The sequence below is a fragment of the Artemia sp. Qi Xiang Cuo genome, chromosome 1 (assembly GCF_049724085.1).
Source record: "Artemia sp. Qi Xiang Cuo chromosome 1, ASM4972408v1, whole genome shotgun sequence".
NCBI lineage: Eukaryota > Metazoa > Arthropoda > Branchiopoda > Anostraca > Artemiidae > Artemia > Artemia sp. Qi Xiang Cuo.
In genome coordinates this window covers 69,328,401-69,472,579 of record NC_142794.1, presented here as the reverse complement: position 1 = coordinate 69,472,579, position 144,179 = coordinate 69,328,401, and the positions used below count along the sequence as shown (strand labels likewise).

The 144,179-nt window shown below is 35.6% G+C and overlaps 1 protein-coding gene and 1 non-coding gene across 3 annotated transcripts; one reads left to right on the top strand and one right to left on the bottom strand.

Moving 5' to 3' along the window:
- Positions 1 to 23,404: 23,404 nt before the first annotated feature.
- Positions 23,405 to 117,627, bottom strand: mol (dual oxidase maturation factor 1 mol). Of its 2 annotated transcripts, XM_089086544.1 has the most exons (8): positions 117,456 to 117,627; positions 102,130 to 102,187; positions 60,836 to 60,970; positions 53,808 to 54,024; positions 47,752 to 47,963; positions 38,730 to 38,934; positions 27,916 to 28,629; positions 23,406 to 25,757 (listed from the first exon to the last, which is right to left on the bottom strand). In XM_089086544.1, exons 1-8 carry the CDS (start codon positions 117,618 to 117,620, stop codon positions 25,709 to 25,711), a joined length of 1,755 nt encoding a protein of 584 aa, XP_088942670.1. In that variant the 5' UTR covers positions 117,621 to 117,627; the 3' UTR covers positions 23,406 to 25,708. The 2 variants fall into 2 exon arrangements, with proteins under 2 accessions (XP_088942679.1, XP_088942670.1); XM_089086553.1 differs by lacking the exon at positions 53,808 to 54,024 and having other exon boundaries at positions 23,405 to 25,757.
- On the top strand, positions 82,644 to 82,726 carry TRNAF-AAA (transfer RNA phenylalanine (anticodon AAA)). Its single transcript has one exon. It is a non-coding gene; the product is annotated as a tRNA-Phe (tRNA).
- Positions 117,628 to 144,179: the final 26,552 nt, after the last annotated feature.

Below are 144,179 nucleotides of genomic sequence, written 5' to 3'. Positions count from 1 at the left end.
TAAAAGCAATTTTCTTACGAGGGGAAAGATGAAACTGTAAATCCTGGAGAACATTTATTTAAGGTCAATTTCTTCTCTGTCGTGCTAGACACTGCAATATCCTCACTAAATGAGAAATTTGAGCTGACGGAAAACCATAGTGAAAGTTTTAAATTTCTCTACAACATTTAAAGCTTGTAGAATTTTGTGGATAAAAAATTAATGAATAAAGCCTGTAAACATCTTCAAATCGTTTTGAGTGAAGGAGAAGACTGCAGTGTGAACGACGACATGTTGCTTGAGGAGTTACAAATTTTTGCAGAAATGCTGCCCTCTAAGATTCCCCCAGCTCGAGCATTGTCGTATATAACAAAACATGGTTATATGGACACATTCACAAACGTTTTTACTGCACTGATAATTCAATTAATGGTTCCAGTATCAGTTGCTAGTGGCAAAAGGAGATTCTCCAACTTAAAGTTACTAAAAGCTTACTTAATATCAACGTTGAGTTAAGATGAAATGAGTGGGCTTGCATCCACGGCCATTGAAAATGTGCTATGTGAATTCAATACAGACAGACTGCTCAATGAGTTTTCAAACATGAAAGCAAAAAAAAATTGTTTTTCATAATAAAAGGTTGTATATTGAATTGTTTTATAGGTAGTATGTTCAACCGATAAATTGTGAATCATATTTTAACTCCCCATTTTTAATACACCCCCTTGTTGTTTATTGACATATTCCATTGTAATATTTAAGTTTATACTACACAATAAAAGTTTATTTATTTTTATTGTTACACTTTTTACTAGAAAATCCTGCGCACCTTACTTCAAGGGCCTATAATTATATTTCGGTCTACAGGGGGGGGGGCGCCGGCAAATAGTCTGCTTACCTAAAAAAAACGTCTAGGGCCTGCCCTGGCCATTATATAGTATATTTTAAAAGTATATATTTCATAATCATACTGCTTCATAGAATGGCTTGCTTATAACATCCACAGTAAGTCATAAAACGATTCATATCAAAACGAGCCAATATTTTGGCCCATTTTGGTATTAATCATTTTGTAATTTTGCTATAGCCTATCTGTATAAGCAAGTCATTCTACAATAGTAGAAAAAAAAACATAAAAAAAGCCCGCTGAGCTAACTTAGGGTACTTAAATAAAAATTTGGTGACCAAATATTGATCTTTACCTAGCAGTTTCAGCAGAATAGTTATCACATTACTTAAGAATAATTTCTTTCTTCAACAATATGAGACTAAAACTTGTAAACAAAGTTATTTCTTACATTTTCTAAATTTGATTTGTTATAAAAGAAGTCTCCTCCTTTGGGGAAATCTTCACTGTAGCAACAGTCCTTAAATGTGCAGTATAATCTATCCCCTTTAGCAATGGCAAAGTCCTGTAAAAGAATGTATAAAACAATTTGAATATATAACAAACACCATGAACTGATCAGAGAAGAAAAAAAAATCCCAATTTTGCTTAATCAAGCAGAAATTAATCAAGCAAAATTACTCTAACTTTAAAATAAAACAGTATTTATTTGAAAGAGTCTTAATAGGTTTGTTTTTAACTACAAATATTGATGAAAGATTCTTTTTGTGAAAGCAGACATTCCAACTTGATTTTACATTTTAACTAAGAAAAAAAAATATAATTGAATTAAATAATGGTGATGTTCAGTTACTTTGTGGAACATGCTTAGAACCCACATAATCTTCCAAAATGCATCAATAGCGCTCTTTAAGAGGAGTTTCAACTGTTTGTACATTGAAAAAATGAAGCTAATTGAACAGGAAGAAGACTAAAAAAGAAGTAGCATGCCTAAAAAAGCAGAAAGACATTGGTGCTGGTATTCCTTAAGTTTGCAAAGGCATGATGTGAGGGCTATAGGTCTGTAGGAGGCTGGAAGTTTTCAATCCTTTCCTGTCTTCAACATAGGAATTACTGTTGAGGTAAGAGCCTTGTTACCTTACCTTGTTAAGGTAAGAATGCTTTTTCTCCCTAATTGAGGGACCACAAATGCACTTCTATGGCAAGAACACCAGATAAAATCTGGCTTCAAGCAGGGTAAGGAGACACAAGCAGTATCTTGGATATCAGGGCTGCTTTTGATAGGGTTAGTGGTTAGGGTTAGTGTGGAAAGTTACATTCTTTCCAAAGTTGCTTAGAACTGAGGATGTGGATAGAAGATTACCTGAGAAAATGGAAACTGGAGATACTTATGGGGAAGAGTGTATTTCCATCAAGAACTAAGCCAGATGTGGGAGTACCTCAAGGAAGCTTTACGAAAAGCTGTAATTTGTTCAGAAATTCCTGCACACATGCGTGAATTAAGATTACAGTAGGCTAAACAGGAGCTGAAATGTAGAATTCTTAGAAGCAAACTACATGACACCAACCGTCATAGCTAGTAGTACCCATGCAATCCTGATTAATATAAAAATCATAGACAGGAAAAAGCCTATGGCTTCTTCTTAAATGGGATGGGATAGTAAGAGCCAAATTTCAGAGAATAAGGCAGCTAACTAAGTCCAACATGTGCCACACTTTGTTCTTTACTAGGTTTCAGCTATATATATATATATATATATATATATATATGTATATATATATATATATATATATATATATATATATATATATATATATATATATATATATATATATATATATATATATTGAAAACCCGTCATATACAATAAATGTACAATGACAGAGTATACAAAAATACGAAAGAGGAAACAAAACAATAATAATAACAACAAAAGCAACAACTTCTTAAATAGTATACAAAATAGTACGAAAAGTGGAAACTGAAAGATAGCATACTCAAAGATTACAACAGAAACAACAACTTCTTCGAAAATAGCAACAAAGACAACAACTTTTGAAAGAAGAAAAAAAAAAAAAAAAGAAACAAAAGGGAAAATTAAAAAAGCAAACTTGCCCACACGTGCTTTAGAATTGCTGGTTTTGTTTTTTGCTGGCTAATAAGTGTCTCAACAGCTAGATTTGGGTCCACTAGGTTATAGCGCCAAATGAGAAAACTATTTTTTGTCCAAGGTTGCAATTTTAGTAGGTACTTTGCAAAACGGAAAAATATAGAGCGGATTTTAAACTTTTCACGGTTTGCCAATAATTTCCAGAAACGGGTCACATATAATATATGTGACAGAGCGGTAGCATTGTAAATACTTGCCAGTAATGGGTGGCTAAATCTCAGAGTCGATTTAACAATGAAAGCAGAGTAGCTGGAAATTCGCCATTCAAGATGTGAGTTCAGGAGGGAGCAGGTATGCTGTAATGAGGAACCTATTGGAAGCCCCAGATATACAATTTTATCAACTGGTTTTACTGAGCAATCACCTAGTGTGATATTAGTAGGAGGGTCATTCTTCCAATTATAAAGCAAAACTTCCGACTTTTGGGAGTTAAATCTCAGACCGACTTTCTTGTAGTTGGACTGCAGACATGAGAATATTTCTGAAAGGCGGTTAAGCATCCGACTGAGATTCAGCGTGTCATCGGCATAGCACACTAGGGAGATGTCAATGGAACTGAGAATGCATGATGAAGGACAGCTGTCTTGAGGTTCAATAATGTAGTTATTGAAGAAATTGGGGGATAAAACTGCTCCCTGACGGGCACCTTTATGGACTGGTATCAAAGCTGACTGTGGGGCTGGTGGAAGGCCTTTGTCGGGAGGGAGCTTGAGTCGCACGCGAAGGTGACAGCTATGTCTACAGCCATGATACCAATGAAACTTACATAACCCCAATTTATGATTAACTAGACTGATCCTTTATATAACAAATTCTACTCCAAAAGGAGCGCCTTAGCTCTGCCCTCAAGTTCAACTGAGAGATAGATGCGTGCAATCGCCTTGATTGACCAAAGCAACACCAGTTGACATGAGCATTTGCTTTGATTTGGACCAAATTAAATAATGAGTAATATTGAGATAGTGATTAGATTGTTGGAAAATTTAGTTGATGAAGATTATGATTGTGAGAGGCATGGAAGGCAATATAAAGCTCATTTGCGTTGCAGAATATTGAAGAAAAGTGAAAGTGATAGCAATCAAACAAATGGCTTGTGGAGCCCAGAGTTTCAAACTTGTGCTCGAGATGGCTCTTGGAGCCCTGAAATTAGTTCTAGGAACAAAAAATCTTGCTCTCGGAGCCCCATAAAAATCCATGACACAAAGTGGAAGGCTTCTCCAAAAAAGCACAAAGGTAAAAGATTAAAAGAAAACACGTCAAATGACACTCTATTCAAAAAGATTTCTGAAGAATGTTCTGGTACCAAAGAGGGTCCCAAGATCCATAAGAAACTTGCCAAAGTTGCAAATAGAGCTTTCTCTGAGCCTTTGGAAATAGTGAAGCTAAAAGAGTTATTTGAGCGCCACCCTAGGCCTGCAAATACCAATAAAATTGATTCTCCAAAGGTGAATAGTGAAATTTGGGCTATTCTCTCACAGGCTAAACAGAGGGATGCTAAGGCACTTCAAGTGCAGCAGACAATTGTTCACTCAGCATTTTGTGTTTTAGAGGCAGCAAATGCAATTCTTAATCTTGAAAATGAGCATATCAAAGAAAAGGTTGTAAAAAACCTTACAGATGCATTTCACATGCTTGGCCTCACCAATTATGATCTAAGTCTAAAAAGACATCATGTGATGAAATTCAAATTGAGTCCAGATCCCACTGTAGCATCAGCTTTATGTGCTCCTGAAGTCTAAGTCATGGAGTTTCTTTTTGGCAAAGATGTTGCCAAAACAACATCTAAAGCTAAATCCATGGTGCATTTGAAAAAATCTTTTGGAAGACCAAAAAACATGCAAGGGGGGCCTACCGTTATCGCCAATGGCAGAACAAGGCCCCCCGTCCAAATTATTGCAGAAGGCAGGGCCAGGACTGTCAAGAGAGGTCCAAATTCCAGAAAAGGGATCACAAATAGCTGGTATGTACTATTTAACATACCACAATCTTTTATCCCTTGTAAAGGCTTTTGCAAAGCTTTTAGGGACTATCTCCCTGATTGAGAAGAAATCTCTCTAAAAATGAGACTTTGAAGTCTGTTAGCAACTTGGCTGCAAAGGTGAATGATTTGAGAATTTTTTATTAACACCTCCTTACCTGTAGAGATTCTCTAACAAATTCTAAGTATACATAGACACTTAAGAACAGGAGTTAGATGCAGCTCAGAAGCAGCAGACAACTGAAAACTTATCCACCCAAGTTCCATTAGCATGAAATTACTTGTCTAATGGGCTTCAAGCAGATTGGAGGTTGGAAAAAGGGAATAAAACTCTGACAACCAGAATTCACACGTCCCATTAGTACATGGTACTTGCCCCATAAATTTCCAACTGATCAGTGAATAAAAATAAATACATGCCTTACTGCTCGCAAATTTGGTGATTGGGGAGGGGGCCCAGAGCAGCTAAGGAACCATTTTGTGTGTCTGATCCAGTTAATCAAAGACTTTGCATTATCTCACTTCAAACAATATGCAGCATGACTACTTTTCTGCTAGAGCTGGAGAAGTGGTTTTTTGACTACTAGATGCAATTTAAGGTAATACTATTATTTGTGAAGTTTAGTTGTAAGATACTAGCAGGTAAGTTTATAAGTAATTCAGTAAGTAAATTATTAGAAATATCCAGGTAATCTAGCACTTCCTTCGAAGTAGAAGCACCTTGAGCAATGAAAAACATAGCTTTGCCAATCACTGTCTTTGTCATTGCTAGCAATTTAAACATAAACTCCATGACAACTCAAATTCAGATGGTTCAGAAGTTTATTGCTCAGTAAATGCATTCTTAAATACAAATGCTGCAACAACAAGTCTTGGATTAGAATTGCTAATTGAATGTGAAATTGTCGTGTTATAAATATATACCTTTGGAGTATTGCACTTTTGAATAGTTTATTTATAAACAAATGATATGTCTTTAAACACTTTTCAAAACCTTTACTATTGTTGAAAACTTTTTTGTGTGGTAGCACTAATAATACACCTTTAGGGTCCCTTCAAGGGCTCAAGATGCAATTTGCCCCAAAAGCAATTATTGAACTGTTAAGAGCATAAAAAAGCATCATGTGATATATTCAGTTTCACCCTAGCTAAATTATTCTGGAAACTGCAATTTTACCAAAACTCTTTTTTCTTGAGTATCTGTAATTATAGTCAGAAAAGGTGGGGTCTAGCCATTCTTTAAGTGCCATGGGCATAAATAATGTACTTTTTAGATTCCTTTACAATCTTCTTTTTTTTAGTTTAACAATACTTTGAAGTTGGAAAATCATATTTTATTGTATTTCTGAGTAGGGTTTAGGGTAAAGATTTTGATTGACATAGTTTTCAGATAGCAGCTAAGAAACAAACTTACATCTAGAATCAGAATTTTATGCTGAATTCAAATATGACATTTGCTTCAATTGCAAATTCAATTTTAAGCCCTTTACAGACCCTAAAAGAGTATACCTTTTTCTCTTCTTTTAGATATGGCTTATATACCTCTATTAGCATGATTCTTGTTAAAACTAGTTTACCTGTAAACTGAATCAATGGTGACAAAAATCAAGAGTCAATAAATGCATAGGAAATATATAGAGTAAAAAAACAGTATCCAATTGAGCAAATTATGTAAAACTCAAACCCTTATATCATGTTACCAAATAGGAATTGAGAAGAAATGTATATATCAATGAATAGCTAAAAAGCTAAGATATGCACCAATATGGTTATTATTAAAATTATTTAATATAGAAACTTGAAACTATTTTATTGACTTACCTAGAAGGCCCTCTTTTTGGAAATACTATTATCTTACTTTGATGTAAACACTTTTAGTGTTTTAGTTTCACTCACATATTAACAGAAAGCTGATTGTCTTCTGATTCTGAAACTGTAGCTTTTATTACTTGATATTTATTCTATAAGTCCCAAGTATTAAATATAATTTTTTCTCTTCAATTACTTGTCAAAATAGAGACCACGTTTTTAATTTATGATGACAAATTACTCCCACTGGGCTGGCTCTAATAAGAGGTGATTGGGTCTAGACTTGCATTGTGTCATGCTTTAGTAAAATAAGGACAGTCCAAACCCACCTCTATTTTTCTGGAATGCCAAATAAAAATGGTACTTCCCAAAAAGAGGTCATTTACCCTGATATGGCTATATATTTGAATAATGTTGAAAACATCATTTGATGCCCTTTTTATGCTAGGAGGTGGGGTAAAGTTTATTTGTGATGCAAATGAGAGGTAAGTTTAAACTTTTCAGCCCCCCTCCCTACCCTAATGTTCAAATACATAACCTGAATTGGTATACATAGGGGTGGGGGTAAATTCATTTCCAAAAAATATGATGGTCAATATATACAAAATCATATTATTGAGTTAGGAATAAAGTGAGTGCACAATTCGATGCCTTTTTGGTCAATATATACTAAATCACACTAGTGAGTTTCAAATAAAGTTAATACACCATTCAATGCTTTTGTTATGCTGATTATAAACATAAAAAGCATTTCTATTGGAAATGAATTTCAGCCCCCCCCCCTATGTAGGCTATAACTAACCTAACCGGTCAATATATACCAAGTCATATTATTGAGTTTCAAATAAAGTGAATGCACCATTCGATGTTTTTTTATGCTGATTACGAATATAATAAGTATTTCTATCAGAAATGAATTTCAGCCCCCCCCCCCCACCTATATAGGCTATGCCTAACCAAACCCTGAATTGGCATATATAGGGGGGGGCTGAAATTAATTTCCAATAGAAATGCTTATTATATTCGTAATCAGCATAAAAAAGGCATCAAATGGTGTATTCACTTTATTCCTAACTCAATAATATGATTTGGTAGATATTGACCACCTAACCCTGAAATGGCATATATAGGGGGGGGGGCTGAAATTCATTTCTGATAGAAATGCTTATTATATTCATAATCAGCAGAAAAAAAGGAATTGAATGGTGTATTCACTTTAGTCCTAACTCAATAATATGATTTGGTATATATTGACTGCCTTTTTTATGCTGATTACGAATATAATAAGCATTTCTATTGGAAATGAATTTCAGCCCCCTCCCCCACTATATATGCCAATTCATGGTTAGGTTTAGCCTATATAGGGGGGGGGGCTGAAATTCATTTCTGATAGAAATGCTTATTATATTCTTAATCAGCATAAAAAAGGCATCGAATGGTGTATTCACTTTAGTTGTGACTCAATAATATGATTTTGTATATATTGACCAATATGATTATTATATTTGTAATGAGCACAAAAAAAGGCATCACGAGGTATGTTCACTATAGTCAATAGCCTAATAGGCTAGTCAATAATATGAACTGACAAAAAATTACCCTAAATTCTCCCCATACCTATTTACCCAGCATTAATACTGTTTCTGTCTGTGGGGCCTGAAACTTCACTCCCTATCCTATTAGCCTATTGAACTAGGTTAGGCTACTGCAGCTTTTACCCTACCTATTATTTTTTGAGCATGGAGGTAATAGAGGCCTTTTTGGACTGATCTTTGAATCAGTTTTTTAGTTGTCTATAAGAATAACAATGAACGTTTGTAGCCAGGATAGCCTAGATCAATAGTCTGACTTCCCCTTCCAACTTCATTTCCAGGCAGGCTAAAGGTAAATTATGTTAGTTTCATCTCATTAGTATATATATATCTTACAAAAAAGACTTCTAGTCAGGCTAGAAGAATGTAACTTTGTTAACAAAAACCTCTGGATACAACAAAAACCCCTTCAATCCTACTTCTCCTGTAACTCTTTTTAGTAATTTCTTCTTGAATGTCTATTGCGAATTTTGTAACAAGCGTTTTACGGAAAAACATCTTCTGTAACTAGACAAATCAGCATCAGCCGATGAGCCAAATGCTTCAAATTGCAAATTAATTTCATGATAATTGAGTAGCAGAGATAGTAGGGAACCTGAGATCTTAGCCCTCTTAATAAATTTTCAAAAGATTGGACCAGCCTTGTAAGTTAGTCTAGTGTTATCACTTATCTGAGTTAGACAATACGATAATTGACCAGAAACCTAAGTGGAAGAAGGTGAAGCGTTGGTTTTTACCCTTTGTTACAGGAATAGTCTTACGGGAAAAGAACTGAATAGTCTCGATTGGAAAGCCCCACCTGCTGAAATAGAAGAAGAAGGCAGGAAAATTTCAATTGGAGAATCAAGAAACGCTTCAACTAGAACTGTGCACGACTTTTCCTATAGTTTGTAATTTGGGCGATTCGGGGCTATGAGCCGGAATTGAAAATTTAAGAGATAACCGTGTATATTTTTAGATGGGCTATTATCGAAGTAACACATCCCATTTTGGGTCACTTTCGTCATTGAAAAATTCATCTGCTCACTTAAATTTAGCTCATTCACAACAATTCATGTCTTAAGAAAAAAAAATTCAATGAAGATAAACTCTAAAATGGTTCTTTTTAAAAATTTAGGAGCCAGAACCTCTTGTCTCCTTCCCCAAAGGACACTAATGGTATATTTTAGCTTTCTTGGTCTTTCCAGTCAATAACCCAAATTAAAGATTGTTAAAATCCCCAAATGTATTTTTACACGAAGTGTTTTTATTTTGCCTTTTGAATTTTAGGTTAATTTTTTTCATAAAAGCAATTTTAATCTTGGTATATTTCTCTCTTTTCACAAATAGTCTGGCAGCCTACTTTTGTCGTAAATACTAAATGAAAAGCTGGACCGCCTCTTGATTAACGTCTTTATAAATATCGTATCGTATAATGATCTCCATGTATCTTTACAGAAGAATCGTCTTTTGAGTTTCCTTATTGAAATTTTCATGTTTCACAGCTAATTAATTAGAATTGCATTTTCTTTTTTTTCATTTTTTTGTGATTTAGTTTGTCCATCCTTTATCACAAGGTTGCGATTCATGATTTAGCTTATAGAAAACCCGTTTCCACTTGTTGCAAGATTTAAGCTGAAATAATAAAGGCCACTGTCTACATATTTAAAATAGGTATATTTAACGTTTCCAAAAGTGACAAATTAATATTCAAGATACTTGATTATTCAATTTCATCCGCTTTTTTAAAAGTTCTTAGTTAATTTTATCATATTAAAACAGTTTTTATTTGGCTTGTCGAGAAATAAAACATTTTCTTACGCTTTCATTGACTAAATAATTTTTCCATTATCCCCGTAATACCCCGAAAGTGTCAGTAAAAGAAAAATCTTGTTTTGCAATGTTGTGTTCAAAAATCAATCTCTCACATTTTCATTTTTTGATATAGCTTTCTTTTCTGTCCATAAAATACCTACTAAGAATCTAGCTGCTTATGTAAATGCAGATTCACATAGCTGATCTTTTGCACAAAATAAGCCGTTTTTGCTTTTACGTCAGATTCCATCTGGTTTTAATTATACTTGCATGTGCCTTGGTGGTTCAATGGCTTCGGTCAAGTATTTTGCTCAACCTTAAATGACACAGCATACGCACAACTAATTGATATTTCTTCTGTGCTTGGTTAATTTTGATGGCCGTTTTTGGGCTGAAAAACCTCTTTCTATCTAATATATATATACTATGGGCTGCCTCCCCGTAGTTGCATAATATTTGTTGGCTTAAATGAATAATGAGTCGGAGGTAATATGCTTGAGACTGTCTGTGGAGGATTTCGACTCTTATCAAACAGTTCGCGGTAACGAACTGTAAGTAAGGAGTGACCCGGCTCAATGGTAACCGAAACTCTAAAAAACGGGATTTTGATACCAATAGATACATCAAAAGAATCAGATTCTAATTCTGATTTCAAATATAAAGTTTCATCAAGTTTAATCTTACCCATCAAAAGTTACGTGCCTGAGAAAATTTGACTTATTTTCGAAATAAAGGGGAAAAACCCTTAAAAGTTAAAGAACCTGAATGAAAGTCACACCATCATATTCAGCGTATCAGAGAACCCTATTGTAAAGGTTTCAATCTCCTATCTACAAAAATGTGGAATTTTCCATTTTTTGCCAGAAGAAAGATCACGGATGCGTGGTTATTTCTTTGTTTGTTTTTTTGTTTGTTTTTTTTTCCCAGGGGTGATCGCATCGACCCAGTAGTCCTAAAATATCGTAGGAAGATTCATTCGAATGGAAATTTAAATTTCGAGTGCCCTTTTTAAGTGACCAAAAAAAATGGAGGGCAAGTAGACTCCCTCCCACGCTCATTTTTTCCCCAAAGTCACACGATCAAAATTTTGAGATAGCCATTTTGTTTAGCCTGGTCGTAAATATTATAAAAATGTCTTTTAGTATGACTTGATCCCCCAAAGTCCCCAGGGGGAGGGCTGAAAGTTATGAACTTTACCCAATGTCAAGCAGTTCGTGGTAACGAACTGTAAGTAAGGAGCCACCCAGCTCAATGGTAACCGAAACTCTAGAAAACGGGATTTTGATACCAATAGATACATCAAAAGAATCAGATTTTAATTCTGATTTCAAATATATAAGTTTCATTAAGTTTAATCTTACCCATCAAAAGTTACGTGCCTGAGAAAATTTGGCTGATTTTCGAAAAAAGGGGGAAAGACCCCCTAAAAGTTATAGAACCTTAATGAAAATCACACCATCATATTCAGCGTATCAGAAAACCCTACTGTAGAGTTTTCAAGCTCCTATCTACAAAAAAGTGGAATTTTCAATTTTTTGCCAGAAGAAAGATCACGGATGCGTGGGTATTTGTTTTTTTGTTTGGTTGTTTTTTTGTTTTTTTTTTTTTCCCAGGGGTGTTTGTATTGACCCAGTGGTCCTAAAATATCATGGGAGGGCTCAATGGAATGGAAATTAAAAGTTCTAGTGCCCTTTTTAAGTGACAAAAAAAAATGGAGGGCAACTAGGCCCCCTCCCATGCTCATTGTTTTCCCAGTCACCTGATCAAAATTTTGAGATAGCCATTTTGTTCACCATGGTCGAAAATATGATAAAAATGTCTTTTAGGATGACTTGATCCCCCAAAGTCCCCAGGGGGAGGGCTGAAAGTTATGAACTTTACTCAATGTTAACATATAGTATTGGTTATTGGGAAGTATACAGACTTTTTCTGTGGAGATTTTTTCTGGTAGGTGGGGGACGGAGAGGGTCGGGGGCTATATGGAAGGATCTGTCCATGCAGGAAGTTGTTCTGGGGGAAGGGACATTGCTATGAAGGGGGCGCCGGATTTCCCAGCATTTTTAAAGAAAAAGATCAGGAATTAAATAAAAAAACAAGTTTTTCAACTGATTGTGATTAAGAGGTTATTTTTAAAGAACTGGAAAAAAAATTCGAACTATAGTTTAAAGAGCAGGGTATTGACTAGGGGGCGAACCCCCTAATATACGTGTTAAAAATTTATGAATATAGAAGTTCGTTACGTAAGTTAATTCTAAGTTACGTATATTTATTACTAATAAAAACGTTCGTAAATAAAATTAAACAAGTTTCGAGAAAGCCATTTAACCAAATATAATATGCAAAGTTTGTTTTAATTATTCATGTACGGTGAGCCAAAATCAAAACCTGCATTAATTCAAAAACGTTCAAAAATTAAATAAAAAAAACAAGTTTTTTTAACTGAAAGTAAGGAACGACGTTAAAACTTAAAACGAACAGAAATTATTCCGTATATGAAGGGGCTGTCCCCTCCTCAACGCCTCGCTCTTTACACTAAAGTTTGACTTTCTCACAACTCTATTTTTTTAAACAATAAAAAAACTTTAGCGTAAAGAGCGAGGCGTTGAGGAGGGGACAGCCCCCTTCATATACGGAATAATTTCTGTTCGTTTTAAGTTTTAACGTCGTTCCTTACTTTCAGTTAAAAAAACTTGTTTTTTTTATTTAATTAACATATAGTATTGGTTATTGGGAAGTATACAGACTTTTTCAGAGGAGATTTTTTCTGATAGGTGGGGGAAGGAGAGGGTCGGGGCCCATAGGAACGGATCTTGCCATGAAGGAAGTTGACAGGGGGGAAGGGACAGTGCTATGAAGGGGGCGCCGGATTTCCCAGCATTATTAAAGAAAAAGATCAGGAATTAAATAAAAAAAAACAAGTTTTTCAACTGATCAACTTATTGTTATTAAGAGGTAATTTTTAAAGAACTGTAAAAAAAATTTGAACTATAGTTTAAAGAGCAGGGTATTGACTAGGGGGCGAACCCCCTAATATACGTGTTAAAAATTTATGAATATAGAAGTTCGTTACGTAAGGTAATTCTAAGCTACGTATATTTATTACTAATAAAAACGTTCGTAAATAAAATTAAACAAGTTTCGAGAAAGCCATTTAACCAAATATAATATGCAAATTTTGTTTTAATTATTCATATACTGTGAGCCAAAATCAAAACCTGCATTAATTCAAACACGTTCAAAAATTAAATAAAAAACAAGTTTTTTTAACTGAAAGTGAGGAACGACGTTAAAACTTAAAACGAACAGAAATTATTCCGTATATGAAGGGCTGTCCCCTCCTCAATGCCTCGCTCTTTACGCTAAAGTTTGACTTTCTCACAACTCTATTTTTTTAAATAATAAAAAAAACTTAAGCGTAAAGAGCGAGGCGTTGAGGAGGGGACAGCCCCCTTCATATACGGAATAATTTCTGTTCGTTTTAAGTTTTAACGTCGTTCCTTACTTTCAGTTAAAAAAACTTGTTTTTTTTATTTAATTGATAGAAGAGGATCACCAAGTGCTGAAAACCATGTTGTGACCAAGATGGACCCAGGATTGCACAAAGGCTCCATTCAACTGGAGGTCCCAGGGACTTCTTGCTGTTTAATTCTAACCCGGCTTCATCACTTTGGTGTAGACCTGAGAAGATATGTTGGTCTCCGGCCTGCATTGGTTCTAAGACCATTACTTTTGCTCAGCCTAAAATAATTTCAATTATTTAAAGAATATAAAAATTGCGACTTGGAATATTGCGACGTTAAAAAATAACTATCGCATTCAAATTTCGACTGATGACTTCAGATGCTTGGAAATGACTAATTAGGAGTTTCAGAAACTCATGTCCCAGGGCTAGAATATATGAAATTAAGGAATATAGAACTTATTTACTCGGGCAAGAAGGATGGGGTACATAAGCGGGGAGTAAGATTCATTATGATTAAGGAGGCAGCTAAGTCCTGTTTTACGCTGGGAAGGTATTAATAATAAAATGATAATCACTCATTTTATGACTAAGTAGTGCAGGGATTTAGTCATAGGAGTATATGCCCCTGTAAAACCGGCCGACGGAGACAGTAGTGACTCAGATGAATTTCACTTTCAGTTCTAGGAAGAAATTGCAAGGGTCCCAGCTAGAAATTGGTGTTTTTTACTATATATATGTATATATATATATATATATATATATATATATATATATATATATATATATATATATATATATATATATATATATATATATATATATATATATATATATATATATATATATATATATATATATATATATATATATATATATATATATATATATATATATATATATTATATATATCATATCGAAAGAACTTGACCTTCACGTCAGACATAATTCATTGTACAAAAAACATAAAAAAAGAGTTAAAACTTAAAATAGAAAGTCAAAAATAAATAAATAACAATAAAATCAATGACTAGTTTTCCTGGTTATTATACAGCTCACAAAACTCGGAACAAAACTCTTGCGATATCTTTCATGTTTGGCGGGAATGGGAGTCAGTTTGGGGACATTTTGGGATTTTATACGGGACGGTCTGTTGCGGGCGGGGGATGGTAGGGTTCGGGAATGATGGAACGTAATGGGGAACACCCAGGGCTTTGGTACCGGAACGAAGGCACAGGAGGTTCCTTCTCTCAGCCAACGTGGTGAGATTATACTTACCTAGTAGATAATGATATGGAACCTTCCTTTCACCATTTATGATTCTAAGTGCTCGTTTTTGGACATTTTCAATCATATAGATATGCTCTGAAGAAAGACCGAAATGCCACACTGGACAAGCAAACTCGAGTATTGGTCGAATAAAATAACAATAAAGTTGGAGAAGATCTTTAGGGGGGCAAGATAATTGTATCGAAATTCTTAGAATGGAAACCGAAGTCGAAGCTTGTTTCAGGATGTTTTGAACATGGCCATCTCGCTTTAAGTCAGCAGTAATTATCACCCCACGTAGTTTAATGCATGTGACACAGATTTTGGGAGGAATGGAGTTTGTGAAAGTGGGGGATGATTTTAAAAAATTAACTGTCATAACTGACGATTTATTAGGGTTTACTTTCATCTTCGACAAAGAACCCTCCTTTGTGACATTGTTAGGCCAAATAATGTCATAATTGAGCTTTTCGTATTTCGTCGGCAAACCTCAAGTGCAGACAGGTCGTCCACATACTTCCATCGCTCTGTGTAATCAGTCATGAGGCTATTAATCATTATAAGAAATAAAATGGAACCTATCAAAGTTCCCTGGGGCACCCCACAAAAGACAGGAAGGAGACTGGAATAAAAAAATTTTATATTTAAACACTTGAGAACGATTTGTTAAAAAGGGGACAACAATTTTAACTAGAAATGGACTCACTTGAAACTCCGTCAGCAGTTTATTTACAAGGATATTTTGGTCAATTAGGTCAAACGCTTTTTGGAGATCAATTAATAAAAGATTCAACCAACCATTAGGGTTTTCAAGGTTTTTAAGAATGGTATAGATGTCTCCTTCAGGTTGCCAAATTTTTGTAAGTCAACAAGCTCAAAAATCTCAGTCTTTAACCAATTATCTAAGAAACCCTTGTACATTTTGGAAAAAACTATGGTTACGGTGATTGGCCGTACTCCCGTAAAATCGTCCACGCCTCCCTTCTTTTGGATTGGAGTAATACAGCCCAGCTTTCAGCACGACGGGTGGCATCCGGAATTGCTAATATCATTAAAATACTAGCAAGAGGCGGTGATATGCTTTTATCAGGGAATTCTTTTATTAGATCAATTGGGATATCAATGGGACAGATACTATTTTTTTCCGTTTCTGCATTTTTTCTATTATTTGCTTCGCCGAAATTTCCGGGATTTTATCATTTGGAGCTTCAGGGATTAGATGATTTTCCGAGAGAGGGGGGGAACGCTTGCACAATGCCAGCTAGTTGTTCATTCAGCTCATTGGCTGTCTGTTCAGGCGGTTCATCCAGAAGGAAATCAAGGTTCTTGCACGAGCGACCCCCCATTTCGTTCACTTTCTTAAACCATTGCTGAGGTTTGCTCTGTTTTAAGTAATTAAAATTTATTCTTACCATAACGAGAATCAGCACGATGTGTTTCTTTCTTTATTTGTTTACGGAGATTTAAGGCTTACTCTTTCTTTCCAAGGCACAAAAGTTTTAGTTTCAAATGGATTATTCCATTTATTTTTTCATTAATGTAAGGTTTATCTGAGGTTTACCTTCTTGGAAGCCTCTGGGAAACAATTTTGGTAATTTGTCATTAATTTTGTTTGAAACAAACTAACCTTTGAATTAAGATTTACACACGACAAAACATCATCCCAACTCTCAGACGTAATCCAAAATCAAAAAGACCTTGACTTGTTATTGGTTGGTACGAAAATTAAGAAACGGAGTAATTTTTTTAAAAACTAGCAGTGGTTTCAAAGGTAGCATGAAATGATAGCTACCACCGAAGGGGGCGGGGGGGGGGGGGTAGTTGGAATATTGTAAAAAGTTTTAAGGCTGGTGCAAATAAAATCAAAACTGGTTCCACCTAGTAGGGGAATCCACAATATGCTTAAGCTTCTGATCTTTGCACAGATAATTAAGACTTAGATCGTTTGCGTCTCCTGCTATAAAGGTGCTGGGATTTGGATACTTTGTCGTCACAAAGTCAATACTTGCTTGCAGCCTGTCATGAACATTATGACATGAACAAGCATTCTGTCAGAGGGAATAGTAAAATGAGCAAATCATTACATTAATGTAAGGCCGCGGTAGGCATTTGGGCTTAGTAGATATCCAAATGATTTTGACAAGCCCCTAATAAGGTACACCATTGGAATCACCTTAGCCGAGAATCCCATGCAAGAAACCTACATTCTTTTGGCTTAAACAACAAGGAAAATCCCTTGATTTGAATCACAAGGAAAATCGTTTGTTTTTTTGCATGGGAATGATCATCAATGTCCCTTTTTTCGTTCTCTACTTTTCCGCAGCTAGCGGGCCATTGGAACATCATAGAGAGCTGTTTAAGGGGTCGTGTAAAAGAAATTTGCTGTACCTACTCTCTTTTCTAGAAAATAAAATATAACATTTGAAATAAAATCAATTTTTTGGGGAGGAAAAATACTTTTTCATATATATGACCTTCTATATCATAGTCCTTAACCATAAATTATGTAAAAAGTATAAGATACAAGAACAATGCCATACTCTAGGTGGGATGTTGTTCTACATCAAAACATAGTGTGAATGCATCTAGGTTGTCAAAATAGCATAGATAAAATTTTCTGGGAATGGTATTAAGTTTTATTTTTCAGGAAAACTTGATGAAGTATAAACCTAAATTAAAAAACACTATGTATGTCCAGATTTTCAACAGGACGTATGTTATTAAAAATTCTTGATAAATTTTCTTCAACATATAAATAGTAGGCCAAAGTATGGATTGTTATAAAAAAAAAGATAAAGATTTCTCATACTTCACTTATTATTTTTAAAAAGGTGTGTAAAAATTATTATTCATATAACAAATGCTTGACAAATTTTTATTTAGATATATATATATATATATATTCTTTATACTATGCGTCAATTTGTGATCGGTAGACTAATAAGCTTTCATAAACCAATTTTGGTGGCAAATTCCAGAAAAGGTGTAAACTGAATTAACATTTATGAGAAGTTAGCTAGTGTCTTAGCTAAATCTTTTAGGGGATGGGAATCAATGGAAGAAAATTGACTAGTTTTTAAGTAGTTTCTTATTTTGAAATAGCTAATGGAATAGTTAGGCTTTTAGAAGACCAAAACACAACCTGGTCTTTTGAGGTGGGAGAAATAAGAGTGGCCCCCCTTAAAGCTTGTCTTCAGGACAATTACCGAATTGATAATCGGATCTCAGACAAACTTAATTGAAAGTAAGACTACGTGCCTAAATTTCTCTTTTTGATGAGGGAAGGGGCGGATACTCATTTTAGCCTCTATGACAATGGCTAGTCTCTTAATATTGCCATTTTAACAGTTATCAAAGGGTGCTATCGGATTATAGTGATAGTTGTTGAGGAGTGAGAAGTGAAACAGTAAAACGGTTAAAGATGCAAGATAAGCCGAAAGTCTTAAAAAGCGTTGGTTCAATCAAGGTGATAAGAATGCCCCTTTTCAATTTACTTCGTAAAGGGTGATGTGTCTTCCGTTTTTATAAACTAAAGATGATAGTAAAAAAGCATCTGATGAAGATAACCAAAGATAAGGATCGTAGTTGCTGCGGTACATGCACCATAGCACAGGGCGAACAACGGACCATAGTAACCGAAAAATAGCATGAAACTCCTAATAAGGCACACCAGTGGATCGCCTTAGCCGAGAACCCCATACAAGAAGCTAACATTTTTTTTTTGGCTTGAACAACAAGGAAAATCCCGGTGTTTGAACAAATCCTTATTCCTTATCATCTCTTACAGTGCCCTATACACGTTAGTGGAAGAAATAAGGAACTTAATGAATATTTTAATCGTATTACTTAAAAATGAATTAAGTTTACTAAAATCTATTGTTACAGCTAAAACTCGAAAGCCTTTCTGTATATTGAACCCTGATTTAAGGGGAAAAAATAAGGCTAAATTTTTGGCTTCGGATTTGGGTCTGTTATAGCTTGCCTTAAAGAGGTGTTGTCTTTGGAATAAAGCAGCAAACTAAATTTCAGTACTAAAAGCATTTTTTTTCACTGGGGTATAAGGGCCTTAATTTTTCATATAGGCAAAGAGAAGGGGCAGAGGTTTGTATCTGTGTTAAGGTTTCATGTGATTTACCTTTTCCCTATTCTCCCTTAAACATGCGTGAAATGTTATTCTTCAATTTTTTTTTCTGCAGTGAATTATGCTGTCCATTTCTGCTAAAGCTATCTCGTACTTTCGCACTTTCCATCCAAACTATCGAAATTTCCTGTGATTCTGATGTATCTGTCATCTGTTGAAAGTGCTATAAAAAGACTGAAGTATTCCTTGGCTGATCTTGACGGTATTTCAGCTAACTATCTTCAGTCTGAATGTTAGCCGTTGATATTGCATCTTAAATTATTTTTCAAATATGCCTTTGTTGATCCGTTGTACCTGATAACTCTTTGTTATCAGAGGCAATGGTCCCCCTAGAGAGGCAGGCAATGGAGGCAATGGTCCCCCTAGGAAACATGAATACATTAAAAGAGGGTATAAAATAGGAAACTGAGAAGTATTTCTTGCCCCTCCCACGCTCCCAGGAAATCTTCTGGTGTCAGTTATGGCTGCCTTCCTAGAACGCTGTAAAACCAGGAGAAAATTAATGTGTCAATTAGCTAGCTCTTTTAATATAAATAGTATTTTCTTTTTTTTGTGTTTATCACCTTATCTATTATTTGTCACTTTTAATAACATTATTTTTTCTCTCTCTTTCTTCTTCCTATTGTTCTTTGATGTGTATGAAGGATCATAGTGGATTCATTGAATCCGCTGCCTGCCTTCCTAGAACGCTGTAAAACCAAGTGAAAATTAATGTGTCAAATAGCTTGCTCTTTAATTATTAATTATTTGAAAAAAACTACGTTTTCTAAAGAGTTAAAGAGGCTGAGTCAAAAGTTCGAACCTTAAAACGTACAGGGATTAGGAGGTACAGTTGGGGGGCTGCCGCCTCCCAAACCCCCCGCTTTCGCAGCCTTTAAATAAAAAAAAGTTTTTTAAACTGAAAGAAAGGAGCGACATTAAAACTTAAAACGAACAGAAATTATTCCGTATATGAAAGGGGATGTGCCCTCCTAAACGCCCCGCTCTTTACGCTAAAGTTTGACTTTCTCACAACTCTTTTTTTAAACAATAAAAACTTTAGCGTAAAGAGCGAGGCGTTGAGGAGGGCACAGCCCCTTTCATATACGGAATAATTTCTGTTCGTTTCAAGTTTTAATGTCGCTCCTTACTTTCAGTTTAAAAAACTATTTTTTTTATTTAAAGGCTGCGAAAGCGGGGGGCTTGGGAGGCGGCAGCCCCCCAACTGTACCTCCTAATCCCTGTACGTTTTAAGGTTCGAACTTTGGGAAGGAGTGATCGGATTGAGCGGAAATTTCGAGGATAAGCTTCCAGGCCCCAGGAAAGCTTATCCTCTAAATTTCAGCCCGATCGGACAACGTTAAAGGGGGCTGTGGTGGGAAAATTTAACATGGGCTCTTATAGGAAAACGAGATTTTTCGTAAATGTAAATTCGGGGGATAATTTTTTCGGTCTGAAAATATCAAAAGGCCCTAACAGGTCGAATTCCGCTTCGAATAAGTCCTCATTCACCCGGATCCGTTGCCAACTGTGGCCTGTAGGCATGGCTGATAAAAAAAAAAGAGAAATGAACTTTAAGTGGCTATATTTGGTTTTTGGAAAACAAGGAAGGAGTGATCGGATTGATCTGAAATTTCGAGGATAAGCTCCCGGGCCCTACGAAAGCTTAACCTCTAAATTTCAGCCCAATCGGACAACGTTAAAGGGGGGCTGTGGTCGGAGGGTCGAAACTTCCGGCCCACTTTTACCCATGAAGATAAAGTCGGAAGATAAAGGGGTGCAAAATTTTGCACGTTTCTTAGTTGGAGCTTGGGCTACAAAATGCGATCACCGTTGTCTCTCTGCGACCGCTAGGACCGGAAATCGCTTAACATTGTGGTGGGTCGCCTCTTTATAGAGGCACAAGTGTGCCTCCTTGATAACATTTTCTTTGTTTGTTTTTATCATATAGGAGAAAGCTTATACTTTCATAAATATGTGAAAAGAATTATTTCGTAGTATAATTTTCTCCATAAGAATGTGCTCAAACTTCCAAGGTTTTCACTAAGTCATTAAAAATAATACCGTAAATAAACTTGTTACGCGACAATTAAGAAACACTAAAACCTGTCTTAACAGGACAATTGATTAAGCGGAATCACGTTTAAATTTAGTAATTATAAAAAAACCTTGACCCTATGAATTTTAGAAAAAAAAACATTTTAATTTCCCTTTGTAAAATGGACATTTTCTAGTGCAAGTAAAGGATATAATAGTAATTAGTACGGGGAAATTATATATTAATGATTAATGAAATAGCCATAGATTCTTCCGGTGATATATTTTGTTTATAATATATATATATATATATATATATATATATATATATATATATATATATATATATATATATATATATATATATATATATATATATATATATATATATATATATACTCGTAATAATTTCGTATCTATATATACATATATTTTTTCTCAAAAAATACCTTCATATTTTGTTTATATTCTTTGGTGGCACACTGAGATTTTCTGACCTAAAAAAAAGTCAAGATAGGTCACGAGTTTGAGAAAATTCCTTTAGAGCCTTAAGTTTGGAAACACACTTTTCATTTAAATTACGTTCCCATGGTGGTTGTATCGAACCTAAAGTTACGCCATGACATCAAGAAGAAGTCCACATTATCTGCAGTTAGAAGACAAGCAATAATGAGAATCAATATATTCAAGCCTGCTGCGTGCCGAGTGCCGGGTCTTCCGGTATATCATATAATATGTACAATTTGCATAGTAGCATTCTGCAATATAAATTTATTTAGTATATTAGGAGGTATTGGAGGGTCAAATAGACATCAGTTTCTGACTTGGGTGAAAAGGCAGAGGTAAAGCTATTGACACTTTTCACATTTGGGATACAAGAACAACATATGTGCAAGATCAATGGGAGGGCTTAGTGGAATTCAGCTGAAACTTTTAGGTAGCGTCTGGGAAGAGAGGAATGCACTTCAAATTTTTTGTTGGGAGGAGTGGAAAAAAACTAATATGGTCTTATCAATTCAAATATATTGCAATGCAAGCTGCTATAGGAACTAGAACTTATTCACGTTTAATTAGCGAGATAATTCAAATGATATTAAGTGATATAAAATTATCAAAATAGCGTTTCTGAAATAACCCTGGAAACACGTTTGGGGAGTGTCAGAGAGGCCAAATGAACTTCAAGTTTTGGCTTTCTGAGAGAGGGAAGAGAAATGTTCTTATCCAAATCCCCTAGACGTATTTGCACTACAATCCTCTATGGGACACCTACTTTATTCATGGTAAAGTAGCAAGGTAAATCAATAGACTTTGTTTGTTGCCAGGTGACTAAAAAACAAATCTGCAGTCCCTCGGAATGGCTTTGGGGAATAAGTTGATAATTTCAGGCAGTGTTGGAGGGAAGGAGAAAAATAGACCTAAATTCTTGAATTTTGAGGAGGAGGCTAAGGTGAAAGGCCTAGACTTTTTGTCTCTAATCTGTTTAAAGTTTTTGGAACTATGAGCGCCTTTTAGACCAGTGAAAATCTTCGATTATTCCAGATGAAATGACCGAACCATTTGGGACACAAAAAAACAAGGCCTTGTTTCGATTCTCCGATCAGCTTAAAAATGAAGATCAGAAGATTCTTGTTCAGATCGATTCCTATGCCGAAAAAGAATTTGACACTAATTTTGGCTTTATTGGTTTGTGATGCTTGAATATAGGCCCGAATTTTTTATTTTTGCCTCTGATAGGTTTTTAACTTAGAGGACATCTGACCAAGGTCAGGTGAATCTACGAAAGCAAACCTATTTTGAAGATTGGCCAACAATTACCAGAAATGAACAGAAATAACTACAAACATGAGTAAGGCTACCCGCCCAGTAGGCCTTCTAAATGCTAGAGGGCGGAAAAAACCATCAAACATTTTCAATTTGCAATGATAGTATTGAACGATCCAAAATTACTGAGACTTGGAGAAATTAATATAATTAATTAAACAATCAACAGTCAGTTTACTCTCATCAGTTCTTTCCAGCAAAGTTGATTATTATGGTAATTATTTTTTCTGTCGACTTTCTGACAAGTAAAATACACAGGTTTCAAAATAAATATTTTTTTAAAGAAAAAACAAACGGCTCTCAAGCCCTTTAGAAATTTCGAGAGTGAGGAAAGGGAACAGGTAATACACTAGGGAGTCTAATAAGTAATATATTAGAAGGTGGAAACAGAACACAAAAAGCTTTTCAAACTTATATATTGATATTTTGCAACAAAACTTTTGTGCACTAATTCAAAAATTAGTAAATCTACTAAATTTACTCTGAGATAATCTTTTTTTCATTAGAATCTCTATTTGTCCCATTATGTTCAAAAATATTTCCCTATTGTGGTCTTTGGTACATCAAAACTGGAGAAACATAACTTAGAACTTATTTAATAGATGCACTGTACAAAAACTCGGAACAAAATATCAAAATAAATGTCACAGGCGTCAAAGATAGGAAATTGAAATCAGTTTCCTGTTTTTTCCCAAGGGCACAGCTCTCTTACCATGATTTGATTAGCATCATATAAACAGGAACATTGTAAATACATTTAAAAATAAAACCATATTCGATTTCATATTATTTAGTAAACAAACTACTTAAACAAACAAAGACAGTAACGTACGCAGAACGGTCCTTCCGGTCCATCCCCTGAAATAATCAAAATCTTTAAGCTTTTCTGTATTTTCCTACAGTTGTCTCATTTTTGGAAGTTTCACGAACCTAGCCCCCCTACCCCCAAATGCGAACTGTCTATCACCCCAAATATATTCCTGTGGAGACGTCTGTATCCACAATATAGTAATATAACTGTACATATATTCAAAACATGATTATACTAAGCACTTTTACACCAAACAAAAGAGTTTTAATCAACATCAACAAGACTTCACCGGACAAATTTTTCCAAACAGAACTGCAGCTTAACCATTGATAAATCAAATGCACATAGGATGGCTTATATCTCTTAAAAATATTATACCTCCAATATTTGATTGACATGTCTTATATTAGAGCTGTCCCTAGATGTTCAGGCTTCAACAGTTTTTATGCCTAGTGGAATTTAACTTAGTCACCCTTAAACATCCACTGTGATTTACTTCAACCAGTCATACAGTTTAAAAGTTTAAGCATCTTTTACACATTTTTAGCACATTTGTCTATCTGCATCTAATTTATCGATGGTATAACTGAAAATAAAAATCACAAATACTACCTAAGTAAAAAGGGTTGGACCGACTTGGCATTTTCTTGGAGCTTTCAAGTGACCTTTTCACTAAAAAGACCCTTTCAATATTTTATTGTTTAATATTTTTAATTGACAAACAATTGACATAAAAATCAATTTTTGTTATGCCATACCATTAATAAGCATGTTAAGTGAGAGTAGATGAACTTCAGCCTCTTTGCAAGTTCATCTACTTGTCCAGCATCAAGAAATGTTTAAATTTTAGAAGTAAGTTTATTAGAATTAAAGTAAATTAAATTTAAAATAAAAATTTATACAAATTAAATTATAGTGAATTAAAACTACAATACAGTAAAAAATTGCTGAAAAAACCTAAAAATATTCAGCCAGTAAAAAATACACAAAATTAACATTAATCTTGCGAAACCTTTCTAGGTTGAGACAGTGATTACAATACGTCGCTATTACGGCTGTGTTACGCTTGAAAAACGCTCCGTTTGTTTTATTGTTTACCTCTTAAGGGATTTTCTGGTAACATTGTTAGACAACGATCGCGGTTGTGGTAATTCATATGGATTTATATCACATTACAGTTTGCAACCTAGCTCCTGAAGCTCATCAAGCTCTGTTGATTGGCCAAGTTTATTTTCTATTATCTTAATGTTCTCAAAATATTTTGAGGTTTTCTATTTCTTCCAAAATGCGTTTTATCCGCTATTATCACCTAGTACAATTCGTCAGAAGAGGAACTTATGGTAATAAAATGTTTTTCAATTTTTAGATGCATCAAAAAGGATTCATTGTACGAAAACACAAAATATTTTCTCCCATTTTTTTTTCTTGTAAATTCCAGGCTTTGAAACATAGCCTTTTTTTAATTTATCGGCAAAAACGTAACTCCTTTCGTGGACCTGCAATGTCTAGACTGTAGAACAATAAAGTGGGAGATTTTGGAATTAAAAAACACATAGAATTATTTCATTGACAAAAATAACTGTAGATGAAGAAATCGTTTACTTTGCTTCGAGGCTATCTTTTCTATCAATATCTTGAAGAACTGAAGCAACAGACTGAGATTTTTAGATAACAATGTAGCAATTTGAAATATTCCTCCAAAATTTCATCAGTTTTTTAGAACAACAACATAAATTTAGTTTTTGGTTAAATTTTGTTGGTCCACTAATTGCATGTTGAAAATCTGTTCTCACATTCAACAAAGCTGTAACAGCTGCAGTTTTTGTCACAAGGAAATCCCGTATAGGTTGGGGTTTAATACCCCAAGAGGTATAAGTAAAGTTACATTTAGGCTCTAAAGCAATTTTATAGCCTAGATAGGAGCATACAAATTCAACACGTACAGAAGTTATGGCAGTAAACTTTAAACTATATACCGGGAAAATATAATTTATCTATAAGCTATGTCTTAACGTAGTTTTCACGACCATGGTCCTTCTTCCTCTGAATCCTCATCCCTTGAAGGTCTTCTGAAAAAAAAAATGTTTGAATGAATATACACATGGATGATTACATAATCTATTGCGTACAAAGAGGCAGGGGGCACTGATAAAATTCAGTGTCTTAGAAGAAAGAGGGCCAGGCATATTTGAAGAAGTAAAGTTTGGCCAGTAAACTGTACAGGTTGATTCTAGTAAACTCATCAGGATGTGTGCTTAACGGAGCATCGTCAGTGATCAGTACTGTAGGTGGGACTGTAGCTTCGGTTGAGGAATTTTTAACTCGTTTAATGCCACTGCAACAGTCACCGTTGAAACATGCTAGGCAAGTTCAAGAGGAAGAGCATCAAACAGACGATAATTCAGGAAAATTTGTAAAAATGCAACATTTGAAATACGATGATCTTGCCCTTTATAGTGAGATACGCTGGCTTTCTAGAGGGCAGGTGCCAAGTAGATTTTGGAGACAAAACAATGCTCTTCATGAATTTCTTGAAAAGAAAAATTGAGCTATTTGAAGAAAGAGCCGTTATATGTGATATTAACTGGCTATTCGATTTGGCATTTTAGCTGATCACCATTCATTTTAATGGCATAAATTTGAAACTGCGGGGGAAGAGCGAGTCATTTCCAAGTTTATTGAGTGACATCATTACGATCAATCTGAAGTTTAAGTCGTTGGTCTCCTAGTTAGAAAGTTATTACAGAGCCATTTTCTACACTTAAAGGAGTAAAATGGTTGTGCTGCAGATAATCACAATTTGGCGAGCATCACTGATGCATCTCTTTAACCCAGGATGTGTCCGTAGAACCCTTAAGAACGTGAAAATTGCAATCCTAAAATTCAATTTTTAAATTTCAAAATCCCTTCTCAAACCATGTATTTTTTCGAGGGTGTACTTTTTCAGAGAAAGTTGTCATTCTTGAAGGATTGACATACATAAACTTAACTTGATCGTACACAGTAGGGATTAATGTGTTGGCAGCTCCGTCACATTTAAGAGAGCCCTCAATTTCTTAAAGCTGGATTTAAGATTGTCCTACATTCGATTTCATTGACTCTGTCAAAAGAAAACATAACCCTAAAGATCTGAATTTTAATTATAACTTGTCTGATTATAATAAGAAAATTTGTACAATTTTGGAAAAACGTGGAAAATACCACATAAAAATTAAGCTATGAAATTTGATGTATCTGAGAGCCTCAAAACAGAGGTACCTGCTTTCTATAGTAAAACGATTATTTTTACTTTACCGATGTATGTGTGTGTTTTTTTATGGGTGATTGAATAGACGCAATGGTCATAGATTATGTGAGAGAACCCCGGATAGGACCGAAATACTCTCAGACGAAAACTTTGAGATCGACAATCTACTTAGAACTACCAAAAATTTAATTTTTATAAGCTCCCAGTTCCAGAGACCATCTTACGTGTGATGGCACAGCCGATCCAGAAAACTCTGATACAAACAGAGAACAACAAAAAATTAGGAGAAATTACAGCCAGTGAAAGCAAGGAAAAAAAATTAAATATTAAGCTGATATTTAGGTACAGCTGCGCTCACAGTCCGAGTTGAATGAAAATAGACTAAAATTCACAGAAGAAATAAAAAAGACAAAATAAAACCACAAAAAAAATTATATGCAAAGATTGCATGTAATAAGAGGGGAAGGTTATTATGCCTCATAGATGATAAAAATGAAATCCACTAGCGATCCAGTGCTAATTTTAAGATTTACTTTGGTAATGTTGTTCCACGAAGATATTTTTTTTTTTAGGTAATACAACTTCATCATGAGAAATTTACTAACTAAATGTTTCAAAGTTGGCACAAAATTTTTACTAAAAACAAAGAATGTAAAATCTGAATTAATGTCCAAAAATGTTTGCACATAATTCCTCAATCTGGTACCAAACAACTGTGGCATCGAACACGTTTTGGGGCTGTAAATTTAGCTTAAAATGCTTACTATGAGCGACTTTAATCAACTAAGAAGCAAAGGTTAGTAAAACCCCATTGTTTTCTGAAATTTTTGCCTTACCTGTTTTACCTTACCGTAGCACTACAACGATTTAGCGACGAATGACGCTTTATGGCAGACAATTTTTTTCAATCGATAGTTCCACTTTTTCATCTTATTACATACAGTCCCAGATTATAAGCTTAGGAAATAAATTAAGCTTACCTAACAGTTATGGCACCAATGAACGCACCAACCTTTGATGCAACCGTGGAGGACACACCTTGATCAGCATCAACAGCCTCACCGGATTGCTTTCTCGATTTGACACCGGATCTGCGAACAGAAGTCATCCTCTTCATATGAATGCCCTCTTGGGGTTCTTCTGTTGACATTTTATTAAATATAGAAAAGCCCAATGAAGTATCACTCTTTTCAGAGTCCTCACTTAAGTTAGAATTTTGTCTCCTCATTGAACGAATTGAATCCCCTCCAAGTCGAATGACAACTCCATTAGGATTCGTAGTAATAGTATTTTCACTGTCTTCGTCTATAAATGAAGATCCGACTGATGCGGTAGATGAACTTTTAGAAAATTCAGTTGAATCCCTTAAAGGACTTACTCCTCTAGATATTGTTTGTGTATGAGAATCTTGCTTCACAAGCTGTGCTTCAACCTCATCAAGTTCTGGCCTTGGAGGTGGACTTGCCTTCCAAATAATGGTATTCGAATTTTTTGCTTCTAATTTAGGATGCTCTCTTATTTCTTCTTGAAAGTTGACTGATTTAGTTGATTTCAAAGAGCGACCACTTGAAAATTGGTTTTGAAGAGCCATTTGGCGGTGGGCATAATTCCATGGGGATTTTGGGGGATTGACATCACATGCAGGATTATCAATGCCATATAATTCAGTAGTTTGGCCACGACGAGAAAATCTCCTGCAATAGTTTAAAAAACAGTAAGGCACAAAACGCGGCATAGACAAGAGGAAGATAAGGTCAGAGCACCTGGTTGAGGGAGTAATTTTCCCGAAATACCGCTAATCTCTAGTGCAAAAAGTTTAAAAGTCTTTCGTCTAGTCTATTATTTCTAAATCATTTCTAGATCGTGACAAATCTATATGATTTCTTTCACACCTGAAAACAAACAGATTTCTATTTCTAACAATCTTACTAAGCGAACAATAATCACCGAGCGAAGTTAAGCCCCATGGTATACAAATTCTTATTGTAATTTTTCTGCCGCAATGTTGTAATATTTAATGCGAAGCAATTAACCTTTCTCTTATTAGGTAAGAATCAACTTATTTGTCAACATGCGTTTCCTAATTACCCTTAAGGCTTTCAGCCTTCAGGGGTCACTAATTTCAGTCAGTAGATAAATTATAGAAAATATTAAGGGCGCTGGGAGGCGAAAGTGAATTTTTCCAAAGTCTTGAACTATCTAGCAAGATCGTTTTTCACATGGGAAAATGGTAGTATGTCAAATATAAAATATCATAGGGCTGTTTTCGACAAAAAAAAATTATATATACATATATACAATTATTGCTCGTTGCAGATTCTACTATAAAAAATATTCCTTTTTCATTTTGATTTTAAAAGTGATTTGTAGATATTTGTAGAGAAGTGAGAGATGTAGATGAGCACATTGATCAGTTTTTAGTGGCGCGCTTGATGGTAGTACAAAACACTCTTGTTTGTTTTTTTTACACATAGTTAGGTAAATATCAATCAAATTGGTCAGTACCCTACAAAAAACCCTGACAAATTTCTGAAACAAACGCGTAAAATCGTCCACAGAGGGTATCCAGGGGCTAGGAGCTACCCCTTCCCCCTACCTGAAATAATATTGCTAATTATGAAAAAGTATACACTGTTCACGTTTTGTAATACGTAAAGATGTCTAATAAAACCGTTTTCAGAGCTGAGCTACCTTTCCCGAATGAAAATTAGTGGCGCAGAACTGCAAGTAATAAAATTAGATAATTTTTGTGACTAGCAAAGTAATTCATACTTTTTAATATTAGAGGGATTTTAAGGCTTAAACTCGGGTTTAGAACATGTATTTTTCATATATTTAAGGACAATAAAAAGTTAGTAACACCTCTATTATTCTAAAACGTCCCCTGAATTCAATTCCAGGGTACGGGCTTGCCTGCCAGTTGGATAAGAAACACTTTTTTTTCAAAATAACTATAGGATTTCGTACGTTTTGCACTCTTCCAACAAATATGAATTAGACTATAAGATATTTTAGAACGACTTGGAGTAGCTTATAGTCCTAGAGCCCTTTGAGCGTCCAAGGTAATACTAAAGGTAGTTGAAATTATAAAATAGTATCAACGTTTCGTTTGCTTCCCTTGCCCTTAAAATAGTATGGACTAATTGCAAGGCACTGTTCCCACTTTTGTTTTCTGTTTTGTTTTAATAGCATCTAATTTAAAATAGCACAGCACTACTTTCCAGAAACAAAACTGAATTGCGGTTTACAGGATTTACTGAATCCATTATTTCATGTCTCATTTTTTGCCTTCTCTTTTTTCCCCTTGCTTTTACCTGCTTTAGTAATCAGGTTCTTCATTTCTATATTGATTTAAAAGAGAAACTATCAGATTTGAAAACACTTTTAAAATTAGGTTACCATCAGTTTATCTTGCTTTGGGCTCATTAATTGCCATTGCCATCAATTACTTTTACCTGCTTTAGTAATCAGGTTCTTCATTTCTATATTGATTTAAAAGGGAAACTATCAGATTTGAAAACACTTTTAAAATTAGGTTACCATCAGTTTATCTAGCTTTGGGCTTATTAATTGCCAGTGAGTTTACAAATACAAATTAGGAGATTGGGCCTTTCAGAAAAAAGCTAAAAATGGAAAAAAAAATCTTTGGCAACGAGTTTGAATTGCAAAATATTTGTGAAACTTAGTAGTGTTAGTTTAAAAACGAGAGGTCAGTGTGTACAAAATCTGACCTCTATCGAGTTTTGTACTTTGCTGTAGTGCTGATGCTTACATAAGTTAAACACAACCAAAAAAATTGTAAAGTAGAACTGAATGAAAAGAAGAGGAAAAGTTTTATATATAATACAAGAGAAGTTTTATATATCTGTTCAGCATTAAAATCAAGATGAAATTTTAGAATTAGAGTTAATTTCCTGAAACGCAGAGTTTCACACGAACTGATGTTTGTGAACTTAAAAATTGAAAGCAAGAAAATGGATGAAAGCAAGGATGAATTTTTAGGACTAAAATCAAATCTCCAAAACGTGAATTTTTGGATCAATTGATAGTTTATAAATTTAAAAAAAACGTTAAATTTTTTTTGTTTAAGTAAGCTTTGAATTCTTAGAACGATTAATTTGTTAAATTCTAGATAGAAATTCTGAATGCAGCCTTTGAATTCTTACTTGATGCAGGAACTTAAAATAAAACGGACGAAATTAGACATCAACACAAAAAAACGTCCTATTGGCATGGAAAACACAGCCGTATAACCAAACATCATGTTGTAAACACTCAAGATAAGAAAAACTTCTCTAAAAAAAATTAATTATTGTAACACTAGAAGCTTGTTATCGTACAGAAATTACCCTAAATGTTTATAAAAAGGGATGGTATTAAATAAGACATAAATGGATAGAAAAGGCATAAACGGGGGATAAAAAGGGATAAAAACAATATTTTCTCCCCTGAAAACTGATAAGTAATCATTCAGTTTGACCAACTGAATTGTCTGCTTTGTCCTTACTGACCTCTCTGTCACTAGGTACCATCCCTAATATCAAAAACCAAGGAATCACCATAGACCATCCTGCTTAATTGTTATGATAGTAGGACCATCATGCCTAGCAGAACATGTCACCAATAGCGAGTGGAGGAAATCGATTTTACTTTAGAAGGATAGAATATATTGGCCTTTTCTTGGAATTGGACCAAGGCTTAAAAAAGGCTAGTCTGGAGATTTGAACAAATAGTTTTACTTCCTAGAATATTGTGGAGTCTCATGAGGCTATAAGGTTGTAAAAATATCCCTTTTTTCCACCAAACATGTCAAAAATCGGCCTTATAACTCCCTAAATGTTTCATTCTTTTCTTCTTCCCCCTCTAAAAGAAGATACACACTGACTCATCGACGTGTTTAAGGAGACAACAAAATATGAAAAAAAGCGGAGCTGAATTGTGTCTTTTAGACTTAGGAGGACAAAAAACGAGCTAAGGCTGATCAGGTACCCTATCTAATATAGGCATACACTTTAAATTGCTGGTGTACTCCAAATTTAAAGAACATAGGAAATTGATAAGAGAGGAAACTCAAATTCATGGTTCCCGTGTAACTCAACCCCCGTTTGACTCAGCCCGTTATACTCAACCCTTGTTTAATTCAGCCCCCATATAGCTCAACACCCATTTAAATTATTCTTTATTATTTTTTTATCCTTTATTTTAACCTGATTCAACTGAACCCCATGCTACTCAGCCTCCATTCAAATCGACCCCTGCAACGGGTTAGGTTGGATAGGGGTAAAATTACTGCGGTTAGCTACATCTAAATGAAACATGCTTATAAAAAAAGTAGTACCAATAAATTTCCTGTTTTGTACTCTTCCCAAATACCATAGCCACTTTCCTAACAATTCATCTCCTACCTCCCTGACGGTCTCCTCAGACATAGCCTTAGGATATATATAGGCCTATATAATTTTTTTAATGAATCTTTACTCTATAATTGCAGCATGTTTCTATTAATCAGATTATCATATCTTTCTCCGTTGTTATCCACAATTTTAAATCACTTCAAATAATGTTTTTTCCAACAATTGTATTGGGATCTCTTGGCGGAAAGGATTTCACCCGGTCAAGAATGCGAGAAAACTGTATACAAAGAAGACATGACATATCACGAGATTCAGAACAACGGCGAAATATTTTATTAGGGATATATTTGCAACCAACAAGAAGGGAGGGGGGTTGCATTGCCAGAACACTCACCGTGATATTTGGAAAGAACATAAAATAAGGAATCTAATGGTACGACTTTTATTTTTTAGCATGTTTCCTTTAGACACGGTCTACCACAGCAAATTTATTGAATGGGATTAAATAAAATGGGGACTGAATTGAGTTGAGGGTGAGTTGAATGAAGATTCCGTTAAACGGGATGATCGGTTTTGAGTTAAACACAGGCGGAGTTAAAGACACAGCGAATTTCGTCTGCTAATAGAAAACTACCAACGCCATCTAAATTGACAAAGTAGGTAATAAAATTAGTTATCATAAAGCTAATATCTAAAAGCCTACTTTTGACCAAAAGGTAAAATAGGTAAAAATCGACAAATGATACACAGATTAACCTAGCCCTAAATATTTTTATAAGTCAAAAATAAGTTTTAAAATAAAAGAGTCTTCCTGTCTTTGGAAAATTACCGCCAAGACCCATGAAAACCTAGTACCTTAAGATTTTAGCTAATCAAATTTAAGCTCGTTTTAAATTTATCTAGTTGTACTAGATAAAGCTATAATGTTAATGATCCTTTTACTTTGTAACTCCTATAAAACCTGTCTTTGAAGCCTCGAGTTTCCGATATTATCAGTTTCCTATACTCTTTGCGCCAATACCTCCATGTATTGGCGCAAGTACTAACGAAAGTACTACCTTTAGTACTAACTTGAAAGCATACTCCAGTTAAAGTACTAACTTGAAAGTTCACGAGTACATCATTCAGAATATAGGCACTAAATAGTGCATTCTTTGGAAGCTAAACTCCTCGGGCTCAACCCCATTTAAATTATTTTTTATCCTTTATTTTAACCTGATTCAACTGAACCCCATGCTACTCAGCCTCCATTCAATTCGATCCTTACAACGGGTTAGATTGGATGGGGGTAAATTTACTGCGGTTAGCTACATCTAAATGAAACATCCTTATAAAATAAATGTAGTACCAATAAATTTCTTGTTTTGTACTCTTCCCAAATACCATGGTCACTGTCCTGACAATTCATCTCCTACCTTCCTGACGATCTCAGACATAGCCTTAGGATATATATATAGGCCTATATAATTTTTTTTAATGAATCTGTACTCTATAATTGCAGCATGTTTCATTAATCAAATTATCAGGCCTTTCTCCGTTGTTATCCACAATTTTAAATCACTTCAAATAACGTTTTTCTTCAATAATTGTATTTGGATCTCTTGGCGGAAAGGATTTCACCAGGTCAAGAATGCGAGAAAACTGTATACAAAGAAGACATGACATCACGAGATTCAGAACAATAGAGAAATATATTATTAGGGATATATTTGCAACCAACAAGGGGGGAGGGGCTGCATTGCCAGAACACTCACCGTGATATTTGGAAAGAACATAAAATAAGGAATCTAATGGCACTACTTTTATTTTTTTAGCATGTTGCCTTTAGATGCGGTCTACCACAGCAAACTTATTGAATGGGGTTGAATAAAATGGGGACTGAATTGAATTGAGGGTGAGTTGAATGAAGATTAAGTTAAATGGGTTGGATGGTTTTGAGTTAAACACAGGCTGAGATACAGACACAACCACATTCGTCTAATAATAGAAAACTACCAACGCCATCTAGATTGACAAAGTAAATAATAAAATTAGTAATCATAAAGCTAATATCTAAAAGCCTACTTTTGGCCAAAATGCAAAATAGGTAAAATAACTAAAGTAAGTCTTATTATATGTCTACAATGTCCTCATACCACAAATCTTTTATTTGCTGTTTATCTCCCCCCCCCCCCCGACTGATATGAATTCCTCCTAACTTCACTTTTTCCTAAAAATTTATTTGTTTAATAAAATACTCCATATGTATTTCAATACGTCCCTTATATTTGTCTAACAAGAACAAAGCAGTAAATAAACATTAGAAAATGACAGGGACGCATAACAGGGGCGGGGGAGGACTTTGGGGCCCACTTCTCCTAAAATCCCAAATTTTACCCAACCTTTAATAGAATCTAAGGGTGAAGATTTACGGTAGAGGTTTGATCAAACAAAACGTGTGGCTCATTCTTTTTTACTTGTTTTAATGATTATTTTTACTATTTCTGTTTGTTAACAAACAAACCACTTTGGACGAATTTGCCCCTGTTCCCTCCCTAAAATAAATTCATGTGTTTGTGTATAACTTCCTTCAGGTAGGGGAAGGACCTCGTCATGGACAATGAGGGACTTTCCAGAGGACAGCGGGAAAAACTACTAAATATTTAATGGGAAGGGAGGCTGAGTGAACAGTTTCTTTTGTTGTTTTCTTCACAGAAAAAAATGTATATGACTATTTTCCCTGTAAAGGGATAATATTCAAAGGAGGCATAGCGGAGCCATAGCATCCTGATGCTCTAAAATTGAAAAAAAGTGTCTTTTCGGAGTTTTTTTTTGCGGGATTTTTTAAAGAAAGGAACCCATTTATATGCCCTAGACCAAACTCGTAAATAAGGTTCAGAGTTTATTGCGGAGTCAGTATATAATAACGAGATAAAGTAAAAAGGTTATAAAATGAAAATCTCATATAATGTATACAAAGATAATGTAAAAGGCACAAAATATGATGAACAATGTAAAAAAAAACGTTTTGAAAGCGTCACCAGTCAGAAGCTAAGGCTATTTGAAAAAAAGAGAGCATTTTCTGCCATTTTTGCCAGGGACAATTCGTCCTTACTCTCTCTCTCCAGGTATAAGCATGTTCAAAAGGACTGGTATAATAATGAAGATTTAATCTAACTCTGAATTTTCTTCAGAATTCAGCCCCAATCCGATGGAATAAGACAAAATAAAACACAAATTATCCTAACACTATCTTCTTCTTTTTAAAAAGAGGAGAAACTTGATTTTATAGCTCAATTAAGAAGATCTTTGAGAAGTCGGCCTTTTCCATAGTGCATATTATATAGGCGCTTCCAGGAATCTTTTTTATTCTGATCAGAGCCCGGTGTCGAAAAAGGAAAATATTATGAACCCTGTAAAACTATCAAAAGCTACGACAGGGGAGGAGTATAGCTAAACGAAACATATTTTTAGCTATCAAGTAATAGCCCTAATCTCCTAAGGACCTCTAATATAATTTTATAGTTTCTAAAACGTGCGGCTATAACACTTTAGTTTTAAGGCACTTCACTAAGTAGCATAAAAAGAGATCAGTATAATACTGGCACAATATTGAAGCAAACTAGACTAGTGAAATAACATCATTAAAAGCTTTAGAAGATTAAAATGAAAGCAGAAAATTAAAATCAGTATATATATACAGCAAAAACGTACAAACATATCTTCAAAATCCATTTCTTTGGCAGTGAGCAAATTATCAGCTGCTAAACATCACAATAAACAACAACAGCTGGCCCATTCAACAGAGTTTCAACAGCAAATAAAAATGTCAGACAAACAGGTAATAAACAAACAGAATGCATAAGAGATACTACTATATACCAGCTTTACATGCCCCCTCCCAACTATATATCGAAAAAATATAAAGCAACAACATTATAGCTCTTCTGCGATTGTTCTTAGCTGACCAGAAATAGACGCGAAATACATTAAAAATTAGAACTCGGTACCAAAGATGCTTCCATATCTGACTGGTTACAGATACAGATCACATAAAGATAACGATAAATTGAAAAAGTAATTAATATTTTTCTAATTATTCAAAATAAAGGAACAAATTTTATAAGCCAAATTTTGTATACTAATATCAGAGATATTTCGATTATTAAAATAATCGTTAAGGAAAGTAATATCTTCAAATGTGTTCATTTATGATCATTGACATGGTTATGGGGGTACTGGAGGGAGAGAATTAGTTTCAACAAAAAACAACATACTCATTTTCAGTGGGAGGGGGGTCCAACTTTGAAAATGATACCTTTCGTCATTACTTAGCAAAAAGTATGCATTTTTTAAATAGTTATTAATGCTTGAGTGGACAGAAGTCAGAGTTCTTGTTGCATTAACACCCTTAGACAATCACCATGCATGTTTCGTTTTGGTACACTATTATGAATCTGGAAGAAGTGTAGTATCTGATATAGGATAATATCTGCTCGTTTTAAAATTTTCTTTCGCTCGTTACCTTATTTAAGTCTGTTGGACAAAGTCTACGGGAGGTGAGTCCCTTCTTCTTCATTCTTCTGGCAACACCCCCTCTTCAAACAAAAACTATAATGGTAACTCTTTTTTTCTAACTAATTATTTTCTAACTTGGAGTCTACCAACGTCTTGTTCATAAGAGTCTGCTCTATACTATTCGCTGTTTTAAATCACGAGTTTATTACATGCTAGAACTTTTGAGTGAATAAGGTAACCTAGACCTCAAAGCTCCATCGCTGCTAGATACGGCTTTTAATACTTTTTTCAACTTTTTGTATATAAATATACAAAAAGCACACTAAACAGATAAATAGGTTTGAATTGAGTCTTTTAATATAACTCTACGATATTGCCTGCATCAGCAGCAAGCGGCAGCGGCAACTGAGGACAAGCGGCTGCCCGCTCCAGTCTTAGTTTCTTGTCCATGTCTAGATTTTGAAAGATAGCCTTTTTTGGGGCCTTTTCATCGGAAAAGGCCTTTTTTTACATTCCCATATAGAAAATGGAAAAACAACCTAAAGTAGACTTTTCTGGTGCCATATGGCACTTTATGATGGCATTATCAAGTCAAATTTATAAAAAGCAATCAGATATAAAATTAGCTTCTTCTAAATGAGCCCTTAAACAGCTCTCTGTGATGCTCCAGGGTCCCCTCCGGCCTTTCTGTTCCAGAATCTGCATTCAAATTACCCTTTTTGGTGCCATATGGTAATTTATTATGGCGTTATAAAGTCAAATTAAAAAAAAACAATTATACTAAAAAATTTACTTTTACATTAGCCCTTAAACAAGTCTCTATGATGTTCCAGCACCCTATAAGCGACAAAGAAAAAATGAAAAGCAGAAAAAGAAAAAAGAGGACACACTGCTACCCATGCAAAAAAGTGATTTTCCCTGTTGTTCAAGGTCTTTAAGTTTCCTGAATAGGTTTTCGACAATTGCAATTCAATGATATACTTTGGTTTCAATCGAAAGCCGTTTTTGAGGGCTTTTAGGTTATTTTTCAAAACTCTTGTAACTTCGTTTAAAAATTAATTTCACTATTAGGATTAATCGAAATAATAGTTACCATTTCTGAGCGAGCAAAAAATGACAGCTTTTTCTCATAAGACAATTTTTTTAACGTATTTTTAAACTTGTGGTTAAAATTCGCTCTTTGAAAGGTCCTGAAATCTTTGTAGTCAATTTTACAAAGAAATTAATATTCAGCTATTGTCAAAGAAAATGAAATTTGAAATGGAAATTATGTTAAAAGGATTTATTTTGGGTTGTTTTAATACTGAGCCCTGAAATTATTTATAAAACTGACTCAACTCTGCGTATATTTTAAAAAATATAGTCTTATTTTAATGCTACTGAATCAAATGCAAACAATTCAAAATTTAAATTTACGCTTGTGAATACAAAAATGACTTATTCCCAAGTTAAATTACGAAAATACATTGAACCAGTTAAAGCGACGACTATAGGATAATCAGCTTCTGAAACACAGCCCCAGACAATTGAAGTACGTGACAGTGCACCATTTATACGAACCGTAGTATGTCATTTTTGCCAGAAAATTTCACTTTAAACAATACGGATACGAGTTTTGTTTGCATAGCCTATAAAAGAGGTATCACTGGTGTATCTTCCAAAATATATTTATACTAAAATCACTGGTATCGGGATATCACTGATGTCAAAATGTGTTTTACTACCTATGTCGGCTTATCTTTATTGCACACACACAAAGCTGAAGGCCAACTCGAATACGTTTGAAAGCTAACAATGCAACATCTCATACATTATTTCACAAAAAAAGCGTTTAGTTACCATTACCAAAGAAAGCACCAAACTCCAAAAAATGCCAACACCAATTGACAAATAAATTTCACTCTTTATCACTAAGATAGTTATAACCATAAGAGGAGTCATACTTGAGAACGCGTGATCCAAAGGTTGCTCCTTCTCCTTCTTCAAGTCGAGCTCGATTTTTTCTTTTTCTTATATCGTGACTCTCCTCAATGATAATATGGCGATCATAAGGAGTATCGTAATTGACTTCAAGGATTGTTGAGAATGAGTGTGGGTACATGAGATCAAGGACAGAAATCACAAAACCAATAGTAAAACAGATAATGCCTGAAAGTTTGGAAACAGTAAGAACTTAATTAATGGTAATTTCATAGAAATTTTAGTCTCAGCCTTGAAATAGATAATTCACCTCGAAAAAATGACTTTCAAGGGTTGAGAAGAACATTTTTTTAATAGGTTATACCAAAAAATTATAAATTCATGCAATAGGCCTACATACTAACAAAAGATCCCTTCAAACGATTCAAGGGTGGAATTTTTGCTCTTTCGAAAGAAATTCTTCCCATTCAGCCCCCCCCCCCACTTAGTATCTGCACGTAACTAACCTCCAAATTAACTATTGAAAAACACAGTCAAACAACATTACGTCACTCTTGATCAGTCTAGCTGATTTTTTTTTTTTTTTCTGTCCTGCTTTAATATTTACGCAAAATCTTTTTGTTGAGGAAATATGTGTGAGCTTAAAATTAAACAAATAAATTTGGGGGGGGGGTATTTTGAGCCATTCATAGTTATTATAACATATATCTGCATAGGGAAATGTACCAATTTCTATGAAACATACTGTTTTTGAATTCAAATATCCAAAGGTAGTTTAAACAGTAAACCATTTTTCCACTACCAGCGGTACATGCCGTAACAAATTATTGGATTGTTTGAATAAGAATTACCTGAAAATTCAGAAAATTTTGAATTTCGAGGGGCCTAGGCCCAGAGCCCCCCATAATAAAATTGTTAGATGGTAGTAATACTTATATCTGCAGTGAAAATTGCACCTGTCTCTGTAAAAGTCCAGTTCATTCAATGATAAGCATGAACACTAAATCCTTTTTGAAAAACCGTGAAAACAAAGTTCTATTTCAAATTCCTAATCTTTCAGGTGGGAATAAGGGCCTGGTAACCAAGAGTATTCCCAATCTATAGTTGGGGTTTCAGTGATTTTGAACTGAAAATTTTATGTTTTACATTAGTCTCCATTACATGATCCCTAGCAACACTACTCTTCAGAGGTAAAAAAAAAAAACTGAACTGTTTGATTTTATTACCTTTCGTAAACTTCCTGTGATCTTCCCTTCTCCGTTTCACAATTCCCTTGCCGGAAAAACGTCACGAATTTCGATCTCTTAGCCTCACTAAGCTACGGACTAACGATAAAAAAAAAGAACTACGAAAGCTGTGTTGTCAGATGGGCTTTTTTTCCACCCCGCGAGTTTATCTTAACCGTCAAGGTCGGGCAGAATTTTGGTATGGGCGTGGGGACTGTGGGGTGGGAAAGTGGGCTTTTTTTGTACAAAATGGGTTGATTTTGGATTTATTTTGCCTGAAAGTTTCGAACCAGACAAAAATTCCAAAATCACGGTGGATCAGCCGTGGTTATTCACCAAAAAGACAAGAGCCCTCCTTTAGCACGTAGAACACTTTCAATTCTGAAACGCTTCTCCATTAGGAATTTATTTCTGCATGGCTGAGATGGCTCTGCGTTGCGAGTCCTATAAGTTATAGGGAAGTTTATTGCTACTCAGATTAAGGCATGACTTGAATTTTATGCAGATCCATCCTTTTTTTTATATTTTTGACAGATCTGGCCCAGTCTTTTTGTGGCCTGGGCTTAGTCTAGAATTGGGGCTGTTGCTAAAAAATCATGTCAAGAAAACAATTTATACTTTGTAATATGCATATTTCCCTATGTGTAATGGTATATACCTAGAGAAGGAAACATGTTAAGAAAAAAATTCATACCTGATAATCAATATACAGAAATAATTGTTGCTGATGTATGGCTTGTAGCCCTGCTTTACATTACCCCAAGGCCATCCCCCTTAATTTGCAAATACACGACTGAAATTCATCCATTGTGCCAGTAAGTTTAATCAACTATGACAAAACAAAACCAGAAAAACAAGTTACTGATGGGTGGCAGAATGCATCAGAAATATCTAATTTTGGTTATATACTTGCACATTAGGGGAAGGAGTTAGGGATAAATTATAGCTGAGATACATACAATATGTGTTATCTACAATTATTCTGCATATTATGAATTTTTTTCTTAACATGTTTCCTTCTCTACATATTTTTCTCTAAACTTTTGTTGGTAACACTTTTTTAACTACATGTTTATAATAATTTACCTCCCCCTCCCCTAATGTGCAAATATACATGGGTACCCATAGGCTTAAGTGTAGGGGGGCTTACCTGGTTGAATTGGAACTTCCAGTGCTTTATAATTAAAATCTCAAAACAAAATATCATATGCAGCACAATGGTGCTGCCTAAATAAAGAGCAATGTGGGCACAATATATTGTTTTGTTTTTTAGACCAGAGCACTCCTTATAGAAAGACATGTCGTAGGACCTTCAAAAAGAACTCATAAAGGGCAACCAGCTCCCCTCCCCCACGACAATCAATTTCTCATACACATCCAGTCAAAAATTAGAGACAACGGTTTCGTTAAGCGTAGTTTAAAGGTCCATGAATTATGACTTCGAGAATGCCCTCCCCCCACAACCCTCAGAGCAATAGTCCAAAGAGAATATACCAACATCCTCAGTAATCAAATAGAAGAAATATTTAGGCAGACATTGAACTAAATCAAAACAAAATATGAGCATGTGGACTTTCAAAAAGGTGACAAAGCAATATCCCAAGAACAACTTATATTAATAAGTAAGATCTTTAAGAGTACATTGTGGGGGATTCTGAACTAGCCAGAAGGCACTAAGTGTATACTTTTAGTGCTACAACTACAGTTACTGTAACTAATGATGCTAAGAGTAGTAAGGTGAAAGTGCCCCCCCCCCTTGTTCCCCCTTATGGGCACCCATGCAAACATATAGTCTGAATTATATATGGTAAAATTCTAGACAAGCTATTTGTTGCTATCTTGGGAAGGAGTTAGATTACAAAAATAAAGCTTTGTGGGATAGGTTTACAGACTAAGGTATGTCCTTGAAAGATATTTTTAAGTAGCCAACTCATATCTACACCTTTACACAATAGAGGGCCCAGACCTTTGATGACCTCTAAAAACCTTTGTTTTATAAAAGTGAAACCATGCGGAATAGATCTTCTGCTTGAAAAAAAGTACAAAAAAAATATTTTCAGCTTTACAACTTTGCTCAATCCAAATTTGGGAAGTTTCAAAGATCTGGAAATACCTTTCCAAAATTTAGGAAAAAACCCTTGACATGGCTTAAAATTCTACTCTAATAACAGGAATTGCATTTTGGAAATTAACCCGGAGAAAAAGAAACTCAAAATTAAGACAGAATGTTGTTTTGTCAAAATTACAAGACTTAGAAATAATTAGGGGTTTAACAGAGTAAAATGACCCCTCTCTCCCCTAGTATATTTTTTGCCCTGGATTCATATCTACAAGTTTTGTTTTTCTAACTTAACTCTTCCATGATGTCGAAAAGTAACTTGTCTAGAATTTTACCTTGTATATTTTCTACTAATTTTTACACTAACTCTTGTCTTAACAGTCTGCCAAAAAATTGAATAAATAATGAAAAAATCAATAAACAGAAGATATATTGGAAAGATAGAATTCGGGCTAGGCTAGCCTATATTTTGACACATTGGGGGTTGGGAGAGGAAGGGCAGTTGAAGGAAAATAAAAATGTGCTATCTCTACTTATTTAATTTGGAAGGTTTCACAGTGACTGTTCTAGGTCATCAAACATCGGTGACTTCAAAAAGGAGGAGAAAGTGGAGGTAATTATTTAAAAATATTTCTATAAGATTCTTGAAAGATTCATTCGACTGACTCAAATATTTTCCAAAACAGCAAAAAGCCACTAAACTAGAAATTTACCAAAACAGAAATCAAGGTCTATTAGTCTTCAATCAGAGGTACTGAATAAGAAACCTATAAATAAAACAATTCTCACTTAGAAGTATGGAGAGAAACTATAGTTAAGCTATTTTGAAGGCACTTCCAAGCCCTACTCATATATTTCCCATGCATTTTGCCATGCATCACTCTTGTTTAAACCATTTTTTTATAGAAATAAAGTAAATACTTAGGAAGCAATGAAACACAAATACATATAGTAAATATACAATTTTGGCAATGCATTGATACATAAGAGGGGTGGGATAAAATATAATGGAAGAACCTTAAAAATACTGAACTGCCTTTTCGTTTCAAATGGTTAAGAAACAATTCCGTCTTAAAATGTTTCCTTCTCAATAGCCCCAACTATATGGTAATACTAAGTAAAGTAGTGTTTTCACACATTCCTGTACCGAATTTTGAATGGTATACATCTTTTACCTAAGTTTCTTGACCTACCAAAACCACTGGATCTATATCTGATTGTAGAAGACTTTCAGATATAGTGCATATCAAACATTATTTAAATAGATTTAGGAACATAGATAACAATAAAAATGAACTTGATAATATGATTAATAAAAACATGTTGTATGTTGTAAAGAAATAATTGTGTGGTTTGAGTGTTGTCCAGTATAAACATATGTCCTAGGCCTATATGTTGGACTATGAGAGTTGAAGGATACATTTTTTTAGTGGAACAAGTATTACAATTAGAAAGAGTAAAAGGTATTTATTAGTGTTCCGCTTGTCCCTAGTTCTGATAAGGAATCTTATATGTAATTACCAAATGTACCCTTCAATTCTTTCCGGTGGTATTTCCAAGTATAGAAATTGCATCCCAACCTTCTAATGGCTGTCAGTTAGTGGTTGCATTCCATGCTGCTCTCATAATTAATGATGATCAATTTTGGCTAGAATGTCTTCCATATTGCCTCAGTCCTGCCCATCTCTAATTTCTGGTCTTCATTTGTAAAACGATTATACGTTTTGAGTTTTGTCAAAAGTTGGATCATGATTAGGCTTAACACAATAAACCATTACCGAATCACCAATAGAGTTCACCAAGATAATATCCGATGCTACTTTAGGTATTAAAACCTACAGTGCCTGGTGTATCCCATTCATTTTCTTTTTTGTTTTTGTTTTTTATCCCTCCGTGTTATTTCATCGTGGGATATCGAAGCCTTTTGTAGAATCTCTATCCTCACGTTTCTTTTCTTTTGTTTTTTTTTAGGGCTGACCTTAATCATAAAGTTATCCTTAAATATTGTGTTGCAACTGTACCAAATAACGTGTACCAAAAATTTTTATGCAATAATAAACCAAAGATATTGTATGTCTTTGGCTTGTGGCTGTTACTAGCGTATTCATTGGAATAAGTCATATTAAATTCTAAAAGTTAATAAAAAGAGTTCACAGCTGTTTAACCATTTTGACACATAAAACTGCAGTTAAAAACAGATGAATTTTGGCGGATCACATAAATCGTTGTTCTTCCGTGAAAGTGGAGCAGGATGAACAAAAGGTAGGCAAGCAAGGTAAAAGTAGAATTAGCTTAGGGGCAAAACTTTTTTTGACTTTAGCACGAAAGAACTAATTTAGCACTATTTCATCATTTGTAGCACTGCAGCACGTGCTGCAATTTGTAGCACTTTCGTAATACAATTTTTAATTTTGTCATTGACGAAATGATGAGGATTTTGAAAAAGGTTAAGGAATTAACAAAAAGTTTGGACCGCATTTTTCCGTATTTGTTTTGAGAGATTTGTGTAAAGTTTTATTTAACCAGAACCACCTTTTTGCCGTGTTTGTTTCAATTGGTGCTAAGTTTGAAATAACCGGACAAAAAACCTGATCTAGAACTAATCCACCTACACTTATCGGGCCATGCGCGTGTCGCGGCGTTTTTTTTACTTTAGCACCGAAAAATGTTGTGAAATACACAAATTTGGGAAATTTTAGCACTTTATTTTACAACAATTTTATACGCGCAAATTTTTTTTTTTGACTTTAGCACCGAAAATTGTTGTGAACCACACAAATTTGGGCAATTTTTGAACTTTATGAGCTGACCATGATGGCAGTATTAGTTTTCAAAGGCACGGGCGTATTTTGGCTTGTTTTTCAAAGGCTGGGGCTTGTTTTTTCACTTTGTGGCAACCCTGTACGAAAGCAGTAGAGTTGCTTGGTAACACAATTGATAAGTAGTGTTTGACCAAAGATTACTGCAATTTTTTCTGAAACTATCTCCGTCATTCTCATCCACTTCAAGTAAATCGAAAATACCTCTTCAGATGAGACCAGGAAATAAGAAAACAATAGAAGATTCTCTCTCGAACTCGTTTTGAGGAAGTACTCCAAAAATATGAAAAATAGGCCAATTATATGGAAAGATAATAATTTATACGAAAAATCAAAAGAATAGCGAATACGACCTGATTTAAACCACCCTCACCTGCTAAGATTTTTCCAGATTAAAACTCTTCAAGGTACTGTAAGAATAAAACATATGTTTAATTCTTGTTATTATTATTCAATAAAAATTTTCTATCAACGCCCAGATTTTACTTTGTCTAACAACTACTCGTGAAGGTAACAAACTTGGAAAGATCAATGCTCGATAATTAAATACTCATGAAAATCTGGAAAATCTTTGGCCTTTATTTTGGAGGGAGGTGGCTATAATTTTTTCTCTATTTTGTCTTGTGCATTGGGGTCCTCTTAGCGCAAGGAATCAAGGATATAAGTTTTTAACCCAAAAAAAGAAAATTTCAACATTTTGTCTTATATTAGGTTTCCCTTGGCCCACGGACTGATTCAAACTGGTCAAGGATAAACAAGATTTCCGGCCCATTTTCAGGTCCCTAGCATCCTTATTAATCCGATTCAATTCCTTATTTCCAGTCCTCATTTTCCCTCATTGGAATAGAAAATGATCATTCTATCTCCACATTTTCTATTTTTATTTATTGTTTCGTAATACCTTTACTTAATGGTAATTCATGGTAATCTGCAAATTTTTAATACCTTTGCAAATTAATACATTTATGGATAAGAAACGTGCAGATTTGTATCTATCGCTATTTTTTTCAATGTTTTTGCTTAATAGAAATTTATGAATACGTAAATTGCAGATTTTAACTATCTCTATATCTTTAATATGTGTCTATTTTTCTATTTCGCTTCAATTCTTCTTTTTATTATATTTCTTTTATTTCATTTTTCTTGTCATTGAATCCAACCGCCCGGTTATTGATCAACGCCCGGTTTTATGCTTTATCTAACATTCAGCCGTGAAGGCAACAAACTCGAAAAGATCAATGCTCGATATAATTAAGTACGCACGAAAATCTGGAAGTAAATTCGTATTTTTTATTTTTTTTCATGGTATGTTGTTAAAACCGTTAATGACATCACTGAGCTTCGGTGAAAAGAAAACCTATGCTTTTCCAGGATTAACACCCCTTTCAAAACAGTAATGACATCAGTAGTGACAATAACACCAAACGCAGTGGCGGATACAGAGGGAGGGGAGGGGAGAGGGGGGGGGGCGTCCCCCCTAACGTAGTCTACAGTAGTGTAATTTACTTAAATAACGCAAGTTTGCGTTAATTAAACTTGCTCCTAGCGCAAGTTTATTGGATCAACCTATTTTGCCCCCCGCCCCCTAAAAAAAATCCTGGATCCGCCCCTGACCAGACGACAATACAATAGTAAAATAATTACATTAATTAATCATAATAAATTAATAATAAAATCAAAATAAAATAACGAAATAAAAACAAACACGGTAGAAGGCTTATTCAAGTAGACAATAATAATGAAACAAACATAAAAATATTAACCCTGTGGTGACACAGCAGTATTGATCTCTGCTTGGTAGTACGGGACCCCGAGTCCCACCTCAACCACTGCAGGGCCCGGTATTACGTGGAGACTATCTATTGGCGTCTCCGAACAACCAAAAAAGAAGAAGTGCAAAATGAATAAATCAATAACACTGAAAAGCCCGCCTGCTGTTAAATAGAAGAAGAAGACTGTTTTAAAACAAATACACAAAATAGTATTAAAATCTAAAGTAACGAAAATAAAAATTCATATTAAAAAAATAACATTTCTTTAACATTTTTGTAAAAATCTGTGTACGTTTTTCGAAAAAATGTTTATGATTTTACGTTTTTTAATAATAAAGTGTAAAAAAACTAAAATTTTATTTTTGAAACCACCATCGGTGAAATTATATTATTCATTTCCTTTCAAAATATTTTTCAAATAATTGTTTTACATGGTTTCAAACCAGTTTTTATACCAATTTTCATAGAAACATTGTAATATAAGTCAGCAATATCACTATGTTAATTCACTTCGTTTTTCCACTGTCTTTATAAATTTGCAAGGCCGTACCATATCTAGGATTTCTTTTCGGAAGGGGGTTTACTCAAATATTTTTTTCGGGGGGGGGGGGGGTACACAAAAAAAAATCAAAAACAAGCGCAAAAAAAATTTTTTTATACCCATTTTTGTTAAGTTTTTAAATTTGTTCCCCCCTTTTTAAGACCTTTCGTTCTTTGAGATATGGAAAGTAGGATGTGTGCTGAAACTTATTTCAAGGCTGGAGCCTTCAGAAAAAGCGTTACAAAATAGAAAAAACTATATAAAGGAGAATAATAAATTATTTCGTAACCCGTAGTAATCTTGAGGTTTCGAGGGGATGAGGGCCCAAAGGCCTCCCCTTAATATACGCGCAAGAGGAAAAATAAACGGGGATCTGAGTCACCATTACTAAGGAAAAAGGAGATGCAAGCCTAGTGAGCCGGGAGTATGAGGGAAACAGAAAGACATTAATCTTAGCCTGGCTTTTGATCTGAAAAGTTTGTTAGATTCACATTTGACATTATGGCATAAATCGTAAACATCCCTGGATTTCAGAGGGGAAGGGGCAATACCCCCACCACCAGCGTACATGCTAGAAGGAAATACGAAGGAATTTTTTGATTTGAAAATACGCGGTTTCCACACTTACCTGCAGAAAAGTTCAGCCAAAAGCACCAGCCAAGATAAAAATTTAACGTTGATTCTTCAATATGAACAACCAAGTCAAATTTTGGGAGTAAAACATAGTACACAAGATTTGCGACTACCATTTGAACACCGGTAAACACCATTCCATAAGCACCGTAACGAGGGACAACAATTAGTAGTATATTCATAAGACACCAGGATGCGAATCCAGACCTAAAATACAAAAAATTTGCGAAAAAGAAGACACTATTCGCTGGACTATAGACAATTATTCTGTAAAATAAAATCGATTGTAAAAAAAAACACGCAGAAAAAAAAATTCCTAAATGCTTGTCGTAGGAACATGTGGGCTGGACTATTTCATTTGGTGGGGTAAATCTAGATTTTTATTTTACGTATTTTTGTCATAATCCAAAAGAACTGAGAAAGTCCTAATATTATTATCTTTAACAATTTAGCTGAGAATTTGGCATATTTTTGCCAAAAAAGTTTGCAGTGTTTTGAAAAAGGATATTCAAGACCCTGGATACAGTCAGACATAAAGTGTACTAACTTTGCACCGAAAAAAAAGAGAAATGTGCTTTTGATGGCAGAATAATAATATTTAGCCGCAGACAGGCAAATTTTAAGTAGGCTTTTGAGTCTTGTTTTCATAGAATATTTAGAATCATTATTAGGCTGAGGGTAGTTAACCAATATATCGTTACGAAAACACCCACAAGTGTTTTATAATAAACCCTTCCGTCAGTTCCAATTTGTAATCCGGATTGCAGTGGTAGCTAGCAACCTTGTAAGAGACGATCACGTCCAATGTTAAGAAATATAAAAACCCATAGCTCCTAAAAAAGGAGTCAGATCAAAACAAAAAGTACACCATAAGTACCACCTTGTCCGAAACCCCTATATAGGAAACTTTCTGTCCCTTGGCTTGAACAGCAAGGGAAATATATTGGCTTGAAAATCAAGAAAAGTGGCAGCTACTACAACATTCTGCCTAAACGGGATATTTTTTTTCTTTTTTTAATATTAAAGGTGATCTTTCAGAAGTTATAGAAAAAGCAGAAAGTAGTGAAGTAGCTTTTATCTTTAATATTAAAAAATGGGAAATTATGCTGAAGAGAATATTTAAATTAAAAAAGAAATCTACAAGGAGAGTGATATTACAGAAAAAAGACAAAATCCGCTTGAATGTTTTCAGTCTAGACCTAAAATACATAAATTTTGCGAAAAAGAAGACACTATTCGCTGGACTATAGAAAATTATTCTGTAAAATAAAATCGATTGTAAAAAAAACACGCAGAAAAAAATTCCTAAATGCTAGTCGTAGGAACATGTGGGCTGAACTATTTTCCTTATATTTGATATTTTTGTTTTGAGATTTCTATTATACAGCATTGGAAGTTTCTATTATACCACCTAAAGCTTGAAGATTACTTGATATATTGTTATTATGGTCGCAACAGTAGCTGCAACTTAGCAAAGAGTGAATCGAAAATAAAAAAAACACACTTCTAAATCAATTTCTAATATTACACAAAATAAGAAAAAAAGGCAACTCAAATCAAAATTAAGGAAAAACATATTTTGTCTGAAGCTAATACTTTCTGTCTTCTACGCAACTTTAAGGCTTAGAAATAGGGAATCAGCTTGAAAAAACCTTTTCAGGTTATAATTTAAGCTCTAAATTAATTTCGGAATGACTTATTGCATTTACTCAACTAATCCACAAGATACGTTGTAAATCCAAACATCTAGAGTTTTCTTTAATTAAATTCCAAATATATTTAAAAAACAATGCAGATAATATCGACCGATTTATTAGGCGCGTAAAAGCGAAAAAAAAAATAAAAATGAGAAAAATAAAGATCAATTGCCTTTTTTTTGCGATCTAGGCTACAAACCAAGGACATCCACCCATATTTTCCCAGGGGACTGAAATGAGCAATTTTGCACCAAAAGAAAATTTAAAAAATTGATTTCTTGATCCTAATATTACAAAAATTAGCATATCTGACATATCTTCAGTCTCCCAGGGAGGCTGAGAATACACAAGTACCGAAATTTTTCATGGAGAGAGATCAGGATTTTCCATTATTATTTAAACACGATCTGAAATTAAATTAAAAAAAAAACAAGCTTTTTCAACTGAAAGTAAGGAGCAATATCAAAAGTGAAAACGAACAGAAATTATTACGTATATGAGGAGTTGCCCCTTCCACAAGACCTTGCGATTACGCAAAATTTTTGACTTTTGTCCTAATTCTTCAAGAACGATTCCTGTAAAACAATGGCCGTTTTATTAGAATTCAAAAAAAAATTATTTAAAATTCTAAAAAAAAAAATTAGCGTAAAAAGCGAGATCTTGAGGAGGGGAGGCAACCCCTTTCACATACGTATTCATTTCTGGTCGTTTTAAGTTTTGATATCGCTCCTTAGTTTCAGTTGAATAAACTTGTTTTTTTTTTAAATTTAGTTTCTGATCGTTTTTAAAAAATACCGGGAAATCCGGCTCTCTCTCCACGAAAAATTTCGGTACTTGTGTATTCAAACCGGTTTCTTCGTTAGTTTAGAAACAAATTTGGGCTATATATTTGCACATTAGGGGGGGGGGGGTAAAGTATAGCGGGTCTGCATGCAAAATGTGTTGGGTAGCCTACAATTATTCTTTATATTATGATGTAAGAATTGTTTTCTGACTTAAAAACTGTCCAAATAATTCTCCCCCCCCCCATATGTGCCTCCTTGCATAAAACACAGAAAAGTCTATCCTAGTAGAAAATTACCCCCACATGATTAAGCAGCCAAAGGGAGTGTCGCAAATAAAAGAATGAAGAAAAGAAGGGATTTTGGAATATTCTACTGATATTCCAAAATATAGGTAGAACATGTGGTGTAGAATATCCTATGGCATTCACTTATATTTTATTTCTTTTATTCTTTTTTTCGTGTTTTTGGAGGTTGAGTGAGGATAGCAGGTTAAGATAAAGTATAAATAAAATAATTTGGAGATATGCAATTGCTGGCAACTGTACATGTCTTGCCAAATGATGGAAGTGCACAGAGGTACTGGCTGTGACTACAAAGTACGAGTAATTACTTACCGTGAACTTGATCTGGCACCGACACATATCGTTCACGATACCAGTCCTTAGTTCAAGGCCATATCCAGGGGGGTTTAGGGGGTTTGACCCCCCCTCCTCACGAAATGTTTGTCTGACTCGTAAGAACGTAACAAAAATGGACATAAACAAATTTTGTATGCGTTTTTTGAGGTTTTTTGTGTATACACCCCCCCCCTCGAAAAAAAAATCCTTGCATAAAACACCCCCGAAAAAATCCTGGATATGGCCCTGCCTTAGTCCTTAAACTTCAAGTCAGAATCAAGTAAATTTAAAATGGAAAGAACTCCTTATTTCGAATAAGCAAGCAAATTATTTTCTTTCACCTTTATTTTATTCTACTATGTAAACTCTAAAACACAAACGTAAAAACACAGAAAAGAACTAAAAGAAACAGAATAGTAAAATTAAATTCTACAGGATGTTCTACACTCTATACCATATATTATACCTGTATTTTGGAATATAGGTAGAATTTCCCAGACTCCCTTCTTTTCCATATTCGTTTGTCTTACTTTCACTTCGGCTGCTCAGTTTTACATGTGTGGAGTAAACTTTTTTTTTGGGTGGGGGGGGGAGAGGGGTTGTAGCTTTCCCCAAGAAGAACTTTTCGGAAGGAATACATTTTCACAGGGGAAACTATCAGTTGGTGTGTTTTTTGGGGAGAGGGGAGTCAGCCAAACACCCTACAATATAAATTTTGTTCTATTTGGTTAGATATTGTCTGGTTCGTTTTTTACTGTCATCTTCCATCTAATTCTAGATGATAAATATTCGTAAATTGAGGTTTAATTTTCATTTCTATGTAAAATGCTATTGATTGATATGTTTAGCAAGTAATATATATATATATATATATATATATATATATATATATATATATATATATATATATATATATATATATATAGTATATATATATATATATATATATATATGTATGTATATGTATATATATATATATATATATATATATATATATATATATATATATATATATATATATATATATATAACCCCTCCCCCCTCGAAGATACCCCCCTGCGGAAAATAACCCCCACGGAAAATACCCCCCTCCGGAAAATGTCCTCTGGAAGATACTTCCATGGAAAATACCCCCCCCCCCGTGGAAAATAAGCCTTTCCAAATTTTAGAATTTGATTTGAGTTGGGTTTTTTTCGTAGGGTGAAGGAATTTTGGTACTAGTCTATTACACGCCACTCACTCAAGTTTACGCTGTGTAAAACAAACCGGTTTCTTCGTTAGTTTCTTTCGGCTTAGCGTGAGACAAAACAATGACAAGTGACAGAATAGATGGGAAATATATAATTTGGACTATATATAGGGGGGTAATTTTCTACTAGGATAGACTTTTCTGTGGGTCAATTGCCCGCAAAAGAGAATTGTCCGGAGGAATTGTCCGCGGTGGGAATTGTATGTAGGTTTTGAAAATTTCAAAATTGTATGTAGGTCTTGAAATGTAGATTTCAAAATTTTGATCGGATGCATTTTGGAGAAAAGAGGGCGTGGGGGAGGGGATATATTTGCCCTCTTATTAAATTTTAACTGTAAAAAAGAACTAGAGCTTCCCCAATCGAATAAGCCCCCTCCGAAGTTTGTGCGATCATTCCTTTCATATGAAGCGCCTCTGGGAAAAAGAAATAATAAAACAATGAAGTCTTATGGCTTTTTATTATATGAAGCTATAGCGTATAAACTTACGCTATAGCGTTGCCTCTGATATGTTTCTTCAACTGAAAGTTTATTACAGGGTATATTTCTCTACCCTCTAGATTTCACAAAACAAAATGCGAAATCTAGGTCTTACAATCTAATTTTTTAGGGTTCAATCCCTCCCTCCACTCCCAAAAACCCACAAGAAGTTCCACAGACTACCACCCTCCAACTGGTGTTCAACTACGTGGTGTTCTACATAAAAGAATCTCAAAGGGAAAAGATTTGTTAAATGAAGCTTACAAATTATTTCCTTTAACATTCCACTTCTATGAGCTTCATGCCCCCTGGCTATATGTCCTCAGAAAATTGTGATGTTTTAGACAAGAGTTTTTGGTTCTTTATAATCGGTTATATATCTTGGAATTTTCGTCCAATAGCATTTCAGCAAAATTTTTTCAACAACATGGCTGAAAACGGCACCTTGTTATTGTGAGCTCTCTATTAGTACTTGACAAGGCCACTAGAACTCGTATTTTCCTTTATGAGCTCTCCTTAAATACTAAATACTCGATGGTTCCACATGATGGTCCTTGACAAACAAACAAACATGATTCTTCGGTATCTTTTAAATTTGATGGAATGAAAATCATGAAAATTGCACCACTTATCACAGTATTTTTAAGTTTTTGTCACTATTGGAAGTGTCATTCTTTACTTAACGTTCATAATGATTGGCAGTTTGACCATAATTTGCAGTGCATGCATTTTGATTCTTTCCAGAGGTATATATTGGTGCCTGTCCATCGCTTCCCCCTCTTAGAGATCCGGCCCACTTGAGCCTTGAAATAAGAAAAGTAGCTGAAATATATTTTAATATAAAAGAAAAGTGAAATATTTATTATCATTCCAGAGTTATTTTTTTTTACAAAATAGATTTTGCATAAAAATAGAATCAAAATAAGAAAATTAAGCAAACGTAAGCTATTATGTGCTTACAATTCATTTTGAAAAGTTATGCATAAAAAACCTAGCAGATGTAGAACCATTATTTTTCTTTTTCCTGAAGTTGGATTATGTTTCTGGCTTTTTTTTTTAGGGGGGGGGGAATGCTCTGCCATACCTGCGTCTAAATAAAATCCTCAGTAAAGCATATATATATATATATATATATATATATATATATATATATATATATATATATATATATATATATATATGTGTGTTTATATATGTGCGTGTGTATGTGTGTTAGATACATACCAAAGCATGATACATGTGAAATAGCCAGCTTGTCGGTAGTTTCTTCCCCATGTGAAGCCTTCTTCATCTACACTTAGGTATTCGGCAGTGGTCAAAATGGGATACGGGAGGCCCCTGTGCAATGCCTTTTGATACTCTTCAGCTAGTTGGTCAGGCTTTATCCAATGAAAACGTTCGTTAAAGTTAATTTTTTCAGAGTTGGTTTCATTTTGGTAACCTTGAAAAATATTTATATTTCACATAATGAAGAAATTAAACAGCCAGCATTATTTTATTTTACGCTCAATAGATAAATAGAAAAACAATCAAAAATAATCTTTAGATTTCATGGCAATAACGGCATTATTTTGGATAAGGAGTGGCAACAACGCGCACAAATACCTTTGAAAAGCGGAAGGACATCTTAAAAAGTCAAAGTTTTTGCTTGGTTGATGGGATTGTTGTATATTTTTTAGTTTCAAAAACTACTGGTGTGACCGTTGTTCTATTCAAAAAATAGCTTACACAACTGCGGAAGGGGTTTAGCAATAAGAAAAAGAAAAAAGATGAATACTAAGAGAAACAACATAAAGATAGTTATTGACCATTCCAGCGGGCACAAAAACAGAGTTATTTCGGGGGGGGGCGGGATATTTGCCACCACCACCCCTAAAAAAACTGCTGAGCTGTGAAAAAAGACACGATTTAAAAAACGGAATATTTCGGGTACGAGGTCACGGCCCACGGGTCCACATTCCCAACCCCAGGGCAGATAGGCGTGTTCTTCAGTAAAAGTTAAGTAGTTTCTTCGAGACTGCTCAGTAAGTTTCTTGCGTAGAAATGTGATGCATCTAGGGTATCAAGGCCAAGTTTTTCCCCAGTTTAAGCAAGAAATAAAAATAGAAAAAGCAACGCGGATAGCAAGTAATTGGTAGGAAAAAAGCTAAACAGGGCATCATAAGAAAAGTGTGATCTAGTCCATTTGTCAGTTTCCGAATGACCAGATAAACAGTTGGGTGCAGGGCCGTATCCAGGATTTTTTTTCGGGGGGGGGGTTTACAAAAAAACACATAAAAAATTTGGCTACATCCATTTTTGTTATGTTTATGCGAGTCGGACAAAAATATCGGGGCGGAGGGGGTGGGGGGGTTCAAACCCCCTAATCCCTCCTCCTGATACGGCCTCGTTAAGGTGCATAGCCTTTTCGTTTTTCTGTATTTTTCTTTTTTGCGAATTTTTTTGGGGCCTATTTAAGAGTTTTTTTTTTTATTGTTTAAGAATCTTTAAAGAAGGTTGCCCAAACAAGCAAGGGAACAATTTGACTAAGAAACAGCGGCTTAAAACAACCAGCTTTTCTATTGAACCATTTCTACAAAATATTAACTAAAAAAGACAAGTTTTTTAACTGAAAGTAAGGAGCGACATTAAAACTTAAAACGAACAGAAATTATTCCGTATATGAAAGGGGCTGTCCCCTCCTCAACGCCTCACTCTTTACGCTAACGTTTGACTTTCTCACAACTCTATTTTTTTAAACAATAAAAAAAAAATAGCGTAAAGAGCGAGGCGTTGAGGAGGGGACAGCCCCTTTCATATACGGAATAATTTCTGTTCGTTTTAAGTTTTAATGTCGCTCCTTACTTTCAGTTAAAAAAAACTTGTTTTTTTTATTTAATTTCTGAACGTTTTTGAATTAATGCAGTTTTGATTTTGGCTCACCGTACATGAATAATTAAAACAAAATTTGCATATTAATTTTCCTTTTTTTGTCTAATTGGCTTTCTCGAAATTTTGTTCTGACGTAACTTACGAATTAACTTACGTAACGAATTTATATATTCGTACGTTTTTATTACGTATATTAGGGAGTTCGCTCCATAGTCAATACCTCGCTCTTTACAATAAAGTTCTAATTTTGTTCGAATCACAACCCCCTGAATCACAAAGGCCGGTTAATTATAATAGATAGCTCTTTTGAAAATACTAAAAAACTTTAGCGTAAAGAGCGAGGTATTGACTAGGGGGCGAACCCTCTCATATAAGTAATCATTTCTGTTCGTTTTTTAATGTTGCTCCTAATTTTCAGTTGAAAAAAACTTGTTTTTTTATGTAATTTCTGATCGCTTTTTTAATAATGCTGGGAAATCTGGCTTGTCTGGCATTTCTTCATGGAAATGTTCCTTTCCCCAAGGAAATATCCTCAATGGAAAGATCATCCCCCGTAACCCTTACTCCGACCCCCCACTAGAAAAAATTTCTCCTGAAAACACCTGTATACTTCCCAATAACCAATACAATATGTAAGCAATAGGCAAAGTTTATAACTTGCAGCCCTTCCCCCGGGAACTGTGGGGGATTAAGTCATCTTCAAATACATATTAATTAGATTTTCGACTATGCTGAACATAATGGCTATCTCAAAACTTTGATTGGGTGACTTCGGGAAAAAAGTTAGCGTGAGAGGGGGCCAAGCTGCCCTCCAATTTATTTGGTCACTTAAAAAGTGCACTAGAACTTTTAATTTCCGTTCGAATGAGCCCTCTCATCATATTCTAGGACTACTGGATCGATACGATCACCCCTGGGAAAATCATTGGCTTTTCTCTGTCTACAATTAGCCATGTCTTGATGCAACCATATGCAACCTACTAAAGCACTAAAAAAAAACTGTAGCGTAAAATGCGAGGTATTGATTGGGGGTGAACCCCCTCATATACGTAATAATTTCTGTCCGTTTTAAGTTCTAATGTTGCTTCTTACTTTCAGTTGAAAAAACTTGTTTTTTTTTAAATTTAGTTTCTGATCGTTTTTTAAATAATGCTGGGAAATCCGGCGCCCCCTTCATAGAAATGTTCCTTACCCCGAGGAAACATCCTCCACGGAAAGATTCTCCCGAGTAACCCCTCCTCCAGCCCCCCTCCTCCCCCCCCCACCACCAGAAAAAAATCCTTCCTGAAAATGTCTGTATACTTCCCAATAACCAATACAATATGTAAACAATGGGCAAAGTTCATAACTTGCAGCTCTTCCCCTGGGAACTGTGGGGGATTAAGTCATCCTAAAAGACGTACTTATTAGATTTTCGACTCTGCTGAACAAAATGGCTATCTCAAAATTTTAATGGGGTGACTTCGGGAAAAAAATGAGCGTGGGAGGGGGCCAAGTTGCCCTCCAATTTTTTTGGTCACTAAAAAAGGGCACTAGAACGTTTAATTTACATTAAAATAAGCCCTCTCACGATATTCTAGGACTACTTGATCTATACGATCACCCCTGGGTAAATAAAAAAAAAAAAACAACAACAAACAAACAAACAAATAAACACGCATCCGTGATCTTTCTTCTGACAAAAAATACAAAATTCCACATTTTTGCAGATAGGAGCTTGAAACTTCTATTGTAGGGTTCTCTGATATGTTGAATTCGATGGTGTGATTTTCATTAAAGTTCTATGACTTTTAGGGGCAGTTTCTTCCTTTTTTCAAAAATAAGTCAAATTTTCTTAGGCGCATAACTTTTAATGGGTAAGACTAAACTTGATGAAACTTATATATTTGAAATCAGCATAAAAATCTGATTTATTTTACAAATCTATTGGCATCAAAATTTTGTTTTTTGGAGTTTTGGTTACTATTGAGCCGGGTCGCTCCTTACTTACAGTTCGCTACCACGAACTGTTTGATTGTGAACCTAAGCCGCCAACCAATAGTTCAATTTTTTGCTATAAGTTTTGACCATGAATATTTTAAATAGAAACGAAATGATGAATAGCAGTTATTAGATAATTACTTTCGAGCTCTGCCAGCTATTAATTGATACAAAACTATCTGAAGTTTTTCATATACTTGGACAATAATTCAATTGAACGTAATGAACTTTGGGGCTGGTTCTAATGTATCCTGTATAGTCATGTCTGAACCATCAGGTCCTCTGAAAGTTGTAGACAGGCCCTTGAAAAGAAATTCCCCCTTGCACATTTTTTAGACCCATGAAGGTGACAGTTCAAAGTACTGGCTCCCACACTTGTCAAGTCGCGTTTTTGGGGACGAAAAGCACTAAGACATAGTACAAAGATACTGAAGATAATAACACTGATTGGAAGTAAAAAAAGACGGACGTAAACATTCATTCATTCATTCCTACAACCCCATTTTTAGATTGTTTACTATATTGTAGGTTCCCCAAACTGATAAATTTCTAAAACAAACTTGACATCAACCTCCAAAAACTAACAATCGTCTATACTCTACAAGTAATACGCGTGTAATAAACTACAGGTAGGTCAAGTAATAGCTCAGAAAATAACGGCTATTTTCTTATTTTGAAATTTTTTAAATATTCATGAATGTATTAAATAGGAATGATATAAAAATTTAATAGTTATTAGACAAATACTTTTGACCTATGCAACTACTATTTTATACAATAACATCTATTTTAAGTCATGCAAGAGGACAATAATAGGCTATATAGTTAAATGTAATGAACTGATTCTATTGAATCCAACATAACCACTTCCGATCATCCCCCAACTGTTTTTTTTTTTTTTAGCAATATAGAAGCAAATGAAGGTGTCAGTTGATAGCATTTGTTCCTAGTATCGGAGGCAGCGTTGTCATTCCCGTAGTCTCTTGTTTAAGTACTAAACGTAGCACAATGACACTGAATGTGGTAGGTACACCGATTGGAAGCAAAAGAGAAAACCACTCAAAGATTCACTTGAACCAATTTTTTGGATATCCCTTAAAAGGTGCTTATGAACTACTCAAGGGGTTTGTGGACAACAGTTTCTGAATTCATTTAATTAGGACAACGAATACAGTAATTATCTGGAGCCTATTGGTAACTAAGAAAACAAAAGATCCACCTTGCTTGGTTGCAGTAATATTAAATTTTGGTACACTGGGAGAAAAGGTCATAAGAAAACCAGAGATAATTTTTTTTTACAGAAACAATTAAAAAAAAAACACGTTAATTTCCACATTAAAAAATATTACATTGAGCTCCTCAGAGGCTTGGTCCTCAGGGGTGTGAGACCAGTGGTGTCAATTGGGGGACATGCACCTTAGGTTTTTTGCCCCCCACTAGATCTTGAAAAAATAAATCCCCCCCAAAAAAAAACAAGCCGTGAATTGACAAAAAAATGTCAAATAGTCCTTCTTTTCGAGAATAATAACCCAACAAACAATAAGTCCTAAAACCAGAAAACAGCCTCTTCAACGCCATTTACAGTAAAATCAATACGACACAAAATATCACAACACTTGATTTTTTTAGTACCTTGAGTCCCGCTTTTTTTTGAAACAGAAAATACGAAAAAGCCAAATTACATAAACTTCTAATACCATAAGGGAATAGGAAGGAACACGATTAATAATCGCAGGGAACAGGAGGGAACACGATTAATAATCGCGTCTCAGTCATGGTTCAGCAAAGTTAAAAACAAAAAATTACAAGGTTCCGTTCCAATTGAAAAGGATTGAATACGATTGAAAAGGAATGTGTTCCCAATTCTATAGGAAAAGAGCTTCAATTGTGAATACGTTCGAAGACCACACTGGCTATATATTACTTTTTATAAAAAAAAATAAAAATAATTACCAAACTAAGAAACAATGGGGATTTTCAGCCAGTTGAAAAAAAAACGAAAGCGAAAAGGCAAGCCAATATTTTGGGAAGGACCTCCAGCAAACTGTCCTCGGTGCTTAACACACACACAAAAATAAAACACTAACATTTTGAAGTGAAATATAACAAGACAGAAAAAACACCGTCTTGTTATAGTTCACTTCCAAAGGTTCGTGTGTTTTCATGCTCTTTTTTCTGAGCTGAGCACTGAGGACGGTCTGGCGGAAATCCTTACCGAAATATCTGCTTTGTCTTTTGGCTTCCGCTCTTCTCAACTGGCTGAAGATCACCCTCGTTTTTTGATTTCTTATTTATTTTATATATATTTTTTTTTATTAAACGTGAAGTTTAACTGAGATAAATTGTAGAAAACTGAACTCTTATTCCCAAATTTCTATTGAAGCAACTATTGTCATGTGTTGTCATCTATTGTCAACAATTTGAATGTCATAAGCACTAACAAACCAAATCACATTTTTAAGTAAAGCAAAAGGGAACAGTAAAAGAATATTTAAAAAGACAAAAAAATTACATTTGGCCATATCAAGTAAGACAGAAACAATATAAAACAAAAACTCATGCAAACACTAGAAAAGTAGTTAAAACACAGGCAGCATAGATAAAAAGCAAAATTCAATGTAGCAGTGTTGAGCATAAAACTGATTTAAAACAAAATTAATACAAAACAAATTCAAAGTAAAAAAAAAGAGGAAAGGGGGAGGAAAATGATGGGGGTGAGCTAATGCACCAAAAACATCTACCATGATCATGATGAGTAACTTCAAGCCGTGGTCCAAATGACAAATGATTTAAGAATTATTACTTTTGGAGACTATATCAACATCACTTAATCTCTTTTTATTCTAGCGGTTTATGAACATTAAAATATTAGCTTTGGAAAATTCTTGTTTTCATTTTTATTTATTCGTTTTCGTTTTTGTTTTTTTTTTAATTCGTTTCAATCTTAGTAGCATTTTATAATGTTTCATGTTAAAGGCAGAGGCATCCATTCATGAAAATTTAGGAGAAGGGGGGATGTTTTTTTTTAATTCTAGAGGGGCAAATTTGTGGGTTTTTTTCCTTTTTTTCCCATAAAATACCGAAACAAGGCATTTTCAGTGGAAATACCCCAAGGGTATACCCGAAAGGTATTTTTCAAAATTTAGGGGTGGCAAATAAACTAGGGGCACACATGTTCCCCCAAACTGAGACCACTGGTTAAAAGGTGTTATCATCGGTTAGACACTTTTTGATGGACTTTCCCCAATTCCCCACAACATTAAATCTTAATACATATTTGAGCTCGCACAAAAAATTTCCAATTTATTAGACGTTTTCTTGCTTTATACGTTTTTGACTTACCTAGAAAAATATACTTTTTCGTTTATTTCTACACTAAAAAATTTGCGAAATCCCCTTACTTCTTAATGTGATGTTGACGTGGTCCAATCCAATTTGAACATTCATTATTGCCATTACTTTTTCGTTTGAAAAAGAACGATAAGAACTTGTAATTGAATTTTCTGCAACGTGCCACGAGGAACCACAAAGTCCAACTTAAAAAAAAAAAAATCTCAAAAATCGACTATATAAATACGGGCCATCAAGATTAAGGTGCAGAAAAGTAAAAACAGAAAAAAAAACAGCGATAAATCTGAAAAATGAGATTATTCTTTCTTCAGTTTTTCCTCACGAAAGAACAGCAATTTGACAGAAGACATTTAACATCTTAAAGCAGAAACGACCAAAAGACGTCGTTTCGGGAATTCTGGCTGGAATTTCTTATGAAAACCAAATTCTCTAGTGTCTTTCAGAAAGTTTCAAATAACAAAAGAAAGAAAACAAGCCGAGGCTTGAAAACGAGCCAACGCCGGGTAGAACTATAGTGATCCACCTTTTTTGTGTTGCCACATGGCCAATGGCGGAGAATTCCTTAAGTACAAATGCACAAGCATAAAAGCAGCAACAAAACAAGTACGAAAGCATGAAAAAACAAATATACCCATATGAATATGGAAAAGCATTGTACCTCAGTAGTTGAACTAGGCATTGTGTAATTATAATGACTAGTTGCATGGAGCCATAGACCAGCAACCCTGATTCAGATCGAATCATTGAAATAGTGCAGAATTATCCTTCCCCCGCCCATTAAGAAACGTCCCTTCCGGGAACTTTGGACGAGCATAGCACCCCTAAGTTCGAAAATTATATATTATTCACTGGAAAGTAGACGAATTGTTCCAAAGCTTGGATAAATATAGTTTTTAATTTGTTTAGACCACCCCCTACATGAAAATTTGTGTCTATTTTACTTTCCAATGCACTTGGATATGGTGCTTCTGTTCTTATTTCGAAAGTACTTCTGGAATCCGAACTATTTATCAAAGAGACATCTAAAAGGACAATTCGCTTGTCTACTTTCTTTTTGATAGATGGTACTGTAGTTCTTTTTTAAAACTACTACCAAAAGGAAGGGCCTGTAAATGGTTAAAAGGGCCCCATTCTCTCTCAGTTTTAAGGATATGATTGAAAGATATCTGCATTGTTAAAAAGAAATGGAAACATATCAAGTCATGGTAGATGTGGTGCCTACTCAAGGGTTTTTTCCAACTCTATTCCGCTGGTTCAGAATTTGAGTGTGGCTAGGCAAAACATACAGCATCACAATATAGACAATTGAACTATCTTACTGTTTGAGAATTATTTGAGCTAATATACGAAAGTACACCTATGTTGCTATTTAGGAATCTTTCGATGCACAAATTCACTTACCACATGACTCAGCTCCCAGGGACATTTCCCAAACGCAATGAATTGCATTTCACAGCAATGTCGTTGCATACTAAAGCCGCATTAGGCCTGTTATTTCACTCATCAATGTGCTAAGATCTTACATCTTTTGTAAGAAAACACTAAAAAGTAAAATCTTTGACCAAAGATCTTACATCTTTGGTCGTTTTTGTGCAAACTTCTTTCATCATTCTGCTCTGATCAGTGGTCTGAGAACAATGATGAGTAGATCATCAAAGTTCCCTCATCATTTTTCTATATGGCAGAAAGATGGCGTCTTTCACGTATTTTGCCAACATCAGCGAGCTGTAAGATCTTAGAACAAAGATGAGTTGAAAAACGATAATCTTTGCAGAAAGATGTAAGATCTTAGTGCTAAAAAACGGGCCTATTTAGTGCATTCGAATGTAACAATCTCATGTTGGATATTTCCGACATTTATCTGCAATTTTTAATGAAAAGAGAACATTTTTCAATTAAGGAGTTACAAATATACTTGCAAATCTAAAACAAATTAACAAAAGGAAAGTAAATGATTTATTCTTGCTATGATGTATCAGTTTAAGTCATCCGAAAAGCGCTTTCTAATCATGTTCAAAGCAATTAAGGTCAAATATTGAAAATAATTTTTCTCTTAAAACTGCGCTTTGAAAACAACTAGACCTTTGATACCTAGGCCCTGTAGAGTGTTACGGCAACTGTAACTCATGGGTCACAGTTGTGAGGCCGCACAGGCAACTATTTCTCATGGGTATTGAATTTACTGTATCACGTTTAAAGATACGTTGTGATTATTATAAATTACTATCAGTAAGGCCGACTTGTGACTACACAACTTTTAAAATAAGTTTTGCGTATACGAAGAAATCACCAAACTCTGTATGCACATCGTTTCTGTTTTATGCCTGCTCTAAGACTCTATACTATGTACTATGGTTAATGAGCCTCCGTGAAACGGTTCATTGTGTAAACTTTTATTTCTTATTGTACGGTTCATCTTCGGATATAAAAGAAGGCAATTCTTCTTGCTCACGTTTCATGAGATTAAACGTCTAAAATACAATTAATATTTAATCAAAATTCTTGAAAAAAAAAAAAAAAATCAGAACTTCTGTGTCGAGATAAGAATATCTGGCATTGCTTCTAAAAAATCTACGAGGAAATCTTGCTTAGGTTGTCGTAGAGATAATATGAATTTCTATCATAGGCAGCGCAATAGCACTAAGCAAAGAACGACGTGGCACACTGTATTATCTATTTACTTTTTTATTTTTTTTATTTTAGACCAGGGCACTTCGTATTGAAGGAGTTGTCGTAGAAACTTCAAAAAGGGCTAATTTCATTGGAAATTGAAAGGACTAGTGCCCTTTTTAATAGTCGAAAGTGATTGGAGGGCAATTAAACCACCTCCCATGCCCATCATTTCCCCCAAAAACGTCCAATGAAAATTTTGAGATAGCCATTTTGTCCAACGTAATTGAAAGGTCCGGAAATTATGTTTTTGAGAATGACACCCTCCCCCCTCCCCCACAACCCTCAGGACAAGTGTTAGAGGTTATGCCCTGGGGGTATATAAGGTATATATAGAAAGGGTGATCATAAAAACTTCGGATGGGCTCATTGGATTGGTAATCAGAAGTTCTATCACATTTTTAAGATTCAGTGATCCGAGGGTGGTTCCCCCCCCCCAACACCTCGTATTTTCCCGAAATGGATCTGATAGAAATTTTAAGGTGGCCATTCATTGTCTTAGAAACTTCGAAAAGAGCTCATTCGATTGGAAATTGAAAGGGCTAGTGTCCTTTTTAATGGTCGAAAATGATTGGAGGGCAACTAATCCCCTTACCACGTCCACCATTCCCCCAAACACATTCAATCAAAATTCTGAGATATCCATTTTGTTCAACGTAATTGAAAGGCCCGGAGATTATGTATATAAAGATAACAGCCCACCCACACACACACAAAACCCCCAGGGCATGAGTTGTAAGTTATGCCCTGAGGGCGTATGAGGTATATATAGGAATGGTGATCGTACAAACTTTCGCGGGGAATCATTGGATTGGTAATCAGAAGTTCTAGAGTCCTTTTTAATATTAAGAGTGATCAGAGGGTGGATCCCCCCCACACCTCATATTTTCCCGAAATGCATGTGATTAGAAATTTTGAGATGGACATTTGTTGTCTTAGAAACTTCGAAAAGAGCTCATTCGATTGAAAATTGAAAGGGCTAGTGCCCTTTTTAACACTCGAAAGTGATTGGAAGGCAACTACCCCCCTTCCCACCTAACCACCACTTCCCCAAACATAGTCAATCAAAATTTTGAGATAGCCATTTTGTTCAACGTAATTGAAAAGTCCGGAGATTATGTCTTAGAGGATGACACCATTTCCCCAAACACCTCCTATCTAAATTTTGAGATAGCCATTTTGTTCAACATAATTAAAGATCCGGAAATTATGTATTTAAGTATGAAAAACCTCCCCCCCCTAGCCCTGAGGGCAAGGGTTGTAAGTTATGCTCTGGGGGCATATAAGGCTTATATAGAAAGGGTGGTCGTATAAGCTTCGGAGGGGGCTCATTGGATTCGTAAAGAGCGATGTGGGCACAACGTATTATTTATTTTTTTTGGGGGGGGGGGGGGGTAGACCAGGGCACTTCGTATCGAAGGAGTTGTCGTAAAAACTTCGAAAAGGGTTCGTTTTACTGCAAATTGAAAGGGCTAGTGCGCATTTTAATAGTCGAAAGTGATTGGAAGGCAACTAATACCCCACCCACGCAGGGGCGAATCTCAAGCATTTTTATTGGGGGGGGGGGAGGTAAGAGGGGTCCATATCCGGATAGTCAAGGGGCATGGGATTTATAATAATTTTTCTACACATTATTGGGAGACAACTACCCCCATTGCCCCCCAAATGACGTCCCTGCTCCCATGCCCACTATTTCCCCAAACAAATCCAATCGAAATTTTGAGAAGCCATTTTGTTCAACATAGTTGAAAAGCCCAAAAATTATGTCTTTGAGGATGAAAACCCCTCTCCCCACAGCCCTCAGGGCAAGTGTTGTAAGTTATGCCCTGGGGCATATAAGGTTTATACAGAAAGGGTGATCGTATAAACTTCGGAGGGGGCTCATTCGGTTGGAAATTGAAGGGGCCCTTTTAATAGTTAAAAGCAATTGGATGGGAACTAACCCCCCCCCCACCCTCACACACCCACCATTTCCCCAAACAAATTTAATCAACATATTGAGATAGCCATTTTGTTCAGCGTAGTTAAAAGGTCCGGAAATTATGTCTCTGAGGATGACACCCCCCCCGCCGCTCTCGGAGCAAGGGTTGTAAGTTATGCCCTGGGGGCATATAATGTTTTTATGGAAAGGGTAGTCGTATAAAATCCGGAAGGACTTACTGGACACTTTTCAAGATTCAAAGTGGTCGGAGGGCGGATACCCCCCCCCCCACACACACACACGCACACGTCGTATTTTCCCAAAATGCATCTGATAGAAATTTTGAGCCGGCCATTTGTTGTCGTAGAAACTTCAAAAAAGGCTCATTCGATTGGAAATTGAAAGGGCCTTTTGATAGTCAAAGTTATTGGAGGGCAACAAGCGCCACCCCCACGCTTATCAATTCACAAACACATTTAATCAAACATTTTTGAGGTAGCCATTTTGTTCAGTGTAGTTGAAAGGTCTGGATATTATGTCTTTGAGAATGGCCTCCCCCCCCAGAGCCCTCAGGGCAAGGGTTATAAGTTGTTCTTAGAGGGAATATGAGGTTTTTTATGAGGGTGGTCGTATAAAATCCGGAGGGGCTCATTTGATTGGTAATCAGATGTTTTAGTTCCCTTTTTAAGAGGCAATGATCGAGGGCAGCCCCCCCCCCTACGTTTTATTTTCCACAAATGCATCCGATAAAAATTTTAAGGTAGTCATTTGTTCAAAAATAGTCCAATTTGATAAGGCCTTTGGGGTGGACAGAATCCCCCAGAGTCTGGGGGTAAGGGTTGTAAGCTATGCTGCAGGGTCACATAAGGTTTTAGCGGAAGGGGTGGTCGTGTGAACTTTAGAAGAGGCTCATTGGATTTGAAATGTATAGTTCTAATTCTCTTTTAAAAGTCAAACATGATGGAGAGCAACTAACCCCCCTCCATGAAATCCTCTTTTCCCAAAAACACATTTAATTGAAATTGTGAGATAGCCATTTTGTTACCAATAGTCCAAAAGTCATATAACAATGCCTTTAGGGTGGACACAATACCCTAGAGCCGATGGGCAAGGATCGTAAGTTACGCCCAGGGCATATAAGGTTTTTATGAAACGATAGTTTATAAACTTTGATTCCGATGAAGCTCGTTTGATTGAAAGTCGGAAGTTTTAGTGCCCTTTTTAAGAGTCAAAAGTGAACGGAGGGACGCTAACCCATCCCCCCCCCAAGCCTATCATTTCCCAAAAAATATTCGATCGAAATTTTAAGAGAACTATTTTGTTCAGCATTGTTGAAAGGTCCAGTATTGGGGATGTCAACCTCCCCACAGTTCTCAGAACAAGGGCTGTAAGTTAGGCAATTCGTTCATTGTTTACACATAGTATATGTTATTGAGAAAGGTATGCATGTTTGAACTTTACTTTCCAAGAAGATGAAGGGCATTCAGGTTAGCCTTTTGGAGAATGTTGAGGGAAGTGTTGAACTAAACGAAAACACGTTATGTGTATACGGATTGTCAAAAGGGTACAACACAGGAACAACTGAGTATATTAATTTGGAAAACTCAGAAAATGATAAGGGAGATGATCAAAAAGGCAATATTTGCATACTATCAATATTAATACAACTAGCACCACTACTACTACCATACTACACCATTTACAGTATTAAGGGGAAACTTGAACTAAATCAAAAGACGCTATGTACATGCACATTGTCAAAATAGCGTATCTCAAGAATTGATTTGGGTATTAAGTTGAAACTTTCAGAGAATACTTAAAGAGGAAGATCATCTCACCATAAGGCAATATGCTCACACTACTGCTAATTCTACTGTTAGTGCTATATTTACTACTACTATTTCTATTGCAACTACTTGTAGGGCTGAGAGCATTGAACTGAAAATTTCTAGAAGTATTGAACATACAGGTTATCAAAAGGACATATCAAAAATGCCATAGCAATGGCTAATCGTATTAAGTTGAAACTTCCAGGACTTGATGAGAGGAATGTTCAGCTAACCAAAAAACAATAGGTTAATACTACTGCTGCTAGCAGTACTACCGCTATTCAATACTATTACTAATAATATTAATACTACTACTGTGACCACTATTTCAACTATGCCAAAGAGTATGATAGTGAAAATCTCAATAGAATTTGTGGGAACACGATGAACTGAACGGCAAGAGATCCTCTACATTCGGGCTCTTAAAGGCGCATAACTGCAATATCTAACGAACAGTTTGGTGTGTGAAGTTGAAGCTAAAAGGGCTGGTTTTGAGGGATGCCCGAATAACTTGCATGCGCGTTTTACATTTAGATGCTAGTTCTTTTTTATTACTGCTACAATTATTACTTCTTCTATTGCTACTACTGCCACTAAAGTTTAGGCTATTACAATTAATTCTAAAGCTACTACTACTGCTATTAAAACCAATGATATTAAGGCGAAAATTTTGGATATATAGAAACTGTATGAAACAAAATCGATACACACTATGCCAACACAGGTTGTCAAGCGGACGCAACAGAAATGCTTCAGGAATTGTTGATGGTGTATATTAAGCTGAAGCTTTTAACGTGTGTTGAAGAAACCAAAGGTGCTATGCGCATACTGCTACTAATGCTGCTACATTTATTGCTACTGCGCAAGCTAAAGGGTATTAAGGTGAAACTTTTAAGGAATATTTAGGCGGATGTTGAACTAAATAGAAAAAAAAAACTATGAGCATGTGGACTCAAAAAGGTGACAAAGCAATATCTGAAGAGCAACTTATATTATTAATTTAGACCTTTAATGGTAAGTTTTGGAAGATTTTGAACTAGCCAGAGGGCACTATATGTATACTATTAACAATACCGCTACAGTTAGTGTAATTAATGACGCTAAAGGTATAAGGGAAGGTTTGGGAGTTTCAATTAAAGGGAAAAAATTTATGCATGCAGGCTTTCAAAGCGGTAAATAAGCAATATCATAAGCAGCACCACTCTTTAATAGCTAGAAATATCATTGAAACTTTTAAAGCAGCTAATTCAGTCCAAAATTAAAAGTTCTGGTGCCCTTTTTTAAGAGTAACAAGAGATTGGAGGACAAGCAGCCCTTCTGCCAAGCCCTTTCATTTTCCAAACGTATCCAGTCAACATTTTGACACAGCTTTTTTTCACCATAGTAGAACGGTCCAGCAACTATGTCTTTAGGAATATTAGGCATGTCAACCCCCTACAATTATCCAATTGGCCCATTATGTTTTAAAACTAAATGTTGCTTTAATATTAAATCAAAAGGCAGTGTGTTTATGGCTGCCAATAAGAAACCTCAGCAATATATCAAGAACGACTGGGGATATTAAGCTGAAAGGATCGGAGATACTACTATCCCTACTTCTGCTCTTTACAATTTAAACAAATATAAAGAGTGTAAGTGTATCCAGGTTGTCAAAGAACATAGATAGATTATTTTGGGGTTGATAGTAAGTTTTATTTTTCAGGTCAACTTCAGAAGCTATAAAATAAAAAATGCTGTTTGTAACTGGATTAACAATTGTTGAAAAAGTTTCTCCAACATACAAATAGAAACCCATACTATGGATTCTTATAGAAAAAAACTGAAAAGATATATAATATTATTTTTTCCGTGAATAAGACTATGTCAAGAAAACACGAACAGAAATTAATTAAAAAAACTTTCTTCTTAAAACGAATTTTTCAAAGAAAAATGAAGAGCTATACAAAGCCAAGAATAAGCAAAAATAAAGTCAAATAATCTTCCGAGTGCAAAACTACCATAAATCACTATCCATAAATCAACGAAACTCAACTCGAACTGAAATTACATTAAATGGCCGAGTCAAACTCAAAACGAGCAAAAATTGACACGAGTAGGGCTGATAACCCTCATGTCTTCTCAACACCAGAACACAATTTGCGTTTTACTGAAAATAAAATACGTTAAAAATGTTTTCACTTTTCTTACTTTCATAAATAAAAAAATATCAAAACTTTAAGGAAGAAATATTAGTATATGCCAAGTAAACTGACAATCCACGGTCATTTGTTTTGATGCTGTTTTTTTTTTGTTTTTTTTTTTTTCAGTAAAGCGCAAATTTTGTTATGGTGTTGAGAATGCATGGGGGTCATCAGCCCTACTCATATTAATTTTAGCTCATTTTGAGTTTGACTCGGCCATTTAATGTAATTTCAGTTCGAGTTGAGTTTCATTTATTTATAGATAGTGATTTGTGGTAGTTTTATGTTTGGAAGATTTATTTTTGCTCTTTCTTGGCTCTTTTTGCTCTTTCATGGAGCTCTTTTCTTGGCTTTTTCTTTGCTCATTCTTTTTTGCTCTTTTTCTTGGCTTTTTGCTCTTTCATGGAGCTCTTTACTTTTCTTTGAAAAACTTGTTTTATGGACAAAGTTTTTTTAAATTAATCAGTGTCTAAAGCTATTAGATTTCCAAAAAGTTAAGCCCCAAAGCTAGGGCAATTTGCTTCGACAAAATATTGGGAATTTGCAATCCCAACATCAAAATAGAAATTCACAGAAGGAACTTTATTTCCAGAAGACCAATGTCAGAGAAGATAAAGATCTGTTTATCTACATTGAGAAAAAAAGTCTACCTTTTCCGGAAAATAAGTTACCTTAGGATGTAAAGGAAACCTATGCACAATGACAATTTTAGAAATTATTTCTTAGTGTACAGTTCATTTTCGAATATAGAAAAGTGCACATCTTTTTGGTTACTTTTCATGGTATTTAAAGTCTAAAATATAATAAACATCGAAATCGAAGTTTTTGGGGGGAAATGGAACTTTAATGTTTTGAGATTCTGATTTCCGGTATATTCCCAAGCAAATAAGAGAGAGGGAATTTGCATGGTCAAAACTTCAAAAAAAAGTAATAGAAGGAATTTAATCTCTGGAAAACCAATGCCAGTTCCAGTTCTTGAAAGATCGAGATCTGTCGATCTGCATTGGGAAAAAAATTCTACCATATATAGAAAGAAAGTTACTTCGAGGATATACAAAAATGTGGTGCGTGATGGCCAGTTTATAAATTATTTCTAAGTGAGCGAAGCAGATTTTTATATTAGTCCATGTCATCTTACTTAACTTTCATAGTATTGCTCAATCAAAAAAAGAATAGGCATCAAATCAAAAATTTCAGAAAACAATCGAAAGATCGGAATTTGGCATTCGAGATCAACTTTTCCAGAATTATCTCCAAGAAATCTAGAAGAGATACGAGATTTTGTTCTTCGTTCTAGGAGAGATATATTTAATGTTCTACAGGAGCAAGACATACAAATTTTCTGAACAACTTTACTTTCTCAGCTAAGATAGTTTTGTCTTGACATCATGTACAACCTGCGGAAAAAAAAAAACTATTTTTGGTAAACTAATGTAAATTTTCCAAACTTCGCTGGAACGTTTCTGCGCCATTTCATGATTCCCATACCAAGGGAAAATTTCTAGTTTATATCTCTTACCACTTCGGAGCTAAAGACCGATGATCACGAGAAAAAAAAGACAGCTGCAAAAGCAATAGTTGTTGTTCCGCAACACAACAATGGCATCAACAATTCTCCACAAATGGCATGTTGCTGAGCCGTGTACCTTCTGCAAGTTATTAAAAAGAGTTTTCGAGTGCAAATTAAGGGTGAGGTCGTGGATTCTCACTCATATTAAGGGTAATTAATACGCGTCTTTAAATTTCAACATCGTTCTCTGCTGATATATCAAACAGTTCGTGGTAACGAACTGTAAGTAAGGAGCGACCCGGCTCAATGGTAACAGAAACTCTAGAAAACGGTATTTTGATACAAATAGATACATCAAAAGAATCAGATTTCAATGCTGATTTCAAATATATAAGTTTTGTCAATTTTAATCCTACCCCTCAAAAGTTCTGCGCCTGAGAAAATTTGGCTGATTTTCGAAAAAAGGGGGAAACACCCCCTAAAAGTCATAGAACTTTAATGAAAATCACACCATCGAATTCAACGTATCAGTAAGTATGTCTTTTAGGATGACTTAATCCTCCGAAGTTCCCGGGGGGAGGGCTGAAAGTTATGAACTTTACCCAATGTTAACATATAGTATTGGTTATTGGGAAGTATACAGACGTTTTCAGGGAGATTTTTGCTGGTAGTGGGGGGGGGGGGGGTCGGCGTTTCTTGGGGAGGATCTTTCCATGAAGGAAGTTTTCATGGGGGAGGGGACATTGCTATGAAGGGGACGCCGGACTTCCCAGCATTATTTAAAAAAAGATCAGAAATTAAATATAAAAAACAAGTATTTCAACTGCAACAGCAGCAACATCAAAACTTTAAACGAACACAAAATATTACATATATGATTGGGTTCACCCCCTAGTCAATACCTCGCTCTTTAAGCCAAAGGTTTTTTAGTACTTTCATAAAAAAAAAACAACTATTTAATATGATTATCTACTGTATATCTTTTTTAATTCACTTTTGATTGTTTGGGTTTTTTTTTTTTTTTACCAATTACGGCTTGATGCAATGATGTTCATATTATTTATGTTTGTTCAGTATTTAGGAGCCTAAAAAAAGAAGAAAAGAAACAAGTCGCGTACCTACAGAGCAGTGTATAATTGTGTTTTTCTTTCTCGTTTTGTGTAATTTGTTCTAAGTGCTGATTTAGATCTTAGCTCCAGCGTTCGTCACTACAAACCACATGTATAACTAAGTTTATGTGTATTGCTTTTTTTTGTTTTGCTTATTGCTCCGTCTTTTCCTTTTTTGTATGACGGGTTATTCAATAAATAATAATAATAATAAGAGCTATTTATTCTAATTAACGGCCTTTGTGATTAAGCGGTTATTTTTAAAGAATTGGAACAAAATTCGAACTTTCGATTAAAGAGCAAGGTATTGACTATTGGGCGAACCCCCTAATATACGTATTAAAATATATGAATATAGAAGTTCGTTACGTAAGTTAATTCGTAAGTTACGTATATTTATTACTAATAAAAACGTTCGTAAATAAAATTAAACAAGTTTCGAGAAAGCCATTTAACCAAATAAAAGTAAATTAATACGAAAATTTAGTTTTAATTATTCATGTACGGTGAGCCAAGATCAAAACCTACATTTATTCAAAAACGTTCAAAAATTAAAAGAAAAAGCAGGTTTTTTTAACTGAAAGTAAAGAGCGACATTAAAACTTAAAACAAACAGAAATTATTCTGATATGAAATCGGTTGTCCCCTCCTCAACGCCTCGCTCTTTTCGCTAAAGTTTGACTTTCTCACAACTTTTATTTTTTCTTAAACAAAGAAAAACTTTAGCGTAAAGAGCGAGGCGTTGAGGGGTGACATCCCCTTTCATATTAGGAATAATTTCTGTTCGTTTTAAGTTTTAATGTCGCTCCTTACATTCACAACTGCGTGGTAAACGCAACTGCTCTTGGGAAATAATTTAATGAACATTATTTGGTATGTATTAAGACTAAGATAATAATAAAAAAAAAACTTGTTTTTTTTATTTAATTGATTCTAAAGGGAACCTTTGGAATGTAGCAGGTATACATGGTGGGAAAACTATCATTTTTCAGTAAATAGCGATGAAGACCACACTACCTTTCCATCAATAGGGAACAATTCCCTATTGTTCTTCTTGTTGTTGATGTTTATCATTTTTTTTTTTAGATGCGTTCATAGTCTGCAAAGCTCCTTAACTTCATAGGTTAAGTCTCGAAACATTAAAATTATTTAGAGAAAACAACTACCAAAATTAGGTTTATCCCTCAGCTTTTTAATGCTACATTTCGTTGATGTTTTAAACTGGTCCCAAGTAATATAATCATTTAATTCCCACATTGTGTCGGTACACACACCAGCAAAATAATTGGCTTTTCATATAAAAAACAATACTGCAACCAGAAACAACTGCGTGGTAAACGCAACTGCTCTTGGGAAATAATTTAATGAACATTATTTGGTATGTATTAAGACTAAGATAATAATAAAAAACTAAATTATAGAAAAATATAGTTTTGAAAAAATAACCAACATTATAAAACTACAATAGGCCTACATAAAAATAAAAACATTCAAAAAAGTGGATGCGAATAAAATATGTCCTGTATCATATGACACCACAAACAATACCTTATTCTATGTCACAATTTTGTTAGTGATTTTGAATAAAAATTTTTAATTGATGCACATCCTTCATTTTCATATTAAAAATTATCCATCCTTTTCTTTGAGTTTATATAGATTTGAAAGGAAATTTGAATTTATAAAGCCTTCCTCTTTCAAGTTTCCGCTCAATTTCAATTCCGATCCTTTTTAGGAAGAGATTATCGTGATTATTTGCCATCAAGAATACAAAATAATTAGTCCTTCGATTTCGTGTTTTGCTTACACTTTAATTAGTCAAGTGTCACAAATTAAGATCCTTTTCACAGCTTAGTGAGCTTACACGGGGTGGGGTTTTCTCTGTTTCGCTTCACTTAATTCATTTTGGCTTTAGCTTATTTTTCACGAACTTACAGTCCAGGATTTGATCGAAATGTCGTATTTTAAATCGAACTAATTAATAGTTTTTCCTTGACAAATTTATTGTCAGGGTCTTATTTGACATTTGACGAATGAGTTTTTTTTTTATGTGTCATTGTAAAGAAGGAAGTGTGGGCGAAGAGTAAAATAGTATCTTCCATTTGAACTGAGCCATCAATCTCTCATGGTGATTATACAATCACCAATTAGTATAATTTTTCCAATCATTCGAATGGTCTATAGCCTATGAAAACTTGGACCACCTTGTGCGGACATGCTATCGAAAAATCCTTCGTTCGTGCTTTCCCTACCTTTCGTGAGATCCTCAAGATTTTTTGCTAGCTTTCTAGACCAGAAACAAACATAATGAGCCCTTGCACGACAATGAATTTCCTAGTGATTCTCAGCCATCAGGGGGTTTCAATCCACGAAAATATAGGAGGGGGGGATTTTGTTGTTTTAGTGTTGTTTTTTTTTCATTGAAAGTACCTAAAATGTTATTTTCCAGAAACAAAAAAAAAACTGGTATTTCCGTAGTAGCCAGCACACACTCGAAAAGTGAAGTTAGGTCAATCCTAATGAAATATACCAAAATATGATGAAAATATAATATTTTAGTAATAAAATTATGGAAACTACAGCAGAGAATTATGCAAAGGGGGCCGACCAGAACCCATTATATTAAATACCTAACCCAACCTAACCTAACCAAAATACCAACTCTATACATTAATTATCAAATTAAAATATAGATACATTGTAGTTTATTTCAGTGAGCTACAAGGGCGGATCCAGGATTTTTAGGGGGAGGGGGGCAAATAGGTTGATACGATAAACTTTCGTTAGCAGCGAGCTTAATTAACACAAACTTGAGTTAATTTAGTAAATCACACAACTTTAGACTACGTTAGGGGGCGCGCCCCCCCCTCGTGCCCCTCTAGATCCGCCACTGTTGAGCCTAAGCTTATTGTCTCTGAATAGAGAATGGTAAGCCGGGCTTTCGCTGATTCAATTGTGCAAACTTCTTGAGTGTGTGCTGGCTAATACGAAAGTACCAAGGGATTGTCCAAAATCTAAATGGGGAAAAGCCACGTTTCTTGACGTGCCTGTCAGTTGTTCCTTCAGCTATGATAATCTACTCAGAATAATGCATTTCCTGAGCTAGACTACATCTGCTATGCAATTAATTTAAACAGCGAAGTTGAACCTTAAAACGGACAAAAATGATGACTTCACAACCTATCAAATAATATATATATATATATATATATATATATATATATATATATATATATATATATATATATATATATATATATATATATATATATATATCAATAAAATTAGCACAAATAAACCAACTAATTATGTTTCCCTATGCTTTTAGGATTATAGAAAGCTAGCACTTTACTGAAAACACAAAAGTCAAGTATAAAAAAACAGGAATATTGATTTGGGAGTCAAAAGGCAGTATGAAACCTCACGACAAAAAACTAATCTATAATGGTTTTAAAAATCTTACATCAGTTGCGATATCTGTAGCTTTTAGTATACAATTAAAATTATCTTAAAAACAAAAGCGTAAAATTAAATATCTTTTTAATAGCCGCGAAGTAATTGAACAGCATACAGAAATATTGGATTGATTTATCAGGTAGCATTTTGGTCTCGCCAGCTAAAATACCAATAGTGAATAATATCAAACAGTTTGTGGTAACGAACTGTAAGTAAGGAGCGACCCGGCTCAATAGTAACCGAAACACTAAACAAACGGAATTTTGATACTAATAGATACATCAAAAGAATCAAATATTAATGCTGATTTCAAATACATAAGTTAGGCTACATCAAGTTTAGTCCTACCCATCAAAAGTTACGCACCTGAGAAAATTTGTCTAATTTCCGAAAAAAGGGGGAAACACCCTCTAAAAAATATAGAACCTTAATGAAAATCACACCATGAGATTCAGCGTATCAGAGAACCCTACTGTAGAGGTTTCAAGCTCCTATCTGCAAAAATGTGGAATTTTGTATTTTTTGCCAGAAGAAAGATCACGGATGCGTGTTTATTTATTTTTTTTTATCCAGGGGTGATCGTATCGACCCAGTGGTCCTAAAATATCGTGGGAAGGCTCATTCGAACAGAAATTAAAAGTTCTAGTGACCTTTTTAAGTGACACAAAAATGGAGGGCAACTATGCCCCCTCCCACGCTCATTTTTTCCCCAAACTTACCCGATCAAAATTTTGAGATAGCCATTTTGTTCAGCATGGTCGAAAATATAATAACTATGTCTTTTAGGATAACTTAATCCCCCAAAGTCCCCGGGGGGAGGGCTGAAAGTTATTAACTTTACCCAATGTTTACACATAGTATTTGTTATTGGGAAGTATACAGGCGTTTTCAGGGGGATTTTTCTGGTAGTGGGGAGGGGGTCGGGGGTTATGTGGGAGGATCTTGCCATGGAGGAAGTTTTCATGGGGGAAAGGACATTGCTGTGAGTAGAGAGGCCTTATTGACTCGTGACAGGACCACGTGGTTTATGGTTTTCTCAGTCAGAATGAAAAAACAGGAATTTTCTCACTTGAAAAACCATGAATTTTGTCACATTTATGGTTGTTTTCATGGATGGATATGTGTGTTGTTCGATTTATTTGATGTTTTTCTCGGATGTCAACATCAAATTATGGATGTTTTATGGTTTTTGTGAGTGAGAATTTGAAAAACATGGTGACAGGACCACGTGGTTTATGGTTTTCTCACTGAGAATGAAAAAACAAGAATTTTCTCACTTGGAAAAACAGGAACTTTCTCACTTGGAAAACCATAAACCACGTGGTCCTGTCACGAGTAGCACCTGTGAACTTGATTTACATAAAGTTCGCTGAGAGCGTGCACTTACAACAACAACAACATCAACCTTGGAACACCTGTGCTGTCGACCTCAATTCACCTATAGTGAATCAATAATTCCCCTTAGAAACAACAAATTAATTTCCCCTTTCTTGACAGATCAATCAATCAATGACATCATCTGTCAGACTTTAAAAATTTTCGCCTAGAAACATTTCTCCAGGAATAGATCCAAATCATTAATGTCTTTGCCTCGGGAACAGTTCTACTGGTCGAACTCCAAAGGATATTAATAACCAAAGGACATGGAAACAATTAGGCAAGAAACATCTTAGCGATGAATTGTTTTAGCGCGCGAAAAGGTTTCATATTAATTTGAAATGCGTTAGCGCAGAGATGCCAATAACAAAGGAACACGCTGAATTTACATTTAGGGATTATTTGGGCGAAACCGTTTTAGACAGGTTATGGAACTATTTCGGCAAAACAGATAGAGACATTTTAAAAGAAGATTTTTGAAGAAATTTTAGAAGAGAATTTAATAGTGAAACTCTGTGGTCGTTATAATACACAAGTTTCACTTGAAGAGTGTTGTGAGGTCCTCTAACCCAACCCCAAAGGGTTCCAATCCTCCTACCCCAACCCCAAAGGGTTCCAATCCCCCACCACAACCCCGAAGGAAGCCCCCGGTACTCAAAGGTCCCCCAAGCTCCCATAGAGCCCCAGCCCCCCAAACGCCCTCCTCAGACCCTCAAAGGCCCTCCTCTGGTCCTCAACGGGCCCCCGGACCCCCAAAGGCCCTCCCCGGGCCCCCAAAGGCCCTCCCCGGTCCCCAAAGGTCCCCCAACCTCCCAAAGAGCCCCAGCCCCCCAAACGCACTCCTCAGACCCTCAAAGGCCCCCCCTGGTCCTCAAGGGCCCCCCAGACCCCCAAAGGTCCCCTGGACCCCAAACGCTCTCCTCAGACCCTCAAACGCCCCCCTCAGTCCCTCAAAGGCCCTCCCTGTGCCCCAAAGGCCCCCCAGACCCCCAAAGGCCCCCCCGGACACTCAAAGACCCCCCAAGCTCCCAAAGGGCCACCGGAGCCCCCAAAGGACCACCCAGACCCCCAAAGGTCATCCCCGGGCCCCCCAAAGGCCCATCGAGCTTCCAAAAGACAACCGGGCTCCCAAAGGGCCCCCCGAACCCCCGAACGCCCATCAGGCACCCAAAAGACCATTGGGCTCCCAAAGTGCCTCCCAGACCCCCAAAGGTCCTTACCCGATCCCCAAAGGTCAACCGGGCTCCCAAAGGACCAGTCGATCCGCGAGTGGCCCCATCCGACCCCCCAAGGCCCACCCTGTGCCCCCAACGCCCACTCTGTGCCCCACAGGCCCGCCCAGTGCCCCAAAGGCCCGCCCCCCGCCCCCAAACGTCCCCCGGACCCCAAACGCTCTCCACAGACCCTTAAACGCCCTCCTCAGACCCTCAAAGGCCCTCCCCTGGCCCTCAAGGGCCCCCCAGACCCCCAAAGGCCCATCGAGCTCCCAAAGGACCCACGGGGTCCCCAAGGCCCACCCCCGGGCCCCCAATGTCCCCCCGGCCCCCCAAGGCCCCCCCGGCGCCCCAAAGGCCCACACAGACCCCCAAATGCCATCCCCGGCCCCCCAAAGCCCATCCCCCGGTCCCCAAAGGTCCCCCCGAGCGCCCAAAGGACCACTGACCCTCAAGGGACCCACAGACCCTCAAAGACTCTCCCCGAGCCCCCGTCTTTCGTTGATGTGTGTTGTCTGAAACCTATGATTTGGGATGTGTAGTTTGCTACTTCAGGCTTTTCTGAGCTAAGGTTTCCTAGTATTTCCTAGGTGAATGTTGTCTGAAACAATTAGTTTTGTATGAGTATTTTGATATTTACGTCTTTTCTGAGATAGTTTTATTTGAATTTAGTTGTTGTTTGTTTAGTGAAAATTATGATTTGGGATATTTAGTTTTCTATTTTTGAATTTTCTGAGTTGGATTTCTTAGTCTTTCATAGGTGTGTGGTGTCTGAAACCTATGATTTGGGATGTGTAGTTTGCTATTTTCGACTTTTCTGAGCTGGATTTCTTAGCCTTTCATAGGTATGCGTTGTCAGAAAATTATGATTTGGGATATGTAAATTACTATTTCGGGCTTTTCTGAGTTGGATTTCTTAGTCTTTCATAGGTGTGTAGTGTCTGAAACCTATGATTTGGGATGTGTAGTTTGCTATTTTTGACTTTTCTGAGCTAGGTTTCTTAGTCTTTCGTTGGTGTGTGTTGACTGAAACCGATGATTTGGGATATGTAGTTTGCTAATTCAGGCTTTTCTGAGCTAAGGTTTTCTTAGTCTTTCATAGGTGTGTGTTGTATGAAACCTATGATTTGGGATGGGTGGATTGCTACTTTTGACTTTTCTGAGCTGGATTTCTTAGTCTTTCGTAGGTGTGTGGTGTCTGAAACCTATGATTTGGGATGTGTGGGTTGCTATTTCAGGCTTTTCTGAGTTGGATTTCTTAGTCTTTCATAGGTGTGTAGTGTCTGAAACCTATGATTTGGGGTGGGTGGATTGCTACTTTTGACTTTTCTGAGCTGGATTTCTTAGCCTTTCATAGGTGTTTGTTGTCTGAAACCTATAGTTTGGGATGACTTGTTTGCTATTTTTGACTTTTCTGAGCTAGGTTTCTTAGCCGTTCATAGGTGAGTGTTGTCTGAAACCTATGATTTGGGATGTGTAATTTGCTATTTCCGACTTTTCATAACCGGATTTCTTAGTCTTTCGTAGGTGTGTGGTGTCTGAAACCTATGATTTGGGATGTGTGGGTTGCTATTTTTTTGACTTTTCTGAGCTGGATTTCTTAGCCACTCGTAGGTGTGTGTTGACTGAAACCTATGATTTGGGATGGTTAATTTGCTATTTTTGACTTTTCTGAGCTAGATTTCTTAGCCTATCATATGTGTGTCCTTTCAGAAAATTATGATTTGGGAGGTGTAGTTGGCTTTTTGGACTTTTCAGAGCTAGGATTCTTAGTTACGCATAGGTGTGTGTTGTCTGAAACTTCGAGTTTGGGATGAGTAGTTGGCTATTTCAGACTTTTCTGAGCTAAGGTTTCTTAGTATTTCGTAGGTGAATGCTGTCTGAAACTTATGATTTGGGATATGTAAATTACTATTTCGGGCTTTTCTGAGCTAAGGTTTTCTAGTATTTCGTAGGTGAATGTTGTCTGAAACCTATGATTTGGGATGAGTAGTTTGCTATTTTCGACTTTTCTGAGCTAGGTTTCTTAGCCTTTCATAGGTATGTGTTGTCAGAAAAATATTATTTGGGATGTGTAGTTTGCTATTTCAGGCTTTTCTGAGCTAAGGTTTTCTAGTATTTCGTAGGTGAATGTTGTCTGAAACCAATAGTTTGGGATGTGTAATTTGCTATTTCCGACTTTTCATAACCGGATTTCTTAGTCTTTCGTAGGTGTGTGGTGTCTGAAACCTATGATTTGGGATGTGTGGGTTGCTATTTCAGGCTTTTCTGAGTTGGATTTCTTAGTCTTTCATAGGTGTGTAGTGTCTGAAACCTATGATTTGGGGTGGGTGGATTGCTACTTTTGACTTTTCTGAGCTGGATTTCTAAGCCTTTCATAGGTGTTTGTTGTCTGAAACCTATAGTTTGGGATGACTAGTTTGCTATTTTTGACTTTTCTCAGCTAGGTTTCTTAGCCGTTCATAGGTGAGTGTTGTCTGAAACCTATGATTTGGGATATGTAATTTGCTATTTTTGACCTTTCATAACCGGATTTCTTAGTCTTTCATAGGTGTGTGGTATCTGAAACATATGATTTGGGGTTGTGTGGGTTGATATTTTTTGAATTTTATGAGCAGGATTTCATAGCCATTCGTAGGTGTGTGTTGACTGAAACCTATGATTTGGGATGGTTAATTTGCTATTTTTGACTTTCCTAAGCTAGATTTCTTAGTCTTTCATAGGTGTGTCCTTTCAGAAAATTATGATTTGGGAAGCACACAAAAACTTACACATGCACACGAAAACTTACATGCACACAAAAACTTAAATGCACACAAAAACTTACACACACACACACACACACACAAAACTTACACACACAAACACACTAAAACTCACACACACACGCCAAAACTTGCACACACACAAAAACTTACACACACACACAAACACACACACACACACACAAAAACTGACACATGAACACAAAAAAACACACAAACACACTCAAAAAAACTGACACACACACACACACTCACAAAACTTACACATACACACACGAAAACTTACACACACAAACGCCAAAACTTACACACACAAAAACTTACACATGCACACGAAAACTTACACACACACACACACTAAAACTTACACACACACGCAAAAAATTACACACACACACACACACAAACTTACACACACACACACACACACACAAAAACTTAAAAATGCAAAAGAACCAAAAAAAGCAAACAAAAAATATAATTAACAAACAAAATTACACACACACACACACACACAAAACTTACACACCCACAAAAACCCACGAAAACTCACACACACACACGCAAACAAATAAACACACCCACACACAAACACACACACACACACACATGCACAAAAACTTACACATGAACACAAAAAACTCACACACACACACTCCAAAACTTACACACACACAAAAACTTACACACACACACACACAAATACACAAAAAATTACACAAGAAAACAAAAACACTCACAAACACACACACAAAAAATTACACACACACACACACACACACAAAACATCAACAAACAAAAAAGACAACATAAACGAAAACCCCAAAACAAAAAAAAACACAAACAAACAAACACACAAAAACAAAAAAACACAAACATAAAAAAACACACACAAAAAACTAAACCACAAACAAAAAAAAAAACACAAACAAACACACACAAACACAAACACACTTACACACACACACAAAAACTTATATCCACACGCAATAGCTTAGACACACAAAAACTTACACACACACACAAAAACTTACACACACAAACAAAAACTTACACACACACACACAAACACTTATACACACACACACGAAAACTGACACACACACACGACAAAACATACACACACACACAAAAACTTACACACACACACACACACACAAAAACTAACACATGCAGACGAAAACTTACATGCATACAAAAACTTAAACACACACACACGAAAACTTACACACACACGTCAAAACTTACACACACACATAAAGCACACACACACAAACACTACACACACACACACACACACACAAAAAAAAACTTACACACGCACACAGCACACATACACATGCACACACACACACACACACAGAACACACACACACAGAAACACATGCACACACACACACACACACACAAACACACACACACACACACACAGCACACACACACACACACACACACACACACACACACACACACACACACACACACACACACACAACACACACACACACACACACACACACACACACACACACACACACACACACACACACACACACACACACACACACACACACACACACACACACACACACACACACACACACACACACACACACACACACACACACACACACACACACACACACACATACACACACACACATCTTAGTCCACCAGCCTGAATGGTTGAAATTCACATTAGACGAGGTTACGTGCGCACACACACACAGAGAGACGACTAACACACAGGGACAACACACACTAAGAGACAACACACACAGAAAGAAACTGAATTACAATATGAATATGATCAGGAATTGTTTACAAGTCAGGTTGGCCGAGTGGTTAAGGCGCTCGACTAAAGATCTGGTCCCCATAAGGGGTCGTGGGTTCGAAACCCAAACCTGGCAATTTTTTATTATGTACTTTTTTTATTTCATCATGTCTTTTGATTTCACTAAATAACTTCTGTAAAAGGATTTATGCAGAACCTAAATTGTTAGGGTCTTTAATAGATTAAATAAAAAAAAACTAGAAAAGTGCAAATGTTCAAATTCTCTTCTGAATTTTCTTAAAGAAGAGAAAAAAGTTAGCTCAATTCTGAACTTCACCAATGGAACTGAATTACACTATGAATATGATCAGGATTTGTTTACAAGTCAGGTTGGCCGAGTGGTTAAGGCGCTAGACTTAGGATCTGTTCCCCATATGGGGTCGTGGGTTCGAGTCCCACACTTGACAATTTTTTTCATATTCTAAATCTATGGAAACAGCCTCTATTTCTGACCGTTTAAGTTTTGATGTCAGTGTTGTCAGTCAAAAGCAATGACCTTGAGAAAAGCGACACAGTCGAGGTATCCACCCCCAGGATAGGTTAGGTTAGGTTAAGTGGTCTTAACCTAACCCAGGTTAGGTTAGGTTACCTAACCTAACTAGGGTTAGCAGGTTAGGTTAGGTGAGGTTCGGTTAAGTGGCCGGCCACGTACGCTTCACTTAGGTTAGCTTAGGTTAGGTGAGAGACAGGCAAAAAGTTAGGAAGCAATGACCTTGAGAAAAGCGGCACAGTCGGGGTATCCACCCCACGATAGGTTAGGTTAGGTTAAGTGGTCTTAACCTAACCCAGGTTAGGTTAGGTTACCTAACCTAACTAGGGTTAGCAGGTTAGGTTAGGTTCGGTTAAGTGGCCGGCCACGTACGCTTCACTTAGGTTAGCTTAGGCTAGGTGAGAGACAGGCAAAAAGTTAGGTGTATGATTAGGTTAGGTTAGGTTAGATTAAGTTAGGTTAGGTTAAGTTAGGTTAGGCTAGGTTAGCCTACGTACGCGCGCGTACGTAGGCAAACCTAGACTAACCTAACTTAACCTAACCTAACCTATCCTGGGGGTGGATACCCCGACTGTGCCGCTTTTCTCAAGGTCAGTGCTTTTGACTGACAACACAAACATCAAAACTTAAAAGGTCAGAAATAGAGGCTGTTTCTATAGATTTAGAATATGAAAAAAATTGTCAAGTGTGGGACTCGAACCCACGACCCCATATGGGGACCAGATCCTAAGTCTAGCGCCTTAACCACTTGGCCAACCTGACTTGTAAACATTTCCTGATCATATTCATATTATAATTCAGTTTCATTGGTAAAGTTCAGAATTGAGCTAACTTTTTTCTCTGCTTTAAGAAAATTCAGAAGAGAATTTGAACATTTGCATTTTTCTATTTTTTTTTTATTTAATCTATTAAAGACCCTAACAATTTAGGTTCTGCATAAATCCTTTTACATAAGTTATTTAGTGAAATCACAAGACTTTATTAAATAAAAAAATTACATAATAAAAAATTGCCTGGTGTGGGTTTCGAACCCACGATCCCGTATGGGGACCAGATCTTGAGTCTAGCGCCTTAACCACTCGGCCAACCTGACTTGTAAACAATTCCTGATCATATTCATATTGTAATTCAGTTTCTTTCTGTGTGTGTCGTCTCTTAGTGTGTGTTGTCCCTGTGTGTTAGTCGTCTCTCTGTCTGTGTGTGTGTGTGTGCGCAAGTAACCTCGTCTAATGTGAATTTCAACCATTCAGGCTGGTGGACTAAGATGTGTGTGTGTGTCTGTGTGTGTGTGTGTGTGTGTGTGTGTGTGTTTGTGTGTGTGTGTGTGTGTGTGTGTGTGTGTGTGTGTGTGTGTGTGTGTGTGTGTGTGTGTGTGTGTGTGTGTGTGTGTGTGTGTGTGTAAGTTTTTGTGTGTGTGTAGTTTTGTGTGTGTGTGTGTGTAAGTTTTGTGTGTGTGCGTAAGTTTTCGTGTGTGTGTGTGTGTGTAAGTTTTTGTGTGTGTGTGTGTGTAAGTTTTTGTGTGTGTGTAAGTGTTTGCGTGTGTGTGTAAGTTTGTTTGTGTGTGTGTGTGTGTGTGTAAGTTTTTGTGTGTGTTAGTTTTTGTGTGTGTGTGTGTTAGTTTGTGAGTATGGGTGTTATTTTTTGTGTGTGTGTGTGTGTGTATGTTTTTGTGTGTCTAAGATTTTGTGTGTGTAAGTATTGACGTGTGTGTGTAAGTTTTAGTGTGTGTGTGTATTAGTTTTTGTGTGTCTGTAAGTATTAGTGTGCATGTGTAATTTTTTGTGTGTGTGTGTGTGTGTGTGTAAGATTGTGTGATTGTGATATATTGTTTTAGATAGTGTGATATAATTATTTTGATTTGTTTATATGGTTTGTGTGTGTGTGTAATTTTTTGTGCGTGGGACTGTAAGTGTTTGTGTGTGTGTGTATTTTTGTGTATCTACATTATTTGGTACTTTTTTTTTTGTTTTTTGTGTGTTTGTGTATGTTTGTGTGTGTGTGTGTGTGTGTAATTGTTTGTGTGTGTAATAGTGTTGTGTGTGTGTGTGTATTTTTGTGTGTGTGTGTGTGTGTGTGTGTGTATTATTTTGTGTGTGTAAGTTTTTTGTCTGTGTTTTTGTATGTGTATTTGTAAGTTTTTCTGAGTGTGTGTGTGTGAGTTTTTGTGTTCATGTGTAAGTTTTTGTGTATGTGTGTGTGTGTGTGTGTAAGTTGTGGAGTGTGTGTGTGTGAGTTTTTTTTGTGTTCATTTGTTAGTTTTTGTGCATGTTTGTGTGTGTGTGTGTGTCATTTTGTTTGTGTGTGTAAGTTTTTGAGTGTGTGTGTGTTTGTTTTCGTGTGTGTGTGTGTGTGTGTGTAAGTTTTGTGTGTGTGTGTGTGTGTAATTTTTTGTGTGCATCTAAGTTTTTGTGTTAATGTATGTTATAGTTTGAATGTGTAAGTTTTTGTGTGTGTGTGTGTGTGTGTGTGTGTTTTGTTTTTGTGTGTGTGTGTTAGTTTTGGGGTGTGTGTGTGTTAGTTTTCGTGTGTGTGTGTGTGTTAGTTTTCGTGTGCATGTGTTAGTTTTTGTGTGTGTCAGTTTTGGTGTGTGTGTGTTAGTTTTCGTGTTTGTATTTTTAAGTTTTGTGTGTGTGTGTGTGTGTGTAAGTTTTTGTGTGTGTGTGTGTGTGTTTTTGTGTGTTCTTGTGTTTGTTTGTGTGTGTGTGTGTGTGTTTGTTTGTGTGTGTGTGTGAGTTTTGTGTGTGTGTGTGTGTGTGTGTGTAAGTTTTTGTGTTCTTTTAAGTTTTTGTGTGCATGTATGTTTTCGTGTGCATGTGTAAGTTTTTGTGTGCTTCCCAAATCATAATTTTCTGAAAGGACACACCTATGAAAGTCTAAGAAATCTAGCTTAGAAAAGTCAAAAATAGCAAATTAACCATCCCAAATCATAGGTTTCAGTCAACACACACCTACGAATGGCTATGAAATCCTGCTCAGAAAAGTCAAAAAATATCAACCCACACACCCCCAAATCATAGGTTTCAGACATCACACACCTACGAAAGACTAAGAAATCCGGTTATGAAAAGTCAGAAATAGCAAATTACATATCCCAAATCATAGGTTTCAGACAACACTCACCTATGAACGGCTAAGAAACCTAGCTCAGAAAAGTCAAAAATAGCAAACTAGTCATCCCAAACTATATGTTTCAGACAACAAACACCTATGGAAGGCTAAGAAATCCAGCTCAGAAAAGTCAAAAGTAGCAATCCATCCACCCCAAATCATAGGTTTCAGACACGACACACCAATTAAATACTAATAAATACCAAACATAAAAGAATGAAATATAAAAAAACACAAACCAAAACATACTTTTCTGAAAAAAAACACCAACGAAGGTCTAATAAATCCGGTTATGAAAAGTCGGAAATAGAAAATTAAACATACCAAACTATTGGTTTCAGACAACATTCACCTACGAAATACTAGAAAACCTTAGCTCAGAAAAGCCTGAAATAGCAAACTACACATCCCAAATCATAATGTTCTGACAACACATACCTATGAAAGGCTAAGAAACCTAGCTCAGAAAAGTCGAAAATAGCAAACTACACATCCCAAATCATAGGTTTCAGACAACACTCACCTACGAAATACTAGGAAACCTTAGCTCAGAAAAGCCCGAAGTAGCAAACTACACATCCCAAATCATAGGTTTCAGACAACACACATCAACGAAAGACGGGGGCTCGGGGAGAGTCTTTGAGGGTCTGTGGGTCCCTTGAAGGTCGGTGGTCCTTTGGGAGCTCGGGGGGACCTTTGGGGACCAGGGGATGGGCTTTGGGGGTCCGGGGATGGCATTTGGGGGTCTGAGTGGGCCTTTGGGGCGCCGGGTGGGCCTTTGGGTGCCGGGGGGACATTTGGGGACCGGGGGAGGGCCTTGGGGACCCCGTGGGTCCTTTGGGAGCTCGATGGGCCTTGGGGGGTCGGGGGGGCCCTTGAGGGCCTGGGGAGGGCCTTTGAGGGTCTGAGGAGGGCGTTGAAGGGTCTGAGGAGAGCGTTTGGGGTCCGGGGGACCTTTGGGGGCCAGGGAGGGCCTTTGGGGCACAGGGAGGGCCTTTGGGGCACAGGGAGGGCCTTTGGGGCACAGGGAGGGCCTTTGGGGGTCTGATGGGGGCACTCGAGGATCGACTGGTCCTTTGGGAGCCCGGTGGACCTTTGGGGATCGGGTAGGACCTTGGGGGTCTGGGAGGCACTTTGGGAGCCCAATGGTCTTTTGGGAGCCTGATGGGCCTTCGGGGGTTCGGGGGGCCCTTTGGGAGCCCGGTTGTCTTTTGGGAGCTCGATGGGCCTTTGGGGGGCCCGGGGATGACCTTTGGGGGTCTGGGTGGTCCTTTGGGGGCTCCGGTGGCCCTTTGGGAGCTTGGGGGGTCTTTGAGTGTCCGGGGGGCCTTTGGGGGTCTGGGGGGCCTTTGGGGCACAGGGAGGGCCTTTGAGGGTCTGAGGGGTGCGTTTGAGGGTCTGAGGAGAGCGTTTGGGGTCCAGGGGACCTTTGGGGGTCTGGGGGGCCCTTGAGGACCAGGGGGGCCTTTGAGGGTCTGAGGAGTGCGTTTGGGGGGCTGGGGCTCTTTGGGAGGTTGGGGGACCTTTGGGGACCGGGGAGGGCCTTTGGGGGCCCGGGGAGGGCCTTTGGGGGTCCGGGGGGCCCTTTGAGGACCAGAGGAGGGCCTTTGAGGGTCTGAGGAGGGCGTTTGGGGGGCTGGGGCTCTATGGGAGCTTGGGGGACCTTTGAGTACCGGGGGCTTCCTTCGGGGTTGTGGTGGGGGATTGGAACCCTTTAGGGTTGGGGTAGGAGGATTGGAACCCTTTGGGGTTGGGTTAGAGGACCTCACAACACTGTTCAAATGAAACTTGTGTATTATAACGACCACAGAGTTTCACCATTAAATTCTCTTCTAAAATCTCTTCAAAAATCTTCTTTTAAAATGTCTCTATCTGTTTCGCCGAAATAGTTCCATAACCTGTCTAAAACGGTTTCGCCCAAATAATCCCTAAACGCAAATTCAGCGTGTTCCTTTGTTATTGGCATCTCTGCGCTAACGCATTTCAAATTAATAGGAAACCTTTTCGCGCGCTAAAACAATTCATCGCTAAGATGTTTCTTGCCTAATTGTTTCCATGTCCTTTGGTTATTAATATCCTTTGGAGTTCGACCAGTAGAACTGTTCCCGAGGCAAAGACATTAATGATTTGGATCTATTCCTGGAGAAATATTTCTAGGCGAAAATTTTTAAAGTCTGACAGATGATGTCATTGATTGATTGATCTGTCAAGAAAGGGGAAATTAATTTGTTGTTTCTAAGGGGAATTATTGATTCACGATAGGTGAATTGAGGTCGACAGCACAGGTGTTCCAAGGTTGATGTTGTTGTTGTTGTAAGTGCACGCTCTCAGCGAACTTTATGTAAATCAAGTTCACAGGTGCTACTCGTGACAGGACCACGTGGTTTATGGTTTTCCAAGTGAGAATGTTCCTGTTTTTCCAAGTGATAAAATTCATGTTTTTTCATTCTCAGTGAGAAAACCATACACCACGTGGCCCTGTCACCATGTTTTTCAAATTCTCACTGACAAAAACCATAAAACATCCATAATTTGATGTTGACATCCTAGAAAAACATCAAATAAATCGACAAACACACATAACCATCCATGAAAACAACCATAAATGTGACAAAATTCATGTTTTTTCAAGTGATAAAATTCCTGTTTTTTCATTCTCACTGAGAAAACCATAAACCACGTGGTCATGTCACGACTCAATAAGGCATCTCTACTGCTGTGAAGGGGGCGCCAGATTTCCAAGCATTATTTAAAAAATGATCAGAAATTAAATAAAAAAAAGTTTTTCAACTGAAAGTGAGGAGCAACATCAAAACTTAAAACGAACAGAAATTATTACGTACACCATTAGGTTTGCCCCCTAGTCAATACCTCGCTCTTTAAGCCAAAATTTTTTTAATACTTTCATAAGAACTATTTATTCTAATTAATGGCCTTTGTGATTAAGGGGTATTTTTAAAGAATTGGAACAAAATTCGAAATTTAGCGTAAAGAGTGAGGTATTAAATAGGGGGGAACCCCCTAATATACGTATTAAAAATATATGAATATAGGAGTACGTTACGTAAGTTAATTCGTAAGTTACGTATATTTATCATAGGCAGCGCGCTAGTGCTGCCCAAGTAAAGAATAGTGGGGGCACGATGTGTTTTTTTTTCTCCATACCCCGGCACTTCGTATAGAAGGAGTTATCGTAGAAACTTCAGAAAGGGCTCATACGATTGGAAATTGGAGTGGCTAGTGCCCTTTTTAATAGTCGAAAGTGATTATAGGGCAACTAGCCCCTCCCCCTCCCACGCCCATCATTCCCTCTAACACATCCAATCACAATTTTGAGATGGTGTTTTTGGTCGGCGTAGTTGATTTCCAGATAGAAAATATCTTTTTGAGGAGGACACTCCCCCACAAACCTCGGGGCAAGGGTTTTAAGTTATGCCCTGAGGGCATATAAGACCATTGTTGACACAATGTACAGTTTATTATTATTTTTTTCTTTAATGCAGGGCACTTCATATAGAAGAGGTCGTCATAGAGACTTAAAAAGGGGTTCTTTCTATTAAAAATCTCGTGTTCTAGTGCCCTGTTTAATAGTCGAAAGTGATTGGAGGGCAACTAGCCCCCCCCCCCTCACGCCAGTCATTCCCCCAAACACATACAATGAAAATTTTGAGATAGCCATTTTGTTTAGCGTAGTTGATTTCCAGATAGAAAATATATTTTTGAGGAGGACACTCCCCCACAATCCTCGGGGCAAGGGTTGTAAGTTATGCCCTGGGGGCATATAAGGTTTTTACAGAAGGCTTGGTCGTAGAAACTTCAGAACAGACTCATTCGATTGGAAATTCAAAGGTCTTGTGCCCTTTTTAATAGTCGAAAGTGATTTGAGGGAAACTAAGCCCCCCCCCTCCCTCACGTCCATTATTCACCCAAACACATCCAATCAAAATTTTGAAATAGCCATTTTGTTAAGCGTAGTTGATTTCCAGATAGAAAATGTGTTTTTGAGGAGGAGACTCTCCCACAAGCGTTAGGGCAAGGGTTTTAGGTTATGCCCTGGGGGCATATAAGGTTTTTTATAGAAGGCGTTGTCGTAGAAACTTCAAAAAAGGCTCATTCGATTGGAAATTCAAAGGGCTAGTGCCCTTTTTAATAGTAGAAAGTGATTGGAGGGCAACTACTCCCCCCCCCACGCCCATCTTTCCCCCAAAGACATCCAATCAAAAGTGTTAGATAGCAATTTTGTTCAGCGTTGTCGACTCTCAGATAGAAAAAATTCTTTTCAGGAGGACACTCCCCCACAAGCCTCTGGGCAAGGGTTTTAAGCTATTCCCTGTGGGTATATAAGGCTTTTATAGAAAGTTTTGCCATAGAAACTTCACAAAAGGCTCATTCGATTGGAAATTCAAAGGGCTAGTGCCCTTTTTAATAGTAGAAAGTGATTGGAGGGCAACTAGCCCCCCCCCCCCACGCCCATCATTCACCCAAACATATCCAATCAAAATTTTTAGACAGCCATTTTGTTTAGCGTAGGCTAGTTGATTTCCAGAAAGGAAGTCAACTAGAGGAGGTATGAAACTAAGTAAAACAGTACTATTTGTGTCCAGATTTTTTAAAGGGTGTATGTTGTTAAAAATTGCTGAAAATTTTTCTCCAACATACAAATAGCAGGCTAAACTATAAAGTCTTAATAAACGAAAAGATTTAAAGTGTTATTTTCTTTTTCCCTGAAAAGACTATGTCAATATAGAATGAACAGAAATTAATTAAAAAAAACTTTTTCCAGAAAATAAGTTTTTCAACGAAAAGTAAAGAACTTCATTAAACAAAAAATGAACCAAAATAAAATCAAATAATCTACCAAGCTCGAAATTACCACAAATCAGCATCAATAAATAAATGAAACCCAAAACGAACAGAAATTACAATAAATAACCGAGTCAAGCTCAAAACTAGCAGAAATTAACATAAGTTGGGTGCAAAACCCCTAAGCCTTCCCACGGCCAGAACAAAATTTGCACTTTACGGCAAAAAATATAAATGCTTTTACTTTTATAACTTTAATAAATCAAATAATTTTAATATTTTGATTACTAAATATCAGTAAATGTATACTAAACTGACAATGCACATTCATTTGTATTTTTTCAGTAAAGTGTAAATTTTGCTTATGTTTAATACATAAGCAAATTTGCTTATTTTTTTTATGTTTAATACAGTCTTAAATTGTAAGAAATATGCTTTAGTATTACGTAATATGAAGATCAAATAAGACTCTGGATAATATGAACTCTGGAAATCCGGTTATTTCTCTCTATACAACAGTGAATTTCAAGCTATGATACAAATTCTAAAGCTAGTCTATAGTCCTAATATTATCAAGATGGCTTTATTTCAAACTTGTTTACAAACCATTTATGACATGTATTTTTCAGAACCAAAACGAGAGCCCGTGATTGAACTGAGCAATTGTGCAGAGGTGCTACCAAATTAAACGTAAAAAAAAATCCTAAAATGGATTGTTGCTTTATATTAAAAGGGATTGATCCTAAAAGGGATTGACAATATTTTTATTCTGTAAAAGTGAGTAGTATCTATATACACAGTCCAGAACTTACATGGAAACTTACATTCACGCCTACAAGAATATACAATGTGGTATCACGTGGACATTGCAAAAAAGTTGGCAAACCTATAAAGTGCCCAAGCATGTTTGAAACAATAGTCAAGGTTGTATAAAACAATCATACTGTTTTTTTTTTGCTATTGATATCAATTGCACATGGAATTGCACAAGAATATGCGCAAAAGTGTAATAGATATGGACCGTACATTCAACCGTATATTGACGCCTACAAGAATATGCAGCTTGGTTTCACGTGGACATTGCAAAAAAGCTGGCAACCTATAAAGTGGTCCAACATGTTTTGATAGTATGGTCATGGTTGTATAAGACAACTAGACTATGTTTTCGTTATTGATATCAACTGTACAAGAATGTGCAGCGTGGCTTCACGTGCGCATTTTAAAAAATCTGGCAATCTATAAAGTGGTCCAACATGATTTGAGAGTATAGTCGAAATTATATAACTCAATCAGAGTGGTTTTTGAGGCAACATCCGTTTTTTAGGGGGCCAACCAGAGACATCACCGGTTGCTCAATATACGGTAAGTTGATTGGTGACTGGTTACAAATAAAAGGAGTGATTTTTTATTCGACCTTGAGATTTTGTATATAATGGCAATGCATTACGATTAAATTTTCATAATGATTTAACATATCATGGATAATACACTAAATATTATTGACATTGAAGTTATGGATACATCAATTTATAATGTGAGTACAGCTTAGCGAATTTCTTAATTTATTTCCAAATAAAATCATTTTACCATCCCTCCAGTAAATTCAAATTTCAGGGGGCTTACCCCTCCCCCCAACAATACAAACTGTACAATATGATGATTATAGTCGCTAGAAAACGTGAAATACGCACTTTTTTCTATTATGTAAATCTAACCCCTCCTCCCCTCCTCTGTTTACAAGTTTAATTCTTTAGAAATAGTTATTTCGTTCAAAATGTCACTTTTCCCATTATCAAAAATAGAGTTTCCGGTCTAAAAGCATCTGTGTCTAATCCTGTTAGCAAGAGGGCCAATTTCAAAACAACCTTTTGCATGCGCATTATCTGAAATTATTAATACCACATGTTTATGGATAGCGGCAAGGGTTTCCTTGACAAAGAGAGATTCTTTTTATGGTCAAATTAAACGTGAGTAAAGCCTTTGAAATGCGAAGAATAAGTGACGTTTGAACAATGTTGTCAATTTAAAATACGGTCTAGCGTTATAGTATACTAAAAATTTTATATTAAAATCGTTAATTAAAGAATACTACACTAAACTCAGAATCGACTTTAGGGATTATTATGAGAAGATGTTTTTGAAATCCCCCTTCCCCCCAAACTCAAAATTTTCCAAAATTCTACATTAGAAGCTTTTTAAATATTTCTAGAGCACTAATGGATATAGCGTTACAAATATCAGAATCGACTTTAGGGGATAATTTATATTATGGGAAGATGTTTTTGAAATCCCCCTTCGCCCAAAACTCAAAATTTTCCAAAGTTCTACATTAGAAGCTTTTTAAATATTTCTAAAGCACTAATAGATAGAGCGTTACAAATATCAGAATCGACTTTAGGGGATAATTTATTTTATGGGAAAATGTTTTTGAAACCCCCCTTCCCCCCAAACTCAAAATTTTCCAAAATTTTACTTTAGAAGCTTTTTAAATATTTCTAAAGCACTAATAGATAGAGCGTTACAGATATCAGAATCGACTTTAGGGGGTAATTTATATTACGGGAAGATGTTTTTGAAATCCCCCTTCCTCCCAAACTCAAAAATTTCCAAAATTTTACTTTAGAAGCTTTTTAAATATTTCTAAAGCACTAATAGATATAGCGTTACAAATATCAGAATCGACTTTAGGGGTAATTTATATTATGGGAAGATGTTTTTGAAATCCCCCTTCCCCCCAAACTCAAAAATTTCCAAAATTTTACTTTAGAACCTTTTTAAATATTTCTAAAGCACTAACAGATATAGCGTTACAAATATCAGAATCGACTTTAGGGGGATAATTTATATTATGGGAAGTTGTTTTTGAAATCCCCCTTCCCCCCAAACTCAAAATTTTCCAAAATTTTACTTTAGAAGCTTTTTTTAAATATTTCTAATGCACTAATAGATAGAGCGTTACAAATTTCAGAATCGACTTTAGGGGGATAATTTATATTATGGGAAGATTTTTTGAAATTCCCCTTCCCCCCCAAACTCAAAATTTTCCTAAATTCTACTTTAGAAACTTTTTTTTCATATTTCTAAAGCACTAATAGATGGAGTGTTACAAACATCAGAATCATCTTTAGAGGGCAATTTTCCTGTAAAAGAGGGGTCATTATGTCAATCTAAATTTGTCTTCTTTTTTAAGGAGGAAGATTCCTACAATTACTCCCCCCCAGAAAAGAGAGCAAGATGGAACGATACCACATCAATGCAAGCTGCAAGGCTTTCCATCATCAGATATGCTAGTTCCATTACAAGTGCTCTAGACCAGCCAATGACCACACAACTTTTAATGCCAGGAGCCTCTCAAGCCAGTGTCAGCTCTGCACAGACCATTATGCAACCTGGCATAAAATTCAAGAGGGAGTGGATGGCTTCTCATAATACATCAGCCTCATTTAGTCAAGATCGGGAGGAAACCCCCCTTTATGCTTTGCCAGGGGTTTCAGGAATACAAGTGCAGTCTGAATTTGGAAATGTAGGTATTTTACCTCATCTTCTACGTGATTATAGAAATATCTACCTGTTTCTTTCCAACTTTTTTTTTGTCTTTTCTTTTCGCCTTTTTTTCAACACTCTAAGAGTGTATGTCAGAGATATTAAAATATTAATCCCTCGCCCCCCAGCCATTGTTTTAAATTTCTCTGCTCTCCTCACAGATAGCTGAATATAATGTATTTTTTTTTATTGTCAAAGAAAGCACTCTTTTGCTTCTTTCTGAACTTTCTGGGGAGGGGGATGGAGGCAAGTATTTAGTTTAAAAAATGCTAGGAGGAATTTATTTTTGTGGGTAGGGTGAAAAATGAACATTTTTTTTTTCAACTTTATAAAATAATGGCTATTTCACATAGAAAATAAACCTTTTTTCTATAGATTAATGAAATAGCAGCGCCATCTTCATTGGGTCATTAAACATCAACATTTAACGGACCTGAATCAATTCTAGCACCACCAATGGAGCTTAGAGATGAACCTACACAAGTTCTAGACAATATGGAATGGCATAGGGGTTTTCTAAATGATTGTTTTGGGGACATGGCCAGCCTAGACGACTTAACTTGTGACTGACATGGTGGAGGACCCGGAATGGACATAGATTTATGTGAGAGCATTTAGGCGATGTTAGTAGTGCATCTGAACCGGGTCCTCATAAAGAAATTCCGTCACAGGAAAATACAGGCTGGCTTGATCAGCTATCCCCAAACACCTTGGAATAAATACTAACAGGCTTAGAGGACTTCATGCCATCTCCATCCATTGCAATTAAACAGACAGGGGGTGGTGCTATTGACAATTCTATGTCACCCCCCACCATTCGGGTTAATGATACAGCCAGTAGTAGCAGTAGTAGAAACGATACAGCAACAACACAAGTATCCCCTCTTCCAGATTTTTTTTTTCCAACTCGGCCTTGCACCACACAAAGGTCTACAGCGCCAAATTCGGTGACCCCTTTAACTCTCTAGTACCGGGGAATATAATAACAGATCCCCAGGCAATTGCGAATTTATATACTAATAAGATTCGAGACATTCTTGAGCAACAGATGGGGGTGTGGGGGGGGGGGTCAGTTTAAAAGCATCAATAGCACTAACAATATTTTTTGAATGAAAATGCGGGCGAGCTGTATTCGAAATACTTGCACACAGAGATGTTGGCAATTCGCCCGCATTTATCAAATTATGAGGTTTTTCTAAATTGGGTTAATAGCATTCAAACTAAGTGGGAAAATTATAACGAGGGGGGTAGTGGGTCGATGGTTTTATTTATTGAAAGTTTAAACGTTAATATTTGTAGATTTAAAAAGGATTTTATTGTAAGAGGTGGTGGGGCTGGGGAGAGCGCTATAGTTTAAAAATATCATTCAGATTTAGAGGGGTGTAAGGGGATACAACGAATCTGTTTCGATACGAGACTACAGCGTTTCAAGTATGCATTTTTAATTGGCACCTACAGACCTCTTCAAATAGATGTATCTAAGAAAAAGTTGGATGAAATGCCAGTTAATGGTAGGGTGGGTTCAAAGTTCCCCATAGTAGATTTTAATTGTTTAAATGGTCAATTTCCCGTGACACTAAAAGGAATAGATATTTTCGAGCGGGCTAATGCACATATAAAGATTGGTGTCACGGTGTTACAGTATGAAACAGAATTTAAGGAGGGTCAGCGTTTTGATAAGAAGGGCGTATTATTTCCAGTGAGGGCTCCTTCAATTGAATCAGTGGAAAATTGGGTGTGGCTTTTATACATACCACCCCTAGACCCCGGTTCAATTGGACATTTTAATCCAATTACCAATATTAGTAGGATTCTAAGTCAGGGTAAACATCGGGGGGCTGTGTGTTATTACTGTCCAACATGCCTCTCAAGATTTCGCTCTGATTTAAAGTCCAAGCATCACATGAAACACTGTAAACGTCATGCATACCAGGCTGTGGAGACGGTAAGCGGAAATAGAACGATCTTACGTTTTAAAAATTTCCAAAACACGCTCTTGAAGAGCAATAAGATCGCTTTAGACTGCAAAGCGAACCTGACAGACGTGTACAATTCGTCAAATTCAAATCATGTTAAAATACATGAAGTCATAGGGGTCTCTTACGCCCATGCGGAAAGGCATTCCAATAATACCACGCAAGTTCTGGAAGTAGTTGATATGTTGGGTGACCGCGAAGAATACATACACTCGGCAATGGTCATTGTTATAAAAACAGTGAATGGTGCAATTTCGCACCTTCCTTATACAAACTATCCTATTCTCCTATCACCAGATGACACATTGGCCATTAAAAATCGTAAAATATGTTGGATTTGCAAGGGGGAATTTGATGATGGTGTTGGGAATAGGGGGAGGAGGAAGGTGATCGACCACGATCATTTGTGGCAGGAAAATATATCGGGTGGGAGCAACTTTAGGGAGTATCACATCAGTCGTTCAATTTAAATGTTAGACAGCAACATTTCGTACCTGTTTTTATACACAATTCCAATTACGACTTAAAGTTTGTTTTACCAGCGTTGGCCCGCATTGCCAAGGGTGGAGTTGTAGATGACGCATGGATAGATGGTTCTTTTTCATATAATATCATACCCAAATCATCGGAGAAGCTACTGCTGCTAGAACTCATGTGGAAAACAGTTGACAAGGGTAACATGTGCCTGAATAAAATCCGTTTTTTAGACTCTTTCAGCTTCTTCCCCAAATCTTTAAGTCAATTGATTAAGGTGCAGAAAAGTGACAATTTTGATAGCTTCCCCCTACTAAAACAGCGCGTCCCCGATGATGAAATGTATGATTTAATAACGTGTAAGGGTATATATCCATATGATTATTACAACTCTGGCTCGAGGCTAGATGAGGCTCCCAAACACATCTAATCAAAATTTTGAGATAACCATCTTGTTCAGCGTAGTTGAAAGGTCCAGAAATTATGTCTCTGAGGATTACAACCTCCTCCCCAAGTGTTGTAAGTTACGCCCAGGGGGCACACAAGGTTTTTATAGAAAGGATGGTTGTATAAGCTTCGGAGTGGGCGTATTGGATTGGTAACCAGAAGTTATAGTGCCCTTTTTAACAGTCAAGGCGATTGGCAGATACCCCTCTCCACACACACAGCCACTTCGTCTTTTCCCGAAATGCATATGATAGAAATTTTAAGATGGTCATTTGTTGTCGTAAAAACTCCGAAAAGGACTCATTCGATTGGAAATTGAAAGGGCTAGTGCTCCCTTTCACAGTCGAAAGTGATTGGAGGTCAACCAGCCCCCTACCCATAATTTCTACAAACCCTTCCAATCAAAATTTCAAGATAGCTATTTGTTTGACGTAGTTTAAAGGTCCGGAAATTATGTCTTTGAGGATTTTAACCCCTCACAGCCCTCAAGGCAAGGGTTGTGAGTTATAACCCGAGGCCATAAAAGATTTTTATGGTAAGGGTGGTCGTATAAACTCAAAAGAAGCGAATATGAACATGAGTAGGGCTGATAACCCCCATGCCTTCTCAAGACCAGAACATTATTTGCGCTTTACTGAAAAGAGAAAAAAAACAGAAAAAAACAAATGAACGTGGATTGTCAGTTTAATATACATATACTGATAGCTATTCCTCAAAGTCTTGATATTTTTGTATTTAATAAAGTAAAAAAATGAAAACATTTAAAGCGTATTTTATTTTCAGTAAAGCGCAAATTATGTTCTGGTCTTGAGAAGGCAAGGGGGTATTCAGCCCTATTAGCGTTAATTTTTGCTCGTTTTGAGGTTGACTCGGCTATTTATTGTAATGTTTGTTCGTTTTGAGTTTCATTTATTTATTGATAGTGATTTCTGATAGTTTTACGCTTGGAAGATTATTCGACTTTATTTCTGCTCTTTTTGGCTTAATGGAGCTCTTTACTTTTCTTCGAAAAACTTGTTTTGTGGAATTTTTTTTCAATTAATCACTTGAAAACACTCAATTACTCTTGGGGAATTTCTATTGAAGTCATGTGATGTATCTTCCTCATGTTTCCTGAGGGATCCCACAACGAAATTCTGCAAGACTATGGAGAGATGATGCAGATATCCTCAGTTTGATATAAGTATTTGTTTCATTGCAATTTATTTTGTTCAATTCACTTAGTCACTTGCCTTTTTCATCAACCAATGTAGGCGTGGTTCAAATTCATAAGGTCCAATTCTACGCTTTTCAAAACGGACCTGGAAAAATTCTCGAGCGAAGAGATCGCAGTACCCCCACCTACCTACATGCCTCATTATTACCTCAGTGGAGGAAGTATCAACATTTAGTCAACTAATGTACACATAAGGTTAAAAACCTACGGTACCTGGAAAAATTCTCGAGCGAAGAGGTCCCAGTACCCCCACCTATCTACGTGCCTCATTATAACCTCAGTGAAGGTAGTATTCAACACGAAGTCAACTGATGTATCTAACTAAATACAACCGTTGCTAATTATCATATTGTAACTGCTATAAATTGTAACACATAGATGGGATACTTGAGCATTAGTTTGAAACTTAAAAGGAATGGTTTTATTTCTAAACCATTTGATTAATTGAAATTAAGACAAAGAAAGAAATATTAAAAAAAACAAAAAACAACTGCTCTATGGCCAATAGAAAAAAATGTCACATAAAATAATCCAAAACGTAAAAAATGAAAAAAAAAATGTTCGTTTGATATTCTTATTTTTATTACAAATATAATAAAAATTTAAAGTTTAGAATAAAAATAAAAATATATTTTTTATATTTCTATTTTTACTGATCTTTTCATTAAACATATTTTCCATCTTTTTATTTGTATTGATCCTTTTATTAAGGATCTTTTTGATGTTTTATTTGTTTTCTTTTGATTTTATATTTTTCCCTTACTCTTTTAAATTGCTATCTTTTTCGTCTTTTTATTCTTTTTTATTTTAGATTTTTTCCCCATTCTCTTTTAAATTGCTATGTTTTAGATTATTTCTGTTTGAACTTATTTTTCTACAGTTTATACAGAGCAGGAAACGTGACCCACCAGTCTCATCCTCGTAGCACATCAGTGTCTCTATGTTGAACACGTAGTCCAACCAAATTGATGCCAGAATCACCAGTTTCAGAAACCGGAGCAGAGAGTCTCAAATTGAAACCATGAGTCTCGTTTAATTTAGATTCTTAGGGGGATAAAAAAATAGTTTTTTCCCCTGCCAGTTGGCAAATTTAAATCCAGGGAGCCCAATGACGGTTAAGCACAAACCCCTATGCAAACAAACTCTCAGCATGATAGTCTAGAGGTAATTTCAGTATGAGCGTAAACAATCTTTTATTTGCAGATCTCAGTATAGAGAGCAAACATTTAGTGGAATACAAGGCGTCGTATCTTTCTTTAACTTATAAATGGTGAAAACGTAATCGTTTTTAAGTGTAAGCACAGAAAAACAATATTGATACCTCAAATGTCCTCAGTTTTGTTCAAGTCTCGTAACGCCCGCCTCTTATCGTAAGCTTCTCCAACCGAGCTAAGCCTACTAAATCAACCTGAAATTTTATAAGACGCCGGGAAATGACAGGGGTCTTTAACCTTACAGAGAGTTACAAATGTTATAGAGAATAGGTACAAAAGAATACCCCAACACCAAATCCAAAACATCTAGCTACCCAACCGCAAACTCAAGGATGAACCAAAATAGGCCTGGGTGCGGCACATCCATTCAATTAAGTTCAAACACTTTATTACGATTCAGCATGGCTCATGGACATGATTTTGAATAGAAAGAGGCTAGGCAACTCCAGGATGATACGGGCTAAATTAATTCACAATCACGTTAAATTAATTACTAAATATATACAATTAGAATTATAAACCTTTAAAACCTTAATAAGTCAAATTTATTGCTTAATTCTATGGGTGGGGTTCTGAAGATACAGTGGTGGATCAATAACCGGAGCACTCGCACGAGTTGCAGAAGACAAGGGTGGTAAATTTTAAGGGGTTTTCACTGAAATTTGTCAATGATATTTATTTTAATTTGAAAATATCAAATAAAAGCAAATGCGATAGGTAGAAGTAGTGATGGAGCGACTTTTAGAATCTGTAGAATTGGAGATTTTCCTAGAATCGACATTAAACTCAATAAAATTGTCACCATTCTCAAGCCAATTTAGCCCCCAATAGTTTGTTTTAAAGATAATAAATAATTTACTTAAGTTTTCATTTATTATGCGAACATACCCAGTACTTGACTTTCGCTCTTCAAAAATAAGCTCACCCCTGCCTAAATTTTGTATAGTCTTTTGTGGTCTTTCTAGGTCATTAAACTTTCTATAGACTTCATTGACTTTCTGCTGATCTTTCTATGTCACTTAAAATACAATAGCAAATGGGTTATTTATGGAAGCATTTAAACCTGATTTATTATTTGAACCTACGAGTTTTTTTTTAATAATGCAATACCTTTCGCATAGTTTGCAAAGTTCAACTAATAATGATCTGCTACGAACAGAGAAGGGATCCGTTGAATTCTTTTTTTGTTAATTGTTTTGGATCCATTTGTACAGAAACGAGTACATAACAAGCAAATACAAAAATATATCCATTTCAGAAAGGAGAGGGACTCATTCCCCCCCCCTTTAAATCAGTAACCAAATGAAAAATAGAGATAAAAATTGGAAGTCTGGGGGAAAACCTTGACCATTTATGATATTTTCTTCTTCCATTATAGCAAAAAAGATTTAACAACAATAATGTTCCTTTTCTCAAGTCATGGAATGGAGGGAAAGGCGGAACCCTCAAGCTCCTTTGGATTCATTACTGGTAGGAGGGGGAGACATACATTTTGCATGTTCCAGTTCCAAAGCGATTTACACGCACATGAAAAACGAAACTTTTATCCGTTTTGCTATCACAGCCTAAAACAAATAAAAAAAATTAGTCACGTTTTTTGGACGACAATTGTTGCCGATTTGTTTTTGTTTAAAAAAAATCATGCTTTCAGAAATCTCCCGGTGTAAAATGGCTAAAACCAAATATTAATTACAATTGAAAGGCAATCAAGTCTGCAGCTTTATTGTGTCAATAATTTAAGACGAATTGAATTCTTTCTTCTTTTTTTTTCTTTTTTTTTACAGAATATCAAACTCTTGAAATCGTTCTGTTATAATTCCCCCTTTTTCTGTTAGAGCGACATAAGATAGATGAGCTTTAAAGGTGACATAAAACTTTTAGCAATCAAAATTCTACCAGTCAACATTTTGTATTTAGAGAAGCGCGAAACGTTTTTGAAGCTAGTTCGATTTTCCTCTGATAGTACTTTTTCCAGATGAATCAACAAGTTTCAATCGAGCAGTTGTCAATCCTGTTGATAGGACTGCCACCTATAAACAGGTTTTAACATGTGTTTAGAAAGCCTGATAAAATCGATTTGAAAAAAAGAGTAAAAGTTAAATGCTAATTGGAACAATTAGCATTTAGAGTAAAAAGAAGGAAATAAAATTTACTCATATTGATTGTCTTAGAAATAAGCGAAAGCGAATAAATTAACTTTATACTCACGCAAAAGGACGGCTCCGGTAAAGAGGCTCAATGAAACACTTGTGAATGTAGTAAACCTCTACAAAGAAAACAATAATTATGTTTTTTTGCAAAAAAATTTGCAAATATTACCAGTTGCAAATTGTAAGTTGCAAAATATTACCACCAAAGGAGCTAAATAGCTAGAGGGATGGTTGGGGAGTCTTCTAAGTTCTGTAATCAAACGAGAAAGGTGTCAAAGTTTTATGAACTTCATGGGAAAAAGTGGAAAAAATACAGGGTCAGGTACGAAAAATGTGAGAAACACTTAAATAAGATGGGCGTACAATCGAAGTTTTTCGACATCATGATGGGGAGGTCTTGACTATAACCATGACAGTTATCGTCATAACCCCTACTCTCAATACTATAGCTATAGTCATGGTATGATATTAGAGTAGCGAACCAGTAATCAAATCTTGTTACTCAGTCTAGTCGGTTAATTATTTTACACAGTTTATACAGAGTAGCAAACGTTGTTCACCAGTCTCATCCTCGTAACACAACAGTGTCTCTAATTTGAACACCTAGTCCAAACAAATTGATGCCAGAATCATCAGTTTCAGAAACCGGACCAGAGAGTCTCAAATTCGAACCGCAAGTCTCATTGAATTTAGATTCTTTGGGGAAAAATAAACATATTTTGGTACTTTGGTTTAAATAGACTCAAATTGTGGCTTTTGTAAGCATACTAATTTTGGCCATAGGTTTAGCTATTTGGAAGTTGAAGAGCTCTGAATAGGTAGGTATCGACATATATAAGCAGAAAATTGAATAACTAAAAATAACAAATAGATTTATTCGGCTGACCAAATAATCAATCTTTGGCAAAATCTTTGTTAATATTCAAAAAGAAAATACTTGATCCACTGTAATGAGACCAAGAGATTTTCAGCAATTAGTATTAAATAATAATTTCATTTACAGCCCCAAAAAATTTCATTTACAAAGCTCAACTACACTCTTTGGAATATTAAAGAAAGCTCATGATTACTTTAGAGTTTCTATTTCTGGTAGTGTGAGAGAAAAGATAGAAGAACTATGTTTATTTACCCGAAAAAATAAAAACTTCATGTGAGTTACGGTTCCAATTTGAGACTCACCAGTCCAGTTTTCGAAAATGGTGGCTCCAGCGTAATTTTGTGGGGACTCATGGTCCAAAATAGTGAAACTAATATATTCCATTATATTTGACCATGAGACTGGTCGAACACCTACTCCACCCTGTCATAGGCTTCAAACTTTAGAGCTCTAACCATCCACTTGTAAATCCAGTCAAATAAGTTCTGTATTTTTTTTTTTGAACAAGTATAATTTATTTTGTCATTATTTATCTATTTTTCCTTCAGATTGGACTATAAGAGGATAATTTTTTAGTAAAAAACACAACTAATAAAATTTACGTTTCCATTCTGTCTGATTTTTAAAATTCGTTTGGTCCATAACTCAAAATGTTGTTAATATAATATGTATCACGTTGGATATCTCTTCATATGTTTTTCTTCTGTTAGAAGACCGGTTTTTGCTAAATTGGATAGCTCTCACTTTAGAGGGGATGGGCGAAACTTCCATGAGCTGATTTACACCACAAATTACAGTCCGGGAGGGTGTTTTCGATTTACTACCTAGACATATCCCTACTTAAAGGTCTTAAGAGATTCAACGAAGACATGTCTAAACGTTGAAAAATACAAATTTTGTCTTGGCGTCTGTTTGTTTTTTGGTTTGGATGGAAAGGCGGCCCCAAAGTTTGAATTAGTTTTAAATCCAGCTTTTTCAAATTTAGGAAGTATTTTCCTAGTTTACTTTATGCCTTAAAAGAGAAAAAATAGTAGATTTACGAGTTTAAAAATACTTTCCTCGGCCCTAATCTGGGCAGTAGCTTCATTAATTAAATCACAAACGTTTTCTAAGTTCGTGAAAAAACTCTTTTTACTGCCTTAGTTTCGGCTGCTTGATTTTCTTTATTTAAGCAACGATTAAACAAATAATTTCTTGAGGAATAATTATTTTGAGGTATATCCCCTTCTTACCACATACTTGTTTTAATTTTACATGTCAGTTTACTTTATTTTTTTCTTCTGTTTTCTTTTATTTCTATCTCCTCTCTTTACCACCCGTCTTTCTATCTTATGATTTCCATTTTCAAGCTTGAACTTTTTTCTTATTTTCATTTTCACGTTTTACCTCTACTTTTTAATTTCTTTATCTCTCTAAATTTTGTTATGATTCATTAAGTGTACATATCCATATAAATCGATTTTTTACAAACTCATAGACAAAGAATAATTCTGATAATAAATAAAATAGTTTTATCAGTGCTTTTTTACGATCTCTCTTTCTCAGTCTATATTTCTTTCTTTCTTTTGTCAAGTACTAACCATTTTTTATTAGTTTATTTTCTATTTTCCCCTTCTCTTTTGATTTCTGTTCTTCTATTCTCTTTCTCTCTCTGATTTTTACGATGACATAAAAGTGAGCATATTTATCAAACAGTTCGTAGTAACGAACTGTAAGTAAGGAGTGACCCGGCTCAATAGTAACCGAAACTCTAAAAAACGGAATTTTGATACCAATAGATATATCAAAAGAATTGGCTTTTTATGCTGATTTCAAATATATAAATTTTATCAAGTTTAGTCTTACCCACGAAAGGTCGAGCCTGAGAAAATTTCCCTGATTCAAAAAAAAGGGGGAAACAGCCCCAAAAAAGTCAAGTGACCTCAATGAAAACCACACCATCAAATTCAGCGTATCAGAGAACCCCACTCCAGGTTTCAAGCTCCAATCTGCAAAAATGTGGAATTTTGTATTTTTTGCCAGAAGAAAAATCACGGATGCGTTTTATTTATTTTTTTTTTTTTCCAAAGACATAATTATTGTCCGATCAAAATTTTGAGATAGCCAGTTTTTTTATCATAGTTGAAAGGCCCAATAACTATGTCTTTGGGTATAAAATGACCCCCCCCCCCCACTGCCCCAGGGGAATGGTCTTAGGTTATAAAACTTGCCCATTGTTTGCGCATAGTATTTGTTATTGCTATATAGGCATACGTTTTCGGGTTGGGGGGGGGGGAGGGTTGGAACAAATTTTCTTCTGGGAGTTTTTCCATGGGAAGGGAAGTTTCCAGGGAGTTAATTTGTCAGGGGAAATTATACACTGGGGGAATTTGCCAGTTCTTATACAAAATACTTTTTATGTCTTGCTTTCTCTTTTCCGTCTCAATTTTGCGCGCGGAGTGGTTAAATTGTCCGGGGTAAATTTTCACCGGGATTGAATTGTCTAGAGGATATTTCTCCGTGGAGGTGGGGCTAGATTTCCTGGTATTATTTAAAAAACGATCAGAAATTAAATAAAGAAACAGGTTTTTTTTCAACTGAAAGTAAGGAACAACACTAAAACTTAAAACAAAGATAAACTATTATGCTTATCAGGGGGGTCCCCCTCCTCGGTACCTCAGTCTTTATGCTAAAGTTCGAATTTTGTCCCATTTTTTTTTATAATGACTCCTAAAATACAAAGGCCGTTTAATTAGAACAATAAGATGCTTTTTTAAAAGTACTAAAAAACTTTAGCGTAATGAGCGAGGTATTGAGGAGGGGGCAACCCACTTTATATACGTAATAATTTCTGTTCGTTCTGAGTTTTAATGTTGCTCCTTACTTTCAGTTGAAAAAACTTTTTTTTTTATTTAATCTAAACAAGCATCTACTATACGTGTTTCGTGTGTAAATGACCCATGACCACGACAAATTCCAGAGAAATCTGTGCAGATCATGGCACCAATTTTGTTGGGGCTTTCTTCTGCAAATAAATGAATTGTTAAAAAAATTATCTATGTCTTTGTAATAAAAGATAGATGGTGCTATCTGACAGGGTCAAGGGTGGCTACTTTAACCATCATTAAGCAAACCGCTCACAAGCTCATAGACAAAGAATAATTATGATAATAAGAAAAACAGTTTCATTAATGCTCTTCTTTTTGTTTATAGTTTCATGTCACCTTTGGGCAAAGAACAACCATCATCAAATTTTATATTTGGTTTTTAGACAATATGTTACTACGGGGCAAATTTCAAGGAGCTTGCGTTAAGGACACAATGATTAGGCATGTGATAATTTTAGATGTGCGGTATTTCGTAGTCAATTTCACTATGCCTTTACACCTTTTACTAACTAATTGCTGAATTACAATGTTTTTTGTTTTTTTTACCTTTTAGCTACTCAAAATCGAAAGATATTAACTCCCTATTGTCACTAACAATAATTATTAATATAATTTATATTATAATGATTTTGTATAAATATGTTTTACATTATATTATATAGTTAGTTATCTATATTATAATAGTTATTAATTATTATAGTAATGATGAACCGGTACTTGTGCATTATAACTAAACCAGCGCTATATATGAAAGAAGTCAAGTTTGGTTAATGCTAATGAAATGAAATGAAATAAAATAGGAATATATAATAGTTTAGAAACAAATTTGGGCGGTATATTTACACATTAGGGTTGGGAGGTAAAGCATAGCATATATTAAATACGTAACCTAACCTAACCTAGCTACCTTCCCCCACCTAAACCCCAAAAAACAATCGTTTAAATATTGTAAACTGAATGAGAAACCACGCTTTGCCATCAATTTATATAGCGAATACCCGTTTGTCTGCATTCGTGTCTGGTTTCCTTCTACAGTCTATAGCGCTGGTTCACCTACATTATTGCTTAGATAAGCACCAGCTTTTGAGAAGAATGGGTCCATGCCTCTAATTTTTCAACTTCCATGGGGTGTCACTCAGGCCTGGCTCTTAGGGAGAGAGACAATTTGCCTCAAGTCTCCCTTGAAGGAACATATTCAGACCAAGCGTTAGAGATGGATGCCAAATGGTTAGAGTCCCCTCTCTTACTGCTGAGAAATGTTGGGAGTAAAAACAAAATACATTTTTATTCTTGCCACCATTGAGTGGAAGGGCTGGGGATGTTCCTAAAAAAACAATAAGGGGAAAAGTCTGAAAATTTAAACTGACTTTTTGCTCAGCTGAATATATTCGCATAATGTCACCAAATGCATTGGTTAACGGCCATTCCAACGTATCCCAGCATCAAATAATTTGAAATTCCAGTTTTTACCCTTATTTCATTGGATTTGTAGCAAAAAACCAGAAAACTGAACATTTACACCTAACTATAAACACATGAAATATTCCAGCGTGTATCAAAACTACAGTTTTGAATTTAAAGATATGAAAAATGGCCGAAGACTTGATTTTATCAGTTATACCTTTTTGATATAAATTTAAAGAAAACCAAATATACTGATCAAACAGTTCGTGTGGGAGGGGGTTATTTGCCCTCCAATCACTTTCGACTATTAAAAAGAACACTAGCCCTTTCAATTTCCAATCGAAATGAGCTCTTTTCGAAGTTTCTACGACAACAAATGGCCATCTCAGAACTTGTATCAGATACCCTCTGATCACTCTGAATCCTGAAAAGGGTACTAGAACATCTGATTTCCAATCCAATGAGCCGATTCCGAAGTTTCTACGACCACCCATCTATGCGCCCCCAGGGCATAACTTACAACCCTTGCCTTGAGGGCTGTGAGGTGTTGTCATCCTCAAAGGCATAATTTCCGGAGCTTTTAACTACGCTGAACAAAATGGCTATCTCAAAATTTTAATTGGATGTGTTTGGGAAAATGGCGGGCGTAAGAGCCCTCTAATCACTTTCGACTATCAAAAGGGACACTAGCCACTTCAATTTCCAATCTAATAGGCCCTTTTAGAAGTTTCTACGACAACAAATAGTCATCTCAAAATTTGTACGAGATGCATTTCTGTAAAATTCTAGGTGTGGGGGGGGGGGTATCCACCATCCGATCACTCTGAATCTTAAAGAGACCACTAGAACTTTTGACTACAAATCCAATGAGTTCCCTCCGAAGTTTATACGGTCCCACTTTCTGCATAAACCTAAAATTCCCCCAGGGCATAACTTACAGCCCTTGCCCTGAGGACTGTGGGGAGGCCTGTCATCCTCAAAGACATAATTTCCGGATCTTTCAGCTATGTTGAACAAAATGGCTATATCAAAATTTTGTTTGAATGTGTTTGGGGACATGGTGGGAGCGGCAGGGGGGTTAGTTGCGCTTTAATCACTTTCGACCATTAAAAAGGACTATCTCTTTCGAATTCCAATCGAATAAGCCCTTTTTGAAGTTTCTACTACAACTCCTACGATACGAAGTTCCCTGGTCTAAAAAAAAAAAATAAACAAATAAATAATACATTGTGTCTACATCGCTCTTTACTTAGGCAGTGCTATTGCACTGCCTATGACACCTTCTATGCCCCCAGGGCGAAAATAACGACCCTTGCCCTGAAGGGTCTGGAGGGGGGTGTCATCCTTAAAGACATAATTTCCGGAGCTTTCAATTATGTAGAACAAAATAGCTATCTCAAAATTTTGATTGGTTGTGTTTGGGGGAATGGTGGGGGTGGGAGGGGGTTATTTGCCCTCTAATCACTTTGGACTATTAAAAATCCAGTAGCCTTTTCACTTTCCAATCGAATGAGCCTTTTTCGAAGTTTCTAGGACAACAAATAGCCATCTCAAAATTTCTATCAGGTGCCCCTGAGGGCTCTAGGGGGGGGGGGGGTGTTTTCCTCAAAGATATAATTTTCGGACGTTTCATTTACGTTGAAAAAAATGGCTATCTCAAAATTTTGATTGGCTGTGTTTGGGAATTGTGGGCATGGGAGGGGGTTTAGTTGCCCTCACTTAGTTGTCCAATCACTTTCGACTATTAAAAAGGGCACAAGCCCTTCCAATTTCCAATCAACTGAGTCCTTTTTTAAGTTTCTTTGACAACCCCTTCGATACGAGGTGCCCTGGTAAAAAAAATAATAAAATAATACATTGTGCCCACATCGGTCTTTACTTAGGCAGCGCTATTGCGCTACCTTCTATCATTATGCTCTTGACGTTTTAACTTATTTTTTCAATAAGACGCTTTATTTTTTATTCTATTTTGCTCTAATTCGATAGTGAAATGAAGATTAAAGCAACAAGTAATTATAAGTAAAGTAAAGTGTAAAGCAAGTAAAGTGTAACCATGATTTAAAAAAGATAACATATTATTTTGTACTAGTTAGGGCAGGCCAACCTCAATCAACCTCTATACTTTTCAGTAAAGCTTGATTAGTACTTTAGTGAAAGAATCCCTTTCAAAGTTTTCTAGCTAAAAATATGTTATTTACGGCAAATACCAATCAATTTGCCATCAAATCTTGAAAATCTAAAAAGAAATAGTGTTTAACCCTTGTTTGTGTTTCTTTGTATTTGTTCTTCAGGATCAGGAAAAAATGACAATGATATATAACTGCTGTGCCTCTAGGTGTTTTCAAAGTGAAAAAAAAATGTTTGAAATTCAACAGAAATTGCTGTAACATTTATCTACAAAACAATTGGAATTTAAAACCTGTGAAATTCCAAGAAAATGAAGACTCAAGACATACTCAGAATCGAATCTTTAACTTGTTGGAGGATAAACTAGTCAGGTTTCCTTTTAAACTAGTGAATTTCCAAGTCTTTGGAAAGCAATGATGTTCGATTACTAGAGTTTATTTCCCAGTTTGTCCAAAAATAAGCAAGATGAACCTGTTTGAGGTTGTTGAATTTTCTAATCCCAATTTAGAATCCTTGATATGTTTTCGTTCCGTTTCCTCACCAGCTCTGTTTAATCAATCAAACCCACTGTTAAGTTTACAGTTCTTCCGCTATGGTTTCTCTGGCCAGCGTTGTTTAATTCCCAAGGTCCACAGTCTTATTTCTGGTCTTATTCCAATTTTTAAACATCAATAATTACCAGATAATTAGCTATTGATTTTGCAAACAAACTGCAACAACGGCTGCTGAGGCATTTTTTTTCTTAGGGTAACTGCAGAAACCTTAGTCAGGTTGATTAACGCTCTAAAAGTTTAATCTAGAATAATCGACAGAAAACATTGTTTTGCACTTTCTCCTAAGCTATCTTGCTTCATGCAATTTATTCTTAATTGGAATTTTGCATAATACCATGAATGAGCTCTTTCTTGCTCTTTTAGGACCAAGGGTTCGATACAATTACCCCTGTCAAGTCATTCCTATGAAAAATTATTTTTTCAAAATTAAGACTCTAAACAAATTTTCCAGACGTCGCGACCCCTCGATCATTTTTTCAGGGCCTGGAATCGTTAGTTTGGCAAAATTATCGAGCCGTTTTCAAGGAAAAATATATATTGCTCTTTTAAAGAGAGAAGTACCAGGAAACCGAGTTTTGCACGGTTCCTGGTGCTCGGCACGTGACAGGTTTTTATATATGTGATTCTCGCGGTAGCTTGTCTTCTAACCGCATATTAATATCAACTTCTTTTCCATATTTTCCCCCAGTTACTAGTTTTGCTTTGATTGCGTTGCAACATAAACCGGTAACAACCAGGCGTATTCCACTGCACATATCCAGTGCAAAATCTAAATTACGCGTTAAAAAAATTATCGTGTCATTCTTTAGTTTTAAGCCATGGGGTGACAAATCAACAATTTCAAACGAATTAAGAGATTTAAGTAATTCTTCCTTCCTGTTTATCCTTCACAGAATCCTAACTTCATAGGATTTGTATTCTCTTGCAAGGTGATTGATAAACTTAGCATTAATTTTAATTACTTCTTTTTGAGCAGCACTATAATAACGCGTTCCTTCATTCCATTACAATTTTTATTACTTTGAAAATACTTGTTCGATTGATGTTTTTCGTTGTTGTATGTCTTCTCAATGTAGATTTTGTTGTGCACAATTTCTTCTGCGATTCATTATAATTCTTGATGCCGCTTGTCTTCTAACTGCTGATTTCGTTGTGCATAATCTTCGCTTGTGAATCATTGTGATGCTCGTTGTCGCATGTCCTCCACTCGTAAATTTGTTGTACATTATTTCCGCATGTGATTTGTTGTGATTTTCATAACTTTGGTTACTGTGGGCCGTGGTTCACTCCTTACTAGCTTACAACTGTCACCGCAACCCTGATATCAGCTATAGTTTTCTTCTTCTTCTGCCTCAATTTGCAAAATTTTACAGATGTACCTAAAAGGTAATCGAACATCCGAATGACAAACTAGATTTTAGTGAAGCATTGTAGAAAAACAAACTTCTCAATTAGCCCAGACTTTTGCATATAAGCAAGAACGCTAGTCCAAAGATGGCAATAAAAAAAGCTAATAAAAACCTTCATTTAATTTACAAATTGCTACCAAATAACGCGTGTCAGCTAATGCCACAGCACAGCGTGCAACAATAACATATCAACCCATTTAAAAGCCCATCACGTTACCTACAGTTAGATTTAATGACACTTTATTCCAATAAAATATGTGGCAAATATCACTTGGACTTAAGACACAAGATTTTAGTCCAGGCAATAGTCTGAGTCAAGCCAGGCTATGTCCAAGCAAGATTCAAAGTCTGATGATTTTCCTTTAAACGCTGCAGTAGATTTTTTCGGATTTATGTACCAGCCACGACAAGTAACTGTAAGCAGGGCTAACCCACAACATATCAATACATCACATCTAGGCATATGCTGGGGGAGGGGGCAGGCCTATGGTTTTCCGATCTGCTGTTAAAGGGATTGTGCTTTGATTTTGTTTAAAAAAAATTTTTAAGGCCGTACAAAGTTATAACAAAAATCAGAAGATTAGAATTTAGTCACTTAACTTTGAGAGTTAATACTTAAAATTCAAACGAATATATAGAAATATATATAAACGGGTAACAATTTTGATTAAGATAGTGAATCAAATAAAACACTTCTATATGTTAGTTTTACATCTGGTAACCCTTATCAACTGAAAGGCACGCAATTTTCTTTTAGTAAAACAGCTAAAATATACAAGAAAATGAAAATGCCGAAAACTCCACAGATATACATGAAGAAAAAATATGCAGGGGCTTTCATAGCTGTTTGTCGAAAATGACGAGCACTCTTTTTCATGAAAGCACTTTGCAAAAAGCAATCCTGAGTGAGTCTATGTATTTTCATTTCTTCAGCTTGATTGCCATTTATATTCGAGGGGTATTCCTGTACAGTGTTGCAATTATTAAAAAAAAGTATTCATAAATTTGGCAAACAACCTAAAAGCTTTTCAGATACGGATTTTTTCGGTTATTTTTCTGTGCCTTTAGTTACTTTTGATCCATTTCTTTTCCCAGCCGTTGCAAAATTAGATCCAATAAGGTGTTGGCATTTAAGAATTATATCCAATAGAGTTCTATTGGAAAGTACACTAAGAGACTCAATTCCCTTATGGTACAAGTATACATTTTAAAATATTTTCTAAAGATGTACCAAAACACTGGCGGTAACAACTCAGAAGAGGGAACAACGGTAATAGAATAACTGAAAAAAAGAGGGAAGGCCCAATTTTACCCAAGGGAATTATGTAGTTTTGGCATTAAATTCTAGCTGTTAAAGAAGTACTTCTTAATATACGGCTGAATTTCTACACTGCTGACTCACTAACAGGATCGCTCAGCAACAATTTGGCCAGTAACTTTAAAAAATGTCCAGATTTAATATTATCCTTTTTTTCTTTATGTAGATTTTCTTTATCTTTATGTTGTTTTCTTGTGCGTTTTTGTTACTTATTCTTTATTTTTGTCTTTCAATTGATAAAGGCTTCTAATAAGAAATCCAATGTTTGACCTATATGATTTTATCCAATGTCTAAAACCTTAATATGTTGATATATAGTTTATTTATAAATCAATGGGCTAGCATATTATTCGCTTTTAGTATTATTAAAATGTTACAATATATGTTCACGAATGATCGTACAACCACGCTGAGAAGATATTTGTTCTTCTTAAAAATCTCCTTTTCAGCATATGACCCTGGATCGAAATTGTTACCTCCAGTTTAAGAACACCTTTTTTGTATCATCAGCAGGAAATTTTGGTAATATAATTAGTGATATATTTTTCTCGAGCAAGTGCCTTTCTACGGTGTTATAAAGGCCACTGACTTTCAAGCTTATTTGTGAGACATTGTTGATTAAAGCTTGAGCAACTTGCTTCCCCGGGAAATTAACGTGGAAACAAGGAAATGTTCCGAAACTCAGAAACTGTGGAATAAAATTGCGTTTCCATAGCATCGAACATCGCCCTCAGCAAAAGACTTTGCTCCCGCGCCTTAAGAATTTGGTTTGTGCGGGTTATGGTTAAATGTAGTCAACAAGGTTGTTAAATAGTATACCTACTTCTGACTATTAGAAAGTCAAAAACTCCATTAATAAGAAATATTGTGTCTAATTTAGAATCAATGTATTTCTAATAGTCGATTGAAGTAAAGCAAAAAGAATGTCATTTACATTTTCTTCATTAAAAATGAAGCAGATATAGCTTATTAGCATATTAGTGCCATCTATATTCAGGAGGTAACTTACAGCGTTCAGATTTCATTTTTATTTAGATCGCGCTAAACAACAATAATTTTTTTTTTTTTTTGAATTGCCATCTTGATTAGATTTCTGACTGTGTATTTCTAAGAGGCTTTCTTCTTCTTAACACCAACAGTTTTAAAGCCAAAAGTTCCTTATAAATTTCACAATAACATTTATTGGTATAAGTTGTTACTCCGGTCTTTCAGAGACCGATTGAACCAACTCCAATTTTCAAACAGTTAGTGGTAACGAACAGTGAGTAAGGAGCGATGCAGCTCAGTAGTAGCCAAAAGTCTTAAAAAAACGGAATTTTGATATCAATAGATACATCAAAAGACTCGGCTAATAATGTTGATTCCAAATATATAAGATTCGTTAAGTTTAGTGTTACGCATCAAAAGATACGAGCCTGAGAAAATTTGCCTGATTTTCAAAAAAGAGGGGGAACACTTCTTAAAAGTCAAGGAATCTTAATGAAAATGAAACCATCAGATTCAGCATATTCAAGAATCTTCTAGATGTAGACGTTTCAAGCTTCTATCTGCAAAAATGTGGAATTTTGTATTTTTTTTGCCAGAAGAAAGATCACGGATCCATGTCTGTTTGTTTACTTGTTTGTTTTTCCCAGGGGTGATTAAATCGAACCAATAGTCCAAAAATATCGAAAAAGGGCTGATTTGAATGAAAATTAAAAGTTATAGTGCCCTTTTTAAGTGACTAAAAAGATTGGAGGGCAACAGGCCCCCCTCCAAACCACCTTTATCCAAAATGTCATCTAATCAAAATTATGAGATACTCATTTTGTTCAGCATAGTTAAAAGGTACGATGACTATTTCTACAAGGGTAATATGACCCCCCACAGTCCCTGGAAACAGGCTTGTAAGTGATGAAGGTGTCCTAATGCGTACGTATAGTATTTCGTTTCCAAGGGAAATTTTACACTGGGGGAATTTGCCGAGATTTCTTATGAAAAGAAGAGAGGAAAGGAAATAATCAATGAAAAACAAAATCAAAAAGGTGAGAAAGTGAGGACTTTGTCAGCCAGTGGCAAAATATGAAGACGAAGAACAAACAAATATTTCGACAAGGACCTCCGCCAAGTCGTCTTCAGAACTGACAAATAAGATTTGCATGATTTTTAACACAATTTAAAAAAATATAGAACAGTATTAGTCCAATGTCCCCGTAAACTTGACCTAAATACAATCTAAGACCACACTGGCTACACATGACGTATCAAAACAAGAGAGGAAAGGAAATATAAAATTCTTTTTATTTGTCTTACTTTCTGTTTTTTGTGTTTTTAGTCCACCAAACGTATGTGAAGATGTGCTGGTTAACACAATTAAAATAACTGTATCACAATCACAATATATTATATTCAATCACAATCCCAATCACATTGCATTCATACACTCACAATCATAGCGTGATTGCTACTCATGGACGCCAAAATGTCTTCGTTTCTATTTATCGTATCAGAGAACCCTACTAAAAAGGTTTCAAGCTCCTATCTGTAAAAATCTGAAAATTTGTATTTTTTGCCAGAAGAAAGGTCACGGATGCCTATTTTTTTTTTTTTTTCAGGGGTGATCGTATCGAACCAATGGTCCTAGAATATTGCGGGAGGACTCATTCGAACGAAAATTAAAAGTTCTAGTGCCCTTTTTAAGTGACTAAAAAATGGAGGGCAACTGGGAATCGTTTGCCCGTTGATTTTGAATTGAAGTTATCAAGTATTTTGCAGTAGGTTGCATCAAGACATGGCTAATTTTAGACAGATAAAAGCCAAGACAGATAGTCCAAGTAACTGAGAGGCAAATGTTTAATTGGCTGGGGCAATGGCGGGTAAATGGCGGGAGTATGCAGACTCTCTTATTACCATAGCAACCTCCAACGCTCATTTTTTCCCCAAAGTCACCCGATAAAAAATTTTGAGATAGCCATTTTGTTCAGGATGGTAAAAAATTCAATAGCTATGTCTTTGAGATGACTTAATCCCTCACAGTCCCCGGGGGAAGGTCTGCAAGTTATGAACTTTGCCCAATGTTTCCATATAGTATTGGTTATTGGGAAGTATATAGAAGTTTTCATGGGGGATTTCGTCTGGTAGTTAAAGGGGTAGGGTGGGTCGGAGGTTACGTGGGAGGATCTTTCCATGGCGGAAGTTATCATTGGGGAAGAGACATTGCTATGAAGGGGGCACCGGATTTCCCAGCATTATTTAAAAAAAGATCAGAAATTAAATAATAAAAAAATAGTTCGCTCCCTAGTCATTATCTTGCTCTTTATGCTAAAGTTTTTTTTGTACTTTCATCAAAGCTAATTATTCTAATTAACGGCTTTTGTGATTAAGGGGTCATTCTTAAAGAATTTGAACAAAATTTGAACTTTATCATAAAGAGCGAGGTATTGACTAGGGGGCGAACCCCCTAATACACGTAATAAGAAAATACGAATATAGAAGTTTGTTACGTAAGTTAATTTATAAGTTACGTCAGAACAAAATTTCGAGAAAGTCATTTAGCAAAAAAAAGTAAAATTAACATGCAAATTTTGTTTTAATTATTCATGTACAGTGAGCCAAAATCAAAGCTGTATTAATTCAAAAACATTTAGAAATTAAATAAAAAAAAATAAGTTTTTTAACTGAAAGCAAGGAGCGACATTAAAACTTAAAACGAACAGAAACTATTCTGTATATGAAAGGGGCTGTCTCTTCCTCAACGCCCCGCTCTTTACGCTAAATTTTGACTCTGTCTCACAACTTTATTTTTTAAAACGATAAACAAACTTTAGCGTAAAGAGCGAGGCGTTGAGGAAGGGACAACCCCTTTCATATACGAAATAATATCTGTTCGTTTTAAGTTTTAATGTCGCTCCTTACTTTAAGTTAAAAAAAAACTTTTTTTTTATATTTAATCAATTTAAAGCTGATCTACGCATACAGCTGCTGAATATGTTTGAAAAATATTGATTATTTTCGTTTTTGTTTAATTTCTCTTTCGATGTATTTAGAATAATTTTTTTTATATATTCAATTGATTGAATACAATATATTGTGATCGTGTCACAGTTATTTTAATTGTGTTAACCAGCACATCTTCACACACGTTTGGTGGACTACTATTTGTTTGGAATAAAATAATTAGCTCTCGTCTAGTTACTCCACTGAGAAAGCAGGTAAAAAAAATGTATTTCAGGGGAAGGGGGGCCCAAAATTTGAGGAGTGGACAAAACTCTTGATAACCGCGAAAAACACTATATTATGGTAAATATGGGATGAGAAAACAATAGTCTCCTCCGTCTTTCAATCTGATTGGAGGTGACTGAGCCACAGCCTATAGTCAATTAATGCTTGGTTTTAATCTATTCTAAATTAATTTATGTCTCGTTCTATTCATACGTTCTCTCGACAATACTGATTATTTGCGCGCTCAAATTGGATTTACATCAGCAGTAGAAACGTTCAATTTATAGACAAAAAGACATTTTTTCACAACATTGCCAAATAACATTTATTCTATCGATATTATGACAAAAGAGAAACCCATTTAACTCCAGTTGGTTGCCCTTTTTGGCTCATATGATTTTTTCTCCAAGTGTCTATTTCTAAAATAGAGTGAAACGTAGTTATTCATTTTTGAAGTGTTTTAATTTTATACAGTGACAGTAAGTGTTTATCGAATCGTTTACATTTAAAAAAGGATGAAAATTTCTAAAACTATTTACTTGGTCTCAACATTGTTTTTTGGCTGTCCTTGATTTTGAAAATAAAAAGCAGTACCAGTAATTCTCAAATGTAGCTTTGGGATTCTTACCTCTTTTCTGACACCGGGAAATATGAGCAGGAAAGCTGAGAACAGGGTCAGAACTACAATGCATATCATAAGGATGGAAGTGTCCCAAAGCACCGGAGTCCTATTGCTAACACTGTACAAAGTGGGGCCACCATCGTGACGAAATGCATCGAACCAACCACGCATGCTTAATTGAAAGCTAAAAGATAAATACAGATTTAATAGTGAAAGCTGGTTAAATTAAATCACATATCTGAGTATACAAATGAATAAATTACTCTTAATAAAAAAGCGATGTTTCTCCTTCGTTTATTTTCCCTGTTTTTTTCTTTTCCTAGTGTTTCTCCTTTTTTTGCTTTTCCCTTATTTATCGTTATTATTATTATAATATATATATATATATATATATATATATATATATATATATATATATATATATATATATATATTTTTTTTTTTTTTTTTTTTTTTTTACTGTATGCTAGTGTTTATTCTCTTTAATCTTTATTGCATACATATTGTTTGATTTAGGGTAATATTTATGGTTCTTTTAGTGCTTTATTATTGTGTTATATGGCCCACAACAAGCCAAGCTTCTTGGGCCAAATAATTTTTCTTTACGTTTGTAATAGTGTTTTAGTATTAATAAAATGATTGATTGATGATTGATGTCCTTCAAGCAGACTCTTGCTGAAATTACAAAGGATGCATATTTTTCAATAGTAAAAGAAAACTAACAGTAAAATATTTTTTTTTAGAATGAAACTTACCAATGAAATTGAATAAAGAGTGGGGAGAAATTTAAGATCCATTTTTTAAGACACATCTTAAAAAATATCAGATTGTTCCTATCTCTGATCCCGATAAATCATCCTACTACTATACACAGGCATCTTACGAATGCGAGTCTGAGGGTCTTGAAGAATCGCAGACCACCCATCGCTGTTTACTAGGATATATAAAGGAGGACTACCATCGTGACGATATTAATAAAACAAATTACTTATACTTAAATAAAATCTAAGGGGTTACCCACTTTCAAAATCTTACACACCTTGTCCTGTTGGCATTCGCCACACGTGACGGAATTTTACTAAAAGTAAAAGAAATATGTGAGGCATGGTTTTAAGTGCAACATGCATGACTCTAAGAGGTAGAGCATGGTGGGGCAAGTGGCATTCATAGATGCACAAAGGTGGCAGGGAGTGGCGACGCCTCAGTTGAAAAAAACAAGAAAATTAAAATATTCCACAATTATGAAGGAGAAGTCAGTGGTATATTGGATAAAGTAGACCACATAGAGGACAATTTCAAGAGATCAGCTTCAAATACTACCCATTTAGCAAAACAACTAAAGAAAAAAAAAAGTTTAAACATGTTGAGACGTGTAAAGCCTAATTCTCACAGAGCGCGAATATTGCTTCGCAAAGCGAAAATTGCGTCACCGAGCCACAAAAGGCCTTTCAAAGCGAAAAAATCCCTTCGCAGCGCTTCAACTTGAAGTTGAAAAAAATCGTGTAGCTAGGCGAAATTATTAAGAAAGACAAAATAAAAATGGATGTGAAAAAGTTAATAACAAGTGTTATACATGAAAGGCAAGAAATATAAAGACCTGGTATAAAGAAAATGCTTGAAAGGAAGTGGTAAACACACAGAAGGAATCAGGTAAAAATGTTTTTTTTGTATTTGTCGACTCTTTGAAATGAATGGCCTAGCTCCCAAGCCCTCTTCCTCAAGATAAATCCCTACCTGTTTCATTATTATAATGTTTATTCAGCTTATTCAAGTTGACAAATGATGTCAACTTGATTGGTTGAATTAGGCTAGTGTACTGCTTTGAAGTAGATCACCCCCCTTTTTTCTTTATTATAATATTTAGCTTATGTTTAGGTCAGCTTCTACAGACTTAGCTTTTGAAATGAATAGCCTAGCTCCCAAGCCCTGTTCCCCAAGACCAATTCCCCCCTTGTTGTCATTATTATAATGTTTATATTTAGTCAGTTTATTCAAAGTTTACCGAATAAATAATATCAGCTTGTTTGGTTGAATTAGCCTACTGCTTTGAAGTAGATCAGCCGCAGAATAGGTCTCTCACCCACAGTTTTTTTCTTTTTTCGTTTGATTTCAAGAGCAAGTACAGTAAGGGCACAAGCAGAAGCACGGGCACAAGCAGAAGTAAGGACACAAGATCTGACCAATATATCTGGTGAAAAGACCCGGAACGGGATTAAAACTAGCCAACTAGGTGAGTTTGATCAATGCAACGTTAAAGAAAGTGCCCCAAACGACACCAACAGTAGAGCGACTTAACCCGGTAACGTCTGTAGAATACGATTCAGCTGTTCAAAATTTACTCAAATTGTCAGGTCATGCTTTGTCTTCTTGAATTTAAGATAAAGCAATATTAATGGCAGTAAAACATAATAAATATTATCAAGGGCTAACTTAGAGCTCTAGGACGAGATTCATTCCATTAAGCGATCTGATTATGCAGGAAATCGTTTGAGGGAACAACTAGAAACGTAGACTAGCCTATCTATTCTTTGTTTTTTCGAAGAGGAAACCATTGTTTTTCGGCTAATTATTTAGCTGCATTGATTATGTGTTTAATAAGGGTTTAATTGCTTCAATGAGTTTATTAGCAGATGTTTTAGTTAGGATTCAATATTAAACTAGACTCACATAGCACTGCAAGAATTAAAACAACAACTTCAAAATAGAGAAAAACTGTTCAGTCTTTCAATTTGGCTGTTTAAATGGAAGACAGTAGGCCTATATTGCTTTTTTGGGGAACAAAAATTCGGTAATAGTAGCTCCAATTCACCACTTTTTAATCAACCTAATGAATATTTGCCTTCTGTTCGTTGCTAGCGCATAACATTTATTTAAACAGTATAAAATTTAATCTAGTATCTCTTTCCAAGGGACGGAAATTACTTCAAGTGATATGACATTTTCCATTTAGCTGTAAATCATAAAGTTTGTATTTGAATTAGAAAATTTCTCAGAATTGCAACTAATTTAATAATCAATAATGGACTTTCCACGCTGTAAAAGGTAAATGAACTACCAAATTATTAAATTCTTTTGGGTCGTAAAAATAAGTTACAAAATAAGTAAAACGCCAAATTAAAACGAGCTTTAGAAAAAAAGGCAACGTTTGGACAATTCATTTTATAAGAAGCAAAAAACAAAATCAACTAAGCTACTAATAATATTTTTGACCCCTTGGAAAAAGTCAAAATTTGCATAATTTACCATAAATATGGACATTCTCCTTATTTTATTTAAAAATGGTTTCTCTTAATCATTATTTGTGGGGTAAATAGAAAAGAATAAATAAATTATTTTGAATTGAAATATTTTCAAAATTATTTTGAAATGTGGGCCGGGGCATTATACGGGATGTTTATTCTTTTATTACGATGCTTCGGCAATTTCAAAAGACTTTTAGAAAGTTCAGAAAGGGACATGTCAAAATGCACAGATGGAAAGGAGGAAGTGCGAAGTTTTTGAGACACGTATAGCCTACTGTTAAGACAGTGTTTGAAACTAATGCAAAAAGATATTCTAGCAAAACGTAGTACATACACTATTAAAGATGACACCACTAGACCAAGGTTTGCACCCCCAAAGGTTCGTAATGAGCATTTTCAAAAACGTTATTTGTGCAAAATAGCGTTAGACCCTAGAAAAAATAAACAACAAATTTCAAATTGATCTACACTACCATGCGGTATAATAATCCCTTAATTTTTCTTGATATAGGCGACCAAGATGTTTCTAAAAAAGTATATGCTTCAAACACATATTACTAACCTGAAGTCTAAAATAGTATTTTGAAAATGTGACCTATGGAATTTTTTAAGGTACATCTCGCTTTTGACATTAATTTAACAAAAGAATTTCATAATATGCGGCAATTTTTTCCAAGAAAAAACTGAAAAACGAGCATTAACTTTTGTTTTAAAAAGGACGTTTAAACTTCAAAGTCCTTTATTTCAAACGGTAACACCTAACATTATTTTTTTAATTAGGGTCATTATTTAGGGCTACTTAAAATATATAATTTCAGAAAAACAGGGCAAAATGTTTCAAAAACTCTCTAATGTCAGAGAAATAGAGTTTCACATTATCTTCGGGGACCTCTTAGTTATAGTGTATAAGAATATTAGAATAGACGACGGACCAACTAATTATAATGTTTTTTCAGTGATCTTTGATAATTTCAGAAAAACAAGGCAAAATGTTTCAAAAACTCTCTAATGTCAGAGAAATAGAGTTTCACATTATTTTCGGGGACCTCTTAATTATACAGTATAAGAATATTAGAATAGACGACGGACCAACTAATTATAATGTTTTTCTGTGTTCTTTGACATAACAAAGCCGACTACACTAAATGAATTGATTTTTTTATAATTGCATAACGTTAGGTCTCCAAAATATCAGCTCCTGGATAGCCAACACCGTCACAACAGGTGACAAAATTGCAAGGATAGTGAAAATACGACAAATTTAAAAGCAAAGTGAAGGGGTGGTCACAGACTATTTAGACTCAGACTATGTTAAGTGCCTAGCAATTATCATAATGGTTGCAGCGGTTGCTGCAACCTAGTAAACAGCGAACCGCAGCCCATAGTGACCGAAAGTTAAAAAACGCGTTTTGACAAAAGCTACCTAGTGAAAAAAAATTTCATGTTAGACTGATTCAGGAATGTTAACTATTATTTCGGTTTCTCTTAAAAATAAAAGTGTATTGCAAAAAGAAATTTATGGTGATTTCACAAAAAGCCTGAACCTCCTCAAAAATGGCTTCAGAGCAAAATGAAAATTGTACCGTTGCAATCAGCATGGTTGAAAACGTTGAAAAGTGAAATTGCAGTCCCCCTCATTGAACGACAAGGAAAATCACTTTTTTGCATCTGTCTCCCGCTGATCTGTCTCCTGTTTTTCTTCTTTTTTTCTAGCAGGGGTAGGGGGTGATCAAAACATCATAGAGAGGTGTGTAATAGCTCATTCGAACGGAAACTGAATTTGTTAGTGCCCTTTTTAAGTGACCAAAATATTGGAGGGCAACTAGCCGCCCTCACCTCCCTAAAGGCCCCCTCCCCCAAAGTCATCCAATCACAATTTTGAGATAGCCATTTTGTTCAACAAAGCTCAAAGGTCAAAATCTTTGGTTTTGGTGATGATATGATCCTCCATAGTCCCTGGGGAAAGGGCTGCACACTGTATCGGTATCAGGCGTATTTATATCACGCGTATCGGTATGAGCGTATTGTTATTGGGCGTTATTGGTATTGGAGGTATCTAGACAGATTTTTAATAGCTCACATAAAAGATATTTCTGATATCTACATCCAGTGGCGTAATTTTGTCATAATCCTGGGGGAGGGCGAGGGGTGCAAAGGTGGAGCTGATTTTTTCTAATCTGGTGAAAATGATACTGAAAACGGAATAATGATCAGTATGTGATCAAAGAGGTAAGGATAATTTTGAGAAACTGATCAACGTCTTTGAGTGCTTTAATGATTCAGGTTCGTCATAGTTTTGACAAGATTTTTTGCAGAGACTAAACTTCTGATGGGGGGCATGGACGCCCATAAGCTGAATTTTAGGGGGGGGTACCTCCTCTAATCGGCACTTCCCAGGCTGTATAATAAAAATCACAAAACAAGAATATCATAGGCAGTGCGGTAGCGCTGCCTAAGTAAAGAGCGATATGGGCACAATGTATTATTTGTTTATTTTTTAGTTTTTTTACCAGGGCACTTCTTATAGAAAGAAACGTCGTAGAAACTTTAAAAAGAGCTCATTCGATTGGAAATTTAGAGGGCTAGTGCTCTTTTTGATAGTCAAAAGTGATTGGAGGGCAACCAGCGCCAATCCCCCACGCCAATTATTTCCGCAAACAAAATTTTCAGACAACCATTTTGCGCAGCGTAGTTTAAAAGACTACGCCCAACCCTCAGGGAAAGGGCTGTAAGTTATGCCCTGGGGGGATATAAGGTTTTTATAAAAAGGGTAGTCGTATAAACCTCGGAGGGGGCTCATTGGATTGGTAATAAGGAGTTCTAGTGGCCTTTTTAATTGTCAAAAGTAATTTGAGGTCATCCAGCCCCCCTATTCCAATCATTTCTCCAAACCCATCAAATCAAAATTTATAGATAGACATTTTGTTTAGCGTAGTTTAAAGCTCCAGAAATAATGTGTTTGAGGATGGAATCCTCTCCACAGGGCCGTATCCAGGATTTTTGTTCAGGGGGGTTTTACTAATTTTTGACTTTTTTTTTGGGGGGGGGGTTACTAATTTTTTACTTTTTTTTGGGGGGGGGGTTTACTAGTTTTTGACTCAGTTTTCGACTAATTTTACTGATTTTTACCTAGGTTTTACTAATTTTCGACTTATTTTCGAGTCGGTCAAAAATTTCGGGGGGGGGGGCTCAAACCGGGTAAACCCCCCCTGGATACGGCCTTGCCTCTCCATAGTCCTCAGGGCAAGGGTTTTAAGTTACGCCCTGGGGCATATATGGTTCTTATAGAAAGGGTGGTCGTATAAACTTCGGAGAGGGCTCATTAGACCGGTAATCAGAAGTTATAGTGCTCTTTATAAGAGTCAAAGTGACCAGAAAACAGATATCCTCCCCCCCCACACACACACACAAACACACGTTGTAATTTTCCGAAAAGCATCTGATAGAAATTTTAAGATGGTCATTTGTTGTCGTAGAAACTTCGAAAATGGATCATTCGGTTTTAAATTGAATGGGCGAGTGCCCTCTTTAACAGTCAAAGGTGATTGGAGGGCAATCAGCCCCCCACCCTCCCCACACCCATCATTTCTCAAAACACTTCCAATAAAAATTTTGAGATAGTTATTTTGTGTCAGTTATGCCCCGAGGGAATATAAGGTTCTTATGGAAATTGGGGTGGTATAAACTTCGAAAGGGCTATTTGAATTTGAAATCGGAAGTTTAAATGCCCCTTTAAGAGTCAAATTTAACGGAGTGCAGCTATAACCCTCCAGGTCATTTTCACCTAATGCATCCGAAAGAAAATTTGAGATAACGATTTGCTAAAAAAAAAAATAGTCCAAAGATCACATAGCAAAGCCTTTGGGGTTAACACGTACCCCCAGAGTCTGGAGGTAAGGGCTGTAAGTTGTGCCCCCGGGGCATGTAATGATTTTATAGAAGGGGTGGTCTTTTGAACTTTAGAGGAGGCTCATTTGATTGGTAATATGTAGTTCTGGTTCTATTTTAAGAGTCAAACGTGATGGAGGGAAAATAGCCCCCCACCCTGACATCCTCTTTCCCCCAAACATATTCAATCGAAATTGCGAGACAGCCATTGCAAGACAACAATGTCTGCAGAAATCAAATATAAGGAATATTTAGGCAGACGTTGAACTAAATCAAAACAAACTATGAGCATGGGGACTTCTCATGGGGACTTAGATATAAGCAATATCTCAAGTACAGCTTATATCGTTAAGATGGACCTTAAGAGTTAGTTTTGGGGGATTCTGAACTAGCCAGAAGGCACTATGTGTATACTTTTAATACTACCGCTACATTTACTGTAACCAATGACGCTAAGAGCATTAAGGTGAAACTTCTAGGAAGCGTTTAGGGGGAGTTTCAATTAAACGAAAAAACTGTATGCATGCAGGTTTTCAAAGGGGCATATAAGCAATATGACAGGCAGCACAGCTTTATAATAGCTAGAAATATCATTAAAACATTTAAAGGGGCTTTTCGAAACAAAAATAAAAGTTCTAGTGTCCTTTTTAAGAATAAAAAGAGATTGGGGACAATCAGTTCGTCTCTCAAGGCGATTCATTTTCCAAACACATCCAGTCAAAATTTTTAGACAACTATTTTGCTCAGCATACTAGAACAGTTCAGAAACTGTGTCTTTAGTAACTATGACTGTGTCTTATTGGGCACCGCCCCCCAATTATGCAATTGGTCCATTATGCTACAAAAATAAATGCTACTTTACAACTAAATCAAAAGGCATTGTGTTTACGGTTGCCAATAGGACACTCCATCAATATATCTAGAGCGAATGAGGGTATTAAGTTGCAGTTTTCGGGGCTACTACTATTACTAGTTTACTACTTCTCTTACAATTTAAATAAATAAGTAGTGTAAGTGTATCCAGGTCGTCAAAGAGAAAAGATCTTTTGGGAATGATATTAAATTTTATTTTTCAGGTCAACTTGAGGTGGTATAAAATTAAATTAAAAAGTACTATTTGTGTCAGGATTAAAAATTGTTTAAAAAGTTTATCCCAACATACAAATAGCAAGCCAAACTATGAATCCTTATATATATATACATAAAAAAAAAACTGGAAAGAAATAAAAAAAAATTCATGAAAAAGACAATGCCAATAAAAAATGAGCAGAAATTAATTTAAAAAAGCTTTTTCCACAAAATAAGTTTTTCAAGGAAAAATAAAGAGCTCCACTGAGCCAAAAGTGGGCAGAAACAAAGTCAAGTAATCTTCAAAGCGTAAAACTACCATAAATCGCTGTCAATAAATAAATAAAACTCATACGTTTTAAATGTTTTCACTATATTTATTTAAATAAATAAAAAAATTAAGACTTTAAGGAATAAATATCAGTATATTTATATTAAAATTACAATCCACGGTCACTTTTTTTTCAGTAAAGCCTAAATCATGTTCTGGTCTTGAGAAGGCATGGGGGTTGTCAGCCCTACTTATGTTGATTTTTGCTCGTTTTGAGTTTGACTTGGCTATTTATTCTAATTTCTGTTCTTATTGAGTTTCATTTATTTACTGATAGTGATGTGTGGTAGTTTTGCGCTTTGAAAGATTATTTGACTTTATTTCTGCCCTTTTTTGGCTTAATGGAGCTCTTTACTTTTCTTTGACAAACTTTTTTTGTGGAAAAACTTTTTTAAATTAACGCAAATATAAGACAGCGTCATTCAGCCAAAGAAGGGTTTGAACCCCTTCCCCCCCCCTATGGGTGCCCATGCTGGGGGGGGGGGGCAGAAGGAAGTCGGGGGGGGGGACAAACTTTGATCTGCAGGAGACAGTTGCTCCCCCCCAGCCCTGAACCATAACAAATTACACTCCTTTCTACGTCCTTCCTATAAATTCCACCATCAGCAAGTGCCAAATGGCACAAAAAACGGCACTTTTGGTGTCATGTCTAAAGTGGAAAAGCTGAGGCTAGTGGGCTACCAGTACTTTTTAGAGCGATGATTAATGGCTCATTTGAAAGCTATATTTCATATCTACGTGATGTTTATCAATTCTACCATCCGTAAGTGTGATATAGCACTAAAACAACACTTTTGATATCACTTCTTAAGTAGAAAAGCTTGGAAGTCTAAAACGATATCATCATTGTAATAATTATGGTCCAAAACCCTTAACCGATGGTTTTCAAGAACACCTCCCGTATGTTCCTCCTCTAAGCTCCCTTAATAAGCTACGCAATTAAGGTACAAGCAGTAATATATCAAATTAGATTATTAGAGGTTTGATTCTGTTGGTAAAGCATTCGAGTTCGAATTAGTGTGGGTTGCGTTCGACTCCTGCTTGTTTTTTTTTTTTTTTTTGTCAATCATGGTTTTCTCTCTTCTATACAATTATTTTCAGATAATATCACTGTTTTTGCAAATGCGATTCACTCTTTTTTGACGCGTATCCCAGGAAGGTATTTCGTCAAGAATTTCGATTCAAAAGGAAATTGAGGTCATCCAGTCCATGGTTTGCAACGACATTTTGAGTAGATCACTAAATCCTTACCCCAACAAGTGGCATAATTTTGTCAAAATCATGTGGGGGCGGGGTCAAAGTTGGAGACAATTTTCCCAAATCAAGTGAAAATGACAGAGAAAACTGAAAAACAATCCGTATAGTAATAAAAAAGGTAAAGCTGTACTAATGAAAAATGACCTGTCTCAGTGGATGCTTGAATTATGCAGGCTTATTTTAGTTTTGACAACATTTTTGGAGAAACTAAATTTAAGCTGGGGGGTTGGGGGTAAACTGAGGTCGAAGGAAAAACTGAGGTCTGGGAGGGGGAGTTGCCTCCTCTGCCTCATAGTAAATTACGCCCGTGGCCCCCACCCCCTAGCACTTAGTGGTTGGAGAAGTGTAGGCATGTGATTCTGGAACCACTCAAAGTTGTATAATAAAAGAAAGATTACTTATTGTTTTACTTGCTTATTCAAATTACTTACTTGACAATTCCACCGTAATATTCTCTCCGTACATAAGATTAAGCATCCAAAGAGGAAGAAAGACAAATGAAAATAGTTCACCAGGAGATTCAGATAATTGTTCCCAAAATTTTTGAAGTGAAAACAAACATAATTAAGTAGTGGGGGATTCCAGGCTCCATGACATGCCCTCCCAGGATTCCCATGACAAGACCTAGTTCCATGGCACAGATGGCAAGATTCCCATGATATGCCCTGTTTCCATGACATAGGTGACAAGATTCCTGTGACATGCCCTGTTTTAAAGACATGTCTTGCTTCAAGCGCAAAGGTGTAATCTATTTCTAGAAATTATTGTTTCCAATGCAAATTTGTAATTACAGAAATTCTGAAAATAAGTTCTATGCATGCGAAGTACTCCTCAAACTATGTATTCGCATTCTTTTTTTTGAAGCGTCCTAATTATTTTAAGTTACTGCTTTCAAGGAAAATGGGTAATTAGAGAAATTCTGAAAATACATCGTTTTTTGGACGAGACTATGCAAATGGGAAAAACAAAACGTTTAAAAACCTGACATAGGATAAATTATAAACAAAAAACATGCGTAAATTAAAGAAATGTATGCGCACTAGCAGACAATTCCAGAGGGGGGGGGATGTTATGCCTTTCTTAGGAAAATGGTCCATAATTGCAAAACTTAGCCTTAAATGGCTCAAACAGTGCATAGATTCTTCATTTTTAGTCATATTGCAAGGGTAATTAAGGAATATTTAATATAATTTTCTATTTTTGTTTTTTCAGGAGAATGGTCCATTATTGCAAAATTTAGCCTGAACTAGCTGAAAGATTGCATAAATTCTTCATTTTTAGTCATATTCTACGGTTAATTAAGGAACATTAATATGTTTTTCTATTTTTGTGTGTGTTCTTAGAGAAATGGCCCCGCTTTAAAAAACAAATGTTAGGTTTGGTTCACAATTGATTGCTTATTCCAATGAAACTTCCATTTACTTTTGTAGAGTCCTTGGTGCGTGCTGATTTTTGTTCGTGAAACTTGTTGTATGTGGATTTTTTCTCTCCGTGAAACTTGTTCATTGATTTTTTCTCCTCATTGAAACTGATTTTGTTCATGAAATTTATTAAGTACTGATTTTTGTTCGTGAAACTTTTTGAGTGCTGATTTTTGTTTGTCAAACTTGTTTATTGATTTTTCTTATCATGAAACTGATTTTATTCAAGAATTCATTGCATGCTTATTATTGTTCGTAAAACATGCTGCATGTTGATTTTTCTTGATTAAACTAGATGTTTGTTGTTTTTTCTGTTCGTGAAACTTGTACAATGATTTTCTATCTCGTGATAATGATTTTGTTCAAGGAAATCGTTGCGTGCCGATTTTTATTCCTGGAACTTGTTGCATATTTATTTTTCAATTTATGAAACTTGTACGTTGATATTTTTTCCTCACGAAACTGATTTTGTTCATGGAAGATGTTGCGTGATGATTTATGCTCGTGGAACTTTTGAGTGCTGATTTTTGCTCGTGATACCTGTTACAAGTTGATTTTCCTCATCGTGAAAGCTTTACTTTGAGAAAAGAATCCAAGGAGGAGTTGAATGTTGGCTTTAGGTATCCGGGGGTAGGTTAGATGGTCCAATATTTACATGTCGTGATGGCGTAATCTCGCGTGATTTGTTTTGGTTCCGTGGGAGCTTTATAAACCAGCAAAAAACAGGTTTTGAATGTCAATGATACTTGGTTGGATGTTAAGGTCCGATTCTGAATTTTTTCCGAAGAAGAGAAAAAAATTTACACTTCAGTTTTGAGTTTTCCTAAAATAGAAATAAACTTCCACTTAAGTTCGGAATTCTCTCAACGAAGAGAAAAAAAGTTCAAGTTCTCTTCTGAATTTTCTCAAGGAATCGGAATCGAAGTTACATTTCGATTCCGAATTTTTCCAAAGAATAGAAAAAGTTCCAGTCAATTCTGAATTTTCTTAAAGAAGAGAAAGAAGTCTCACTTCACTTCCGAATTTGCTCAAAGAGAAAAAAATGTCAAGTTCTGTTCTGAATTTTTTTTCCGTAGAAGATAGAAAAAGTTATACTTTGGTTCCAAATTTTTTCCAAAGAAGGGAGAAAGTTCCACTTTAATTCTGAGATTTCTCAAAGAAGTGAAGAAAAGTTCCAGTTTAAAATCAGCATACAACATGATTCGCGAACAATAATAAGCATGCAATGAGTTCCATGAACAAAATCTTTTTTGCCAAGAGAAACAAAAATAAATGTACAAGTTTTCTATGAGAAAAAAAAGAAGATGCAACAAGTTTCCGAAATAAATTCAGCACACAACCAGGCCCATGAACATAAATCATCACGTAACAAGTTCCATGAACAAAATCAGTTCCGCGAAGAGAAACAAATTAATGTATAAGTTTCACGAAGAGAAAAAAACATACAATAAGAATCACGAACAAAAATCAGCACGCAACGAGTTCCACGAACAATACGAGTTTCACAATGAGAAAAAAATCAATGGACATTTTCACGAAGAGAAAAATCAACATGTAACAAGTTTTAATAACAAAATTAGCATGCAATAAGTTCCACTAAAAAAAATTTAGCACGCATCAAGTTCCAAGAAGAAAATCAGTTTCACGAGGAGAAAAATCAATGTACAACTTTCCCGAAGAGAAAAATCAACATGCAACTAGTTTTACGAATAAAAATGAGCACTATAAGTTCCATGAACATAAATCATCATGCACCATATTCCTAGAACCAAATTCAGTATCGTGAGGAGAAAAAAAAATCAATGTACGAGTTTCATGAGCAGAAAAATCAACATGCAACAATTTTCCCGAACAAAAATCAGAACACAATGAGTTTCACGAGCAAGACGATTTTCACAATGTGAAAAAAATCAATGTAAATTTTCATGAAGAAAGAAATCAATGTGTAACATGTTTCAGGAGAAGAAAATATTTTTGTACAAGCTTCACGAATAGAAAATCAACGTTTGACAAGTTCCACGAACTAAAATCGGCACGCAAAGTTCTTTGAACAAAATCAGTTTCACGGGAAAAAAATCAATGTACATGTTTCGTGGAGAGAAAAATCAAAATAATACAAGTTTCACTAATAAAAAATTAGTATCCAACAGGTTTCACGAACAATAATAAGCATGTAATGAATTCCATGAATAAAAATCAGATTCACGATAAGAAAAATCGATGTACAAGTTTTGCGAAGAGAAAAAAAAGAAAAAAAGTTTCACGAACAAAAATCAGCCCTCAGCAAGTTCCAAAAACAAAATCAGTTTTGCGAGGAGAAAAAATATCAATGTGCATGTTTCAAAATAAGAAAAATAATTATGCAATAAAGTTCACCAAGTATAATAAGCATGCAATGAGTTCCATGAACAAAATCAGCTTCGCGAGGAGAAAAGTGTACCAGTTTGCTAAGAAAAAAAAACAGCATGTAACTATTTTCACGAATAAAATCAGCATGCAAGAAGTTCAAAACAGATCAGCACGCATCAAGTTCCATGAAGAAAATCAGTTTCATCAGGAGAAAAATAAAATGTACAAGTTTCATGAAGACGAAAATCGACGTGTAACAAGTTTCACAAACAAAGATCAGCACTCAGTAAGTTCTACGAACATAAACCATCATGCAACAAGTTCGATGATCAAGACGAGCTTTACAATGAGAAAAAAAATCAATGTACATTTTCAGAAGAGAAGAAACAGAATGTAACAAGTTTCATGAACAAAATCTGCATGCAATACGTTCCATGAAAATATAAAATAATCACGTATCAAGTTCCATGAAGAAAATCAGTTTCAGGAGGAGAAAAAATCAAAGTACAACTGCCACAAAGAGATAAACTAAACATGTAACAAGTTTCACGAACAAGAATTAGCACTGAACAAGTTCCACGAGCATAAATCATCACGCGGCATGTACCATAAACGATATCAGTTTCGTGAGGACAAAAAAAAATCAAAGTACAGCTTTCACAAAGAAAAAAATCATCATGTAACAAGTATTAAGAGCAGAAAATCAGCACTCAAAAGTTCCATGAACATTAATCATCACGCAACACATTCCATGAGCAAAATCAGTTTCGTGAGGGAAAAAGAATCTATATACAGGTTTCAAGAATTGAAAAATCAAAATGTAACAAGTTTCACGAGAAGAAAAATCAACATGTAAGCTTCATAAACAGAAAATCAACATGCAATAAGTTCCACGAACAAAAATCGGAACGCAATGAGTTCCCTGAACAAAATCATTTTCACGAGGTGAAAAATCAATGTACAGGTTTCGCGAAGAGAAACAACAACATGCAACAAGTTTCACGAGTATAAATCAGAACTCAACAAGTTTCACGATCATAAATCATCACGCGACCAGTTCCGTGAACAAAATCAGTTTCACGAGGAAAAAAAATCAATGTACGAGTTTCACGAAGAGAAAAATTAACAGGCAACAAGTTTCACGAACAAAACATCAGCACACAACGAGTCCTACGAACATAACGAGTTTCACAATGAGAAAAAAATCAATGTACATCTTCACGAAGAGAAAAATCAACATGCAGCATGTTTTACGAACAATAATACACATGCAATGAATTCTTGAATAAAATCAGTTTCATGATAATAAAAATCAATAAACAAGTTTCTGAAGAGAAAAATCAACAAGTAACGAATTTCTCGAACAAAAATCAGCAATCAACAAGTTTCACGAACAAAAAATCAGCACGCAATAAATTCAATGAATAAAATCTGTTTCAATGAGGAGAAAAAATCAATGAACAAGTTTCGCGTACAAAAATCAGCACGCATCAAGGATTCTACAAAATTAAATAAAAGTTTCATTGGAATATGCATTCAATTGTGAACAAAAGCTAACCTGTGTTTTGCAAAGAGGGGCCATTTCTCAAAGAAAACACACAAAAATAGAAAAAAATATATTAAACGTTCCTGAATTAACCGTGCAATATGACTAAAAATGAAGAATTTGTGCAGTCTTTCAGCTAGTTAACGCCAAGTTTTGCAATAAAGGACCATTTTCCAAAGAAAAAGACACATAAAAATAGAAAAATATATTAAATGTTCCTTAATTAGCCGTACAATATAACTAAAAATGAAGAATTTATGCAATCTTTCAGCTAGTTAGGGCTAATTTTTGCGATAATGGACCATTTTCCTATGAAAAACATAGCATCCACCCCTCCTCTGGAATTGCCAGCTAGGACCCATACCTTTCTTTCATTTACGCTTACTTTTGTATATATTTTATCCTTTTATAGGCCTTTTCATCTTCTTTTTTTTCCATTTGCATAGTCCTGTCTCAAAAACGCTGTATTTCATTAAAGGCTCTCGGAAATACCTCAATAGAGCTTAAAATTTTTGCTCTAATATCAACCCCCCATCTGGAATTATCTGCTAAGACCCCGCCCCATCTTTCGTTAATTTACGCATGTTTTTGTGTTTGTATTTCATCCTATGTCAGGTTTTTTCACGTTTTTTTCCCATTTCCATAGTCTTATCTAAAAAACGATGTATTTATATTCAGGATTTCACTATTACACATTTGCCTTGCAAGCAGTAACTTAAAATAATGATAACACTTCTATACGAATACATAGTTTGACGATTAATTCGCATACATATAACTTATTTTCAGGACTTCTCTAATTACACATTTGCTTTGGAAACAATAATTTCTAGAAATAGATTTTCCCCTCTGTACTTCAAATATCGCAGGCGTAGGAAAGACATAATCGTCATTCTAGCAAGCGAAAAATGGGAATTTTCCCCGCGTGTAATAGGCTATTTCTAGAATATATTAGCCAAAACAGAATATTGGAAATAGCCTGCTGGTCCTGGCATCTGGGCGCATTGTTCTATTCGATGAAAAATGATCTTTCGAGTCCTAACGAGGGCAAAAATCATTAGAATATAATGATCCTTTGAGAAAAAATACACTGAAAGAAAAAAAAAGTATTATGTAACAAGCCGCGTATGTCCGCGTATGCCGCCTCTTCAATTAAAGCGGGATATTCCTCTTGGACTCTGAAGAAACGGTTCACGTGGGTATGCATCATCCATAAACATTCCCCCTTACATCAGAATAAAAGAAAAAACGCTTTGAAAGAAAGAAAAGGAAACGCTTTGAAAGAAAAAAAAACTATTTTCTAATACTGATGCAAGATTGCGTCATCCATAGTACAACGGTAAACATTGTCGTAACACCTATACTCTTGAAACAAGGCATATCTTTAAGACAGGGCATGCCATGGGAATCTTGCCACCTGTGTCATCGAAACAGGGCATGTCGGGGGAATCTTGCCCCCTGTGCCATGGAAACAGGGCATGCCATGGGAATCATGGAGTCTGGATCCCCCCCTACTAGTTTATAATATCACATCTTACCTACACAAGGAATGATCTTTTTTGAAATTTCCATTCATTTCTGAGTAATGAGTGGCTTTTTATTTAGGGACAGGTCAAGTAAATCCCTAAGCCTAAAGGCACATTTTCTGGAGCTAGCAAAATTGTCCGCAAGAATGTCGATGCATAAACCTGTCCGCTCAGTTACCCTTTTGTTTCGTAGCTACTCGCCTGGAGCTACTTTCTTAAGTGCTACTAAATTTTAATTTTTTTAAACAAAGAATTAAATATATATCTATTCGTTTTTATTTTTTTTTTACAAAAAGAAACGACACTATATTTCGATTTTTTTTCCACTTTAAACTTATTTTTCCCTTCAATTCTTGTACGGCTTATTAGTTTCGCTTCTTTATAAGGGTTGAGATGTCTTATCTTCCCTAGATTGAAGGTGATTAGAAATTATTCAAAAAAAAAGTTTTCAACTGAAACGAAGGACCAACACTAAAACTTAAAACGAACAGAAATAATTCCGTATAAATAAAAGAGGCCATAGAAGTGTTGGGCACTTTTTAGGACTATGAAAAGCGTTACAGATTAGTTTGCTGTTGTGACCAGGGCTTCCACTATCCCCGAATTTTCGGGGATTTCCCCGAAAATCTATGTGTCTCCCCGAAGAAATTTATTTTTCCCCGAATCCCCGAAATTTCCCCGAAAATCACTCAACCACGGTTTGTCCCCCTAGTGACTATCCCTAGCAAATATTACTATACATACAATAATTTTTCACTACTCTCTTGTTCGTTAATTTTCGTCTTCTTTGTTACTTTGCATAAGAACCAGACCGATACAATTTAATTATAGACGGTTCTTTATATTTTCACAAAAGTATCCCTTTCTTCTATTTAGATTTAATAATTTCGAATGCATAATTCCAAATTCTATAAGATTCTTACATTTACATCATTCGTGGTCAAGTATCCTGACAAAAATTAGCCAAGAATTATACTTGAAGCTGTTTAACGAAACGCTCAGTTAGATTCTGGATTTTGAAATTGAACTTCTAAAGAAAAAGAACTGTTTTGAAAACCGAATCATAAGTTTAAATTTAGTTTTCTTTTGCTATTTTGGGTTTTGGACATACTGTATTAATGTTTAATACTTAATAATTGAACGCATAATATATTGAAGAAATTGATCTTTTTACCAGGAATTCTTACCATTTAAATTTTTGTTTCATTCGGTGTGTAAAATTTAAGTGCTTTTCTTTTTATCTGAGAATAGTATTTGTCATACCACCCTTTATCCTCAAACGTATGCACCCAGCACTCCCCTCACAATTATTATTCTGGTCCCTTCACCCGTGTATTTTCAGTGACGTAATATTTTAAACTGCAGTTTTAGGAATTTTTTACGGTCTTGCAAACCTGTTAGTTAGGCAAAGGAAATTTTACGGAAAATATTTTCTACTCAAATTTGGGATAGCCAAGTAAATTTGTTTAAATATCTAAGGCCTACCTTTACAACTTCTAATGCTTTAACAATTAATAGCCCTGTATGAAGGCTAATTATGAGATAATTTTTTTTTTAAAGAAAAGTGTGGTATAATTTATTTCTTCCTAAGAACTATCCCTAAATACGATCTTCTTACCATAAAAAATTCACAACTCCCCCCTCCTAATGAGGCAAAATTTAGCTACAGACTATGTAAAAGGTCGGGGAATAGAGGATTCAAACGGAAGTAACCCCAAAAATATTATCCATAAGAAAATTTACAATACAGCTTAAAGTAAAAATTTGGGTATTAGGCTCATATTGTTTTCTTGTCAAGTTTTAAATATTTTCGGACTCATTTATCACGAACAGTTGGTTAATAACGCCAAATAATGTTAGTGCGAAGTAAAAGAATTAGTAAATTTTATATAATTTGTAGCCTACAGCTATCATGTCCAGGCATTAGATGGGCTGATATAAAAATGAGACTGCAATAAGTATTACATTTGGAATATGGATGGTCACAGGGTTGGTGGGAGTGTTGTGGGTTAATCGGTGACTATATACTAATTATGAGGTAACCAAAAGAAAGAAAAGCATAGTAGAAACAAACAATGAAAAAAATGTATGTTCGGAGGGGTATTTTCAGCACGGGGGTGGGTATTTTCTGAGGGTATTTTCCGCGGGGGCACTTTCCGAGGAGAGTATTTTCAGCAGAGGAACATTTTCTGTGGGGTAAATTTTTGTGAGGGGGGGGGGGCATTTTCTGTTTTTTCTGTGGGAGGATTTTTTTTATGGGGGGGGGGGGGTTAAACACTTAGGTCCTTAGAAGCAGCATGAAAAACCAATAATGTCTCTATTGTCATAAAAATTCCCTTTTTAATTTAAGTTTAAATTTACTTGTTAAGTTTAGTTCTTATTTGTTTTAAGTTTTAATATTACCCCGTACTTATAGGTTGAATTTGTCTATCTACTTATCTAGAAACCGCAAACAATATTTTTTTTTTTTAAATATTATAATGAATTTCTGAGATTAATGACTTAATAAAAAATTGCTACTGGTATTTACAGTTCACATGTGTTCACTATTTTTCTTTTCTTTTTTTTAACAATTTTGATATCAGCAATAAGTGTTTTCAGTTATGGGTTCCAATCCCGGGCTCTAAAGCCTATTTTGTAAAAGGCTTGATTTACTACGCAGATACAAGCCCTACTTGAGCCTGAAAACAAAGCGAAAACCAATTTTGGCTCCCAAATTTTCGCAACAAAATTCCATTTTATTTTTTCCCCGAAAAATCCCTGAATCTTGAAGTCTTGTCCCAGAAAACTCCCCGAATTTTTAAGACTTGTCCCCAAATTTTAATTTTCGAGAGTGGGAGCCCTAGTTGTGAAGCTACGCATTTACTTTTGACTCCTAAATCGATATTCTTATTTTTTATATTTGTCTTTTTCGTTTTCAGTAAAGCGCTAGTTTTCTGTAATGTTACAAACATAGGGAAATATCACCAGTCGATTTACTTGCATTAGTTTTATTGATTTATGTTAGATAGGCTGTGAAGTAAAAATTTTTTGTTCGTTTTGAGTCTTAACTTAGCTCTTTACTTCCCTCAAAAAAACTTTGTTTTTTTTAAATTAATTTGAATATAGAGGCTTGGGGTGAACATTTGTCAGCAAAGTGAAAACACCATCTGCAAAGTTGTTGGTTTTAATATTTTTATGCTTAAGAAAAATGTCATTCTATACTTAATATGAACTAAGATGCTTTGGATTAAAGCAAAATGAATGTCTAAACACTGCCTATAGTTGATTGAGTTCTTCTATTCTTGACGTTTCAGTAGTTCCCGAAGCCCCCCTTGGACTAACTAAATTGAAAAAAAAAAGTGTTTCTGATGAAACTATAGAGCGAAGTTGAATCCTAAGACAAACTAAAATCACTGCTTTGTGAAAAATTCCATGCAAGAATTGACTTTCCTTCTTGTTGATGGGGGGGGGGGGTATAACTGTATGATATGAGATTTTCGACAATGGCGATTCCCACGATGTACTTTTCATTTCGACCAAATGCCATTTTCAAGGGATTTAGACTCTTATCGAAAATTCCTATAAATCTGTTTTCAAAATTCCATTTTAGTATTAGGACTACTATTGTCCGTATTTTGCTCTTTAATAAGTTATGGCTATTGCTGCAATCATGATAACAAATACCAAACAAAAAACGAGAGCAGTGGAAATCTTGTTTATCTTGTGCTTTTGTAGTTTGCCCTTTTCTCGTATGCAGCAGTCTCTAATTCGGAAACGGCAATAGATTAAAAGCTGTGAGAGTACGTTAACTACAATTAAGCTAAGTAAGTAATTAAATAGTAAAAATTAAAATTACTTTATTGACACAATTAGGTCAATTTAATTAAATTATATGTAATCGGATTCGGCACTCGTATACGTCGGGGGGGGAGGGTATTTTCCGGGGGTTATTTTCCAGGGGGTAATCGTCGGGGGGGGGGGCGTCAGCCACCGCCATTCCCATAGACAAAGCGAGTGTATTTTCGTATTTAAGCTCCTGCTCTTCCGCCAAACATGCGAAGTATTAGAGAAAGACAGGCACGTTTCAGTTAGTTAAGCTATAAACGAACTAGCAAAGAATTTTTCCACTTTTCAAACCCCATTCTCCTGAAATGGCTTAAACCCTTGAACCGAAATCCTGGACACGGTCCGTCAAGCTGCAACAAGTTTGGTAGTTCTTTTAACATTCCTGTCAATATTACCAAAGAATTAATTCAAAGTATCCCTTCGGATAATTACGTTCAGCTACACTTTTTTAGCACGTGTTTTTAAATGGGAAGTGTCAAATTTTCCTAAAAGGTCTTTGACCGTAGATCTGACGTTCCGATCCATAGGCCAATAACTTTTAGAGAACCGTTAAAAACCTAACGTTGGAACTTCCTATTCTCTCTCTCTCTTGAGAAAAAACCCGATCGTTATTTTGTAGAAATAAACAGGTGGGTATGCTAAAGCAATACGTAACGCATGCATAGGTCATCGAACGAAAAGAAAAAATCAAAAGTTGTATAACCAGCCCGGTACCCAGAAGCCAATATCGCAAATCTGCAGGAAAATAACAAGCGACCTTCATGACGCTATCACTAATCACTCGGTGTTATATTAATATAGAGAAATTGTTTTTATTTATACTGACTAAAATTTTAATCTGGAGCGTACAAGGAATATGCAAGATTAATAGTGGACTACGTGACGCTCGAAAGACCTCAACAAAAAAAGCTTAACGGCTTTCCTCAACATATCCTTTGAAATTTCGCATGTGAAGCATGCAGACATTTCACTGCTAATTTTTGTTTTCATTGTGGCATAGTCAAACAGTTCGTGGTAACGAACTGTAAGTAAGGAACGACTCGGCTCAATAGTAATAAAAACTCTAAAAACCGTAATTTTGATACCAATAGATACATCAATAGAATCATATTTTTATGCTGATTTCAAATATATAAGTTGCATTAAGTTTAATCTTACCCATCAAAAGTGACACGCCTGAGAAAATTTGCCTTATTTTCTATAAATCTAATAAATATGTCTTTGAGGATGACTTAATCCCCCACAGTTCCCGGGGGAAGGGCTGCAAGTTATGAACTTTGCCTATTGTTTACATATACTATTGGTAAATGAGAGGTATACAGACGCTTCAGGAGGGATTTTTTTCTGGGGGGGCGGGGGTCGGGGGAGAATCTTTCCATGGAGGATGTTTCCGAGGGGAAGGGACATTTTTATGAAGAGGGTGCCGGATTTTCCAGCATTATTAAAAAAAGGATAAGAAATTAAATAAAAAAAAACAAGTTTTTTCAACTGAAAGTAAGCAGCAACATTAAAACTTAAAACAAGCAGAAATTATTAGGTATATGAAGGGGTGCCCCCCTACTCATACCTCGCCCTTTACGCCAAAGTTTTTTTTAGTACTTTCAAAAGAGCTATCTATTCTAATTAACCGGCCTTTGTGATTCAGGGGTTTGTGATTCGAACAAAATTCGAACTTTAGCGTAAAGGGCGAGGTATTGACTAGGGGTAAACTGCCTAATATACGTAATAAAACATACAAATATATGTTAATTCGTAAGTTACGTCATAGCAAAATTTTGAGAAAGCCATTTAGCCAAAACAATAAAATTAATATGCAAATTTCATTCTAATTATTCATGTATGGTGAGCCAAAATCAAAACTGCATTAATTCAAAAACGTTCAGAAATTAAATAAAAAAAGAAGTTTTTTTTAACTGAAAGTAAGGAGCGACATTAAAACTTGAAACGAACAGAAATTATTCCGTATATGAAAGGGGCTGTCCCCTCCTCAACGCCGCGCTCTTTGCGCTAAAGTTTAACTCTGTCACACAACTTTATTTTTTAAAACAATAAACTTTAGCGTAAAGAGCGATGCGTTGAGGAGGGGACAGCCCCTTTCATATACGGAATAATTTCTGTTCGTTTTAAGTTTTAATGTCACTCCTTACTTTCAGTTAAAAAAACTTGTTTTTTTATTTAATTTTAAAATAAAGATGAATCCTACATTTCACTCTCTGACTGTGATTAGTGTTGAAGATTCAACTTTGATCGAATACGACAATTTAGCATGTTGGATAAGGTTATGCAAAAATGGTCATGTGATTAGGGATCCACCTAAAATTATATTTTGATTGAGAATTTTGCCTTTGACTTGAACGAAGCATAATCGTGAATAAGCCATTTCTATCTTTGCGAGAGCAAGAAAAAAAAAAAAACAGAGCAACGAAGAATCTAAAAAAATCAAATATCTCTTAATCTCTTATAATCTCTTATAGTACATATTATAAAAATCTTTTATAAGTAAAAGATTCTTTACAACGACCTACCGCTGGTTCCCCCAGCAATAAAGAACATGCCTATTCTAAATCGGAGATCTGGAAATACAATATACTAGAGCTTCCAAGCAGTACAATACACAAGAGAGATCTGCTCTTCAAAACATTAATTAAAAAGAAACAAGTTTTTCCGAGGGAAGTAAAGAGCGAAGTTGAAACTTGAAACGGACAAAAATTATTACTTAACAGCCTATGTAACATATGTCAATAAAACTAATGCAAATAAATCAACTGGTGATATTTCCCTGTGTATGTAACATTACAGAAAACTAGTTCTCAACTGAAAACACAAAAGCCAAGTATTAACAAACAAGCATATTGATTTAGGAGTCAAAAGTAAATACATGGCCTCACAACAGCAAACTAATCTATAAAGTTTTTCATAGTCCTACAGGAGCTGTGATATCAGTAACTTTCAGCATATAATTAAAATTATCTTAAAAACTCAGCAGAAAAATAATAAATTTAAAGTCATTACACAGCATATAAAATAATGGATTGATTTATCAGGTAAGATCTTAGTCTCACCTAGTATTGCTCGAAATGAAAAACATATCAACCGTAATATGAGCTCTGGAAATCCAGTAATTTCTCTTTATAAAACGGAGAATTTTAAGTTCTGATACAAATTCTAAAGCGAGTCTATAGTGACACTTCGAACTTGTCTAAAAAATAATCATTAAATGTCCTTTTCAGATCCAAAACGACAGTCAATCATTGAACAGAGCTCATTGTGCTAGAAGTGATGTCAAATTAAACGAAAAAAAAAACAAATAAAGCAACAATCTAAAAATGCTTTACTTTTATACTGTTAAAAGTGCCCTTAAAAGATTTACTTTGACCGTACCAAAACTACTATATTGTTTTGTGTTTTCAGTAAAGCGCTAGTTTTCTGTAATGTAACAAACATAGGAAAATGTCACCGACTGATTTACTTGCATTATTTTTATGGATATATATTAGATAGGTAGTGAAGTAATAATTTTTGTTCGTTTTAAGTTTCAACTTCACTCTTTGCTTCCCTCGGAAAAACTTAGTTTTTTTTTAATTAATCTATGCTCGTTTTTGATTAAAAGCTAATTTAGAAACAACAGTGCAATGACCTCTTTTATTATACAGAATAATTTCTGTTCATTTTAAGTTTTAATGTTGGTCCTTAGTTTCAGCTGAAAACTTTTTTTTTATATATATATAAAATTTCTAATCACCTCCAACCTAGGGGAGATATACATCTCAACCCTTAAGGAGCAGAACTAAGAAGCCGTACAATAATTGAAGGAAAAAATAAGTTTAGAGTGGAAAAAAAATTTAAAACATGGTGTCGTTTCTTTTTATAAAAAAAAAATTGAAAAAGAATAAATAGGTCTCTAATTTTTGTTTAAAAAAAAATTAAATTTAATAGCATTAAGAAAGTGGCTCCAGGTATGTAGCTACGACACAAAAGGTTAACTGAGCGGACAGTATTATGTGTCGACATACTTGCGGAGAATTTTGCTAGCTCCAGAAATGTGCCTTTAGGATTAGGAATTTATTTGACCTGTCCCTAAGTAAAAAGCCACTCATTACTCAGAAATGAACGGAAATTAAAAAAAAAGATCATTCCTTGTGTCGGTTGCAACTTCCCACACCACACCTCAGTTTTACTCCAGAACCCAGTTTACCCCCCCCCCCGTCCCAGTTTAAATTTGGTTTCTCGAAAAATGTTGTCAAAACTAAGATAAGCCTGAAATAACCCCCTGGGACCTGATATTCAACCGGTTGTATATTCGCTTACGAATTTTTATTGTCCAACCTACTACAAATCGGGACTTAAAGATTGTCTCCTTTTCTGCAAGAGGTGTTTACTGCCATCTGTGATTTTTTTCAGTCCAGTAACAGTAATGGAGGCCGAACCAGGGGCAAGTGAAATAAAGAAAATTAACATACGAAAAAGGTCAATAGGTCAGAAATTAGATAAACAATATAAAGAAATAGGCTAGACAATAGAAAAAAATCAGGCGATATACCCTAAGACCGAAGTGTTGACAGGTTTGATTTTTAACGCATTTACTGTTATTGCTGCCATCTGGCAGGAGGACTTTCAGTCTTTTACAATGGGTTGTACATTCGGTCTTACTTTAGAAGTCCAACCGGTTGGAAGCTTGTATTTTTGGAGCTAAGTTTTTTTTCTGGTTAGGCCTAACCTTTTTTTCTTCAGTGAGGCTATTTAAATGGAGTTGTCGTATGTCTAAAGTTTCCTACTGTGAGGTATAAAGTGCCAACAGTTTCTTTCATTTGCAGTATCCTTGGAAAAAGCCTTGACCTTGCTTGAAAACAGCGATATCAGCGACTTGGAAGATAGCGGAGACGAAACCGACCCTGAGTAGTATTTACCTGGCAAAACATGTGCGAACAAATGCAGACCAAGTGTCCTCTGATAGAGAAGATGAGTCTCAAGACTTTCTAGATCGAGCTAATGTCAATGATTTCTCAGTCCTGTTTGACGAAGAAGAGGACGATATTCCACTAGCGCAGTATATTCCAGCACTCACAACTGATTCCGTACCAACAAGTCGCCCAGGAAAAGTTCGCAGCCCCCAAAAAATGTGGACCAGTTCAGATACCTTGAACGGGCATCATTCATACTTTCCCTTGTACTCAGATTCAAGTCAACGGGAAAGCTGGAAGCCTTTTGAAGTTGTTCCCTTACTCATTTTTTTAGACAATGGTTTTCGCAATGAATTGTCATTACCAGAAGGCCACAAACAAATCTTTGCTCGCTAGTGCCTCCAAACTAAAATTATTCTTTGGCATTTCGATCGTCATGAGTAACCTGAAGTTTCCTCGTCTTCGAATGCCCTGGAGCAAGAAATTACGAGTCCCAATAATTTGCGACAAAATGCCTCGAGATCGATTTTTCAAGCTTAGACAGACTGTGAAGTTCCTTTTGTATGACAAGGTCGACGAGGATACCAAAAGAAATAATCGTCTTTGCAAAGTGCGTCCCTTGCTGAATTTGGTGCGATATGAGTGTCTAAAAAAGCTTGAGCGAGAACAATTCCTTTGTATTGACGAGCAAATAATTCTCTTTGCTGGGCGATGCAGCCTGAAGCAGAACGTACCAAATAAGCCAAATCCTCTTGGCTTGAAGAACTTCGTTATAGCTGGCACATCAGGTCTGGCGCATGATTTAGTAATCTATCAAGGAAAGACAACATTTTTGCCAGAACTACAAGCTAAAGGTCTTGGCAGTGTCGCTGTGCTACACCTATACCAAGATCTAAGTGAAGATTCATACCTTTTCTTCGATAGGTACTTCACTAGCATATCTTTGCTCGAACAATTATCAGAAAACCGCATAAATGGAACCGACACGCTCATGTAAAACCGACTTGAAGGTCTACCAGCGAAGACTGATCGCGAACAAAAGAGAACTGGACGTGGGACGACCTTTACGTTCACGCGAGAAGATCGAGTTGTAGCTGTTACGCAGTGTTACAACAAGCCCATTTTTCTAGCTTCAAGCTGATATGGCAAAGAACCCGAGCTACTTGTATCAAGATATGACAAGTCTGAAAGAAAATATGTAGATATTCCCAGTCCTCTTGCGGTAAGACAGTACAACAAGTAAATGGGCGGTGTCGATCTCTGTGACCGCATGGTGAGCTATTACAGATTCAGCAGCAGGACAAAGAAGTGGCCAGTTCAAGTTCTTCACCATTTGATTGATTTGGCTCTTTCACTTCAGATCCACTTCAGAT

What these genes read in the sequence shown, in the direction of transcription:
- mol (XM_089086544.1), bottom strand. Translation starts at nt 117,620, where the DNA reads ATGCGTGGTTGGTTCGATGCATTTCGTCACGATGGTGGCCCCACTTTG. An exon ending in CGTCAACATCACATTAAGAA is followed by an intron (nt 54,025 to 60,835) that starts GTAAGGGGATTT and finishes ATATTTTTCAAG; the next exon opens with GTTACCAAAATGAAACCAAC. An exon ending in TTTGGATCACGCGTTCTCAA is followed by an intron (nt 28,630 to 38,729) that starts GTATGACTCCTC and finishes AAACTATTGCAG; the next exon opens with GAGATTTTCTCGTCGTGGCC.